Source organism: Vipera berus, assembly GCF_964194415.1.
Source record: "Vipera berus genome assembly, chromosome: 13".
NCBI lineage: Eukaryota > Metazoa > Chordata > Lepidosauria > Squamata > Viperidae > Vipera > Vipera berus.
In genome coordinates this window covers 18,111,580-18,249,011 of record NC_138216.1, presented here as the reverse complement: position 1 = coordinate 18,249,011, position 137,432 = coordinate 18,111,580, and the positions used below count along the sequence as shown (strand labels likewise).

At 52.8% G+C, this 137,432-nt stretch overlaps 7 protein-coding genes across 13 annotated transcripts; 4 read left to right on the top strand and 3 right to left on the bottom strand.

The window, feature by feature from the left end:
* Nucleotides 1-5,784: 5,784 nt before the first annotated feature.
* On the top strand, nt 5,785-14,230 carry SCNN1G (sodium channel epithelial 1 subunit gamma; the record flags this gene model as incomplete). The annotated part of the gene is made up of 12 exons (XM_081338055.1): nt 5,785-6,101; nt 6,225-6,528; nt 6,778-6,971; nt 7,390-7,493; nt 10,876-11,039; nt 11,278-11,376; nt 11,716-11,833; nt 12,244-12,322; nt 12,892-12,949; nt 13,327-13,388; nt 13,507-13,582; nt 13,847-14,230. The coding sequence occupies 12 exons, from the start codon at nt 5,785-5,787 to the stop codon at nt 14,228-14,230; spliced, it is 1,959 nt and encodes a 652-aa protein (XP_081194181.1).
* Nucleotides 14,231-40,901: 26,671 nt separating this feature from the next.
* On the top strand, nt 40,902-52,992 carry SCNN1B (sodium channel epithelial 1 subunit beta; the record flags this gene model as incomplete). Its single annotated transcript, XM_081337981.1, has 13 exons — nt 40,902-41,212; nt 41,722-42,019; nt 42,418-42,608; nt 46,055-46,158; nt 46,727-46,890; nt 47,145-47,243; nt 48,790-48,882; nt 49,111-49,228; nt 49,555-49,630; nt 49,712-49,769; nt 50,047-50,108; nt 51,939-52,014; nt 52,579-52,992. The coding sequence occupies 13 exons, from the start codon at nt 40,902-40,904 to the stop codon at nt 52,990-52,992; spliced, it is 2,064 nt and encodes a 687-aa protein (XP_081194107.1).
* Nucleotides 52,993-56,555: 3,563 nt separating this feature from the next.
* COG7 (component of oligomeric golgi complex 7) lies at nt 56,556-81,464 on the bottom strand. 3 transcript variants are annotated; one of them, XM_081338158.1, is made up of 18 exons: nt 81,352-81,464; nt 78,909-79,126; nt 76,633-76,781; nt 74,167-74,283; nt 71,419-71,587; nt 69,285-69,367; nt 68,233-68,355; nt 63,781-63,979; nt 62,660-62,787; nt 61,467-61,621; nt 60,959-61,075; nt 59,881-59,946; nt 59,547-59,730; nt 58,491-58,643; nt 58,280-58,363; nt 57,665-57,779; nt 57,379-57,522; nt 56,556-56,926 (listed from the first exon to the last, which is right to left on the bottom strand). In XM_081338158.1, the coding sequence occupies exons 2-18, from the start codon at nt 79,072-79,074 to the stop codon at nt 56,760-56,762; spliced, it is 2,319 nt and encodes a 772-aa protein (XP_081194284.1). In that variant the 5' UTR covers nt 79,075-79,126; nt 81,352-81,464; the 3' UTR covers nt 56,556-56,759. The 3 variants fall into 3 exon arrangements, with proteins under 3 accessions (XP_081194284.1, XP_081194286.1, XP_081194285.1); XM_081338160.1 differs by having other exon boundaries at nt 58,506-58,643; nt 81,352-81,463; XM_081338159.1 differs by lacking the exon at nt 81,352-81,464 and adding an exon at nt 80,196-80,337.
* A 1,286-nt stretch (nt 81,465-82,750) lies between these two features.
* EARS2 (glutamyl-tRNA synthetase 2, mitochondrial) lies at nt 82,751-88,245 on the bottom strand. Of its 2 annotated transcripts, none has more exons than XR_014027782.1 (9): nt 88,179-88,245; nt 87,175-87,330; nt 86,239-86,428; nt 85,528-86,000; nt 85,131-85,239; nt 84,561-84,714; nt 84,085-84,204; nt 83,499-83,631; nt 82,751-83,409 (listed from the first exon to the last, which is right to left on the bottom strand). XR_014027782.1 is itself a non-coding variant. In XM_081338161.1 (9 exons), the coding sequence occupies exons 1-9, from the start codon at nt 88,219-88,221 to the stop codon at nt 83,314-83,316; spliced, it is 1,485 nt and encodes a 494-aa protein (XP_081194287.1). In that variant the 5' UTR covers nt 88,222-88,245; the 3' UTR covers nt 82,751-83,313. The 2 variants fall into 2 exon arrangements, 1 of the variants encoding a protein (XP_081194287.1); XM_081338161.1 differs by having other exon boundaries at nt 84,085-84,215.
* A 53-nt stretch (nt 88,246-88,298) lies between these two features.
* UBFD1 (ubiquitin family domain containing 1) lies at nt 88,299-98,870 on the top strand. Of its 4 annotated transcripts, none has more exons than XR_014027770.1 (8): nt 88,373-88,418; nt 88,696-88,959; nt 89,076-89,284; nt 90,638-90,703; nt 91,502-91,607; nt 95,130-95,212; nt 96,706-96,828; nt 98,168-98,870. XR_014027770.1 is itself a non-coding variant. In XM_081338117.1 (7 exons), the coding sequence occupies exons 1-7, from the start codon at nt 88,388-88,390 to the stop codon at nt 98,276-98,278; spliced, it is 864 nt and encodes a 287-aa protein (XP_081194243.1). In that variant the 5' UTR covers nt 88,299-88,387; the 3' UTR covers nt 98,279-98,870. The 4 variants fall into 4 exon arrangements, 2 of the variants coding, with proteins under 2 accessions (XP_081194243.1, XP_081194242.1); XR_014027771.1 differs by having other exon boundaries at nt 96,706-96,842; XM_081338117.1 differs by lacking the exon at nt 96,706-96,828 and having other exon boundaries at nt 88,299-88,412.
* Nucleotides 98,871-107,928: 9,058 nt separating this feature from the next.
* Nucleotides 107,929-122,629, top strand: ERN2 (endoplasmic reticulum to nucleus signaling 2). The gene is made up of 22 exons (XM_081338299.1): nt 107,929-108,103; nt 108,622-108,751; nt 108,840-108,873; nt 109,095-109,167; nt 113,481-113,553; nt 113,679-113,801; nt 113,937-114,038; nt 114,560-114,818; nt 116,746-116,824; nt 116,906-117,056; nt 117,535-117,656; nt 118,058-118,231; nt 118,476-118,635; nt 118,732-118,822; nt 119,150-119,339; nt 119,907-120,006; nt 120,109-120,308; nt 120,491-120,638; nt 120,973-121,100; nt 121,184-121,307; nt 121,407-121,474; nt 121,668-122,629. The coding sequence occupies exons 1-22, from the start codon at nt 108,017-108,019 to the stop codon at nt 121,842-121,844; spliced, it is 2,793 nt and encodes a 930-aa protein (XP_081194425.1). The 5' UTR covers nt 107,929-108,016; the 3' UTR covers nt 121,845-122,629.
* A 1,587-nt stretch (nt 122,630-124,216) lies between these two features.
* On the bottom strand, nt 124,217-135,783 carry PLK1 (polo like kinase 1; the record flags this gene model as incomplete). The annotated part of the gene is made up of 11 exons (XM_081337980.1): nt 124,217-124,973; nt 125,265-125,447; nt 125,738-125,892; nt 126,865-126,942; nt 127,032-127,193; nt 127,280-127,499; nt 128,231-128,324; nt 129,225-129,369; nt 131,167-131,335; nt 134,691-135,202; nt 135,468-135,783. 11 exons carry the CDS (start codon nt 135,781-135,783, stop codon nt 124,767-124,769), a joined length of 2,241 nt encoding a protein of 746 aa, XP_081194106.1. The 3' UTR covers nt 124,217-124,766.
* Nucleotides 135,784-137,432: the final 1,649 nt, after the last annotated feature.

The following is a 137,432-nucleotide window of genomic DNA, read 5'->3' as shown; positions in this document are numbered from 1 at the left end:
CATCCTCTCCAATACTGGAACCCTGCCATCATGTCCCCCCTACGCCTTCTTTTCTCTAGACTGGCCATTCCCAAATCCTGCAGCCGTTCTACGTATGCTTTAGTCTCCAGACCTTTAATCATCTTAGTTGCTGTTCTTTGCACTTTTCTGGACAAATTTCTGCCTTCTATTGCTTTTCCCTCAATGTCCAGTACTATATAATACATTATTTAATTTACCCAAGTTATATATTGTTCTATGTTTATTAAATATGATTAATTCTTTCACTGATAATTTTTCTTTTAAGTGTTCATCAGTTTAATGTATAATTTTTCCGGTGAAGTTCTCTTGGGGTTTCTACTGCCTCAGACTTTCTACCTCTTGTAATTTCTCTGATTTTTTTCTCTCATTTTTCCCAGAGAGAAATCCTTTTTTATCCCTCTTTTAAATGCAGATGTCGCATACTGTTAAAGCATTTCAAATTCAGAGAAGGATTTTTTTATCCCTACCGTCAGGTGAACCGTATTGACTCCCATGGCTATCAACTGCATGTTTTTATGATTCTAAAATGGATCCAGTTCAATTATTTGTGTTTTGCCCGCTTCTGTAGAGGCTGAAGTAACCAGGTATCAAATATTGGCTTTCTTTAAGCTGTGTTTTAAATGTTTCCCTGAAGAAATCAGATCCCACTTGAAAACAGCCTCTTTGAATCTGTCTCAGCAATTGGATCAGTCCTCAGACAATCTCCACAGCGTCTCCCTCCGTTAGATGGAGATGCGGTTTCATGCACCTTCCATCTTGAGCTCCTCCCGTCTCCAGTGTTGCTCTCCCATTTTCTGGATTGATGAGTCACACTTGCCCTTCCCCTCATGTTGCTCTTTTTCCTCTTCTGCTTGAATCGTTCTGCCATTTGTATTCTCAAGCCACCTCTGGGTTTCTCCGTGTGGTCTTCCTTCCTCCATGCCTGGCACCTTCTTCCCTGGCTACTGTGGACCTTTTTCAGGACACTTTCTCGCCAGGATGTCTGTCTGGAGTTGCCCATCTCACGCCCCGAGGCGCCCTCTTCCTCACAGTACAAGCCATATCTGGCCTTTTATACACTTTTCCTCCTTTTCAAAATCTTTAATACGACCATCGCTTCCCAGAACCCTTCCTGGAAGGAGATGGGCATTCTAGAAACATGATAGATACATACATACATACATACATACATACATACATACATACATACATACATACATAAAGGTAAAGGTAAAGGTTCCCCCGCACATGCGTGCTAGTCGTTTCCGACTCTAGGGGCCGGTGCTCATCTCCGTTTCAAAGCCGAAGAGCCAGCGCTTGTCCGAGGACGTCTCCGTGGTCATGTGGCCGGCATGACTAGACGCCAAAGGCGCACAGAACGCCGTTACCTTCCCACCGGAGTGGTCCCTATTTTTCTACTTGCATTTTTTTACGTGCTTTCGAACTGCTAGGTTGGCAGAAGCTGGGACGAGTAACAGGCGCTCACTCTGTTACGCGGCACTCGGGATTCGACCCGCCAAACTGCCGACCTTCTGATCGACAAGCTCAGCGTCCTAACCCACTGAGCCACCGCGTCCCTTACATACATACATACATACATACATACATACATACATACATAGATCTTCATTTTGCAGCTGTTAAAAATTTTCTCAGTCAATGTTTACATCAGGAGTGTACCATACATTTTCCCCTGAATAAGCTGCTGTCAAGGTTCTGATAGACAAGACCAAATAAATCAGAACTCAGAGGCTGGAGGTTTCCTCAAAGAACACGTTTATTGGTTACATAGCAACGGCAACCTCAAAAGGGAAACAAGTCTGAAACTCTTCTGGGAAGAGTTACCCTATTACAAAGTTAAACTTCCCATCCCAGTGCTATGCAATCAGCTACCTTCTCCGACAGAATAGTTTGGCGGGCTTTCTACCCAACTGCTCCCCCTCCCATTCTAACTGGCAAAAATGACCTTTGTTTACACGGAACATTGAATTGTTTAGACTAGCAGAAATCTTCCACATCCCTCCCATCTTTGTGGCAATCTAGAACGAGCAAGATGGCTGCAGTCAGGTTCGTTGTAGAGTTGACAGCTGTCTTCCTTGAAGCATTTTGATTGCACCCAAGTGTCTTTGTCCAACGGAAAATCCCAGTCTCTTCCATCTGTCCCCAGCCAGCCCTGCTGGCGGCTTCCTGGGGCTCCTTCCACTTAGCTGGGCTTCTTGCCAAGGTCCGGGGGGGGGGGCTTCCAAGCTCTCAACTCCCCTCCTCCCAGAGGTCATCTTGGCACACATATCTGATGGTCCAAATTTTTAGTAAACAAAATAAGAATAAATGATATTTGTAAAGAACTCTTTTCTTTTCCTATTACTTTCTATTATCTTTAGAGAATTGTCTATTTTGCCATTCAGGGTTTCCTTACAAGCTGATTGTTTCCTACCAAGAACAAGCTGTGAGGTGCTGCTGCCACAAAAAGAAGCCCTGGAGAGCAATGCCGGGTTAGGGAAGGGGAGAAGAAGTCTCGTTCTTAGGCCTCGGCCAACACACAGGCTGCTGATGCCCAACAACCCCATCTGCTGGGGTGGCCGGTCCCCGCAGGAAGCTCTCGGGCCCCAAGGATCAGGTGGCACTCTGCCTTGGCTAGGCACCCAAGGATTTTAGGGTGTCAGTGGATGTAGGGAAGAAGGCCACCGTTGTTAAAAATGGGGTAATCAATGTTAGCAGCAAGGGAAGATCACCTGAAAGCGCATCCCCGTTTTATCACTTGGGCATAACACAAGTAGCATGCAATATATTACACTCCTAGCGTCTTAACAAGAATGTTTGAATATCAAGATACAGTATAATTCACTCTGTATTAAGAGGTGCAATACTTCTTAAGGAAATGATAGGCCTTGAAGACCTGGTTTTGCCAACGGGCCTGGGAACCCAGAGTAGGATGGAGCCCATCCAGTGGCTTCTTTGACTGATTGTTGTTACGGTAGGGGGGGAATGATAACTCTTTGTTTCTTTTTATATGAGATTTTTATCTTTGTAAGCTGCCCCAAATCACTGAGAGTTAGGCAGCCATATATAATTTTCTCTATTTATTTTTGTTTGTTTGTTTATGCCAATGGAAACAAGACTTTTTTGCTGGGATATGAGAAACACCCCTATGGTATTTCAGATCTGATTTAACTTTTTGAACAGTGCCCCCTCTAAGGAAGGCTTCACTCTGCCCCCTGAGTTTTGATGTTTTCTTGCAGACATTTCTTTACCTGATTAGGTAACATCTTCAGTGCTAGAAGGGAGTGGGGTTTGTTCTCTGTTTAGCTTGCCCTGCCAGTGTTGGTGAGTGGGTGGCTTTCTCCTTGGGAATTTCTTGATTAGGCTGTTGTTTATTGTTCCAATACTTCTCTGGTGTTAATCCCTGCTTATTTGGATGTTGGCTGCTGGAGAGAATGTGTTCTGGTCTTTTTATTTCCTTTTTCAGGTTGTTTATTGCCTCTTGAATGGTGTGTAAATATTGTTCATATCGGGGTGCCTTTTAATGGCTGATTTGTCTGAGTGTGAAGCTTCCAGGAATTCCATTTTAGACTTAGCTTGGTCTAGGATGCTCACAGTTTCCCTGTTTATTAGAGTTCAGTCTGTCCATGTGTTGTGAAATTAAGTGTTCTGACTACTAGTTGATGTTCATGGATGTGCTCTGCTACTCTTCTGCTGTTACAGTCCTTACATTGCATGTTGTAGATGACTGCTTTTTCTTTGTCATGAGTTATTGTGTCATTTGGTTTATTTAAGATGTTTTGAAGGGCTTCGGTTGGCTTGTGTGCTACAGTGATGCTGCGTGATGTTGTGCTGGGTTGGTTAAGATATTGTTGATGTATGGCAGTGTTATCCTTTTCGTAGACTGTGTTGGTTGTGCTGTAATGGGTTGAGTAGTCAGACCCCTTGACCACAAAGTCTGCGGTCAGGACATCATTGTGGAGAAGAGGACTGAGCTTCGCCTAGAGCCGGGGTAGGCAACCTTGGCTCTTTTATGACTCGTGGACTTCAACTCCCAGAATTCCTGAGCCAGCACAGTTGGCTCAGGAATTCTGGGAGTTGAAGTCCACGAGTCATAAAAGAGCCAAGGTTGCCTACCCCTGGCCTAGAGCAATACTGGAGGAACATCCTTCCTTCCCTCTACAAAATACACATTTCGACTCCAACCCAGGCAGGGGATGGCTGGAGGGAAGCACAGAGCCTCTGCTTCTCTGCTGTTAGAGTCTCTGAATCAACTGGGGAAGCTGGGGCAAACTGGACCAGGACCAGAGGCAGGGCTTGCTTGGTTTGGTGCATAAAACTGGAGCCCTTTTGATAGCAGGAGAAACTGATTTAGTCCTTGGCCACCTGCAGAGGGAAGGAGGGCAACGAAGTCCACATACTGTATGACATGAAACCTTTGTCTCTTTGAGAGGCGTCTTGAAAGATCACCGTGGGCTGGGTTTGCAGAATCACAGAATGGTGAAGTCGGAAGGGACCCCGTGGATCTTTTAGTCCAGCTCTCTGTCATGGGCAGGAAAGCCACCCAGGAGAGGTGATTGCATCTTAAAATCTTCTAGGGGTGGAGAACCCATCACCGCCATAGGTAGACCATTCCATTGCCATACAGAACTCACCGTCAAAAATTGTATGCTTAGTTGGAAGCTAGGTCGCTGCAGTTTACGCCCATTATTATGGCCTGGAAAGGGATTCTTGGCCAGCTTCCCCTTGTGCACCTGGACAGAGTCCCAGGTGTCTTTGTCCCACGGAAAATCCCACTCTCTTCCATCCGTCCCCAGCCAGCCCCGCTGGCGGCTTCCTGGGGCGGCCCGCCAAGCGCAGAGCGGGGTGGGGGGGGACCGGATGCCGCGCCACCCGCCGCCGCCGCCAGGGGCCGCCTCAGCACCGCCGGGGCCCGGGAGGCAGCCCGGCCGGCGGGGCGGGGGCGCCGCCCGAGTGGAGAGAGCGGGCGGGCGGGCGGCGAGCACAGCGCGGAGAGCTCGGGCGGTTCGGGCGCGGCGCCTGCCAGGTGAGACGCGGGGCCGGCGGAGCCCCCCCCCCCGGGGCCGCCGAGGGCAGGTGTCGCGCTGGGGGGCGGGGAGAGCCTCGTCCCGCCCGGCCGCCTTGGGCCCTTTCCTCGACGGCCAGCTCAGGGCCCCGCCGCCCGCCCGCCCCCCCCCTGCCCGGGGCAGCGACGCGGGCTGAGCTGGGGCTGCCGCGACTCCTCCGTGGCCGCCGCCGGTCGGCGAAGCCCAGCTGCCCCGTCGGAAGAAGCCGCCGGCGTCGGGTGGCGTTCAGCGGCGCAGTCTGGGCGGCGGGAGAGCAGCTTCTTCCGGGCAGGGGCTCGGCCGCTCGCCGGGGGAGACGCCCGGACCCCCCTCGACCTGGCCCGGCGCCCGGCTCGCGTGGCTGGCTGCCCCCTTGGCGAAAGCGGGGGGGGGCCGCGCCGAGAGCCGCCGGTCTTTCCGGAGGACGGCCGGAGCCCCCCTTGGCTCCCGGGGAGGCGCCCGAGGGCCCGATCTCTCCCTGCCCTTCCTCCCCCCCCCCAAGCCAGAGCTGCCCTTTGGGCGAGGTGGGGCCGAGCGCCGGTCCGTCAGTCTCCGAGCAGCGGCAGCGGTGGGAGGAGAGGTTTCCTGCCCCCTGGAGCCCTCGCTCTGCTGAAGCCCAGAAGGGGCTCTGGAGGGATTGGAGCCGCCCCGCAGGTTGGTTGAAGGCATCCGAGGGGAGACTCTCCTCCAGATAGTTTTCCCTTCCTTTGCTCCCCTCAGACAGTGACCACTGGGCAGCATGGCTCCCACGGAGAAGATCAAGGCCAAGATCAAGAAGACGCTGCCCGTCACGGGCCCCCAGGCCCCCACCCTGAAGGAGCTGATGCACTGGTACTGCATGAACACCAACACCCACGGCTGCCGGCGCATCGTGGTCTCTCGGGGACGTCTACGCCGGGTGCTCTGGATCATCCTGACCTTGATGGCCGTGGGGCTGATTCTGTGGTATTGTGCCCAGCTGGTCATCAACTACTACACGGCCTCCGTCTCCGTCACAGTGCAGTTCCAGAAGCTGCGCTTCCCAGCCGTGACCATCTGCAACATCAATCCTTACAAGTAGGTGCTGAGGACTGGTGGGAATCTGCAGCAAGGGACCAATGCTGCAGAGAGAGAGGAAGACAACTGGGGGGGGGGCTTCTGCCCACCACCAACCTTTCCTCCCCTCCTTCTCCTGCACAGGTACAGTGCCATAAAAGAACACCTTGCAGAACTGGACAAGGAGACCATGACAGCCCTGGAGTCCTTGTATAACTTCTCAGGAGCAGGGAGCAAGCCACGGGAACGCCGGGAGGCGGGCAGGCAGCACCCCGAGAAGAGCAAATTTCTCAGGCAGTTTCCCCTGATGAAACTGGACAGCCTCCACGCCAAGCCCACCGTCAATGTCTCCGCTGGGTACAAGCGGCGGATGAGTGCTGGCATCATCTCGGGCAGCTCCAGCATAGTCAACGTCAGAAACCCCCAAGACGTTGTGGGCTTCCAGCTGGTGAGTTCCCCTTCCAGGAGAGCTGGGGTCTTTCCAGGGGTGCCTTTCTGGGGTCAGAATTAGTGGCATGGCTTGTGCAAGGAGGAGGCCCACTCCTTGGCTCTGGCATGAGCCACGCCCCCGCAGAGTGCCGAGAGCGAGGGCGCCTCCGATATGCACACAGCTCAGCTTTGAAAAGTTTTGCAAAGTGTGGCGATCTGGCCTGGATTCCTTCTCCAGACCTTCCCGAGCCTGTTGCGTTTCTTGCAGTGTGACACCAGCAACAAGAGCGACTGTACCCTGTATACATTCAGTTCGGGTGTCAACGCCATCCAGGAGTGGTACAAGCTGCACTACATGAACATCATGGCTCAGATCGATGCGGAGGAGAAGGAGAGGATGAGCTACTCCGCAGAGGAGCTGATGCTGAGCTGCTTCTTTGACGGGGACTCCTGCGATGCCAGGTCAGCTCTGGGCAAAGGGAAGGCAAGAGGGGCACCCGGGCAGCTCGTGGTTCACCCGAGAGAGAGGGGGGAGGGCATGCCAGTCACTGGCCAGCTCAGAGGGAAGGGGCTACGTTCGCACCACCAGCTCAGGGTCTGCACTGAGTAGCCACCAGATTCATTCCACCAACTAATTGGCAGGAAAACTCCGGCCAAGTCCGGCGTGTGTTTGTGACTGACCCAGTTAAGCTCTCTGCCTCTCGGGCTCAGCTCTCCATTTGGGAAAGAAGGGAGAGGGAGAGCAGCACCGTCACAAAGCCAAATTCCTGTTCTGGTCCACCAGACAGTAGAAACACAATGTTTCTCGTACGCGTTTTTAGTTTGGGAAAATGTGCGTATAACAGTCTTAGTAAAATGCTTCCTATGTGGCCTCTCTCAGGAACTTCACTTCCTTCCACCATCCTCTCCATGGAAATTGCTACACCTTCAACAGTGGGCAAGAGGGGAAGATCCTGACCACGTCCACAGGAGGCAGCGAGAACGGTGAGAGCCACAGGTTGACGCTGGAGCAAAGGGGAAGAGAGCAAGCTGGGCTCTTGGCTGGCAACTTCTCGGACTGGCTTCTCTGCGGTTTCATTTCGGTGTTTGCTTCTGTCCTTCTCGTGGCCCCTCCACGTGCTGGCTTGGAGTGGCCTTCTGTGAACTCCAAGGCCCCGCCCACCTTTTCTTTCCACCTGGCCTTTTCAGGAGCACTTGAGGTTCTGCTTTGGCAGTGTGGCCTCCCCTGCCTTGTAAAGGCAGCCTCTCTGTCCACGGCGGGTCGGGAAGCGTTTGGGTTCCTGCTCCCCAGTCTCCTGCCAAAGAAGGCACCCCAGGCAGGAGTCCCCAGCCCCCCACCAGGCACCCAGGGGCAGCGGAGGGCTGAATGTGCTCAGAGTCAGCAGCGGAGGGAGGATCTTTCCTGGAAGGAGTGATGATCAGCTCCTCAGAAGCAGGAGGTTGGGGTAGCCCGTCTGGTAACAGGACCACTTGGGTCGCTGTTGGAGCCATCACCAGGTGACACCCCCCCTCCCCAACCTGTTTCTCTGAGACCACGGCTAAGTTCTTCTTTATTGCTGGACACCGGCCATCTTCACAAAGGACCAATATCTCTCCTGGTCCAGAGGCCTGAGATCTTTTGCACGTCAGGACCGCGATTACTCTTGTTCTGGCATCCTTTCCGCATCAGGCTGTCATCTCCTTGAATGGGTTGTCCAGCTGGCCAAGGCCGCCTCCCTCCAAGGTCTCCTGAGGGCCTTAGTTTGCCTGGTCCCCACTTCTGGGTGGTGGCCATCTTGGCAGCCTGGTTCTTAGCCCTGCTAATCGTGTCTCTCTCCTCACGCTTATCGTGGCCGCAGCTAATTAACCATCCCTGATTTTTGATGCCTACTCAAGTACCTACTCGCTACTTATTTGGTACTGTGGTTCATGTAAGCCCCTTTAACAGCCACTCTCCTGAAAGAGCATACTGAGAAACAGAGAATTGTGGTCCAGGATCACCCCGGTTGCTTTCTTGGGGTGGCCCTTGAGCTTCCTGGGATTTCTGGTCCTTTACGCCCGTATCCTGCTCTGCTGCCGCCGCCTGGCCTATTTGTTGTCATTGGTATATTTCACTCTAAGCTGCATTCCGGCTCCACCTCTGTGCCGCCCAAGGCTCTGTGGAGCTGCTCCATTTAGTTTATGAAACTTCCAGGCGCATCTCCCATCTCAGGTGCCCAGCACTCAGCAGTTCTGGTGAGACTTTTGTACTAGCAGCTCTTTCTGCTACTTCCATGGTTGCTGGTTCTTTCCTTCAGGAGCTGCCATTCAGGTTTCAAGTCTTCCAACCTCCTCCTCCTCCTCCTCCTCCTCCTTCTCCTCCTCCTCCCTTCCATTTTACTTTAGAGTCCAGGGTCTCCTACAAAGGATGTAAAGGGGTTCACTGGCCTGAACCCCAAATGAGTGAGTGGGTACTGGAAGTACAAAACCTTGAAATGACTGCTTAGGCTCTCAGAGTTGATTTAGCAGACAGAGATTCCTCCCATATAAACCTGCAAATTAAAGTGAACAGCAACAGCTTTGCCATGCGTGAGGGTAACTAGCCATGTTTCCGCGGCCTCTTGCTTCTTTCTGTTGTTGGAGACAAAAGGCTTCTCTTCAGCCTGTGATCCAATTATTTGCACAGAGTGGCAGAGCAGCGTGTCTTCCCTGACAGGATGGACAGCTGCTCAGAGTCTGTGGCTGCTCTCCTCAGTGGAAGGGCTCGTTCAGGGAAGCCCAAAAGAATTATTGGTGGGAGAAAAAGCTGTGGATACTCGCTCAGCGAATGAGAAACGCAATAACTGACTTTCAAGGCTGAACTGCTTCTTTCCTTGGCTCTCGTTTAGGAATTCCTCCACATTATGGCCTGGTCTTGTTTTGAAATAAAGCCAGTGTCCCTTGCTCTGGAAACAGTTTGTTAACACCCCTTTTAGAGGAGTTGTTCGCAGGACGAGAGGCAGTTTGGTGCCACAGTTAAGACACCAGGCTAGAAACTGGGAGATGGTGAATTCTCCCTCTGCCTTTCTGCACGAGACGAGCTGGGTCATCTTGGGCCGGCCACTTTCTCTCAGCCCCAGATAGGAGGAGATTGCAAATCGCTTCTGAAAAACCTGGCCAAGAAAACTGCAGGGACCTCTCCAGGCAGTCCCTGAGAATCAGACAGGATTGAACAGAAGGGGGGGGGGAAACTCTCAGCACACATTTACACAGAAGACTGATATTGCTCCTGACCTAGAAGGAGCTTGCTCAGGGCACCTCCATCTGTCGAAAGACGGGGTTTCCTGCCCTGTCCTGGGCCTCCAAGACCAGAAAAGCCACAAACCTGGGGAATGCAGGCTGATGGCTGCCGTTTCCTCTTGCTCCACTGCGGAGAGAGATTCATCTCCATAGATCTGAAGGAGACAAATTTCAGCCTCTCGGCTTCCCATTGAGATCCTTGGCACTGGGCCTCTGGATTGCTCCTGTGTGGGGCACCACAGAACCTGGCCCTTCCCTTGCTGTTTGTCTCCAGTGTGAAGCCACTGGGCCCAACTATGTGTCTTCACTGTACTTGGACAGGAGGTGTGATGGTGGCCCTGGCCTGAAGGTGCCAGAGTCGAAGATGGCGAAGAACAGCTATGGCTGAATCCTACCGGACAGTTCAAGAGTCTGCTAGTCCGTCTTTAGCTCTGGAGGGAGTTGCATTCCATCCAGAAGAGATCTGGCTTGCAATCCGAGGATCCTCCTGGGCTCATGGATCCTGCCTGAAGAGCAGTCGAAGGCTGAGGGCCTTTGCAAAAATTTATCTTGTGTGCTTCTTGTCATTTCTGGATCAAAAGTGTGTGACCACTCACGCCCTCATCACCTCTTATTTGGACTGCATGGACTGACCTTGAAGACTATTCCGAAGCTTCAGCCAGGACAAGGTGCCATGTAATGTTGCTGTTAAGGCAGCTGGAATGACTGTCAGGTAGCTTCCAGGTGTTATTCCACACGCTGGGTGTCTCTGTTCAAACCTTGTCCAGGTTGAATGGGCCCATCCAAGAAAAGGACTCGAAGCCTTTGCTCCAACTCTGTTCTAGCAGTAGGAAGCCTTGCGCTTCACAGGAACTCTGTTCTGGACCACAGCTTCCTCCTTGGGATTAAATGGCTGACGGTGTCTCATCTCAGGCTAATAGGTCTGGCCTGGAAAAATATGGATGATCATAGATGGCAGCAACCAAAACTTTAATTCGATTGAATGTCTTGTAGATTGGTAGGGATCACTTTGTTGGCGAGCAGCTGGACGTGCTGTGGGAAGAGCAGGCCGAGGCGTTCCCACCCGGGCCCCTTTGGTCCTGCTCGTTCTACCTGCAGGGCCTCAGGTTGCTCCCGCTTCTCTGCCCAGGACTGCAGGTGATCCTGTACATAGAAGAAGCCGACTACAACCCCTTCCTGGTGACCTCCACGGGAGCCAAGATTGTCATCCATGATCAGGACGAGTACCCCTTCATTGAGGATATCGGCACTGAGATCGAGACGGCCACGGCCACCTCCATCGGGATGCACTTCGTGAGTGGCAGCAACTTGGGGTCTCTGCCCAGGAAGTGGGACGGGCTCCCCCAGCTGAGAGGGGCTTTCGCACATTCTTTGCCCTGCTCAAAGCTGCGTCTCCGAGGCAGGTCAGAAAGAAGCCCTCTTGGAGCAGGGGAGCAGTTGGCAGAAGGGTGTTCCCCTGGTGGTCCCAAGCCCCCTCCCCTGGGTTCCCCCAGGCGTATCCCCAACAGAGCTCTTTTTTGTCGTGCTGCAGACCACATCCCACCGTCTCAGCCAGCCATACAGCAACTGCACGGAGGACGGAGCTGATGTTCCTGTGCAGAACCTCTACAATAAAAGCTACTCGTTGCAGGTGAATCCGTGTTGGCCCCCTCTGGCCGTGGCCTTCCCTGCGGTTGCCCTTGAGGTGGGACCCATTAGGGCTGGCCCCGTTTGCCAAGCCCCCTGGGCCATCCCTTCCCAGCTGTTCAGCAAATTGGGGCTGCCTTCTTTGGGCATGAGCCCAGCCCAAGGGCTGCAAGACCCATTGACCCTCCAAGCAGCGAAGCAGGCTGTGCCTTGAGCCCTCTGGGCCCTCCCCCACCTCCCTCCCTCCCTCCCTCCCTCCCCACGGCTGCTAGGGATTAGGAGGAAAAAGGCCATGGTGTGCATCTCACCAGATTTCACCAGCATTTAATTTCACCCGGTGCAGATCTGCCTGCATTCCTGCTTCCAGAATTCGATGGTGAAAACCTGCGGATGTGCTCAGTACGCTCAGCCCCTGCCTGCCGGAGCCGAATTCTGCAACTATAAAAAATACCCCAATTGGAGTAAGTCTTCCCGGGAGGTTAGAGGATCCTTCACAGGAACGGATCTCAGGCTGTTGGGATCTGGCTTTAGAGCAGTGTTCTCAACCTCGGCCACTTTAAGGCGCTTGGACGTCCGGAATTCTCCAGCTGAAGTCCACTATCTTAAAAGTGGCTGAGGCTGAGAAAGGTCCCTTGAAAGGCAAACTTTTCCTGCTTCCTGGGGCTGCCTCTAGTTTGCCCGCCTCTGCTTCTCCTTCCCTGCCCAAGCTTTGAAAAGAAGGCTCTGAGAGACCCCTGCCCTATTGGAGGTGAGTCTCTTTCTGCCCTTTCTCAGGCTCCCCCCAAGGTGCTTTCTCCTCCGGGGCCCTGCAGAAGTTTTGGCCCCCTCCCTCTCTCCATCCTCCATCACGCTCCTTCCTGTTCCCCTGCAGTGTACTGCTACTATAAGCTGCACGAACGGTTTGTGAAAGAGCAGCTGGGCTGCCAGCAAATCTGCAGAGAAGCTTGCAAGTAAGTCCTTGCTGGATGTCCCCAAGACTGAGGACACACACACACACACACACACACCCCATGCACAAAGCCAGCCTCTGAAAAGCAGCGGCTTCCATTCCGTCACATCTGCCTCTAGTCAGAGCTAGCTTCCCCTCTTCTCCTGCGGGAAAGACTTTGTGAAAAGCTGTGCGGGCAAACAGCTCTTTTGGGGTTCATCTGCAGCCTAGTGGAGATCACCCACAATCTTGCCCTGCCCGATGCTTCCAAGCCCAAAGGGCCAATGAGCTGCCAGCCTTCCCCTCCGATTTTCAATTGGATCATTCCGGCCCCGTGGAGACCCAGGTTTATGTCTGCGCAGGGTCTGTTCCAGCACTAGAAATTCCCCATCGTGTCGGCTTGGGAATAATAAGAGTCACTTCTAGCACTGCTCTGGGCCCTTGAAACACCGGTGCTTTTAAGCACTGAACCGGATGGATGCGTTCGGCATGGAGTGTTTGTGTGTAAAAACTGGGGAGGGGGCTGGAAGGCACTGCCTGCATCTGGAGCCCCCTTGCTCCCAGCTCTTCAGCCGCTGCCTCTCTCCGCAGATTGAAAGAGTGGGCCCTCACCACCAGCCTGGCCCAATGGCCGTCCAGCGTGTCCGAGGCAAGTTCCTGCTCGGCCAAGAGATGCCCTTCCACACTCAGCGGCACCCAGCCCAGTCGGCTTCTAACCGGGGTCGAGTGGGTTCGGTAAAGAGGAGGCTGTGCCAGAGGCAGAGAGGGCGTCCTCAGCCTCCAGCTTCCTGAAGAGCGGAAGCAACCAGTGGAAATCGGGTTGGGGTCTGCCTGGACGGACAGCTCCACTGCCCACCCCAGGCTGGAAGTGACCATTCTGAGGAGGCCAACTCGGGAGGGGGGCACATGCACTGCCTCTGGCTGTGAGGGTCAAGGGGGTCTTGAGAGCAGCAAAGTCTGGGGGTGGGAGAACCATACAAACACTTTCCACTAACCTTCCTTCTTTCTCTTCCTCCCCCACGGAAGGAATGGATCCTTCGAGTTCTCTCTTGGGACAAAGGCCTAAATGGCCACAAGATGTTAAACAAGTAAGTTTCCTCCTGCCTTTTTAACTGCCAGAACCTTTCAGCCTTCAGGCCATTTTTGACTGGGGGGGGCCCTCGTTGGCTGCTCCCCTCCTAACCCTAACCCCTCTCTCCCTTCCAGGACAGACCTGGCAAATCTAGTGGTGTTCTACAAAGATCTGAATGAGAGGTTCATCACTGAAAATCCAGCCAACAATGTAAGTTTTCCCTTCGACAAGTTCCAGGCTGCTCCGCTTCGTGGGACGCAGCTCCCCCCAGAACCCATCCCTCCCCTCCCGAGAGGCGGGGGAGAGCACCCAGTCCATCTGCCCTCCCTGCCCTCTGAGCGACAGGCGACTCCCAGTTTTGGCAGCAGGGCTGAGGGCCTGGATCCGGTTCAGGAGTCAGGGGCAAGTCTGTCCGCCCTTCTCGGCAGTCACCCTCTGGTGACCATAGGAGTGACCCTCGCATCCCTCCCCCAGATTGTCCTGCTCCTATCCAACTTTGGGGGCCAGCTGGGGCTGTGGATGAGCTGCTCGGTGGTCTGTGTCATTGAGATCGTGGAGGTCTTCTTCCTGGACACGTTCTGCATTGTCCTGCGCCACCAGTGGCAGAAGGCCAAGCGGTGGTGGAGAGGGCAGTCGGGCACGCAGGACCAAGAAGAGGAGGATGGCGCACCCCCAACCAGCCCAGAGCAAGGGTATCACAACGCCGCCTGCGCCCAGGATGACGATGACCCCCCCACCTTCAACACGGCCATGCGGCTGCCCCCACCCCAAACGCCCCCACCCAACTATAACACTCTGCGACACATCAGCCCCTTTTCGGAGCAGTTGGCAGACACCCTGGAGGTCAGGGCCCAGTGAGGCCAGCGGTCTCCACGGAAAGCCCCAGGACTTGGGGTGCCGCTGGAGGCCTGAAGCCACACAACGGCAACACAGCAATTCCCTGTGCAAGAGACTTGACCAGGGGTGTGCTTTCCCTTCACCTCTGCCCTTGTGGAGGGGCTGCTGTTACCACATGTGAGGACGGCGGACGGGGCAGTCAGGCAAAATGGCACCCAGTCCATGGCCTTGAGCTCTGGACAGGAGCTGCCTTCTCTCTCAGCTGGGAAGCCGCACTGGTGGCCGAATTGCCCCGTCCTGGAGGCCAGTGAGTGTTCCAGGAGAGCTCCAGGCTTCTCTGGGGAGCAGCCAAGGTGTAAGCCTCTACGGCTGGCTCATTGGCTGACGGGGAGGCCAGCTCCTGAGGGGAGGGCAGTTGCTGACCTTAAGTCCTCTGCCCAGCTGGCTACATTTCGCCTGGTCCTGGAAACCCTGCACAGACCGGCTGCATTCAGAAGGACAATGTCCTTCCACCCCCTGGAATGCACCTCCTGCAGCAGCGGCAGCCCCCAAGCCCTGCGACTGTCAGGAAGATGCAGAGCGCGAGCTGGAGGGATGGAGGAGGCCGGTTCCTGCGCAGGCTTCGAGTGCCTCAACAGCGGCCACCACAGAGGAGGGCAGCCGAGGCTGAAGGCCAATAAACTTGTCTTTGATGGAGTAGTGTGCGTGGCTCTCTGATCCTTCTTTGGGGAATTGGGGTGGGGGGAAGGATTTCACCACCCCCTCCCAAATCCAGCAGGGCCCTCCCCCATGCCAGAGCTGCTGAGGGATTCAGCCTTCTCAAGGGGGGGCAGGTAAATGTGCACCTCACCCCACAGGGGCTTTTTTTGCAGAGCAGCATGTGGTGTGTGGCTTTGGGTCACTTTTGTGGCTGTGGAGACAAGCAGCAATGTCTGGGCTGGGAGGGGCCAGGCAAGTCGGTAGGTTGCCCTCCTGCCTCGACAGTTCCCTGATCAACTCTTTTAGTGGCCTCCAGGAGCCTCCCAATGTGCGCCACCACGTTTCTGCCTCCCCCCCACCCCCCGCATTGAAGGCAGGTGCTTCGAGGGCGCTCGGTGCTTCTCTTCCTGTCAAAAGGGCTGAACCTGAGATGAGGAATCACTTCTCCCACACAGACGCACATCAGCCTCCCTGGCAAGTCACAAAGACTCAGAAGGCCAACACTTGCACAATGTTGTAATTCCACAGAAACCACAATGATGCATTTGCATCAGGACATCTGATGGAAGCTCAGAGGTCGTGGCCCTTGGAAGATCCACCATTGCACCGTCACCCACCTCCCGTGGCCCCTGCAGATGCCCCTCCCCCTCCCACAGATTTGTCAGAAAAAGCCATCAGCTCTGAAAGATCCATCCCCCCCTCAAGGCTCAGGTTTCCACATAAATCCTGCTCGAGGCTGCCAACGGATTTAGAATCCAGATCAATGTCCTCTGGATCAAGTTGGCAAGGAGTGAGATCCTATAGTCACATTCTTCCTGGTTATTGGTCTCCGAGTTGATCATTTTCTGTTCAATGCACCAGGCCATCACACAGCTGAGAAGGCTGCTAAGCTGTCCAAAACAGAAATGAGCCAAACTTTGATGGCAACAAGGTTTGTGTTGTGAGAATACCTCATTTGATGGCATTTGTCACAGACTGGGGCGGTGTCCTGAGAGAGGCACAAAAAGCAAAGGCTGCCCATCCTGAAGGAGGCAATTATGCCCAACTTCACCAATGAAGGTTGTGCCCAAGCCAGAAAGAGCGGCTTCCTCTCCCAAGGCCAGCTTCCCCTCACCGCGTGCTGAGACGGGGCGAGGAGGGTCTGGTGGGCCTGGCCGCTCCCCAGCAGCCAGCAGCCACTTGTGACAAAGGCTCAAGGGAAGCGACCTTGGGGCTCCCCCATGCAGGAAAAGGGCTCCCCCTCCTCACTGCCAGCCAAACGTCAAGGGACTCGTCCCTGCTGCTCCTGCTCAGCTGCGATTCTGCCCGGCTGCAAAGCAAGAAGCCCTCCTGGGCAGAAGAGCCCAAGTTCCATGGAGCTTCCCTCTCGCCGCATTTTCCCACCTAACCTCTACTTCAAGAAAGGCAGCTCTTGGCACTCGCTGACCGCTTTCAGTGCTGCCCCCCCCTTATACAAGTTTCTCCTGTAAATCAAAGAGAGGCACCCGCAGAACAGAAAACCCCCCCAGGCATCAGTTCCGGGCACTGATGGGCAAGGCAGGGCACCACCCAGCCCATGGGACATATCAAGGTCTTTCAGGAAAGATTGGCTGGCAGCACCAGGTTGAGGGTTGACATGCACGAACACCTTCCAGTAAATAGTATTTCAGGTTGCAATATCAGTTTTGTCCTCCTTGGTGTTCTGGGCTGTTTTGTTTTCCTAATTTCCAGCCGCCCCTGGGGTTGAAGGGCAGCACCCGTTGGGGGTGGGGAGGTGAGGCATGAAGAGGTGTGGGGTGGGAGAAAGAGGAAACTGATTAAGCCTTTCTGCGCTAGTACTGATGACGTTATCTGGTTGGGTAATGAAAGGTCTGCAAGAAAACAACCACGCTTTGAAACCACCAAGGACCCCTCTTTCTGCCCCAAGGAGCAGCACATCCCCATTTCCAGCCAGGGGACAGAAAGGTCCTGGTGGTTTCCTCCCGGGGGAGGCATGACCTGGGGCTGACGGCCACTGTGGCCACCAGCAGTTTCTCCGCCCAGGACAGGGCAACACCCCACAGATGCTTCCTCCTGGACCTAGACGCAGCCTGCAGCCAAGGTGACCCGATTGCTCATCTCTGAGAAATCCTCGGGGACGTGATTCGGTCCTGACTGTGCTGGTCTTCTCTGCAGGGATTGCCTTGCAAGGCTGAGACAGGGCAGGGAAAGCGAGCGGTGGGCATCGGGGAGGCAGAGCTGAAGGGAGCCCAGAGAACTGGAGGCAGGAGGAAAGAAGCCAGGCCACCTTTGCACGTGACAGGATGAGGCCGTTCTAGCTGCCCCCAGGCCTTGCAGCAATCTCACACAAGACGATCTGCTGGGGTTTATCAGTCAGAGACCAAGAGGCACTTCCTGGGACAGTTGGTGGCCACCCCACCACTTGGACCAGAGAAAGGACAGTGTGCCCTCCCTTTCTAGTGGTTCAAGTAACCCAAGCAAAGACCCACCCAAAGCCAGACCTGGAGGCAGAGACTGACCTTCTGAATTCACTCAGTTGGTTCTGAAGGAACCTCGGGAATGGAAGCCAGCTGTGTCCCGATGGTGGATGCAGCTTCCAGTCACCCACATTTGCTGGATAGCTGGATTCCTCCCCCCTCCCCCCCAGAACAGAGATGCACCGTCTGACTACCTACCGCAGGTGACAGCAGGGAGGAGGAACTGTCACCCTGGCTGGGTCAGTTGGGAGAGGTTCCAAGATGTTTCTCCAAGCCACTAGCATGGCTGAGCAGGAATTCAGATGCGAGAGGCAAACGAACCATCCTGACCTTGGAATGGTCTAACACAGGGGTCAGCAACCTTAAACAGTGAAAGAGCCACTCGGAACTGGTTCCCTCACAAAAGGATAAACTGGGAGCCGCAAAAAATGTGTGCGCATGCACCTACATGCGCGCATGCGCAAAACAGGGTTTGACTGAAGAGTGGAGCTAAGGCAAGATATGCACCTACCCTGCATATTTGAATTGATTGGTTGAACTTTTTTAGTCCCACTTTTTTTTGGGGGGGGGACTGCACATGGCAGAAGACTGGGAGCCGCAGGAGACGGCTGAAAGAGCCGCATGCGGCTCCGGAGCCGCGGGTTGCAGACCTGTGGTCTAACAGGTCATTTCGAGTTTTCAGTAAAAATGCACAGGCTCATCGGTAGAGCCTCTGGCTTTGGAAAGCCAACCACGTGTAGCACCTCTTCATAGCACAGGGGCCAGCAAATGCTTGCCAGGCCCTTTTCTTTTCATTAGGGATGTCTAGTCTAGTGAAAAGAACAACTAAGGATGACATGATAACAGTGTTCCAATATTTGAGGGGCTGCCACAAAGAACCAGGGGTCAACTTATTTTCAAAAGCACCGAAGGGCAAGAGAAGAAACAATAGATGGAAACTAATCAAGGAGAGAAGCAACCTGGAATTAAGGAGAAATTTCCTAACAGTGAGAACAATCAACCGGTGGAACAGCTTCCCTTCAGAAGCTGTGGATGCTCCAATACTGGAGGTTTTTAAAGGGGGACTGGACAATCTTTTGTTGAAAATGGTATGGGGGTCTCCTGATTGAACAAGGGGTTGGACTAGAAGACCTTCAAGGTCCCTTCCAACTCTGTTATTCTGTTTGACGCTTCTTTGCCATTGATTTTATTCATTCAGCCCAATGAAAGAGGCACCATTTCCACTCTGGGTTCCTTCTGACGTCTACTATCAATATCAGCGGTTCCCTCGGGGCAGTTTAAGGGTGATGCCACCTCCCTCCTTCAGCTTCCCAAGCAGCCTAACCCTACTTCCCTCAGCCCCACGGTTGGAAGGACATCAAGCTGTGCCTGCAAGCCCTGGCAGCGAAGCAGAAGGTGCTCCTCCAGGCTGGACTGAGGTTTTGCTCCAGGAGCTTCTCCCCACTTTCGCCCAGTCATGGTGAAAACCTGGCCTGGCACCCTTTTTTCTGCCATGCTGCCATGGCATTGCCTCCGCCTCTTTGGCAGCCTAAGAGGGGGACTGCCCTGTGCCCGGAAGCCAAGAGCAGCCCCAGGGCAGAGCTGCTCCATCAACTTTGGCAGCGGTGGCCAGCAGGTCCGAGAGGCCCTTCTGGGCCACTTCCAGCTGGTGAGGAGCCTCTTCCAGCCCTCGGCCACCTAGTCAGCCGCCTCCCTAAAGGGCAACTCTTGGCCGGGAGTTTATAGACTGCTCCCTCCGTGATTTAGTGCGGTGGCCCTTCCTGGTTTGTCACAAGGCCCCAGGCCTTTGTGGCCTCCAGAGAGGAGAGAGAGAGAGGGGGGGGGGAAAGGGGAGAGATGCTGACTGCACTTCCTGCTTGTGACTCTGCTCACTGTGTGAGTCCTTTTTAAAGTTCGCTTTGAAATGTTTGTGCAACTCCCTAAGCTGGGGCAGGTATTGTGAGAGGCGTGCATCAGGCTCCCTGTCCTGGAGAGTCCGCGATGAGCTGGGAAAACGGAGGCAGCGGCGTTTGGCTTGTCATGTGCTGCCGCCAAACAGCTCTGCTTGAGCTGTAAGCACAGCTGCCTGTCACTCCACCATTGTATTCGGTGCAATTAAAGCTTGTGTTATGGAAACAATCCTGCTTATTCAGACATTGTTGATCAGATTTACTGATAGCATTTAAAAGATTCCCAGCAGCTCGGTATTCACACGAATAATTCTAAAATGCAATGCAACACAAAATTCTGGCCCCTTGACGGGGGGAGGCAGGGGGGGCAGCGAGACACTCCTCAAAACAAGCTGCAGCCTTTTTTTTCCCCCCAAGAATGTCTCAGGCCAGAAATAAAAGCAACCTTGAAAGTTGCAGCAGCGAAATGGCTTTTTACTTCCAGGAATCTGACACCGCTGTAGAGTCTGAGGATCAAGAGTAGATAAATTGCACAAATAAACAAATAAAATGAAATCAAGTGAGGCTTGGGGCCCCCTGCATCACAGGGTGTTGCTGGCACACTGGTGCTCCAGCCCCTGCCGAGGGACCCTTTAAGGCTGCACCCACCTGCTCAGTCTGGCAAGGTTGGCACACTCCGGGTTTCATCGATTAAACAATGCCACCTATGGCGACCCTGGAAGTGCCCCTTCTCCGTCGCAGCATCTGCCCTCCGGAATGAGGTTCCCGTGGAAGTTTTGAACGGCCCCCAGCCTCTTGGCATTTTGATGGGCTTTAAAGACGGCGCTCTTTGCCTTGGGAGAGGGTGCCAACGCCCCTTCCCGTTCCCTCTGGGTTTGGTCTCTCCCATCGCTGCTCCTGTCTTTTTTGTTTCTGTGTGTGGGAAGGTATGTGTGTATGTCTATATGTGTATGTGTGTGTGTATACACACACACACACACACACATATATATATATATATATATATATATATATATATATATATATATATATATATATATATAAGGTAAAGGTAAAGGTTCCCCCGCACATGCGTGCTAGTCGTTTCCGACTCTAGGGGCCGGTGCTCATCTCCGTTTCAAAGCCGAAGAGCCAGCGCTTGTCCGAGGACGTCTCCGTGGTCATGTGGCCGGCATGACTAGACGCCAAAGGCGCACGGAACGCTGTTACCTTCCCACCGGAGTGGTCCCTATTTTTCTACTTGCATTTTTTACGTGCTTTCGAACTGCTAGGTTGGCAGAAGCTGGGACGAGTAACAGGCGCTCACTCTGCTACATGGCACTCGGGATTCGACCCGCCAAACTGCCGACCTTCTGATCGACAAGCTCAGCGTCCTAACCCACTGAGCCACCGCGTCCCTTATATATATATATATGTATATGTATATGTATATGTATATGTATATGTATATGTATATGTATATGTATATGCATATGCATATGCATATGCATATGTATATGTATATGTATACACATATATATATATATACACACACACACATACATGCACATATCAACAATTTAACCTCCCAGGTGTCTGTCCCAAATGTCTGCTGGTCCACCCTGAACCTCCCAGCTGGCAGGAGGGGGGTGGGCAATGGGGGTGGGCTTGAAAGCCGGTCTCTTGACCAGGGCTGCCACTTTGCGCAGAGGAAGCCTGGGGAAACAGTGGACCTGGCATCCTGGCATCCAATTGGACAAGGGTTGACCGTAGAGTGCCTGCCCTTCAGAGGTGGCAATCAGTGGGTCCACCAGGTGGCAATTATGCTGTGTGAAAGTGGAGGGAGACCATGATAAAGCGTGTGTGCATTGACAAATGGAAGAAAGAAGAAGAAGAATCGCCATGCGCCCGTGAGCCTAATAGAAAGGGAAGGACCTGGGGCAGCAGAAATGATGAATCCATGTAGGGGCTGAGTGATGCACGGAAGGATCAAAATGTGCATCGAAAGTATGACTTGGTGTCATCTAGTTGGCGTAAGAGAAGTGTTCCCCAGTGAACGGTGACAAAGAACTACTGAACAGGCCGATTATTTCACTGAGGGAGAAGGCAGAGGACATGAATGGAAGTGGTGGGGGAGAGAGCCTGCTGACTGATTGCGAATGCAGCTTCCTGCGAGGCGGCGCTGATGGCTCAGGGGAGCGAGCTGCTGACCTGGCTGAGGCCGCTTCAGAGGAGATACCGCGAAGCCAGCAAGCTCCCCGAACAAGCATGGGCAGCAGGCGTGAGCCTGGCAAGGGAGGTCAATGGGAGGGGCCCTTTAATTGCTGTTTTCTTTACCTGAGTTACACAGAGATGGAAGGACTTGTTCTTAAATGGCTTGCAAAGGATGGGCCATGTTTCCTCTGAACTGTTTGCCCTCCTGGAATATTGCTGAGAGAACCAGAGACAAAATTTCCATCCATGTCGAGAAGAGCCCGAAACTTCGGATCTTGTCCTTGATGATGCTCCTGGCACGATTCTGTTCTTCTCCAGAACAAGGAGGTGAAAAAGGCCCCTGTCTAAAAAAGAGGCTTGCCTGGAAGGCGGGCTCTGAAACTCATTCCGCTCGCCACAGGCAGCAAAGCCCGGCTTCCTGCTCATTCTGGGAATACCAACCTCATGAAATACCTGCAGTATTTCTACGAAGTTGCTATTCCTCCAGGATGCGGTGCACCACCTTCCTGAGGGCAAAATCTCAAGAAACCCGAATCAGGCAGCCTTGAAATCGGGGTGAGCAGGCTGGGTGGGAGAGGCCCAAATCTCACAGTTCACGTGGTGCATTCCGAGCTGGACACTTGGCCAAGAGGTTGCTCAGTGAGGTGGCCGCGCTTGGCTCAAGGGTTCAAGCGTTGGATACCAGCTGGGATGCCATTGTTTACACGCTCTACTGTCCCTTCAAGGAGGAGCTTCCCCCTACACTCAAAGGCATTTGAGTGAGATTCCTCTCCAGACAGACCAACTGCCAAATTCTTAATGAATCACTGTGTCCTAGAACTGGAATGGACTTCAGAGATTGTCCAGGCTCTTTTATGACTCGTGGACTTCAACTCCCAGAATTCCTGAGCCAGCCATGCTGAGGGGAAAGGGAGAGGTTTCCAAGCTGAGCCAGGCTGGCTCAGGAATTCTGGGAGTTGAAGTCCACCACCCATAAAAGAGCCAAGGTTGCCTACCCCTGCCCTACACCAATCTCTCCCCTGTGGCACTCCCTGCCCTCTCCTGCAGGGGTCAGCATGTGTCCAGAAGAGCTGAGGGCTTGAGGCCCCCTCCCCACATGCCTGCCCCAGAACTTCGCTGAATTAGTGCTGCCGTAATCGGACTAATCTTTTTTCTAGTATGAGAAAAGCTCCTCCTTATGGTTTCTTTGGGGAAAAAACCCACCTCTCAGAATTCTCACCCCAGAACCTTTAAGCACTTCCCAGCTGGGTTTTTGGAGAAGGAAGGAGACGCGGGATGCGAAGTCTATGACTGAGGAAGGCAGCTTAGCAGAAGAGAGATGCTGAGAAGAGAAGCTGGGGCTGAACTCCCCAAATTAGCCTAAAAGCTTATGGGCTGGGAAGCTCCTCAGGAGCCGACATCCACCCTGAAAAACCTAGCCCCACCTCTCCTCTGAACCTGCTCAACCTGAGGCACAGGCAGTCCTGGGAAGGGAGGCGCAGCAGTTGGCAGAAGAGGGAAGGAAGCTCAGCAGAAGCCACGGGCAAAGGTGGGGTTTATTCTGGGGCCTCCCCTGGTGACCTCTGTAGCCGAAGTGGATCAAAGGTGCGGCAGTGTGGGGAGAGGCCAAACGTCTGGCTCAGGGCTGGCCCTCCACGGCAGGGCCGGTGCTTTGCCAGACGCCCCACGGCTGATCCAGGTTGAGCTCCTCTGCCCACCCCGCTTGACTTCAGTTCACAGGAAACGCTGGTTTCCAAACGCTGCTTCTGCGCTGCTGCCATACAGAGGCATTATGGGGACCATCTGAGCTGGTGCGGTGGTGAGAATGCAGTATTGCAGGCTGACGGTTAGGAAGTTTGATCCTGACTGGCTGAAAATTGACTCAGCCTTCCATCCTTCCCAGGTCGGTAAAATGTGGACCCAAATAGTTGGAGGCAAGGTGCTTATTTTGTAAACCGCTTATAGTTGGAGGCAAGATGCTAACTTTGTAAACCGCTTAGAGAGGGCTGTGGAGCATTATGGAGTCTAAGTGCTGTTGCTATCTGTGATTCCTGAAAAACCTTCATGGCTCCCTCAGAGCCGTCATGACCCAGCAGGAGGGTTGTGCCCAATGCCATTGTGAGCAGCTCTCTAGGCCAAAGAAGGCTTAAAAAGATGGTGGGGCTCCGACTGAGCCTCAGCAGAAGAGCCTCCGAGGGACAAAAGAGCCGAGATGAAATTCTAAGAGTGATGGGCAGCAGAGTCTGTGACCAGGGCAGAAATGGACAAGTCAAGATCAGGCCTCCGCTCTGTAGCAAACATGTCCCAGCATGTTGCCTTCCTCCTCCTCCTCCTCCTCCTCCTCCTCCTCCAGTGCTACTTGCCCTGAGGGCCTCCATGTGAAAGACCCCTCCCCGCCAGCTGATTGGCAGGGAGGGGTTGAGCCAGGGGCTGACAGGAGCCCCCCATCAGCCAGGAGGTCCAGAAAGGGGGGGGGGTCAGGAGACACCAGGAACGCAGAGGCTGCGGGGGGGGGGGGGCTGGCCAACGTTGGTTGCTGCTGTAAGTTCAGAGATGGGCAAGAGCACCGAAACTCAGTCTTGCCCCACCGCCTGTAGGGAAGCCCAACTACTGCCCCAGATTGACCGCAAACGCTGGTGGTGCCCTGGCGCTTCTTCAGATGCCACCATCAGACCGCAGGACGGACGGAATCACAGAAATCAGCTCGTGGAAGCCAAGCCTGGCCCTGAACTGGCAAAACGGGAGGGGGGCGGGGGGCGCTCAGGGTGCTGTGCGCGGAGGGCGCCTTCTGTGGGCTGCCGGACCCCCCCCCCGTCCCAACTCCTTGCCCTGAGACGGGGCGCAGCCTCCAGCAGCCCAGCCTATGCCGGGGGCGCGGCGAGGCCCTCGGGAGGCTCCCGGAGCGCGCGAGGCCCGGAGCGAGCCCGGGGCAGCGGGCCGGAGCCCCTCCAGGGCCGGGCCGAGGAGGCCGGGCAGGGGCGGGAGCGCCCAGACGACGCGCCCTCCCGGCGGGGGTGGCTGACGCGCCTCCTTCGCGGGCCGCGCTGGGCTCTTCCCGGGGCGGCAGAGACGGCCGGCCAAGGAGGGCGAGAGAAGCGCGGGCGCGGCGGGCGCAGGCAGCGGCAGAGGAGGGCCGCCGCCGCCGCCGCCGCTTCCCGGGCCGGGAGAGGCGCCGCCGCCCGCCCCGTCGAGGAGAGCGAGGCGCCCCGGGAGCAGCACCGCGCGGCGCCGACAGGTGAGGGCGGCGGGGCGGCGGCTCTCCTCCTCCCGCCCGAGGGGCCGGGAGAGCGCAGCCCGGTCGGCGCCCCAGCCGCGCTCGTCCTCCGGCTCTGCCCTGCGCGGGAGGTCCGGCGAGCGCGGCCCAAGTCCGACGGCCGCGGAGTCCCCAGAGGGTCCGGCCGCCGCGGGGCCTTCCAAGGGGAGGAAGGTCCTCCCTCGGCCGGACGGGAGGCGGAGCTGGACGGCTTTGCGGACCTCCGGGCAGGTGTCCGCCGGGGCGCCGCTCCCGCTGCGGAGCTCTCAGTCGCGGGCAGGTTTGGGCTTTTCCTGACGTTCAAACCCGCCTTTCTGGAACTTAGACCCGCGCCCGAAGTGAGGCCGAGCAGCCTCGACCTTCCCTTGAAGGGGGCAGCTTTAAAGCGGGGAGGCAAAGCCCGCGGGGTGCTTGAACCGGCCTCCCCCCCCCGAGGCCCAGTCAAGTGGTTGTGTTATTTCCCAACCTCGAGGAGTTCCGCCGGTGTTAGGGGCCGTCGCCCTCATCCCTCGGCCGCTCAATTGCAGATCTCTGGGTGCTGTTTGGGGCGACCCCACCCCACCCCATCCCTGCATCTGACAAAAGGAGCTGCAGTTCCAAAAACCCTTTTAATAACATGTATTAATCCGAGGAGGGGCTACTAGGCGCCTTCTGAGTTTTGCTGGAGCCAAATTAACCTGTTTCCAAAACATGACTCTGAGATGAATGGAGATTAACAGGACAAATCTGGTTTTTGAGAAATCCGTGTTGAGGTCTCCTAATTGCTGCCATTTGAAGGTTCTTGCAGAGTTTAAGTTGTGATCTGTTGTCGAACAGAACTATAATTCTCTGCATCTTCCTTATCCCTGTTATTGGAATGGTTTGCAGTTGAGTTTTTAGCCCACATCTTTAAAGAACACCCACCCGATTCCCAATTTAACCCCTTTCTCCTTTTTTTATTTATTTCTGAGGAATATCATTTCTCTGAATGTATTAAAATCATTTTTTTTTCAAGGCTAGGGAACACACTTGGAGACACTTCGTTTTAGTTTCTCCTACAATCAGAAAGTCCGCCATCTGCTTCTTGTACTCCTTCCACTAAGTCTTGCGTGCTGGTGAGACAGTTCGTCCTCTTGTACCTTTTGAAAGAGGGAGTTGTTAGCAAAGGAAGTCAGACATTTCCTCAAGGGATTGCAGGTGGCAGAGTTTGTCTCCCAGCAGGGGTTGGGCAATCAGAGTCCTATATCAGGACTATTTCATATCTCTTTGAAGGATCGGCTGTTTCCTTTGGGGAGGCTTCATCTCAGGAAGAGATGTGGACTGAAGGACAATAGATGACACCAACAGCAGAAATGCATTGATTAATTTTACTTTAATCAGAGACTCTCAATAGCACGACAAAGTGTAGATTTGGCATCTAATCCAATTCATCCCCTCTCAACTGTATAAATCTGTTATATTCGAATTAGGGAGTCATTCCATCAAGTCCCAATATTACGGTGACCGTACAGTATTTACCTACAAAAATTGGAACCACCACTAGATGGTAACGAAAATCCCAGGGGTGGTTCTGAAATTGTTGTCAGAATTGTGTGCCACCAATCTTTCACTCCTAAAGTGTCCTCAAACCCAAACTGTAATGTTACTTCCGTAACTGGTCCTTACTGGTTGCCTGGGAGAAGGGACGAGAACATCACCTGGCTCACAAATTCCTGAGTTTCTTCCTAGAACTTCAAAGTCTGAGCTAACAGGTATTGCTCTTTCTCAGCCGTGGTGCACAACAGCTCCATTTTAGCCTGCGATGATCATGGCCCATCTTGAATCCATTACTGTGTCCAGTTTTAGATTGTACATTATAGCAAGAACTCGTACAAATTAAAACGAGTTCAGAGGAAGTAATGACGGGATAGAACCTAATACTTGTGGAAAAGTTTTAACCTTGAAAATGCAAGGCTGGGCATGTTTAAGCAGCCATTAGTCAGGGGAACCTCAATGGCACTCAGCAGGGCATTGGACTCTTGGCTTCATGCCATCATCCTATGTGCCCACCTATTTCCCCATGGATAAGGGTGCTATCTCTCCTGCTCCCAGCATATTTCATCTTTCCGATTGTGTCAAGCCTGTGAGTTTTCTGGAACCTTTTTCTCTATCTCATTTTCTTTCTTTTGAATTTTGTTTGAGGTGACCTCTGCTATGTTACCCCCTGAGCTCTGTCCAGTAAATGTTTATCTTTGGAAGCATAGAAGCATCAACAATCACAGCTGCCATTGTTTTACCTTAGTTCAAGCACCACAATAAACACGCTATGGCTGCCTGCACACACAATGTTATTGTAAGGCCAGTTCCTAATTGCCATGTCCCACTGGGCTACATTCTACTCATTCTGGTCTTACATTATAATTACTAGTGGAACACCTTTGCTTTCTCTTATTTTCTTTTCAGCCTCACAGGTTAAGAAAGTATACCCTATCCACTTGCAATAGAATACATGTGCCAAAAAGGAAATTAGTTTGGAAATTCCTATTTAAAAACCCATTGTGCTGTGTTTTCAGATACGTATCTGTTGGCTTGCTCATTGACTTCGCTTACTGGAAATTAGATATATCTCAAGTAGAATAGAATAGAATAGAGCTGCAAGGGACCTTAGAGATCTTCTAGTCCAGCCCCCTGCTGAAGCAGGAGGACCTATACCATCTCAGACAGGTGACTCTCCAGTCTCTTCTTAAAAACCTCCAGTGACGGAGCGCCCACGATTTCTGGTGGCAAGCTGTTCCACTGGTTAATTGTCCTCACTGTTAGGAAGTTTCTCTGTAATTCCAGGTTGCTTCTCTCTTTGGTCAGTTTCCAACCATTGCTTCTCATCGTTCCCTCTGGTGCTCTGGTGAACAACCTGGCCCCCTCTGCCTTGTGGCAGCCCCTCAGATAATCAGATACCCCCTCATTAGCCTCTCCTTAACAGAATAACAGAATTGGGAAAGACCTTGGAGGTCTTCTAGTCCAACCCCTGCTCAGGCAGGAAGCCCTGTAGACAAACAGTTGTCCACTCTGTTAAAAACCTCTATTATTGGAGCACCCACAACTTCTGGAGGCAAGTCATTCCACTGATTAATTGTTCTAATTGTCAGGAAATTTCTCTTTAAATTCCTTGATTAGTTTCCATCCGTTGGTTCTTGTCCTGCCCTCAGGTGCTTTAGAGAATAGGCTGACTCCCTCTTCTTTGTGGCAGCCCCTGAGATATTGGAAGACTGCTATCATTGTCACCCCTGATCCTTCTCTTCATTAGACTGGACATACCCAATTCCAGCAACTGTTCCTTGTAAGTTTTAGCCTCCAGTCCCCTAATCATCTTTGTTGCTCTTCTCTGCACTCTTTCTAGAGTTGCAAAATCTTTTTTTACATCGTGGTGACCAAAACTAGATGCAGTATGCCAAGGGTGGCCTTACCAAGGCATTGTAAAGTGGTATTAACACTTCACGTGATCTCGATTCTTGATCTTAATGCAGCTTAGCACTATGTTGGCTTTTGGGGCAGCTGCCACACACGGCTGGCTCATCTTTCAGTGACGATCCACTGGGACTCTGAGATCCTTGATCATATGAAGCATACACTTGGCCACGGGTATGGGCAGTCCTCCAGAAACCCTCATTTTGATGCGTGGAGCTGTAGAAGGCAGTGAGAATAAGCTTGGGAGACCAGAGGAAGAGCTGCAGGGTCAGGCAGGAGAGATCTCCCTCCACAGAAGAAGGAACGGGGTGGAGGAAGGCATCTTGGAAGGACCTTACTGGCTTCTGTGGCAAGGGGTGGAGAGAGGGGCTTTTGGACTTGCAAAATTAATGTCAGCCCTCCATCAATCCCAGAAGAAAAACCTCTGACCTCAATTGGATCTGTCAGAAACGGTGTAGGGTCTCCTGCTTGGGCTGGGGGTTGGACTAGATGACCTACAAGGTCCCTTGTAATTCTGTTATTTGATTCTGGATGTTAATCTTTAAGATCTTCAGAGTCTATCCAATGTTTCAATCCAGAATTTTCTAGCTTTTCACACTTCTACCAAATATGGTAAAAGTGTCCCTTTTTCTGACATATGTTTGAGGTGCCTTTATATATTCTAGACTATTTCTCTAATGACATATACTGTACCAATGGTATATCCTTTTATGAACATTTTATCTTAAAATAATAATGTACATTCCAATCCTTTCAGCCTCAAATTTCCCATTGTTCCATCTATATATTATAATAAAAATTTAAGCCCTTTATCATATATTCTTTCACTTGTTCTTCTTTCAAAGGTCAATAAATGTTTATACACTTTAACAATTATATGTTCATCATTTGTGCACAATTCTGTTTCAAACTCAGCCTTACAATATTGAAAACCATAAATTCTCTTGTCTTCTTTAAATCTTTCTAGTAATTGGAAATAAGAAACCATTGAAAATTATAACCCTCTGCTACCAGTTCCTCTTTTGATTTGATTTTACACTTCCCTTGACAAATTCTAGTATCTTACAATACGTTAGCTATTTGTGTTCTACCTGTTATTGTTCATTTAAAAATGCTTCTTGTGATGACCTTCGTTCTATTGTACCGCAAGCAACCCTGCCTCCCGAATCTCAGGTCCTGCTCTTCCAGCTCCGAGAGGCCTCTGTGTCTCAGCAACTTTTGCCCTTTCCCAGAAGCCAAAAAGCCAGCTGCAAATTACGATTTCAAGTCGGGCAAACCTTGTCCTTCTCTTCCCTTTGCATCTTGTAACCCCTTAGACCAGGGGTCTTCAAACTTGGCCCTTTTATGACTTGTGGACTTCCACTCCCAGAATTCCTCAGTCAGTGTGCCCAGCTGAGGAATTCTGGGAGTTGAAGTCCACAAGTCACAAAAGGGCCAAGTTTGAAGACCCCTGCCTTAGACTTTACTCGTGGTTTTTCCCTCTGCCACACAAATTTAGATATATCCCCCCGCCATTGTCTAAACGGCATGTCAGCTGTCAAAACAGTTATTGTCTGAAACAAACAAATCATTGTATCACAGAATTGCTCCCCAGCAATGACAATTGTGCTTTCTCCCATCTGAACATATCTTTTTTACCTTCATTCATTCTTGTCTTAACATAGTTATTTTGGAATAACGTGCAGTTAGTATTTTTTCATAACGATGCCCAGATATTTTACCTTCTCGAACTTAAGACTCATTTTATCCATCACTTCTGTTTGATTTCTTACTTTCATATTTTTGTTAATATCTTCATCTTCTGCTTACTAATATTGACACCTGCTTATGACCAAATTCTTTGCCCATTAATATTTCAATTCCCTTTAAAAGATCTTCTACAGGCAGCACCATCATGTGAAAAAACAGTCTCTTTCTTAATCTTTATTCCTACATACCTAGTTTATTTATAGTCTCGTTGATTTTTCATTGCCTGCAGCGGACCATATACTTGCTCCCAGCACCATCATCTCTGTTCTTCCAGACCTGCAAAACCCTCCAAATTCTTTAGAAATATGGAACTGGGGACCAGAGTTTCCATACTTGTGAACAGCAAATGCAGTTCCAGGTGTGAAGATATAAAGTGTGCATGCCAGCTTCCCCTATACGTCAGGGGTACCTGAGGGCCCAGGCAGAGTTTGATCAGGAAAGGGACCTTGGGCTGAACTACTCAGTGAAAATACTGATGAGCGACAGAAAGTTCATTCTTGGGATCAATAGAGGACTAACTGAAAATAAAATAATATGGATGTGGAAATCGTCTAATAAAGTGGTCACTGAAAATATGAATGGAAGGAAACATCTGTGGCTTTGGCGATGGTGGCTCTCCATAAGGTCCCAATGCCGACAGGAAGGTGAAGTTGTGCTCCTGTTGCCTTTTGACTTCCTCCAGAATCCTCCAGTGGCTTCTCTGGCGATAGATGGGCCCGGCTCAGGCTCTGCACAGCCCTTTGGGCTCTTAGGCTGTGACTTATGGGGCACGGTGACATGGGAATCAATTCATGGACCACCTAAGTCAAGTGCCTTTCCAGAGGGATCCATGTCGCCTCATGGTCCTTGGGGCAAGCATGGGCTCTCTGCACCACAGCTGTTCCGGATCTCCAGATGACGCCGGTTAGGAAAACTCTACACTGGAAAACAGCTTTCTTTGGCGTCTTTAAACGGACGGAAGTTGATGAAACTGACAGGAAAAGTAAAATAACAAGAAAGAAGATACAGATGGTCTCTCTGCTTCCTTCCAGGCATTTGTAGCCGGGAACAGTTTCATTTTTAAAAAATGAATCAAGGAATGGCATTTTTTCACATTTACAGATAGAAAAACCTACAGCCCAGCCTTGGCTGGAGCATTTGTGCTCTTCTTACTCATCAGTAACACCAGACCTTGCTAGCGCTTCCTGATTCCCTGAGGTTTGTGCCTCGGCTCCCACTGGAAACCAGCACGAACCACACCTGATGTGATTGTGGGTTCACCAAGGAGGATTTGTGGTTTCCAAAACTGCTGCCATTTGCTGCGTGTTGCCCAGAAGAGCTCCAGGGTGGAGCTGGTGGTAGAACTTCACTCGTCTACACTTTGTGTGTTGCGCTTGTTGCCCAAATGACCACAAGTGGGCAATCAGCTTGGCAGGAGCCCGCCTCCCATGAAAAATACATACTTGTGTGTGTGTGCAAAAAAAGGAACAAATGTACAAACGGGACAGGCTGAGCAAAACTTGCTAGCTTTGAGCAGAGAATACTCTCTCTCTCTCTTCTCTCTCTCTCTCTCTCTCTCTCTTTCAGCACACCTTTGCTCCAGAGGGTCCTCTTGGGACGGGGAAAATCCCCGTGGTTTCTGAGCCTGTTTCTGCTCAAGATTAATTTAAGCAGAGTGTGACTCATGTTTATCAGCTGAAAAGAAGTACTGGTGGACAGACGTTCTTGGTGACCTTCACTGCCTTCGCTCTGAGAAGCCCCCAGCCGGGGGCCAGGAGCCCCACAGGAACAGGTCTATCGTGGATCGCTGGCAAGTACTCGGCCCTCTTAAATGGCAGTTAGACCAGTTTTTAAAATTCAAGAAGCTCAGCAGAAATCTCAAGTGGCTCAAACTATTTGCTCCTTCCAAATTGCGGGTTTTGGGTGCTGCGCCACGAAGCCAGCTGCCAGCCAGGCTGCTTGTGCAAGAGAGGCAGGCTCTTGTGCCCAAGTGTGCCAAGAGGGCTGGGTTCCCTCATCCAGTTCCTGATTTAAGCAAATCTGTTTGCCACCCAGTGAATCCATCTCCTCCCTTCTACTGACGTCCTTGGCACTCCTTCCCTTCTCTCTCTCTCTCTCTCTCTCTTTCCCTCTCTCCCTCTCCCTCTCCCTCTCTCTCTTTTATTTATCACATCCTGCCCCTGCTGGTGAGTTGTTCTAGACCCCATGGGAGACCTTGGGTTTGATTTCCTGTGCCAAGGGTGTCTCCCTCTTAGTGGCACTGCTTCTGCCCCTGGTGGCATCTGTGGTGTCCACGGAGCTCCTCTGATCCTCAAATAATTTCAGAAGAGTTCTGGCGCTACTAGTACTAGCCCTCTGCTCTTCCCCAGTAGCATATTGGATGCCTTCCAACCTGAGGGGTTCATCTTCCAGCGTCATATCGTTTTGCCTTTTGGTACTGTCCATAGGGTTTTCATGGCAAAGATACTGGAGTGGGTTGCCATTTCCTTCTCCAGTGGATCACGTTTTGTCAGAACTCTCTGCTATGACCTGTCCGTCTTGGGGGGCCTTGCACAGCATAGCTCATAGCTTCATTGAATTACGCAAGCCCCTTCGCCGCGACAAGGCAGTAATCCATGAAGGAGGGGTTTAGTCTAGGCATGCATTATTATTTTAGTAGAGCATTTATAGCCAATCCTGAGAGACACCTCTGTCCTTTACATCTGGGTGCCATAAAAGAAGTTCAGCCAATGGCAAGTCAGTAAAGCACCTTGCAGCCATAAAATATTTGGAGCTGATTCACATATTTGAATTTTCCAGTCGGGGTTCTCATCTGGGTTGAACCTTGATCTAAGCAAAAGGGTCAGAATTGTACAACCTACTAACTCAAAAAAACTCTGGCTCTATGGGCAGTGTTGACTACTCTTTTTCAAATATGTCTCCAGCATTAATCCATTGCAACTACCACTTTGACACCTACCTGTGCATCCCCTTCCAAATAGGGGTTATTCCCTGGTGTGCATAGATCACAATGTGGATGTGATCAGATGTGACCTAACAAGATCTATTTAAATTTCTACATATTTCTACATATTTCATCCACCCTCTCTTTACTCCCATCTGGTGGTATTCCCTCTTCCAAAGCACAACAGTAGTTGTGGAAAATGTACCGTCTCTTTTTTCTAGAAAAAAATTCTACTATTGAATTGTAGAATTTCTTTTTTCTGTATTAGTATTCCTATGTTTTCTAACCAGGAAAGAAACTATGATTTGCCAAAAGGATAGCAGGATTCATAAAAATTGCTAAAGCAGATTAATAGGTAAAGAAATTGTGCCTAGAGACAAATTGCTCAGTAGAAAAATTGCTTTGTTGATAAATTACAGAACTGCAGAATGACAGACTTGAAAAGGACCCAGAGGTCTTCTAGTCCACCCCCCTATCTTAGTAGAAATGATAGAAAGTGGGCACTTACTCTGCATGCTTATTTCCCTTCCAGACCATCCACCCTGCCTAACAACATTCAGAAACAATTTTTGTAAAGAATGTAGATTACATTTCTACCGTGCGTATCTACCATCTTGTAAAAAGAGGAAGAGGTGAAAGGCCAGAGCTTCTAGCCACGGCAATACAGGCAGGCAGAAGGGAACACTTTGGCACGCAGAGGGAGGGAGGGAGGGACAAGCAGCCATTTTTCACTGGTGCTGGAGATTGCCCCCTCCCCAAGTCCCTGAAGGCAGGGTCTCCGTGGGGGGAGGCGTCAAAATGTGGCTAAGATGGTGGGACTGGAGTTTCACTTGTTTCTTATCTGCACTGACAAATCCTGAATTTATTTATTTGTTACTGCCATTTATATACCACTCAGTTTTTTAAAGTTCCCATCGCAAACCTGTGCATTTGATGCATTTCCTATGTAAATAACTAACGTTAAAAAGAAACTTGATTCTCTTATATTCAGCTCGTTTCTCTAACCTTTGACGATCATTCTGAATTTTTGTCTTAACTGTCCCACCCAATGGAGTGTCATCTGCAAATCTGATAAAGTTTATCTCAAAGTGATTAATAAAAGCACTGGCAAGTGGAAGGTGCAGGAAAGGCCCTCGTGTCCCCTGCTCAGGGCCCGGCCTTGGATGAGGAACATGGGCTTTTGAGTTAGCTGTGCAACCGGTTCATTGCCCTGCCTCACAGTCCAAGGGTGCTAATTGGAATATCAAGGGCTTCGCTGAAACCAAGGTGTATTCTGGGTGCAGTAAGAAAATGGGATCCTAAGAGTAATCCAACGCGGCTTGTGATTGGTAAACCCAGGCTGGCTTCATAATCATAATATTGTCTTCAAAGGATTTACAGATCAGCTGTTTTATGAAATGCTCCAGGATCTTCTCTGGGGAACTCTAGCTGCCTGGCTGTAGCCCCCACTTCCTCCCAGGCCTTCCTTTCCTCCCTTTTTCAAGATGGGGCAGCCTTTGTAACCCTGGTGCAGGTTGTCCTCCACTTACCACCACAACTGAGCCCCAAATTTCTGTTGCTAAGCAAAACAGCCGTTAAGTGAATCTTGCTCCATTTTCTTGCCACGGTTAAGTGGATCACTGCAGTTCTTAACTTAGTAACACGGTTGTTAAGTGAATCTGGCTTCCCCATGGACTTTGCTTGCCAGAAGGTCGTTAAAGGGGATCACGTGACACACACCCACACCCCGGGGGACGTTGCAACGCTCACTAGTAAGTGCTAGTTGCCTAGTGTCCAAATTTCGATCCCGTGACCCTGGTGTGTGTGTGTGTGTGTGTGTGCTGCCGTGGGCATAAGGGTGAAAAACGACCCTGGGTCAATTTTTTCAGTGCTGCTGTAACTTCGGACTGTCACTAAATGAATGACTGTAAGCCAAGGACGCCCTGTACTTATGTCCTTACTTGAGAATGTACTTAATTCATTCTCAAAAAGGGTAGGCAAAGATATGGCTGGGCTTTCAGGAACGGAATGGGACACTTCGCCAGAGGACAACTCACCTTGGGACAAGTCGACAAATACAAAAGTTAAATGAATTTTGACAGAACTGTGGCCAATGTAATAATAAAATAAGAAAGTCAATCCAGAAATACAAGAGCTATAATAATTTTGATGAAAACGTGGCCACCAAAAATAAAAGTAACTGAATGAAGTGATTAATACAGCGTTGAATTGTCCCACAACGATTTGTTCCAGGGCAAGTTGTCCCAGACCCAGGAACAAAGTAGAAGCACCAGAATGGGACTTGCAGCCTTTTTTCTTTTTGCTACCTGATAACCCTTTTGCCACGTTCCCTTGAAAGCTGGTATATTCCATTTTTTTCTTGTCTTAAAGTGTGTGTTAATCTCTTGACTAGTATTGACTAGTATTCTTCCTTATTTTGTTTTCTCTTTGGAGTTATTTGTGATTGTGCTATTAATATATCCTGGTTAAGAAACTCTCCATTTACGTGGCTCCTTTTCTTGCCAATGTTTCATCATTGCTCAGAGTTTGTTCAGATCAGCCTGGGTGAAGCCCAAGAAAGAGGTTCAGTTTTCCTTAAGATCAGAAATATTGCAGGAAGTAATATTAAGTAATTAAGTGATATCCAAGGTTCCTGCTACTCCTAAAGGTAAAGGTAAAGGTAAAGGTTCCCCCGCACATGCGTGCTAGTCTTTTCCAACTCTCGGGGCCGGTGCTCATCTCGGTTTCAAAGCCAAAGAGCCAGCGCTTGTCCGAGGACGTCTCCGTGGTCATGTGGCCGGCATGACTAGACGCCAAAGGCGCACGGAGCGCTGTTACCTTCCCACCGTAGTGGTCCCTATTTTTCTACTTGCATTTTTACGTGCTTTCGAACTGCTAGGTTGGCAGAAGCTGGGACGAGTAACAGGCGCTCACTCTGTTTACGCGGCACTCGGGATTCGACCCGCCAAACTGCCGACCTTCTGATCGACAAGCTCAGCGTCCTAACCCACTGAGCCACTGCTACTCCTGCTTCCCCAAATATGTTCTATGATGTCCCTGTTGCCTAGTCAGATCCAAGATAGAGGATTCTCTTACATTTTCCATCTTTTGAAGGAGAAAATTTCCACGAGAAAAGTCTGGAATTTCCTAGAGGGAAATTTGTCTGTAATAAATATTGGGATCATGGAATCCTTCCAACTTTCCCTTAGAAAGAGGAGCCGTGTAGCGTAAGTGTCCTTGAAGGCGTGTACCTTTCTCTGCTTTTCCCCTTTTGAGATCACCAGTCTTCCTAAGAGGCTCTGTTGACATGTCTCCTCTGTCCATTCTTGGAAGAAAGCGGCTTTAAAATGGAGCACCTGCTGGTAAGAGCTGCGTGCGAGACTCTCCTAACGTCTGTGGCTAGTCCAGAGACTTCAAGCAGGTGGGCCTGTGGAGGAACCACATCGAACTCTTTCAGACAAAGACACAAAGAGCCGGTTTTCCTTTTGAGAGCTCCAGAAGGCTTGGAAGAGGACCCCTTCCCCTCCTGATCCACCCAGACTTCCTGCAGGTGACTCAGGCTGAGGTTTTCTGCCCCACTTCAGAATGTGCTCCTGTGGAACTGACCTTTAGAGCTTATCTTTTTCAACAGGAATTTCGTTATGAGAGATTGCAATTGTTCTAGCATAATTGCTTCTTATGTTTTTATTATAACTTACCAGGAGATTTTGGTAGACAGTGGAATAATCTAATAAATTTTAAAAATGTGTATGTAATTTTAAACCACATCAATAAAAGTGTAGCGTACCAATTACTGATGAAAGGGGCCATTTAAGCTGCTGCTGCTGCAAGTGAGAGCGTCCCAGACAGGGGGCTGTCTGGCTTCTCCTTGGACACCCCCTGTCCCAGGCGAGGAGAAGCTCACCGCCTCCCTGGAAGGGGCTCCTTTGCCAGGGGCTTCTAAATTTATTTAACAGTAACAGAGTTGGGAGGGACCTTGGAGGTCATCTAGTCCAACCCCCTGTTCTTGCAGGAGACCTATGCTATTTCTGATGAATGGCTGTCCAGTCTCTTCTTAAGAGCCTCTGGTGTTGGGGCACCCCCAACTTCCAAAGGCAATTTGTGCCACTGGTTGATTGTTCTCACTGTTAGGAATTTTCTCCTTGGTTAGTTTCCATCCGTTGCTTCTTGTCCTGCCTTCTGGTGCCTTGAAAAATAAGTTGACCCCCCTCTTCTTTGTGGCAGCTGCTCAAAGGCAGGAACACAGCTATCATGTCCTCCTCTCTAGCCCTTCTTTTCTCTAGACTATAGGTAAAGGTAAAGGTTCCCCCGCACATGCGTGCTAGTCGTTTCCGACTCTAGGGGCCGGTGCTCATCTCCGTTTCAAAGCCGAAGAGCCAGTGCTTGTCTGAGGACGTCTCCGTGGTCATGTGGCCGGCATGACTAGACGCCAAAGGCGCACGGAACCCTGTTACCTTCCCACTTCTCTAGACTAGCCAGACCCAATTCCTGCAACTGTTCTTTGTATGACTTAGCTTCTAGGCCCCTAATCATTTTTGTTGCTCTTCTCTGAACTCTTGATTTATGGCCCTTTCAAAGGAATTAGGCTTCGTGTAACTCAACCTCACTTTTCCTTGCACTGCCCCCTGGAATAACACCCTTTCCGGTAAAGGAGAGTAGCTCCGTGTTCAGTCTCCTCTCCAGCGACACGTCTGGCATGTTCTGCATTAGTCAGACCCCACTTGGAATCCCGGTCTGGGTCCCCCAACCCGTAAAGAAGGATTGAGAGAAACGAGCTGGTTCAGAGGAGGATCAAGCGGTTGATCAGAGGAGTAGAAAGGAGAGTAGAGTAGGAGTAGAGTTCCGGGAAAGCCTTGGCAGAGGGCAGAAGGTCTACTTCCAGTAAGGGAGTGGTGGCCTCCCAGAAACGGTCTGGAGCTGTCCGTGCTCTCCACTGCACACCGTAGGCAACAGTTGCCTTGAACGCCAGAGACCTTTTCATGACGAGGAGCCATTCAGGAGGGGAAGCTTTCAGTGGGACAGGTAGTTGTTGGGGTTCCCTTCAACCTCTGGGGCTTTATGGGGGGAGCCCTTAATTTTACAGCTAACATGATATGACCTTCCGCATAGGCTGTGGATTTAAAATCTGTTCCTCAGAATGGAAAATGGTACACAGTATAGTCAGTCCTACTAGGGAGGTGTGAGTGCAGATCTCGGTTCCCAGGCCTGCCCTTTCCACGTTTGAAGAAGCCGCATCCCCAGCAGATGCTGGAGCCTCCCGTGTGGGAGCATTGGGAGAAACCGCTGTCCGGGAGCCTTTTCTGGCCTGCCAGCTGCGCCTCTCACCACGCTAGGCTGCTGTCCTCTTCTCCCGCAGCACTGAGGGACTCGGACACGCCTGCCCTGGCTCACCTGGAGAGACCTTTAAGCTGTGCCTTGGCCTCACTCGACAGAACAAAATGTATCTTGAAGACAAAAGAATTAGAAAAGCAGCCTGCATCCTCCCCTCATCCTTCGGCCCCAGAAATGGTCCCCCTTTTCTCACCCTGGCTTGCTTCTTCCACACATTCCCTGTGCCTGTTGCTTGCAGGATGTTGTTGCTTTAGGTCAGTGTTAAACTTGGGGGGTCATGGTGAGGGAGCTACCTGGGAGCCTCCTGGTCTACATATCCCATACACCTTTGGAGAGGTGCATCCTGGCTTCTGGAAGCTGCCACAAAACGAGCCGGGCTCCTGCGGGCCCGCCTGTGCCCCACTCTCGTGGCTAGAATGGCACCTGCTCTGAGGCAAGTGAGAACAATAAGCTGCTCAAAAGGCTTTTGAGAGTGACACCCAACGGAGAGACCCATCTGAGGGCCCTCTGGTTCTCGGGGTCCTGAAGTTCCTGAAACATTCCCTTCAGTTGCTGGGATGCAGCCTGCCTGGCACGGGAGACCTGGGTCTATTCAAACTGGCATTTCTCCAGTCTTTCTTATTCTCCACGCACATTTTCAGCATTCGAAGAAGCTGCTGTTGTTCGTCATTGGGATGTTTTGATGTCTTCCATAGACTTTCTGCTGGAGCTGTTTGTGATAGTATCCTTAGAATATTCCTTTGAAAGATCTCCCATACTTTTCTCCTCAATAATCTCAAATCATTGGAACTGACCTTATGTAAGGACCAGCCTCAACTAGGTCTCCCAAGAAAGCAGAACTCTTGAAACAGGCATTGTTTCAAAAGGAACTTTTATTAAGGGTTAGTGATGGCAGTACAGCAAAACAAGGTTTGTGCGCAAAAGGTTATATCATAATGCCCATTGAAAACTCCCCCCCAGTGTCTTACTGTCCAGTTGAAATCCAGCCAATCCATAGGTGCCAGGTTGTTTTGAGAACCTGATGATTTAGTGCCCATCTCAAGGTCTTTTGCTTTCGTTTCTCAATGGTCCCAGGCTCCGTTGTCTGGAGATAAGGCAGATGTTTTCAGGCCACATTCCTTTCTCATGAAGGGAAGACATTTCAAAGATGACAGAGCATAGCAAGGCAAATACATTCCCCAGTCAAGTAGCCCCCCTCCCACCAGAATGGCAGACCTCCAAAAACTACACAAGCAAAGAAGTAATATGCAGGCAAATACTTTGGGTCTGACATACAGTCCCCCTAATAATTTGACAAATCCACCTGCAAAATGAAAATAGGGAAGGGAGAGAGAGGGAAAACAAACACATTAATCGGGTTTATCAGGATAGTGTGCATGAAAGTGCTTGAGCAACCTAGGTGCTTTAACATGTTCCCTATAGACCCCCCTCATTCCCTGAAGCAGGGAGATCTTTCCAGGCAACTAAATACTGAATAGAACCATGATGTTTGCAAGAGTCTAAAATGTCGATCTTAAAATGCTGCTCACCCTCTACCATAATGGGTGGAGCAGGAGGAGCAGGGGCAGGCTGGGTTTCAACAGACTGTAGTGAAACACCAGATGGATTTTTCGTAAACTCTTAGGAAGTTTTAACTCTACTGTGACAGGATTCATAATGCACTTAATGGGAAAAGGGCCGATATACTTCGGTCCAAGCTTCTGGGACGGTTGCAGCGGTTGCAAACATCTGGTGGAAAGGTAAACTCTATCCCCCACTCAGAAAGGCTTCCATATTTTTTTTAATCTGCCTGAGCCTTATGTGCTGCTCTGGCTTTATCTAGAGCTTTCCCAACAACTGCTCAAATGTTCTGCAGCTGATGAAGCCATTTCTTAAGGGAGGGAATGGCAGGTTCGTTAGCAGGTAATTCAGGGTAGGGTGAAAGTCTGTCCATTAGCCACTTGGAAAGGAAAGTGAAACTACACAGGCAAAGAAGTAATATGCAGGCAAATACTTTTTTTGGGGGGGGGGGTGTCTGACATCTGCCTGCCATCCCAATTTCCTTTTCTGGAATCCACAGACAAGCTTGACTCTTCTCCTCCTCTCTATATCCTGAATTCCAGAATACCACACTCCCTTTCTCCCAAACTATTAGTCACCTTCGTTCCTTTTCCCAGATCTTCCCTGTTGGTAGAGAATTAGACCCAGCAGAACCCCTTGTTCCTTCCTCTGCCTTCTGTCATGGAGCTGTCTGCAAAAGAGGACGGGAATTTGTTGGCATGTAGCCCTGGAAGGCTAGAGCTTACTCAGGAGGAGAGAAAAGAGGGGAAATGTTATAGGGTATGTAAAGTAGAAAATACACTTGCACAGAAATTCACAAATCAGAGCTGATGGTTCTGTGTAACAACAAAAGGAAAGAGAAGCGTACTTGACATTGTTGTAGGAGCTTATTATAAACTGCCTGGACAGGTAGAGCATTTGGGCGAGGCTGCTGCGTGTCAAATGACCAAACTTTCAAAGAGGCACACGGTAATTACGGAGTGGGAAGAGGGAGTTCAACTGTCCCAATATCGGTTGGGAACCTAACTCTGCCAAGGGTGCCATCAGGTTCCAGTGATGCCCATGATGCCAGGTTTGTTCTCCTGGGTTCAACTTCCAGGTTCTCCCATATTCAGGGCTCCATTGGGGCACCACTGCCGCCACCACCCTGCCTGCCGCTGTCTCCACTGTCGCTTCTTATTCTCAAGCTGCTGCTTATTCCAACCAATGAGAAATTGGGCGTTTTTCTTGTTCCATTTATGTCACAGACTTTTTCTGTTGTTCTTCAAAAGCTTCTCCAATGACTCTGAAGAAGTACTTCGTGAAGGCTCTCCATCGCCTCCAGAAGGGCCCTGGGTACACCTACCAGGAGCTGCTGGTCTGGTACTGCGACAACACCAACACCCATGGGCCCAAGCGCATCATTTGTGAGGGTCCGAAGAAGAAACTGATCTGGTTCTTCCTGACTCTGCTGTTCGCCTCGCTGGTCTTCTGGCAGTGGGGAATCCTCATCAACACCTACCTGTCCTACAACGTTACGGCCTCTCTGGCCATCGGCTTCAAGACCTTGACCTTCCCCGCTGTTACCATCTGCAATGCAAGTCCCTTCCGGTGAGTTCCCTCTGCAGGGATCCAGACTGGTATCGGGAGGGCCTCTGGACAACCTGGCATTCATCAGTTGTACCTGATATTGCTGTTAAAATGTGATGGGATTCCATCTAGGCTGCCCTGAGCCAGAAGGCCAACCCACTGGTTTTGACCGAGGACATGAACACACAAAGGCTGCTCTCCGCAGTAAAAAGCTTGATTTGGCCTGAAGAACCAAATTGCAGGACAGTTGGTGCCCATGGCGAGAGCCAGGCTCTTGACCCAGCAGAGAAGGTACCGGGTGGGAGGTGCCGACAGGTTAGCTTGCAGATGCTGGAGAAGCTCAAAAGTAGGGGACCTCCCTGTCCTAAGGAGGCAAGCCGGATGGCACCTTAGGATTTCGACATGGCCCTTGGTTTGCCTAGTGGCCAGTTATTGTTTGGAGATGTGTGTGTGGTTGCACAGGATCCTCTTTGTATTTTCCACTTGTGATCATCAAACCTGGCGTGAACTTTCTTTGGCCCATGTCTCAGGTATTCTAAGGTGAAGCCCTACCTGAACGATCTGGATGTGCTGACTGAGGCAGCCCTTGAAAGGATCCTGCAGCCTATTCAGGAGAATGCCTCGGCGAGCCCTGCAGCGAATCTAAGCGAGAAGCTCAACTTGCAGCTCTGGAACCAGATCCCCCTTGTCCTGATTGACGACAGCGATGCGGCGCATCCGGTCATCCGTGACATCCTTGGGAACGGCTCTCTTGGCCTCGGAGGGCACCACAACTACTCCTCTTTTGGCAACCCAGAAGCCAGGAGGTACAAGCTGGCTCTGAAACTGGTAAGCAGGGGAGCAGGAGGAGGATTTCCCCTGTGCCCCACAGATGAGGAACTCATCCCCTGCTCCTGAGCATGCCAATGTGCCACCCCCTCCACCGGCAGCCCTGCCTGATGGCACACCGCAGGGCAGCTCCCCCACAGGGTGGTGCTGGCAGCTCTGAGCTTCTGACTAGACCTTTCCTCTAGCAGCTCAGCTGGTAAGTGGGCCAGATGGTGGGGGTCTATTTAGAAGTTATTGAGGAGACCCCATCAGGTCACTTGCTCAGCTGGAAAGAGCTCCTAATTTCTGGGCCAGCCCACCTGCAAGCTGTTTATGTACCTGAGAAGGCCAATGCTGCTCATGGCTGCTCGGCTTCCCTTCCAATCATGTTCTCCCTTCCCTCCTGGTTGCATCCTCAGTGCACACACCTCACCCCCCACTGCTTCTACCGGAAGTTCACCAGCGCGGCCCAGGCGGTGACTGAGTGGTACATCCTGCAGTCTACCAGCATCTTGTCCAAAGTGCCATTGAGCAAAAGGATCGAAATGGGCTACCAGGCAGAGGACATGATCTTGGCATGTCTGTATGGAGCTGAGCCTTGCAATCATAGGTATGTGCGCAGGAGAATTCACTTAGCATTTTGATCAGTTCCATCTTTAATTGTAGAGCCTTGTACGAGTCTGTGTGAAATAGGTTCTCCTGCTTGAACAGGGGGCTGGACTAGAAGATCTCTGAGGTCCCTTCCAGCTCTATTCTATTCTATTCTATTCTATTCTATTCTATTCTATTCTATTCTATTCTATTCTATTCTATTCTATTCTATTCTATTCTATTCTATTCTATTCTATTCTATTCTATTCGTGTTCAGCAGTCTGCAGAACAAACCAGAATATAAAAATCAGCCTGGGATGAACCACCCCACAAACAATGCTCCCCATTTACAGATTCTGAACTGATCCCGCAGAGATCTCATCGGTAGGAGAGGAATCGTAAGGAGATGACGGAGGGTTGAGTGAGAGATGCAACAGGAAATGAGTGCACTTGGCTCTACCAAGTGTGGTGACAACCACAAGCCACAATGGGTGTGTGTGTGGTCTGCAGAGACACTCCCTTTGGTGACGCAAGCTGTGGTCCCAGTCCAGGGTGGGGGATGTTCAAGGAGGGATGAGGATGTCTCCTTCTCGGCCTTTGGGCTAAGAGCGTCTTGTCTGCTCTTCCTCCACTTCCCTTTCTAGCCCAATCCAGTCCAGTCAGGTTGGGTGGATTACCCTTTGAGAAATAAGATCCTGTGTATTGAAATAGGATTTTGCAAAAGCTTCGGTCCCAGATCTGGAGAAGCTGAAGCCAGCCTGGCTAAAGCCAAAACCAACGAGGCAGGGAAGGCTTCCTCCCTGTGCAAGGGCAGCAGAGGGGCTTCCCCAGGCCAGACAAGGAAAGGCAGGGTGGTCTCTCCGTTTCTGGAGCTGCTCCTGGCCAAGAGGCTTGTTCTTTGGATACCCAGAAATCTTTGGGGTGAGCAGACATCCATCGCTCGGCAGGGTTCCCTGGGAAGGTATGGCTGAGGTTGGCCTGACGAAGCCATAGTGAGGCTGAACTCCACTTGCTTTTCTGGTGCAAAGGGGGTCCCGCTGCCTGTGGCCCTTCCCTGGCCATCTCCTGGATCCTTGCAGAAACTCTCTGGGTCTCGGCTGAGACTCTGTGGCACTTGTGTCCGCCGACTCGGCTCAGAGGGCAGCTGCCTGTCCTTTCGGCCATTGCCTTGCCTGGAGCGATCAATCAGCCAACATTTGACACTCCTGTTTGAAGAGACACAGCTGACCCTCCTCACCAAATTGTTTGGTTTTTCCCTTGAAAGCCAGATCTACCCTACCAGAGGACTGAAAAAGAGCTGATGTGGTTCCCATCTTCAAAAAACCCCCAAAACTAGATCCGGGAAACTAGAGACTAACCAGCCTAACTTCAATACAGTATCTGGGAAGATACTGAAAAAAATAATTAAAAAACAGATCTGTGAACATCTAGAAACAAAATTATAACTAGTAGCCAGCAGGGGTATGTTACAAACAGATCATGCCAAACCAATGTTATTTCATTCTTTGACAAAATGACTAAATTAATAAAGCAGTGAAATGTTGTAGACACAGTATACTTAGACTTCAGCAAGGCATTCAACAAAGTAGACCACAACCTACTTCTTGGTAAGCTAGAAAAATGTGGGATAGACAGCATCACCACCAGATGGATTTGTAACTGGCTGACAAACTGTACTTAACAAGTAGTCCTTAATGGTACTACATCTACATCAGGCATGTCAAGCCGCCAGCCCGCAGGCCGGATGCAACATGACGAATCCGCACCCACCCCATTGCCGGCAATGGGGAAAAAGTCATGATACGTCGTGCAACATCACGTGACGTCACGAGTTTGACATGCCTGATCTACATGGGGAGAAGTAAGCAGTGGGGTATCACTGGGCCTTAGGCCCAGTACTCTTCGATATCTTCATAAATGATTTCGATGAGGGAATAGAAGGGGAATTCATCAAGTTTGCAGACAACATTAAGCTGGCAGGAATAGCTAATAGCCCAGAAGACAAGCTCAGGTTCCAAAATGATCTTTGCAGACTTGAACAATGGGCCCAATCAAACAATATGAAATTTAATGTGGAGAAAAGCAAGATTTTACATCTAGGAAGAAAAACCAAAGATACAAGTGCAGATTAGGTGAAATCTTACTCTAAAACAGTAACTGTGAGAAGGGCCTTGGAGTCCTAGTGGACAATCACTTGACATGATTTGGGAATGGCCAGTCTACAGAAAAGAAGAATTAGGGGGGACATGTTAACAGTATTTGAGAGGCTGCCACAAAGGTGGTCAGTTTATTCTCCAAAGCATCAGAGGGCAGGATGAGAAACAATGGTTGGAAACTGACCAGAGAGAGAAGCAACCTGGAATTAAGGAGAAACTTCCTAACAGTGAGGACAATTAACCAGTGGAACAGCTGGTCTCCAGATGTTGTGGGTGCTCCATCCCTGGAGGTTTTTAAGAAGAGCATGGACAATCACCTGTCTGAGATGGTATAGGTTCTCCTGCTTGAGCAGGGGGCTGGACTAGAAGACCTCCAAGATCCCTTCCAGTTCTATTCTGATTGACACATCTCGGCACGCAGCCATCTGCCAGCAAACCCCTTATTTGGTTTGCACTCAGTCCGTAGTTTGCTGATCCCCAGTGGCTGCCACCCTGAGTTACTCATCCCCACAAGTCCTCCAGGACTCAGGGCAGCGTTCCCCCCCCCCTTTGCCCTCCAGAGACGCCTGGTCAGCTGCTTGGAAAGTCTCTGGCCAAAAGGGCTGTTTTGCTTAGAACCGGCTGGGCCCATTTTTTTCTGGAAAGAAGCATGGAGCGACAGGACAGAATATTCATTGTGTCAATGAATTTATTGGAGTTATATCCTCCCTCCCCTTTTCACCCTAGCAATAACCCTGTGAGGTAGGCTGGACAGTTGCAGAGAAGCCGAACCTGTAAGAGGGGAGCTTCAGAGGCGCCCTTCCTTCTGAAGGCCAAAACCAGGGCTCTGACCAGTGAGGCCTGAGGCCTGGCTTCACACGGGCTCAGTTAATCCGAGCACTGCTGGCTCCTGCTGGCTCTTCCTGGCTCAGGGCCTCCTCCAAAGGCTGGATGTCTGGGACTCCCAGGTGGCTGACAAGCGTGGAAGGAGAACAGCTTGTTTCCATAGAAACCTGCAGCAAGTGATTTGCTGGCCGTCCGGTTTTGGGTGATGCCAGAAGGCACCTTGACACTCGTAGTTTTGGGTTGCGTGAATGTGGCCAGTGCGTGAATAACCTTCCCTGGGTAGTCAGACCGGAAGGAAACACTAGGCCTGGTCTGAATTTTCTAATTTCTCTGTGCAGCTCAGGGTTTGATGGAGGGTTTCCCTGGAAGACCCCCAAGGGCAGCACCAGAGAGATGAAGGGCCAGTCCAGCCAGTCTGAGGTGTGCTGGGACCCCCAGAACTCTCCCTGTGAGAACAATCTCTTTACTGCTTGGCTTCCCGCAGAAACTTCACCCACCTCTACCACCCGGACCACGGCAACTGCTACGTCTTCAACTGGGGGGTGGAGAAGGAGCCCCTCGTCTCCTCCAATCCGGGGGCAGAGTTTGGTGGGTACCTGGGGGAGCGGGAGAGCTCCAGGTCCGGCAGCCCTCTGGGGAAGGTCTCAAGGCCTGGCTGGGCTGCAGCTGGAGGGGGGAAGGCTCTGTAGGGTCCCGGGAAAGGGAGAAAGCGCCTCGGGGTCCTGCACTGCAGCTGTGATGATCAGGGCCAGCTGTAGCTCTGGTGATGGAAGGAAAACTATCCTTAGGTTGGCATTGCTCATCCAGGCTGAATTGATGTGGGCCTCGATGCCAAGCCCCCTTCCAAAGGCTGGGCACATCTAGCCCGAAGCAAACCGGAGCAGCAAAAGGAGCACTCTGTTGCGGGCTCAGAGGCACATCAGCCAAGTGTGGGTGCCAGGCCTCCCAAGCTTGTGCTCTGCCCTTCTCCAGGGTGTGGCCCAATCCCCAGCCCTTTGGGCAGAGGTGCCCATTGGATTTTTCCCCAGCCCTCTGGCTGCCGAGACAAGAGCCCTGACAAACAGTGAAGACAGGCTGCACCCCTGTTTCTGCACCCCCTTTCTCTCCCAGGACCCCCACCCCCCCGGCTGATGACCGTGGGGCTTTGCCTCTGCAGGGCTGAAGCTGATCCTGGACATCAGCCAGAAGGATTACATCCCCTTCCTCACCGCCACGGCCGGAGCCCGGCTGATGCTGCACGAGCAGAGGAGCTTCCCTTTCCTGAAGGATCAGGGTATCTACGCCATGTCAGGGACCGAGACCTCCATTGGCGTCCTGGTGGTAGGTGGGCCGCTCCGGGCTGACCGCCTGAAGAGAACTGGGACCCAGCCAGGGTGGGAAGGGAATCTGGGAGGGTCTTCCGCATCAGGAGCGTCGCTTTCCCCTTCCTGGGATGAACATGCAGGGTTCCCAAGAAGGCCTCCATGGTCTGCACTCCCCGGAGAGGTGAACGGGAAGCCCAGTTTGGGGGGAACGCCATCTGTGCCAGGCGGCCAGAAGCAACTGTTGCCGCCTCTTCGGGCTTCTCTTCCTAGGATGAACTGGAGCGGATGGGCTCCCCCTACAGTGACTGCACCCTCAACGGGTCCGACGTTCCGGTGAAGAACCTCTACGAGGACTACGCTGCTTCGCAGGTGAGGGGTTCTCTGGTTGGGGTCCCTGTTGTTTTGGAAGGGGGGCCCCCTTTCATGTCGCTATGAGACTGCGGTATGGCCAGAGGGTGAGCACGTTGGGATGTTGATCTGTTGTGGGTGCGAAGGGAGGGTCCCTTGCCCACAGCCCCCTTGGCTGGTCTTTATGGCCAGAGTTTCTGTGGCCTTGCACTGGAGTCCTGGGCCCTTAGTGTCTTTTTCCCATCAAGAGAAATGGGGCAGCCGGGAGGGGAAGGGGGTCACCTCCTGGCCCGGCCTGCATTTAGTGAACGGCCCTCCAATAGGTCTTGAGCTGGGGGTCCTGAAGAGGCCGGAGACCCGCTCCCCTCTGAACCTTGAAAGCTGAGCAGCTTCCCCATCCGGGAGTCGGCCCGTGATTAGAGCAGGAAGCCGAGTGCTGGGAGTGGTCTCTGAAGGCTGCTGCGTCAACTGTCTCTGAAGCCCCCTTGGAAAACCCACAGTGATGGCTGGGGCTCACATGAGACAGCGGCATCCCCAGCTCTGAGAAGGAGCTTCGTCCCCCGCCCCCTGCTTGGAGAGAGCAGTGTGGCCTTTGGCTGCCTTGGCTCCTGACGGATGCTGAGGGAGGGGAGGGCTTCCCCCTGCGCTGTGGGAAACGCTTCCTGCAAGCCCCAGGGTGGTGAGCTGGGCTCCATCACAGGAAGTGAGCCACCCTGCTGGGGCTGATGCCCAGGGGCTGAGCTCAAGGAACAGGCGGTGGACGGTGCTTCTGCCAGACTGAGCCAAGTGTGGGGAATCCAGGGTGCCTATATGTGTGATTCTATTGGGGGGAGAGCCTCCCCTTATGAAGGAGAGGGCAAAGTTTTCTCTCCCTGCTCTGTTCCACTCCGTGGGCAGAAGGGCCGTGTGGGCACTCTGAGCGAGCGCTTCAGCCATCTCGGGGCCTCCCCAGACGCAGAGGGCCAGGGGGGCCCTCTAGGCTGGGCTGTGGGGCTGCTCAGAAAGAATGGAGCTGCCCTGGTTCAGCAGGGGGAGGAGGGGGAGGACCCCCACCCAAAAGAGCAAAAGGGCCGTTGGTTTCTGAATCTGCCTGCGTCTCCTCCCGAAACTGCTGGGGAAGTTTCCAAACTGCTCAGGGCCGCCGTGTCCTTGAGAGGGACTGAGGGCGCTTCCCTGTCTCTGGGTGTGCTGGGTGGCCCCTTTTTCCTGGTTGCACAAGCACTCCCGCTTTATAATCCTTTGTGCTTTTCCTTAGAAAAACCAGCCGTGCAGCAACACTTTGCACTGGCAGCCTCCCTCCTGGAGGGGTGGGGCCCCTCTCTAGCCAGAGCCAAACGGGGGAGGGGGGGAATACCGGCTGGCCACTTGCTGTGGCCCTTGGCCTGATTCCTGCGAGAGGCCAGCTCAGACCTCTGGAAGGAGCCGCCCTTTGCAGCTGGGGGAGGAGGGCGCTTGCGGAGGAGAGGGCCTTTCGTCTCTGGGCTCCCCTCCTCTGCCTGCCCCCTGGGAAGAGCCCTGGGGCTGCTCCCCAGATCTAAGGAGGGCCCCTGGTGTCTCCTCTTCGAAGGCCAAGGAGATGGAGGCCTGTGCCAACTGCACCCACCCTGGCAGCAAGATGGGCCCCTTCCGAAACCAGTACAAAACCATGTACTCCATCCAGGTGAGCAGTGCTGCTGCCCCCCACCCCCAGACAAGGACCCCTGCTCAGTGCCAGTCCGGGGGAGGGCTGAGATGGTGACATTCCCAAGAGCTCTTCCGGCCCCTCTTTGGGGGCCTCTTGGGGGAATTTGGCTAAGTACTGGCAAGGGGGTGGTGGTAGCGCCCAGTGGCTGGAGCTGGGCCCTGCTCTTGAGGAGCACACGGCCAGCAGGACCCCGTCCTCTTCCAGGCCTGCCTGCGCTCCTGCTTCCAAGCCAAGATGGTGAAGATCTGCCAGTGTGCCCACTACTCCTACCCGCTGCCCGAAGGGGCCCGTTACTGTAACAACGAGGATTATCCCGACTGGGGTGAGGAAATGGAGGGTATGACCCCCCCCTAGCGGAGCTGCCCCCCAGCTGTATGGGTCCGACAAGAGAATGGAGTTGTGGAGTTGCCGGAGGTTTACCGCCTGGCTGGCCCTTGGCTGGGGGTGGAGCGGACCTGAAAGCACAGCTAGTGCCAGCCCCCTGCAGGTGTGTTGCTCCCAATAGAAAGAGATGTGCTGAGACCCACATCTTAATCCTTAGGCAAAACTTTGGCCCGAGGCATTTCTCCTTCAGAATTCAAGGTAACATTTCAGCTCAGATTAGCAGCCGAGAGCCTTGTGCCAAGACAAGCTTTTCTCTCCCTACAGCTTACTGCTACTCCATCCTGCGCACGAGCCAGGAGCATCGGCAGACGTGCATCCAGTCTTGCAAGGAGACCTGCAAGTAAGAGCGGTTGAGCGGTCAAGCGGGGCCGGGGGGGGAGCGTGCTGAGAGAAAGGCCTGATCTTTTATCTCTTCCTGCAGCAACACCCAGTACAAGATGACCATTTCCATGGCGGACTGGCCCTCCGAAGCTTCAGAGGTGAGTCCTGCCTGCAGCGGCTCCTCAGCTGCCTCTCCGAGGGCCGGGCAAGCCATCTTGACTCTTCTGTGTGTGTGTGTGTGGGGGGGGGCTGAGCAGCACCTTCAGGGGCCCCCCTGACTCTGTCAGTCGGGGGACCCGTGTTCAATAGTTTAAATTCTAAAAGTCAGTGGAAGTAAAAAAGGTATTCAAGCGGAAAATTCTCACTTCTTGGTCCCCATGAAAGCATTTGTCCCCTGCCGTGACCTGCTTGTGTCCCTTGCTTTCCTCTTGCTAGGACTGGATTTTCCATATCTTGTCTTACGAAAGAGACACGTCGACCAAAGTGACTCTGGACAGGTGCGTCAGTGTGAGTCCCTCGTTGACGCCCACGCGGTAGGACGCCTCGGTTGCAGCTGCTGGGCGGCGTGAGAGGCTGGGAGGGGCAGCCGTCCCACACGAGGGCCATGGATGGGGAGGGTTGGACCCAGTTCGTCCTTTGCTTTCTCTTGAAGTTGACCAAGCGGCTTTGAGTCTTTATTTTATTTTTTATTTTTTTAATCCCATTTATATCCCGCCCTTCTCCAAAGACTCAGGGCGGCTTACAATCTAAGAAGCACAAATCATTGAGTCACCGCCATCGCTCAGCCAGCCCTGAGTGTAGAAGGCAAAGGGAAACGTCCCTTGGAAGGCATGTAGGGGCTTCTGTCCTCTCTGTGGGAGCCCAGCTCACTTGTGGGTCAACGGGGAGTAGGCCTGGCCAATTCTGCTTCCTTGCCCATCACAACTGCTCTCACCTTTGTGTCTCTGCGCAGAGGGCCAAATCCCACAATCCCCAATCACTGCAGGAACCAAACACCTGCCCCTTCTTGTCAAAAATAAGCTACATATGTATTTGTCCAGGCTTCCCTCTTCTCGTGAACTTTTCTCAAACCCATCTTGTCACAGCCTTCGCCTTCTGATACAAAACCCTATGAAGTTCCATCCTGTTCGTTTCAGGGCATTGCCCCAGCTGTGGCTCTAGTCCTGTCCTCTCTGAGCTCTGCTGTGATGGGGGGGGGCTGGCAGGGGCAGAGGAAAGCCCACCGGAGCCCCCTTTGGCTTCTGAGACTTGAGCAGCCCAGCCTGACCTTTCAACCTGCCAGCTGGATATCGTTCAGCCCCCTGGAGTGAGAGAGAAGGCGCCCAAGACCTGGCGCAGACACAGGCACTGGGTCTCAGCAAAGCCTTCAGCAGAGTATCTGATGATGGTCTCCTTTGAAGAGTGATAAGAGATGTTAGATCTTGGCTGAATTGCTACACTCCAAGAGGGAAGTCTGGAGGGCTGGCCCCAGGGCTCTGGGCCCTTTGACATTTTCATCCTTGACTAAGGGAGTTGAGGAGGCATTTTTAAAAATTTGCAGAAGACAAGCTGGGAGAGCTAGGTATAACTTTGAAGGAGAAGACTCAGAGACTGAAAGACCTGAAGGAGCAGGTCAGGGATGGATCACCCTAGAGAAGGTATCAATGTGGTCAAGACTGACTGGACGGGACAGCATGTAAAGATGCATCTGTTCAGGAAGAAGGACAGGCATGGGAGAGAGCCAATAATCCCCGTGAAAGCACCAGGCTGCCATTTTCAACCAGCAGCACCAGCACCAGCAGCGTGATGGAGGTGCTGGTAGCGCAAATACTGTCTGCATTACCAGGATCATAGAGTCCAGATGACGGGACGTAATTGGCTCACTCTGTGGGTCTTGATCAGGCTCTGGGGGTTTGATATGGGCACGGTCATCCTGAGGGCAAGATACGAGAGTGCTCTTCAGAAATGCAAAGCAGGATCGCCTGGAGGAGGGAGTGGGCCTACTCTGCATTGCCCTGGGTGAGAGAAGCAGAACCCCACGGAAGGAGGCTCAGGCTAGGATGTCAGGAGGATCCTGATTCTATGACCTCTCGGCCACGGAGCAGGCTCTTACACGAAGCAGCCGGGTCATTGCTGAGGGGTCAAGGAGGGATTGGATGGTCCTCTGGCAGGGATGCTGGAGCAGACCTTGCACGGAGGTCCTTTCAGGTCCCTTCAAACTCTTATGAGTCTCTTGCTCTGTGAAAACCCCAAAACCACGAGCCGCTGGAAAGGGTGTGGAGAAACAGAAAGGAGGCCTTGCCTCACACTTTGAGCAGTCCTGAATGTCCCTTCTTTCTCTGTCACAGAAACGGAATCATCAAGCTCAGCATCTACTTCCAGGAGTACAACTACCGCACCATCTCAGAGTCTGCGGCAACAACTGTAAGTGGCACCTTTGAGGTGGCGAAAGGTCTGGGTCCAGCTCCCTCCTTCACCAGAGGTCTTGTGAAGGCTTGTCCCCCACAGAGGGGCTGAGTTCATTGATAAGCAGGGATGGGCAACGCAATGGCAGGTGCCTCTTCAGGTCACGTGGGAAGAGGGTGTGCTTACAGGAAGCCCTGCTTTGCATGTGGCAGGAACAATGTCGGCATCTGGGAAAAGTAGGAGAGGCCGACCTGAGACAATGGGGTGACTGGGTTGCTTGGCAAGCAATGAGGAAACTCCAGGAAGTGTCTCAAAGCTCCTTGCAACCGAGGAGAAACAGTCCATTTTCCGTATCTGAAATCCAGAATTTTAGAAGTCTGGCTTTTGGCTTCAGGAGCTGGATTGGTGAGTGATCCTCACCTCCATGTTGGCCTCGTGTGGGACCATAAGAACAGCCCAGCCCCAGCCCCTCTCTGGCCAGGAGAGTTTGGCCAAGCTGCAAAGCTGATCCCTGCATCTCTGCTCTGGGGACGCCTGAGCTGCCCTGCCCTGCCCTCACCTCGGCCTCTCTCCCCACGGCAGATTGTCTGGCTCCTCTCCAGCCTCGGTGGACAGTTTGGCTTCTGGATGGGGGGCTCCGTCTTGTGCCTCATTGAGTTCGGGGAGATCCTCATTGACTTTGTCTGGATCAGCGTCCTGAAGCTGATTGCCTGGGGCAAGGGGCTGAAGTGGAAGCCAGCCCCCAGGCCCCCCGATGCCCTTCCATCCGTCTGCGAGAAAGTGGAGGCCTACACCAACCTGGGCTTCTGTGGGGAGGAGGGGAAGGAGGCAGCAGCTGGGGGGCCGGGCGACAGTCCCCCAGGTGCTCAAGGGACTGGCTCTGTGCCCGGCACTCCACCCCCCAAGTATGACTCGCTTCGTGTGCTCCCTGTGGATCTGCTGGTGCCAGACAGCGACGAGGAAGAAGGTCCTGGGGTGGACACCAAGATCCAGTGAGGCCAGGAAGGCAGGTTTCCTCTCTGCTCCTCTAGGCACCTGCAGGGCATCCTCCCCCCTCCCTCTTGGATCCCCCCCCCCTGGTTCCACTCAACACATCAGAAACTTGGGGAGCAGCTGGAGAGCCCTGATCTGCCGCTAAAACCAATGCATTTCTTTCCGGGTATAAATTTGGCAGGTCAAGAGGTTGGCGTAAAAACTCTGAAAGGGGAGCTTACCGCCAATCATGGGAAACGCTTGATAGTGGTGCAGATCTTAAAATGAAGAGGGGGAAGGGGGGCAGCCAGGGCAAGGCATTCTGTAACAAAAGAGGCCTTCTTGCCCCCCCCCTGCCTGTTGCTTTATGGGAGAGGCACCTGGTGGCCGACATCCCCTGCGGGACTTTATTGGAGGTGGCAAAAGGGCTGAAGTGGAAGAGGGAGTCACCGCAAAGAAACGGGTCGTTATAAAAGTTACAAAGCTTTCTCACAGAATAAACCCAGTTTGGGTGAAAACCATGTTCCCTTTGTCACCTTTCCGCCTCTCCTTACCCTCGCTTTCCTCATTTTGGGGCCATTAAGCTCTTCTCCTCGCAGGACGAGGAGTCCCGTGGGTCGAGGAGAAATGTGCCAGCTGCTTTTTAGAGAGTCTGCTCAATGCTGGTGGGCAGGAGGAAAAGCTGTGGCGACAGGTTGTCCCCTGCCAGCTCGGTGCCCAACAGCCTAGGCTGAATCTGAGCCAGAAAGGGGAGACCAGAATCACACCATGTGCCCTCTCAAGGGGAATGCCAGCGTTCTTCACCCTTGCCAACCTGTGGGGCAGAGGCACGTGGCAGCAGAATACGGCCTCAGGCACCCAAACCAAGATGTCCCAGGGTAGACAGTGTGCAAACGAGGCAGCCAAATGACCCAGCCCCGAGCGGCGCCCAGAGGGGGAGGCATCCATGTTTGGAGGGTGGAGAGCCAGAGAGAGGAAAGGAGCAGAGTATCCTGCGTGGACTCGCGCTCTCCCACATTATTGCAGGCTTGCGGGATCACCCTGTCGCCTCCAGGAACACTCAGGAAACGCTCTGCATGGTGGAACTCTGGGGTGCTGTTTGACGTGGAAGGGGGCCCTCCGCTCAACAGCTTCCGGGGGGTGGGGGAGATTCCTGGTGGGTCAGACTGCAGCAGTTTGGAGCAGTTGGAATTCGCATGCTGGTCTCTCAGAAGCCCAAGCAGCTGCGGGGTCCCTGCCGGGGACCTGAATGCAGGAATCCCTGGGCTTCATTTTGGTCATCACAGCTCTTCCTGGATCAGTGGCCTGGATCTGCTTTGCATCTCTGGTCACTACAACTTTCAGAACGATTCTGTTGGATGCTGGGGGGAGAAAAACTGCCTCTTAAAATGCTGCATGCTTGTCTTCTCCTCCAGAGTGAGTGTGCCAGGCAAAAATGCTGCCTTTCCAGTCCTTGCAGCCCAGGTATACACGTTTGAAGCGGAGTGCACACACCCGCAGCAGAGCCCTTGGGCCGTTGCACCGCTGCTGCACACCATGTTCTGGGCTGAAGGGCACTGGGTGGCTAGCAAAGGCGGCTGCCACATTGGTAGGTCCTAAAGACCAACTGTTGCTAGGGAGCCAGAAACCTGCCACGTTGCTGTTACGTTCTGTGGAAAGCAGGACTCTTCTGCCGTATGGCAGGCAAAATCATCTTGCTTCAAATTTCAAAACCCACTTTTGGCACAGGACTACAAAAAAAGCTCGAGCAAATGGAGGGAAAGGCTTGGTTTAACTGGGGAGGTGAAATGATGCCCACCCTCTTGGCACACCGGCAGCTGGCATGGAGTTTGGTAAAGGCCCCGTCCCGAGCCGGACAGCACGACTCTGAACCTCTGTCCCGGTGACCGACCCCGATGGGATCCCGCATTGCCTCTCGCTCGGGAAGCTGGGAAGCCGGAAGGGACTGGCCAGGTGCCCCTTCTGGGCAACATGACAGCATTTTGCCCTCTAGCCCGAGGCTTTCCTCTTTCGGCAGCACAGGCTGGCAGCTGCTCTGCCACGAGTGCCAGGGCTTTGAAAGAGCCACCTTGCTTGCAGGTCTGCTACCACCTCTCAATGCCAGATGCCCTCCCTGATGAGGGTAGGCCCAGAAACAAAGCTCCCCCCAACAGAAGAGTCACCCTAGTGATTTTGGCCCAGTTCCTCTCTGTCAAGTCTGCCCCACGGAGCTTTCAGTGAGGAACATTGGAGGGTCCTGCGCATTGCCTTGAGCTCCTAGAGGAAAGGTAAGGAAGCAAAAATAAAAGAAATAAAGATAATGAAGAAGTAAGTTTACCTGGAAAAAAAAAGCCAAGCGGACAAATGAGGGGCATCGTGTATAGAAAGCACAGAAATGTCTTTGGGAGGCTAAAGCGGCTGGACTGGCAATGCAGAGAAGACACCGAGAAAAGGGGAGGGGGGGTTTGAGGCTCTTTTTGCTGCTGCACAGCTGTCATGATCAGCAGCCAAACAGCCTTCCCCGCCCCTCGCAGGTTGATTGCCAGCATCCGCCAACAGGGCCACTGGCAGCTTCTGCCCAAGCCTGGGAGGCAGGGAGTTCGCACCCCTGGGTGGAAGGATAGTGACGCCGGGAGGGGTTGCACGGGTGAGGCTCTCCAAGGAGGGACCCGCCTTGGACAACCGCCCTCTCCCACCCAGATCTGAGCTGTGACCGAGCTCATAAACCTGGCAGGCGGGGACAAGGGCCGGGCAAGGGAGCTGTTCTGGGCAGCAGGATCCAGCTCGGGCAGCGTCTCCTCCAGCGCTGGGGCCACTCCCCCTGGGGCAAGAGGCTTTGGCCCACAAGCTGCACTTCGAGGCTCTGGGCCAGCCCCCTCCCCCCCAGCCAGGTCCAGCCTTGAGGCAGCGAAGGCCCAAGCTACATCTGGAGGACTCGGGGAGGACAGCACCGTTTCTTTTCTTGGCTCTGAGCCCACAAAGCTTGTCGTTGTCCCCAAATTCCACCCCCACCCCCCGGCCAAAGCTGCCTCTGGCCAGGTCTGGTTCAGCCCTTTCCCCAAACTGCCTCTTCTGGCCACGGGGGTGGGGGTGTCACCGGTGGACTTTCCTCGGCCTGGGCTGGCCGCTGGCTTCACCTCCTTGCAGACAAGCAGCCAGGAGGGCAGAGGTCGGCCTTCCGTCGTGTCCCAGATTCAGCCCAGGCAAGAGTTAACTGGGGCTTTGGAGGAGCCAGAGCTGCACGCCCGGCGAAGCTGGATTGCTCCGGAGGAAGGAGGGAGTGCAACGGCTTGGCTGTACAGAGTTCACTCGGCCTCCTGGCTGCACCTGCGGACCGGTTCCTTGCATCACCTGGAGGTCGCCCAGGCTCCCCACCCTCGACAAGGGGCCCTCGTCTGGGCCCCTGGAGACCTCGTGCTCCGAGGCTGGCCAGCCCCCAGCAGAAAATGAGCAGCAGGGGAGAAACTGCCCCTCTTCCCCACAACCTTCCGTGGGACATTTGCCCCCGGTCAGGACTCTCCCTCCAATCTCCCTGCCCTCGGATCCGATTCCACCAGGAGGGGCAGGCTGGCGGCAAACGCTCTTTTCGACCAGCTATCAGGAAGAGACACCTTTTAAAGGGATTTATTGAGTACTTACAAAACTTGTCTGAACATACACGAGTTTTTTCTGGCCTCTTTCCTCTCTCACAAGGAAGAGAGAATTCTACCATGGGGGGCAGGGGGAGCGCCAGGCACGCTCTGGGGCCCTTCCAGCATATGTCTGGCCAGGTGCAGCAATGGGGCCCACTCCTGGGCCCAGAAATCAGCAGCTCAATAATCCAGGGCCCTCATGGCCGCAATTTTGCTAGCCAGGCGGCGGGGAAAATTTCTGGCCGTCTGCTTGTAATCTTCAGGCTTGGCCTTCAGGAGAGTCACTGTGTTCTGCAGGGTCTTGGAAGGCTGCAGGCCCAAGGCGTCCATCACATTGATCAAGTAATCTGCAAGAGAAACGAGCAGCATCGCGTCTCGGCTCCCCAATCGCCAAGAGAGGGGCAGTGCCAGGACAATGGCCAGAGCAGCGCCACACCCGGCAGGGGACTGAGGGACTGGATGGGAAGCCCTAGGAAAAGAGACTGAAGGCGCCGGCTCTCCTTACTTGGAAAGGGCCGGGTGGGCACAAGGATACTCTTCACTGCTCTCCCTTTCTTATAAATGCACCCCTCGGGTCTGGGATCCAGAGGGGCAGGCAGAACAGAAAGAGTCCCCTGGCCGTGGGGCCAGTGAGCCAGGCGCCTGCCTCCCTGGAAGCCGGGCAGCCTAATGGTAGGAATGCCGGAACCTGGATCCTGAGCAGGGGGGGAGGAGGTCGGGTGACCCTCCGGGCCCCCCACCCACACGCAGGACCTAAGCTGGGTATCTCCCCCACGCACCAAACATCCTCCTTCCTCACCAATATCCGTGGCCAGCTGCTTGGTGGAATGCAGGGTGAGCTCAGGGATCTGTAGGACGGCCTCGCAGTACGTCTGCATCGTGGCCCTGGCAAGGGAGCCTAGCCAATAGTCTGCCATATTGTCCAGCTCGGGGACCTCGTCACCTGGCAGAAAGAGAACTAGTGATGACTGTCCCGCAGCTGCAGTGGGCTTCTTCCTTTAGAGAGAGGAACTGGGGCGCTGCCCAGGTGAGCCGTCCTGCAGCTGCCTCTTTGGGCAAAGGCCGCTTCCCGGGGCGCTTCCCACCTGGTTCTGGAGGAAAGGGCAGCTTCCCAGCATGCAGTGCGAGTTCCAGCGCTGCGTCTTCCTGGGTCACGAAGGGCTCCAGATGAAGAGGGAGGGACATGATGTATTGGCCGATCTGAGGGGGAGGGAGGAGGGCAACGGGTCAGGCAGCCCCAGCCTCTCACTGGGGCCAATTGCCCCCACGGCTCCAGCTGTGACCAGCGCATTCCTCTCCAGGGCACATCCTGGAGCCAAAAAGGGCTCAGCCAAGCCTCGCTGTGGCCCCGGGGCCATCACAGTCCCTCTGCCCTCGGAGGCCCCTTTCCGTGGCTCAAACCTCCCAGAATGGCCCTCCGCACCCGGAGTGCCTCATCCATCGAGGCCAGCCCTCCTCAGAGGCTCCTCTGCTCCGGTTCTCCAAAGGAATCCATCAGGACCCAGGAGGGGCTCAGACCGGGCCCCTGAGGGGCCACAGCTCAGGGACCAAGGAATTCCTGGCCCCTTCAGGCTGCCCAGTTCTGCCACACCAGGCCTCTGTCAGACCGAGAGCTGAGGACGGGGAGGGACCAGAGGCGGAACCAGGAGGCCCTGGAGACCCAGCAGCTCCTGCGTTGCGTGTGCGAACCATCCACCTACGTTGCTGATGTACTCCAGCGGCGTGAGGCTGAAGTTGGGCAGGTCATCGGTGAGGATCTCGCCCGCACTACTTGCGCTCCAGCTCTAGGGCAAGGATGAGCAGAAAGGCAGAGCCTGGCTTGTCACGCAGAGCAACCTCCCCTTTTTCTTCTCCCTCAGTCCTCATTCAAGGAGTCTGTGGGGACCCCCACGCCCTTGCCCACCTGGCTACCTGGAGGACGCTCACCTCCATCTTGGCCACCAAGAGGAGCTGCTGCTTGATGCGAAGGAACACCGAGTCGAAGGCCAGCTGGTGAGCAAGCTGGTTGAGGCGGGTGAAGGCAGAACGCGACGCTGAGAGCAAATTGTGGCTTGTCCCTTTCTCCTGCAGTGGGGAAGGAGGGGGCAGTCAGGCCAGGCTCCTTTTGCTCCCCGGCACTGTCCGAACGAGTCCTCTCCCTCGCCACAGCAGCTGCGAAAACCCCCTCAGCAAGGGACCTTCCCTGTCAATCAACGGTGGTGGCGGGTGGGGAAACATCCCCAGCAGCCCTGAGAACGAGAGAGACATCCGGGCAACTGGCACAGGCCTCGGAGCGCAGTGAAGCCACAGGCCAGGCGAGACTGCTGCCTGAAGCTCCAACTGCCACGACTCTGGCTTGCACAGCGTCCTGGGCCGTTTCACCCCCAGCCCAAGGCCACCCAGCCTTTTCATCTCCATGGGCGGCAGCGGACATTCAGCCCGGAGCCTAGTTCAAGAACTGGAGGAGGATAACAAAGCTTGGGGGAATCGCAATTCTCCTGCAGGGTCAGGCCTGGTCCTGATGAGGCTCAACTGGGTCTCTGGGGCAAGATGTTTTGGCCGAGATGCTGCTTGCAAACTGCCTTGGGAGACCGTATGCCAGAGAAGGCGGCCAGGCAAGTGGTTTCCTTGAGGCTCGACCCGTGTGTGGTGGGGCCCACCAAGGCAAGAGGAGGAGTGCCCAGAATCTGGCTTTGGCACCGCTCCCGAGAAGCCTGAGCACAGGCACAGGTGCCCTCCATTTCGCAAGCCTTTCAGGACGGGGACCTTGCCCTCTGCTTTACCACCCTTGGGGTAGCCAACCCGTTTTGAGAAAAGAGGCAGAGAGGGCCTGCCGGAGTCCTGCACGCTGGGAAAAGCAAGCAAGGTGACGGGGAAAGCAAACCCTCGCGGGGAGGGACCCTCGCCTCCAGCCCCTCCCACTCAGAAAGCCTTTTGGGGAGGGGGGGGTAAGCAAGGCTGCTCCTCTGCCTGCCCAGCCATGCCCACCTTCAGCGTGTAGAGGGTCTCCAGCAGGGCAGCGTACTCTGCTGGGCTGTCCTGCTGCAAGTAGCAGTACTCCTGCCAGGGGTTCTTGACGTGGCTCTGCTTCTCCGGGCTGCGCTCCTGGAAGCCGCTCAGGCTGCAGGGACGGTAGGACTCCGAGAGAAACTTCCCGGCTGTGGAGAGGATCCTGCGACCGGCACCGGGAGACAAAATGGCCTGAGCCCTGAGGGTCGAAGCTTCAGTGGGGAAGAAGAACTGGGAGTGTGTGCCGGGCGCTGGCGGGAGATGGGCCTGCCCCCGCCCCGCCCTTTTCTGAACAGCAGCCCAGCAAACCCACCTGTTGGCCAGTTGCTGCTCGAGGTCTCCACACTGTCGCAGGAGCTCCCCACAGGTGGTAATTATTCTGCAGGGAAAGAGATGCTGGTGGAGTCGCTGCCCCCAAAGCCCCCCCCCCCATGAGAGCGCTGGGAGAGCACAGGCAGTGGGAAGCCACAGGCTGGGATGGAAAGGCCCCAGAGGTCCCCCGAGTCTCCCTAGCAGGAATCTCATGATTACCCCAAAGACAGGCAATCCTCAACTTAATGACAGTCCAGAATTACAACAACCTTGGAAAGGGCGCTCCAAAACACGTCTGGTTGTCACAAAACTCTGTGCTGCCACCCCCACCCTGGTATGTGGTCGAAATCCTGAAGAATTCAGCTCTGTTGCTGCACCCACCAAAGGAGCTGCCTTCCGTGCCTCATGAGCAGAGCTGAGCTCCTCTGACAAGCCACACCCTCCGCTGGCCCAGAGGTGAGAGGAAGCCAAAACCCAAGCAGAGAGAAGCAAGAGGTGCGGGGGGGGGGGGGGGCTCAGGTGGGTGGGGGAGGCCCTGAGAGGTCAAATGTCTCTCTGCTCAGGGACTGAAAGCCCTACTTGAATTTCAGCCAGGAAGATTTTAAGCCCCCGAGCAGAGCCTTCCAGAGTCTACCTCAGCCCCTGAGACACTCCGCACTCCTAGCTGGGACTCCATCTGTTTAATGACCCCTGAGACCACTAAGTGAGCACAACGGAGATGCCAGGACTGCAGTCACTGAGACAAGCACTTTGCTGAACAGCCAAGATTCGAATCCTAATTGTGGTCGTTAAGTCAAGGACTACCTCTACATAAAGGAAGCCTGGGTCTTGTCTGCTTTTACGGCGCACGGATCGGTTCCCTTTCTTGAGGAATCCATTACTGTTTGGGCACAAATGCCCCTCCTCCTGCCCCCCAGATGCAGCAGGGACATTTGGGTGCTGAGTCTAGATCGCTGTGGCTAGTCAGAGAAAAAGGCGGAAGGGAGCCAAATCTTGCTCAGGTGAAGGAGCAATGCCTAGCTCTCCGGAAATGCCGCCCTCTCACCCCGTTTGCCTTTTGCAGAAGGCATTTTTCTCACCGAATTGCATTCTGAAAAGCAGTCCAGTCTTCCTGGAAGTGGGAATCTGAAGGCAGGTCATCCAGCCGGCATTTCTTCCTGATTGACTGCAGGGCGTTACTGAAGTCCGAGACGTATCTAAGGAAGGGTCAGAGAGAAGAGCCGGCTGGAGCCCCTGCGGCCGAGAGCTGCCAGGCCAGCTGTGGGTTGCCCGGGTGGGAAAGGAAGATCCAAGGGGACAAAGCTGATTCTTTTCCCCAGGACAGCCTGCCTCTCTTCTGCATCGGAGAGCCCCTGGCAGGGAAGAGCTGGGAAGCTGGGTGAGGGGCAGCGGACGGTATTGGCCGTTTCCTCCTGTGGCCACGGGGAGCAGAAGGAGTCCCACTCACCTCCCAGCCTTTTCTCCTTGGAGCCAAATTCTCCACTGGCAACCCTTGCGGGGGGGGGGGTGTTGAGCTGGTGGAGAAAGCCCCCCTCCCCAGGCCCAGAGGCTGGATGCAAAGAGTCTTCCTCGCGGCCAAGGACTTACTTGCTGAAAAGGGCTTGCAGGGCTGCAAGGAGTCCACCCACGCCCAGCCCGTCCGTCAGCGTGAGACAGTTGTCCACAGCCGCCAAGGCCAAGCCGAAGAGCTTGTTCACCGAATGGCTCAGCTCCTGGACACAGTCCATCACTTCCCCGTGTTCCTGCGCAGGACACAAGATCACGGCTCACAGCCAGCACTCTGGAGCGGCAGGACAGCTAGGCCCTCCGAAAGGCCTTCTCTGGCTCTCTGCCCGTGCCCAGAGGACCTTCTGCCCAGCTGGGGCACTGAAGAAGCTTTCAACGCCTGGGGGAGGGGGCTGCTCTGAGGCTTTACCTGCAAAACAGGTCCAATTTCTAGGGGGAAATCTGGGTTCCAAGACACACCCCCCCCCCAGGATTGTTTTGCAGTTTCTGTTGCCTGAGAGCACCAGGTCTCAATGCCAGAAATGACCTTTTGAGCTGGAAAACCCTCCCTAAAGCAAGAGGGCTTAACAGGGTCACAAAGAGGCAGCAAACAAGAGGACAAAATAAGAAATCCCAACGCCCCCCCCCACACACACACACGTGGGGAACTCGGTACAGCCTGTCACAGTCACGGTGGTCCTCCCAAAATAACAACGGCAGCACCCGGCCATCTGTCTGAAGCCTGGGGGGGGGGGGCGCGGCTGAGAGGCAGATTTTCTTTGCACTTCCTAAATTTAAGTTTTCTTTAGAAAGAGAAGATACGCTCTCCTTCCCCCCCCCACTCAAAAAAAGAAGCTTCCAGGCCCATCCTCCAGAAGAAGACAGACCCCCCCCCCCCCCGGTGAAGAAGAAACTCTCGCACGGTGAGCTCAGCTTGGGGGCTTTCGCCCTGAACAAGCCTCTGGGACACTCCTGTCTTGGGCAGACTTTCTTGTCTGTGATGGGCACTTTAGCTTACAAAAGGCACTCGGTTGTGGGTGCTTGCGAGCCTCCCCTTCCCTTCCAAGTCCACAACACAGAACCAACAATAACGAGAGTTTTTACCAGCCAAAGGGAAGCCGAGCACAGCAGCCCCCTTTTCACCCAGAGCGGGTCCCTGGCAAGGAAGGCGGAGAGGGAAGCCTCTCCCCTTTCGGAAGGATTCGGAGTCTGAACTTCTGGACATCGCTTCAGATGCCACGAAGCCAGACTCTCGACCAATGATGAGCACAGGATTCCCAGGGGAGGGCTCTTACCAGAGGGATGGCGCTCATCTGGATGAGGAGATTGTCCTCCTCCAGGGCCCGGTACTGCAGCTGGAAGGGCTTGTAAGGGCTGAAGACGGCCCCCACCAGTTCCGCCACCTTCACCAGGTTGCACTCCCCTACAAGCACAAGAGTGGCATCACAGGAGGGGGAGGGGGAGGGCCACGAGGGGGGCCTCCACACATGGCCTGCATCTCCCCCACCTTTGCCAGTTATTTTAACTCTGAAACTAAATCTGGGGCAAGAGGAGAAATTAAAAGACCCATAAAATTCTCAAAACTGACGAGAGGGCTGGTAAACTCTCCTGCAAACACAGAAGATGCCTCTTTGCTCCCCAAACTCTCCAAGGACCCTTCCCCAGACTCTCGAGTTGGACGCTGTGCAGGAAGGAAGGATGAGGCCACAAAGCAGGGCAGGGGCTGCCAAGCCCTTTTTTCTTTTTTTGAATAAAGGGCAGTTGCTAAAGAAACAAAGAAAGTGCTTTAAGTGTTTACTCTGGAAAAAGTGTATTTAAAATCAAATCCTTCCACCCCACTGTACATTTACTGCTGTGTCGGGTCTTTATTTAATTAATGGGGAGAGGGAGAACCTGAGACATCACCCCCACCCTGTACAACAAGACAGCGACTCTGCCTCCTCCAGGAAAGGCCTGCCTGGAGGAGCTCACATTTCTTTCGGATGCTTGGGGGGGAGGGGGCACAGCCAAGAGGGCAGCTCTCCCCCCAAGTGGGGCATTTCCCACCTGACCACCGAGAAGAGAATTCGCGTGAGAAGAGGGGCAGCACAGAGGAATCACCCGAGGCCTCCAGGGTGGGGGTGGGAGAAAGAGGCTAAGCACTGGCTCACCTTTACAGAAATCAAAAGTGCTAGGCAGTATTTACTCACAATAGAATGCAAATTGTTCTGCTTTGGCAAACACTTTAAGCACTGTGTCAATACTGCTCACTCAAGTCAAACAAAGCTCGGTACAAGTATTATGTAACAACTGTAATAAAGACCGTCAACGCAATACTAGCCAAACGGTGCTCCTATGAAACTTCCCTGCAGGGAAAGGGAAAAAAAAGCCGTGCCCCTGGACATTTGGGCAGGGTGTCCAAGCGCCAAGGACTTACCCAGGCTGGGCAGCATCGCGGCTTCCAGCCCACGTGCAAAGTAGACGGTGGTGCCGTACAGCCCCAGGAGTTGGCTCAGCTTGCTTTCGGGGCTGCAACGGTCCATGGCAGCACTGAGGCAGGTGGGCAGGGAGGGCATCAGCGCACCCAGCACCTGGAGCAGCAGGACAGTCACCACCTGGTGCGGGTTCTGGAAAACCTGTGGGAGGAAGGGAGGTAGGAGCAGGCCAGGCGGCTTGGCCGGGGCCCCTGAACTGAGACGAATCCCACCTCAGGTCAGGCAGAGGAACCGGCCCGGGACTCCCTTTGGCCCACTGAAGCCAAGGCTCCAGAGCTCTGCCCCAGATCAGGAGAGGGTTGCAGGCTCCACGCAGGGCTCATAAATCAGGAAGTCTTGCAAGGAAAGGGGGAAGAAGCTTCTCTCAAAAGGAAACTGGGCAAACGCCATGCCTTAAAAATGGATCAGTCGGCAACACCAAAAGAGGTGCCAAGCCTCTAACATCTCTCTTAAAATGTATATTCTCCTCGTGGGTCAAGATTGGATCTTAAAGCAGCCTTCAATTTAAATCTACTCTGAAGACATGCCAAGTAGAGAAGAAGGGGGAACCGTTGGGTCTGTGCTCCTCTTTTCCTCCTGTGCATTTTTAAGCACGGCTAATTGGAAAACATAATCCAATGCTGAGACACCTCTCAGAACTACGGGAAGGCTCCTGCCCAAGCCTTGGTAAGGCCGCACCTGGAATACTGCATCTGGTTTTGGTCACCACGGTGTAAAAAAGATGTTGAGACTCTGGAAAGAGTGCAGAGAAGAGCAACAAAGATGATCGAGGGACTGGAGGCTAAAACATATAAGGAACGGCTGCTGGAATTGGGCATGTCTAGTCTAATGAAGAGAAGGGTGAGGGGTGACATGATAGCAGTGTTCCAATATCTCAGGGGCTCCTACAAAGATGAGAGGGAGTCAAGCTAGTCTCCAAAGCGCTCAAAGGCAGGACAAGAAGCAACGGATGGAAACTAGTCAAGGAGAGAAGCAACCTAGAACTAAGGAGAAACTTCCTGACAGTTAGAACAATTAGCCAGTGGAACAACCTGCCTCCAGAAGCTGTGAATGCTCCAACACTGGAAGTTTTTAGGAACAGATTGGACAGCCATTTGTTTGAAATGGTATAGGGTTTCCTGCCTGAGCAGGGGGTTGGACTGGATGACCTCCAAGGTCCCTTCCAACTTTACTATTATGATTATGATTTTCTTGCAACTCACTTCCTGCCAAAAGAGGATCCCCCTAAAGCAGGCAGTGCTGGCCCAAGTCTCTTCTGCTCCCTCTCCGAATGAGCCGGGCACCGGATGGCCAAACTGCAGCTAATACACCAGGCCCCAAGTCTCTAGTTCACGAAAGATATGGGTAAAGGATGGGGTTTGCAGGCAGCAGACCCAATTCCACAACAGGGGGGAGCAATGGATGTCATTCTTATCACTGGACTCTTCTCTACGTATTGACTTGTGTATTTCAGATATTAATTTTCAGAACTGCGGCATAAAGATGGACACCCACTAACTGAGACAACAGGAATTGCTTTAATGAAGCTTGGATTCTTTCCTGCATTTTGCTCTGAGTCTTACATTATTATAATTAAAGGTTAAAACAAAAAAAAGGCACATGGGCATTTGGGCTCTGTACGAGGAGAAAGCCATGCACCCTGAACCCCCCTACTTTGCCCCGTAGTGCTGCTGGGCCCAACTGCTTTGGTTGCAGGAAGAGAAAGACCTGGGCACATTTTAGGGAGGATTTTACACTGGATCGTTTCAAGGAGGGATCTGATCAGAGAGGCTTAAAAGCCTCTTGATCCTACCTGTGCTGCACTGAAAACAGTAATGAAACACGCTTCTGCAATTCCATGACTTTTCGTGATTGACTGCAAGGGTGCCTCTGAATCACAGAAATTTAAGGGTGTTTATTGCAGACTTTGGACCTTGTAAAATTCCATGAACCAGGCAGACTGATTTTACCATTAAAAACCCGTTAGGCCGATGCTTCAGGGTGACTTGTCAGCAAGACAGATGATAAAAATTGATAAGCCCACTGTACATTTCCACACTGATCCCAGAATATCCTTGTTCTGAAGCTACTAACTCCTTTTTTTTGAAATTAACAAATTTTGAAGTGAAACTTAAGATTTCTACACTGAGCTTCATGGCAAACAGAAAAGGCTTGATAAACAGGCAAAAATGTGCTAGGTGTGCCAACAGACTACCAAAAGCCCTACCTAATTTCAAAAATTCCACTTTTAATGTCAATGTTTCTTTCTTTCATCATTAATCTTTAAAATATGTAATGAATTTGTCAGCACTACAGGAAAGATGGGCCAGGAAAGTGACAATAGAGAACAACTAGAGCTACCCTTTTTGGGGTAACAGAATCTTGCCAGCCTCCCAGTGTTTCCCTCCCCACCCCCTTATGCCCCCATTGACCCCAGGGGGGGGAGCCAGCCTGAGCCTCTTCTTCACACCCTCCTGAGCTCAATGCAGCTTCCTCTGCACCTGCGGTTGCCCTAATGCCGCGTTTCTCAACCTTGGCAACCTTTAAGATGCGTGGACTTCCATGGCTGGGGATTCTGGGAACTGAAGTCCACACATCTTCAAGTTGCTGAGGTTAAGAGGAACACTGCCCTAATGCTTGCTGGATGCCTCCTGCAAGGTGATTTCCAGGGCCCCCTGCAGCACTACATCAACCCCCCCCTGGTATTTATATTTAGCCATATTCCTGTTCAAATCCCTGACAAGAAATTTGAACAATCATTATATACCATCTAGCATTTTTACAATGCTTCGGTCTTTCCCATGATTAATGAAAAATACTAGTATGTGCAGAGCCAATTTCTACCCACAAGCCTGGACTTAACGGTAGCTAAATGCAGGTTTAGATTGTATTGGGGGGGGGGAAGCAGACTGAGTTGTCAGTGTTAAGATGTGGTGTGAGAGAGAAGTGGGAGTTTTCCGCCCCCCACTCCCTGCAGACGCTCCAGGTGAGCAGTCTGTCCCTCAGAAAATAATCCTCCATGTTTGAGGACCCTTTTGAGATGGGGGGAGGGGTGAAGAGAGAAGCTCTGGCAGAAGGAAACAGCTGGAGAAACAGAGGTGGCCACATCCCAAGCCAGCAGGGAGCCCCCCCCCCCGGTTCCTGTCCGAGGGATGAGTTGCATTTAAATCCTGCACCAAAGAATTTCCGCTTTTTTGTCAGAAGGAGCTGCTCCGCGCCTTCCTGGCTTGATTCGCAGGCGAGTCTGCCTCGTCAGCCACAGGGAGGCCGAGGGGGGCTCTTGGGAAACGGCCCAGGGGCAGCTCAGTCTGTCAGGCCAAGATGGCAGGCCGGCTCTTTCCAGGCCTCCCCAGAGATAAGCATCAGTTCTCTCCTTCACGGGTGAAAGCCTCAAGACCTAACCTACCAAACTGGCCGCTGCTTCCCCAAACTCCAGCAAACCAGTTTGCCAGCAGGAAACCCAGTTCCTTTCTGCTGCCGGGGGTGGGAGAGGCAACAGATCCCCAGCTGCATTTTGGGACAGGCCAGGGACACACGGCTCCTCTGCCACCACCGGGGTGTCTACGTTGGGTGTCTGCCCGCCAGTTCTGGTCACGGCAGATGAGCCAGGCAGCAAAGGCAGCAGAGTCAGAGGGCAAAGAGACAAGAAAGCTCACGCGAGGTTAAAGCGAGGCATCGGGCCATTTGCAGTGAGGTGCCAAAGATTCAACTGAGCACTTCCAAGACATTCAGGGATCCAGAGAGATTACCGCCTGTGATCTTGGACAAGCAACAATGACTGTACCTCACAACTGCCCCAGTTCGATGCCCTGATGTGGCAGCGTCTTTGGCATCTCAAAGAACAGCAGTTATTACTGCATAAGCGTTTATGGATCATACGCTGCCAATAATAATCAAGTATTAATTTAATCAGGCTTCAGCTCTGGGCAGAAACCTGCCTAAAACTATATATCGGGAGATGGTTACAAGGATATCTAATTCTGTATCACACTTCAAGTTCCTGCAACCTGAGATTGATGGCATCTGTTTGGGGAATGGGGGACATAAGGCAAGCGGTTTGCCAATAATTAGTTTACGTCAAGCCCTTTTTATGTAAAGAGACGTAAACGGTTTAATCTTGCAAGGAAAGTTCCCGAGGCACTAAATCCAGTTGAGCTACAATGGTTGTTAAGGAAACCCTCGGGGTGATGGGGGCACAACATCAGGTGAGGCCAGAATCTGGAGCTTTGCAGGTCTTCGTCAGGTTGACTGAGCAACCTGGCCACATTTCAAGTAGATGAAGGAAGAGATACAGCTGCAGGGCAGCCTGGGGGTGGGGTGGGCCTCCTCTGCCTGGGCGTGGAGAGGCCGGGCTCCTCCCGAGCACCAGCATATGAGGCTCTGGACCCCACGGACCCCTCCCCTCCCAGCTGTACCTGCGTGGCCCATTGCAGCTGCAAGTGCCACGTCCCCAGCAGCACTTCGTACAGCTCTGCCAATTGCCGCTCCAGGAGTAGGTCCGACTGGCACAGATCCTGCCACGCTGCCGTTAGCTGCACCTGGGAGCGAGGGAGAGGGTCAGGATCATCACCAGGATAGGGGCATTCGGGGTGGCCCTGAGAGGATGCTGGTTCTTGCCAATAAGTATAGAAAGCGAGGGGGGGGGAACTGGAGGAAAGTGACTCCCCTGCCAGACAAACTCCAGGCCTGGGCTCATTCAACCTCCCCGTTGGCCGTGTCACAGGGCGGCCATAAGGGCTGAAGGCCTAAAGACTTTGAGGAGAAGCTGATAAACCATGTCCATCATCCACATTACAACCTCTGACTGACACATAAACCCCCTGGGGGTCTGTGAACACATCCGAGCAGCTCTTGGGCAGCCAAGGATTCCAGAAGCCTCCAGCTGCCTGGAGCAGCACCTGAGACTTCTCCTGCAGCCCCACCCTGGCCAGGCTGGGCTGCCCAGAACACAGCCCTCGCCTTGCCAGGAGTGTTGCTTAACTTATGAAACGGCAAAGGCCCAAAGTGCGTGGCAAGACTCAAGGTCTGAGAAGGAAGGAGGAAGGAGACAGGTTTCTCAATCTGCTTCTCCTACTTTCCAAACTTACGCACTTTTAGGGCTTAAAAGAGGTGCCCAATTTGGACCAGCGAGTGCCCACACAGGCCTGGGAGGACCCCTGGTGGCTCTCGGCGGAACTGAGCAGGAGAGCAACTGGGCTTGAAGGTCCATCACAACGACAGACTTCTGAACAGGCCTGAACGCCTATAGCCCAGGTCCGCTGGCATGAAGCACCCCAGCACCCCATTCTCCTGTGTGGACTGAAGTGGTGGACTACTAGGCCAACCCGTGGCTCTCGAAGGCATCACAATTGTCACCAGCCAGGGGCACTTTCAGAAACAGTGCCCACCTTTCCTTCTCCTATAGCCCAAATGTGGGGGCTGAATAAAGATGGGAAGTCTGCTTCACCGGCTGCGAGGACCCCAATACCTTGTGGCACTTGTAGTAGTAAGCCAGCAGCTGGGGCATCCGGTCAATTTCCATGAAGACTTTCACAAACAGCCGGGCCTGATCTGAAAGCACAATTTCCTCCCTCAGTCTGTCTCGGACAAAAGCAGGTTCAGCTTCTGTTCGACTCCAGTCCCGATGCCTCTACCCGCCCAGGCTCCTGCCCCCAGCAGACCCACTGCAGCGTCCCTCCTCCGAGGTGGGGAATAAGCCCTGGAGGTTCACGGGGAGCATCTGCACAGAGGAGAGGAGAAAGCAAGCTCTGCTTTGCCTGCCACTTCTACGCCCTCCCTCCAAACCACATTTCCTACGTCCAAAGCCCCTGAGAGCAAGACATCTGCCGGGGTATCCTCTTCACTTTGGAGGGTAGAATAACAAAGGCCGGGGGCAAATAAATGAATAAACGGCTCCCACAAATAGGGGTCCAAGCACCTGACAAAGGCTGCAGTCATTTGCCATCCTGGCCACCCCTTTAATGGAGGGAGAGGAGAGCCGAACTCCAGGCAGGGCCAGTCACAGCCAGTGCTTGGCGTAAGGCTGCCCCCACCTGGCGGCCCAGTGGCATAACTCCAAGAGATCCCACGGTAATGACCGAAGGCAATCCAAGGGCAGAGCTTCAAGCCTCGCCCCACCGGAAACACTCAGGACAAATTCACACCCCCGGCAGGCCTGGAAAAACACATCCCAAAATCAGACCTTCGAAAACCACAGGACCCCTTTAAGATGTTTAAGTCTGGAACTGCCCATCCACGAAAAGGCCTCTCCCCGGCCTCCAACTCTGCAGCTGGCGCTCCGCGGTCCGTTCCCTCTTCAGCAGCTCTAAAGCCCCTCGCCAGCATCCTGTGGCCCCAAAGGACCACCCTCCGCCGCAGACAATACCCAGAGGGGAGCATCCCTGTTCTGCTCAGGGATTGAGAGCTGTGACCGAATCACCTCGTGTGGCAGAACCAGAAGGGAGCCAGGGTTTGAGGGTTCAAGCCTCGGTGGCCCCTGGGCGTCTCTGGAGTTTGGGGAAAGTACTGAGGGAATAAAGGACGCGGTGGCTCAGTGGGTTAGGACGCTGAGCTTGTCGATCAGATGGTCGGCAGTTTGGTGAGTCGAATCCCGAGTGCCGCGTAACAGAGTGAGCGCCTGTTACTCGTCCCAGCTTCTGCCAACCTAGCAGTTCGAAAGCACGTAAAAATGCAAGTAGAAAAATAGGGACCACTACGGTGGGAAGGTAACAGCGTTCCGTGCGCCTTTGGCGTCTAGTCATGCCAGCCACATGACCACGGAGACGTCCTCGGACAAACGCTGGCTCTTCGGCTATGAAACGGAGATGAGCACCGGCCCCTAGAGTCGGAAACGACTAGCACGCATGTGCGGGGGAACCTTTACCTTTACCTTTTTACTGAGGGAATGCTAGAGAACAGACTGTTGGAGTTTCCAGCTGCCCCTTTGCCCCCAAGAGGGCCACACGAGGGCGCTCCAGTCGGATGGCAGCACCTGAGCTGCATCGCCCAAAGGAAGGCAGCGGGAGACGGCCTCTCTTTCCTGCCCTCCCCCAGATGAATCAATGCTCTTGGCTGCTGAATCCCAACCCCAACCCCCAACCCCACCCACCACCCGGACTTGCAGATAGTTCTCCGCTTACGACCATAATGCGGCCTCCGTATTATGGTTCGTGATGGTCATACGGTGGGCCATCATGGGACCAATCTGATTGGATGACTTTTTTAGCAGCCATCATTAACTGAACACAGCAGTTCAACATTAAGATGTCCAAATGTTCCTGTCAATGCCTGTCTCGGGTAGGGCTTTCTCCACGACCCAGAGACCTCACACAGGCGCTCCGCTTCTTTTTGCAAAGACCTGCAAGACCCGCAACCTGCGCTTCTTTCGGACACTCCAGGGGACCCTTTCAGCTGGGCTGGCTTAAGCCAGTGATCTTTATTCAGCCCAGGGCCAAGGTCCTTTCGTGATGAAACGTTGGAACCCAATCTGAACCTCTCCTAACCATGAGCCACGATCCCGTTCCCTGGCAAGCACTTCCGGGCTGTGTTTGCAGGGAAAGGCCACAAGGCCTCTCTGCCTTCGAGCCCCCTCCCCCTCCCCACGGGCATCCCGTCCCCCTTACCAACGGACTGCGTGCTGAAGGCAGAGACGATCTGGGGGCTGGCCAAGGCTTCCAGGCGGTTCTTGAGCGCCTCCAGGTGCACACACTTCTCCGAGTAGTCCGGAGTGTCCACCAGCACAGCCAGGCTGCTCTGCATGCTGGTCAGCTTGCTGGAGATGAGAGAGACGTCCTGGCCCAGACAGGGGAAGGAGGCAGCCTGGTCAGTTCCCAAGCAAGACCCTAACCCTAACCCTTCCCGAACCATTCCTGGATACCCTTCCTCCAGAGGAGCAGAGAAGGTGGCCTTCTCTTATTCGCCTTAGAGCCAAGGGCAACCAAAAAATAAACACATAAAAATATAATTATGGAAAAAAAATATTTCAGGAGTTGAACTAGAAACCCGGAGGACATAAATTGAAATAATGTGTCAACCATCTTGTAGTCACAATTCCCAGGCAAATGTCCCTTTAACAACTTACGAGCACAATTGAGCCTCAAATTTCTACTGCTAAGCGAGACAGTTATTAAGTGAATTTTGCTCCATTTTGTGACCTTTCTTGCCATAGTTATTAAGTGAATCACTGCAGTTGTTAAGTTAGTAGCACAGATATTAAATGAATCCGGCTTCTCCATGGACTTTGCTCCTCAGAAGGTCGCAAAAGGGGATCACGTGATCCTGGGGCACAACCACCATCATAAATACAAGCCAGTTGCCAAGCATCCGAATTCTGATCACGTGACCCAGGGGATGTTGCAACGGTCGTAAGTGTGAAAAACAGTCGTAAGTCACTTTTTTCAAGGGCGTTGTAACTTTGAATGGTCACTAAATGAACTGCAGTAAGTCGAGGACTACCTGTATTTTAATGCAGGGGTCTGCAACCCCCAGTCTGTGGACTGTTACTGCCAGCAACCGGTCCACACAAACAAGCAAAGCCCCCTCCGCGGGATGCAGGCAGCATACAAAGCCGCGTCCCCCGCCACTCCCGGTCCACAGAAAAACCTCTCACCATGGAATGCCCGCCCCCCCCCCCCCGTACCCAAAAGGTTTGGGGACCTCTGTTTTAATGGAATATTTACAGCATCAGAGCTTTATTTGAAGTTTTTGGATCAATCAAAATAAAACCGTAATGGTGATATGGAATAGTTTACAGAGAAGGAAAAACAACTTTCCTATTTCTACTTCATGTTTTCTTAAAATGTCCAGTAAATTTAAAAATCAAAGGGGAAAAAAATCAATAAATTTTCACGTTGAGAAAAAGGGCAGAACATAGGGAATCAATGCAGATCCTAAACCTCCCCCTCTTTTTTGTTACATTTATACTCTTTAGCGGTCTTGTTTTTGTGCAGTTTTGATTTATTCATTTGTTGTTGTTGTTGTTCCTGTTTCTTTAACTGTATGGCCTCCCAGAGTGACACACAGGACATGAGATGGGTCTCAATTCAAGCACCTTCACAAGCATCACCAAGGGAGGGTTCCAAGAGACCAAAGATTGCAGAGGAAACCAAGACAGGAATCGGGGCAGGGAGTGGGGGGAGGAGGGAATCGGAATAGTCAGTGATCGGAGCATAAATTCGTCTCTTCCGGCTTCTTGTCCATTTGGGGGCAGAAAGGCAGAAGCAGCAGTTCCCCGGCTGCTCTTCGGCACCGTATAATATTTTCAGACAATACTGCAGGAGCCCCCCCAGCCCCCCAGTCAGGCCCTTCTGGCCAGGCAGAGGCCACCAGCTCGCCAGAGAACAATTCCCCAAAGAGGCCCAATGGCTCCTCCGGCAACCGGGGAAGCCGAGGAAAGGTCAGGGCCTCTGACCATTGGGGGGAAGTGACTGCTTTCATTTTGCTCCTTTCTATCACTGCAAGCCTCCTAGGGTAGCCCCACGGCGAGATAGGCAGCAAAGAAAGCAACAGTGGCAGGCGCAGTGCAGGCGCAGAGGGCTGGAGGAAGTGCAAGGGGGGGGGAAGACCTACCCCACCAACCTGCAACCTTCCCTGCTAGCTTCCCCACTGACTTTCTGGCAGGCAAAGTTGCAAATGGTGACCGTGTGGCTGGGGGCGCTGCAACCTGTGGACAAGCACCCAAACTGAGGCCAGGTGACCACAGAGGGGCTGGAGGGGCTGGAACTCCAGAGGCCAGTTTTAACCGCCATTCATTCAGCACTGTCATAACTTGGAATGGCTGCTAACAGAATGGTCGTAAGTCAGGGAGTACCTTATATTGCAGGGGTTCCCAACCCCGGGGCTGCAGCCCACGGCCAGGCTGCGGCCTATTTGCCGCTCATGCAACCCGGTTCCCCACCCCACCCCCCCACCCTGCCAAGCCACCAAGGTTGGGTCTGTCATATTGTATTTCTGATTTCTGAAACCCATCGCAGTTCATTACGCTTCCAGCTTTGAATGATGGAATAAATGCAATTATTCTCCATAGTCCTAGAAGGCAGGAATAACAATAAGGAAGAAGGTTCAGGCTAGACCTCAGGAGGAACTTTGTGACTCTATGAGCTGTCAGTCAACGGAACAAGAACTAGCGAACTATCTTTTGTTGGTGGTTTTGAAACAGAAATGAGATGATCAGCTGTCAGAGATACTCTGGTGGATGCCAGACTAAACAAATGGTTGAATTAGATAACCTCTAAGATCCCTTCCAATGCTAGGTTTCTATCGAGTTGTCACAAATTAACTGATTGACCTGATCCATTCTCTGAGCAGCCTGGAGGCATTCTAATAAAGCAACAGTGGCAGGACATTGTTTGGAGCTGTAAACATTGAAATACCTGTGTTTTAAATGTCTCTTCAATGTCTGCACTGAGAGTGCTCCACTTGTCTGCTTCTTGGAGTGAATCCACAGCCAGCTGCATTCGGGATTTCACGTGGTCGAGCTTGACTAAGACCTGAAACCAAGAGAAGAGAACCTCCGTAGCTCAAGGCTGACCTGAGGAATCCTGGGTGCTCTCTGAGCCGGGCTGTTCACTGGCGCACGTTTCATTCCCGGACTAGTTGCCAGTTATCCACCGTCCCCGGTGCCAGGAGTGGGGGTTTTGCTCCCTGTTTATAAGATCTGAAAACCCAGAGGCCACACCGGGTTTCTCCGAAAATAGGACCTACCTGGAAAATAAGCCCTAGCCCGATTTTCACACCTGCAACAAATATAAGCCCTACCCCGAAAGAAGGCTCTACTTAAGAGGCTGAGTAGCTGGCTGCCCGCCCATTCTGTCTGCTTGCTGCCGACATGAGACGGGGTGTGTGTGTGCTGTGGTGATGAAGTGAGGCGGGGGGTGCGGAGCTGCCCCACACGGGCTGACAGAGGGCCCCGCAGCCAGGCCATCAACGTGCTGACAATTGCCTGGCCTCGCGGCAGCAGCTCCAACAGCCCCATGCAGGATTGCGGGTCCACTTCGTCTCCTTACTCACCGCCGCAACAACCAGGAGGCTGAGCAATGCACCGGTGCCGCGGCTACTAAGCGAGGTGGTGGGGGGTGGGTGGAGGACGAAGCCCCAACAGTATCCTTGGCTGCCGGGCCTGCAGAGCCTGATGCTGGCGGAGTGAGGCAGTGGTGGCTGGAGCAGCCCCTTCCTCGTCTCCCCTCCCTTCCCTAAAGAACCCCTTCACTAACCTGCTTTCAGCTCGTTCTCCGCCACCACGTGCAGGGCAACAAAAGAAGCCTGTGGGACTAAAAAAAAAAGAAGTTCAATCAGACCTTCCAACTTTGTGAGATCTTTTTTTTCACAAGAAGTTGGAAGGTGGGGTTGATCTTTTTTTTTTTAGTCCCACAAACTTATTTTGTTGCCCTGCATGCAGACAACGGAGCTGGAAAGGAGGTTAGTGAAGGAATGTGGATGCCCTGGGGTGGGCTGGGGGTAACGATAAATCCTAACCCCCACCCCAGGGAATCCACAACCCCAAATCCTAACCCCCACCCCAGGCCGGGCGGCCAAGGATACCGTTGGGGCTTCATCCTCCACACACCCCGACTGCCTCGCTTAGTGGCCGCGGCACCGGGGCATCGCTCAGCCTCCTGCTTCATTGTGGTAGCGAGTAAGGAGAAGAATCAGACCCGCAATCCTGCACGAGGCTGCTGGAACCGCCACTGCGAGGCCAGGCAGCTGTCGGCACTTTGATGGCCTGGCTGCGGGGCCCTCTGTCAGCCCATGCGGGGCACATGGGGCAGCTCCGCACCCCCCGCCTCGCTTAATGGCCGCGGCAATGGTGCATGCTTTTTCTTCCACCCCACCCACCCTCACCTCACCTCCTGCTCCATTGCGGCCGCAAAATAATAAGACCTACCCCGAAAATAAGCCCTGGTGCTTATTTTCGCGACCAAAAAAATATAAGACCGGGTCTCACTTTCGGGGAAACACAGTATTACAGGAACTAATTTCCCAGGCTACTCTGCTTTGGACAGGGTGAAAAAGGCCATTTGAAAGACTGTACAAATTTCTGGTCATCACAGCCTAAAATGGCATCAACAAAGTGAAACTCAGGGAACGGCTATCTGGATGGTGTAGGGCAGTGTTTCTCAACCGTGGCAACTTTAAGCTGTGTGTGGACCCCAACTTCTAGAATTCCCATAGCTGGCTGGGGAATTCTGGGAGTTGAGGTTCAGACAGCTTAAAGCTGCCAAGGTTGAGAAACACTGGTACAGGGATCAAACAAAATCCTCTGAGGAGGGGTTGAGAGAAAGTGGGAATATTTAGCCTGCAGGAGAGTTTAACGGTCTTCAGCAGTCTTCAGGCAGCTAAAGGGTAACGGAGTTTTCTCCAGAGACAGGACCAAAATCAATGAAAGCTGATTCAGCTTAGATATGAAATGGGATGCCTCAGAAGTGCTGTGTTCTGCCTCACTGGAGGATATGGACAAGCCAGAAAAGTCATTTGTCAGAAATGCTTTAGCAAGTCCTACACTCAGCACAGTACTAGATCATCTCCAAAATCTCCCCTTCCTGATGCAAGATTTTATGTAGTCTAAACCGAGCTATTTTCTTCAAATGAAAAACAGAAATAAATATCTGGGCTTAACTGCTAGGTAGCTTGTAGGATACCAATGTAAGAGACCAGTTAAACTCATTTCAGTGACTATTTCAGTATAAATTTTAAAACATTTGTGCTGCTGTCTGAATAAAATATCAATTTTTAACGTTGTATTTCTTTAAGGGATGCTCATTTTTATCCATTCCGCCACAGCTGTCCAGGAAGAGAAGGTGTCCGTCCAACCCATCACCCTGGAGAGAAGCCTCAGGTACCTGCATGGACTGTGCGGTGTCCTCCTCCAGCTTCTTAATGTCTTCCCTCACCAGGACCATCTGCTCCTTCAGGAACGCCGCCTCCTGTTTCAAGGCTTCCACTTCCCGCAGAACTCTGGGCATGCTCTGGAGAGCCTGGTGGCTTGTCTCTGTAGTAAAATGAGGAGGAGGTCAGGCACAGCTGCAACCTCCCAGAACACAAGAGACAGAGGCTGCCCCTCTGGAAAGGCTGGAACTGTGTCAGGAGAGCAGAGGGGTGTCCATGAGGAAAAGGTGGGGTGGTTATGTGGCAGAAAGCGGTAACACCTGTTCAGCATAGAGACAAGAGGCTCACAAATATTTGATTGGTCAGTTAAAAATCAATGCATGAGATAGGCCACCACTGATCAATAGTTAAGAATATGCAGAGTTTCAATAAGTGTCCATTCCTGCCTACTTTCCTATAGTAGGTGCAGCAGTGGCGCAGTAGTTAAAATGCAGTATTGCAGGAGCTAATTCTACTGACTGCCGGCTGCCAGCAGTTTGGCAGTTCGATTCTCACCGGCTCAAGGTTGATCCACCTTCCATCCTTCCGAGGTGGGTAAAATGAGGACCCAGATTGTTGGGGGCAACAGGCTGACTCCGTAAACCACTTAGAGTGTGCTGTAAAGTACTATGAAGCAGTATATAAGTCTAAGTGCTATTGCTATTATTCCTATATTCTCCTCCTCCTCCATCATCATCATCATCATGTTTTTAATTAACCATTCAATGAAACTCTGCTATTACTTTATCTTTACCTCGAAGTAACCTGAAGTAACCCGAGTGTGAAAACTCCATAACTTTCTGGAAAGTTATGTCACCACACTGGATGACAATTTCCCCTTCCCAAAAACTATTTTCCCAACCAAGGAGGTTGATAAATGGAGAGAATGGCATTAAGTTAAGACAGCTTTTTTAAGAGCTACTGGCACAAAGAAGCAAAGGAATTATATCCCTATTCAGGGTGAGGTAAAGGTAAAGGTAAAGCTTCCCCCGCACATGCGTGCTAGTCGTTTCCGACTCTAGGGGCCGGTGCTCATCTCGGTTTCAAAGCCGAAGAGCCAGCGCTTGTCCGAGGACGTCTCCGTGGTCATGTGGCCGGCATGACTGGACGCCAAAGGCGCACGGAACGCTGTTACCTTCCCACCGCAGTGGTCCCTATTTTTCTACTTGCATTTTTACGTGCTTTCGAACTGCTAGGTTGGCAGAAGCTGGGACGAGTAACAGGCGCTCACTCTGTTACGCGGCACTCGGGATTCGATCCGCCAAACTGCCGACCTTCCGATCGACAAGCTCAGCGTCCTAACCCACTGAGCCACCGCGTCCCTATCAGGGTGAGGAGGACCCTGTTATTATTCATTCAACCTAGCAATAAAATCCATTATTACAGACTATAAAAATATTTATCTTATTACTAAAATTCACTCGCTTCTCACTTTCACTATGTGTCAAAGATGACAATATAAATGTTGCTTTACATTTTGAACTTGTGTTCCTCAATTCAGATACCTCAAAAGTAAGTTTCTTGTAAAAGAGTGGAGAAAACCTTCTTCAAAATATGTAAGTGGGAAAACCCTTGCCAAAAGCAGAAAAACAAACTTAGGCTAACCACTTTTTTAAAAAAGGCAGCCTCACAAATATTTATATTTTAACATAAAATTTTAAATACATATCTATGTTATATAATATCTATATAGAATAGTAGAACAGAACAGAATAGTAGAAGAGAATAGAACAGAACAGAACAGACTAGAACAGAACAGACTAGAATAGAATAGAACAGAACAGTAGAATAGAACAGTAGAATAGAATTAGAGTAGAATAGAACTACAGAATAGAATAGAATAGAATAGAATAGAATAGAATAGAATAGAATAGAATAGAATAGAATAGAATAGAACAGAATAGAACAGAATAGAACAGAATAGAACAGAAGCTGGAAGGGAGCTTGGAGGTCTTCTAGTCCAGCCCACTGCTCAAGCAGGAGAACCTATACCATCTTAGACAGGTAATTGTCTTTATATTACATTATATTTACATTACATTAACCGCTGTACAACATGTCTTGATTAAACTGTGTAATGTTGGTATAGCAACATTAGCAAATAGCTTCATATATGGCTTGTAGAAACATCTGTAATCTGCAATGCAAAAATAACCTGGGCTGTTGCCCAGAGCAGCTGCTTCCAGCACACAGACCAGGAGTGGTCCTTGAAACTTCCCAAGCGAATTCCCCTCAAGGACAGCAGCATCACCTTCCACGGCATTGTTGACCTCCTGGATAAAAAGCTGCAACTTCATCACCAGGGTAGCTGCGTGAGCATCTACTTTGCCAGGGGCTTCCTGCTGCACAGCCCGGAAGGCCCCATTCACCCAGGCCTTGACCTCAAAATCATCAGCCAGGAACTTGGAGAAATCCATGGTGGCTGCCACACTTTCACCCCCGCCTGAAGCTGGTCAGTAACTGCGGCACCTGATGAAACAAGGAAAGAGACAGGAACGCCATTTGTCTGAGGACCTCTGCCCTGGATACAGGATTGTATTAGGAGACACACGCAATAATGAAAATCCTAGGATTCTATGAATTTGGCATTCAAAGATCGTCTGTGAAACCCTTGGCTGTTTTTTTGCAGCAGTCTCATTACCCAACTAGGCAACATCATCAATACTGGTGAAGGTGAAGTTTGCTCCCTGTTTGTTTTAAGTATTTATTCCTTTATTACTTTTATAAGTAACTCAAAGTGGCAAACATATCCAGTTTCTTCCTCCTATTTTCCACAATGAGACAGTCACTGGTCCCAAATCACCCAGCCGCTTTCGTGCCTATGGTAGGAGTAGAACCAAGATAAAAGGCAAGCAGCTTCTTGTTCCCAGGTGAGAGTTGTTTCAAACTATATTCCATGGACTTCTAAAAAAAACTTAAGAAACTAAGAGCAAAAAAAAAATAGTTCACTCAGGCACTACCCGCTTTTTAGAGCTTAGCTTCTTCTTGATCAGGGCTCTGGGGTTTTCTTTTTAATTAACAGCTTCCAACGCCTGAAAAAGTTTGAAATCCTCTTCTCTACTCCTCCCCAACCAGGCCAGGAGAGCTGTTATCAGAAAGATCTGGAAAGGTCAAGGTTACCTACTCAGTCTCTGAGCTTATGCAAAAAATGCACTCCAAGGACAATTTTAAAGAAAATGCTGCATCTTTATCATTTGAAATCTGTAATTAAAAGAAATACAGAATCCTAGGGCTGGAAATGTCCAATCCCCTGCCAAAGGAAGTTCACTCTTGAATTTCATGATTGTCATTCTTTAGCTTTAATGGAGGGCTGTTAAGTCTAGCAAACTGCTATGTTTCTCAAGATGTTATGCCTCAAAGAATTACTTATAGGCCAGATTGGAAACTGGGGTATTTGCTGAAGTGTAAATAGACACAACATTCTGGGACGTGTACAAATGAGGCAATAAAATATTTTTGTTTTATTTTAAGAAATAAATAAATCTAAATCTCTCTAAAGTGAGAGGGCCACTTTGGAGTAATAGTTAAAAGCACCCACCAGACTAGAAATCAGAGACCGTCCCATTTTAGGCGCGAAGCCAGCTGAGCAGTCCTGGGCCAGTGACTCACAACCCTAGGAAGGAGGCAAAGGCAAACCACTTCCAAAAAACCATCACAAAGAAAACTGCAGGGACCAATCCATCCAGTCACCAGGATCAAGACTGATTCAGCGAGACCAAAACAAGAACAGTCAACATTTTAAAGATTATGGGGAGGATAAAAATTACAATAGCAGCCCGGACAGAACTTAGTTTAATGTGGTGTAAGATTTATAGGGTGCAATGCTTTGGTGTCATGGTCAGAGCCTCATCATCGGGGCACTGGGAACTATGTCCAAAATACATCAAGAAATTGCAGCTTCCTGCCATAACTCCAACAAAGCTACAAAAAACTGCGCTACTCAGAACATCTTACATTTTAAGGAGATACCTGGTTGATACCTAGGACGCTGGCAGCAACCCGTGTCAACCATTAATGCCAGTCAATTTGAGTATTCAGTTGACTGAGCTTCATGTTTAATGAGTAAAAGTTTAATTAATAATAATAATAATAATAATAATAATAATAACAATAATAATAATAATAACAATAATGATGATAATAATAATAAAGTGAGCACCATGCCTACTAGCCATTCCCATATTTTTGCAGCAGTGATAGCACAGCCTGGAGCAGGAGAGTTCTAAACGTGGCCCCTTTAAGACACGTGGATTTCAGCTGCTGGCGGAGGAGTTCTGGGAGTTGAAGTCCACACATCTTAAAGGGGCCCAGTTTAGAGACCCCTGGCCTGGAGCAGTGTTTCTCAGCGGGGCAAGTTGAAGATGGGCGGACTTCAATTCCCAGAATTCCCCAGCGGCATCTCCGCCCCCTCCCCTTCCAGCGGCCACATTCGGAAAGGCCGGGCTCGTCCATGGAGTGGGAAAGCTCGGGCGTTACGACGAGCCGCACCGGGGCGGTGACTGCGGGGGAGGGGCGCCCACCGCGACGAGGGGATTCGGGCAAGGACACCCGGCCGAGCCGGGAACGAGGCCTCGCGAAGCCCCGCGGAGAGGCTCGGGCTGTGCCCCATCGCGGGGCAGGGAGTTCCGAGGGAGTCGAGCGGGGAGCCGCGCCCCTCACCTGCTGGGCCCCCTCGACGGGACGCCCCAACTCACCTGCGCGCCTGCGCATTGAGCCTCCGCGGCCCCGCCGGCCCAAGGCGTTCGGCTACCATCTTGGAGTCGGGCCTGCGGCTTCACGCCCCTCCAGGATTTCCGGAAAGCCCGCCCCCATCGCTGATTGGCTGGCGGCCGACACACGCGCCCCCGGATTGGGCAGACCCTCCGCCCACTCAGCGCACCCGGGCAGCTCCCGCTTGCCTTGCGGAACGCGCGGCAGGCAGGCGCCCATCCAACCGGGGCAGCTTCTTCTCGCGCTGCGGCCCAGCAGCCGCAGCAGCACTTCGCCCTCCCAGTGCGGGAGGCCCGCAGGCCCAGCCGAGTCCCTCCAGGCAGCCGCCCGCTTGGGCTTCCCCTCCGCCCGACAACTCCCACTGGCTCTGGGGCCGCTGCAGCGCCTCGAATCGCACCGCGAATCGAGCATTCCCTGCTCTCCGAGGGCAGGGAGACCGGGCCACGCAACAAGAGTAACCGGGCTGAGAGCGACGCTATCCGGGAATGCTGCCTGGGTCCCTTTTGGGGGCAGAGGCGCCAGCAGCACCCAGCCCACGCTGCCAGGAAGGGGCGGGATGCTGCCCAGTCAAATCCAGGGCTAGGGAGGCCACTTATGTCTCTGGATCCTTTTACTTACTCCAGGAAAAGATCCAGGCAGAACAAAGACCGGCCAGCCCCGAGGTTTGTCTGAACGCACTCAGGGCACCTGCCAGAAATGCACCCCTTGCCTGCACCATTTGCCTTTCACTTGTTCACCGTAGCTTACGTTTGCAAATATTGTGTGAACCAGTCTCTTTAGATCCAGGAGTGTCTGGGACAGGTTGGATCTTTAAATGGCCCTGCCTGCTTCCAAGAAGCTTCCAAACCGGTGGCTACCTCAAGGACAGATTTTAGCCTGAGTATTCAAGCAGCTTCTACTTTTTTTATTATTAAAGGAAGACATAGTCCTTGCTTAGTGACCAAAGTTATGACAGAACTCCCCAGATATACTTATGACCCATTTCTAAGTTCCAGTGGCTGCAATGCCCCAGTCATACAATCGCATTTTGGGTGCTTGGCAACTGGCTCACATTTATAGCTGTTTGCAGCATCGCAACTGCAATTTCCAATGTATACCAGTTTACTTCTGGTTTCTGGCAAATAGCAATCGGGTATAATGGATTCACTTGTCCAATGCATCTGCTTAATGTTGCAAAAACAGTAATAAAACTGGGCAGTCATGTGGTGACCTGCTTAACGAGCACCACAACATATAACTAATTCCAGCCACAAATTGAGAACTAACTTATTTAGCAGAAGCAGCTCTGCATTTGCTGAGCCACCAAAAGCTCCATTGTGGCCCTGGAAAACCACCTGGGTGGCCCCATACAATCCCTGCAGCAAGCAGAGTCGTGCCACAGAGTCACAATGTGAAAGTCTTTATTGATTAAAGCTGAAGAGTTCAGGACCCAGTCTCACCTTGCACAGGTGAGGAAGGAAGGAGACTTCACAAGGTTCAGCTGCAGGAAGAACCTCACCACTGGGAAGCTCCCTGGCCCTAGAAAACTAGCAAATCAGGGGGGAGGAAGGTCCCAGCCTGGCCTCTCTGGTAAGTCAACTGTTCTTGGCAAAGACACGCAGCCTAAAGCGCTGAGCTTGGACTTTCATCCAGATTAGGAAAATTTAGGCTTAACTAAAACAAGAGGGTTGATCCCCATTTCCTAACTCCCGTATCTATTGTACCATACTTTTCAGTTATTGATCCTTGATCCTCTTCCCCAGAGTTACAAGAGGGGGAATGCCGCACGGGCTGCTTGGGCTCGTCTGTATCTAATTTCAACAGGGCCTTCGATCCAGCTAATATTTTCCCCTTTTCTATTACATTTGAACCCATCAACACCAGAAAAATTTCTCTGTGCGTTGCCCCCAAGCCTGGGAAAATATTTTCCCAAGCTCCACCATGCTTATAGAAGCCCTTCCTTTGCCTCATGGAGCGAGCTGGCTGCACAGAGCCCCCTGGATGCGAAGGCTGGCCTCCTTGGGTCCCAACAGGATCATCATCTCGGCAACGCTGGGCCCGTCCTGAAAGGGAAGTAGCGGTTACCGCGCAGGGAGGGGCAGGCGAGCGCAGTTCTCCCAAGCCACGCCCAGGACAGGGGAGGGAGACTCGCCTGCAGGCCGCTGAGGGTGAGGCGGAGGAGCTTCATCATGGTGCTGTACTTTGTGCCCCTTATCTGCGCAGGCAGCTGCCTCAGTTGCTGGCCAAGTTCTTCAGGTCTCTGAGTCACTGGCCCTTCCAGCAGCCTTGAGGAGGAGATGACACGGTCAAGCCAGAGCAGAAGAGAAGCAGGCCCAGCTGGTCAACCGCATTCCTGAGCATCTGGCATTTCTGCAGGGCCCTTTTGAGGAAGCCTTGGACAAACAGCAGAAATGCTCGCTGACGGATCCCATTTGACGGCCCGGGGAGTGTCAAAGGGACTAAATCTGAATCCAGCAGGCGTCTGAAGACCAACTGCATGGCACCAACTCAAGCTGCTTATCTGCCACCATTCTGGCAGTTAGTGAAACATTCACTTCATTAAAATCACCAGAGAGACGTCATCACAAGAGTCTGGATTATTTTTTTTACATGGCGTTTGTACTCAAATGGTAGACCCAATGAAATTTACCCAGCAGGGAAAATGTTCATTTTCACATGAGGACGTTTATGAAAAAAAGGCGAGTAGGAATTCCCCACCAAGACCGCAGCCAGTTCACCTGAGGACCGCCCTTCCTATCTGGTCTGTCTCCATGGAGAGACTCCGCAGCTTCTCGGGAGGCACAGAGGGTCGGATCCACAAGAAAGCGTAGCTGGGGGACACCAAGTCCTTCAGACGGCTAAGGTGGCCCTAGGGAGGGAGGAGTTCTGAGAGCAGAGCCCAGGAGAGGGAGGGAACCCCTGCCGCCTTCTCCTCGCCATGTCCTGCTCCCTGCCTGGACGACGTCCTCCAGCTGGTGCGCAACTTGCCATGTAACCCAATCCTGACAGCACCCAAGCACCCCAGCCGTGTGGCAAACAGGCCTGATTTGCTAGTCAGGAAAGGATTAAATGCCCTTTTATCTAAACTGCCCTTAGCTTAGTATAGACCAGCAGGCACCCCGCCCCCCCCACAGAGAGAGGTCACATATATGGGGCCCCTGTCATTTGGCAGGAATCCAGAGACCCCTCTGAAAACAAACTGCTTCCGACTTACCCGCCTCATCAGCAGCACTTGCTCTACGTAACCCTTTTCAAGGACCTCCCTCTCCGGAAGCTGCTGGCCGTAGACTTCCTCCACAGAGGCCTGGACCTCTGCCACGAGCTTCTGCCGTAGCCTCTCATCTGCAATCTGCTGGGCCAGATGAACCCTAAGCAAAAGAAGGTACCGGATGCAGGCAGAGGCAAAACGGGCCTCTTCGGGGAACAAAGCCACAGCAACCCTTCACATGAACACACCTCACTAAGACGGCCCACTACTCCAAACAACCACACACACCCCCAGTGCAGCCCTCTTGTAATGCAGAGCCACAGGTTGACCCCCTCTTCTTTGTGGCTACCCCTTAGAGTGTGTCCAGTTTGGCCAAGTCATTTTCTGGACTATTCCAGCAAGACATGCTGACATCTTGAGAAGGTCGGGGGGGGGGGAAAGAAATTCCCTCATTACCCCAGTCAATTTCAAGGAGGTGGGGAATGAGTGACAATGGGGGCAGGGGGACCAGCCTCCAAAACACCGAAGAGGGAGCTAGAGAGCAACAGATGTCTGAAGCCCTTTCATGTTCTCCACCTGTTGAACTCTGGCAGTTTCTTCAAATCCAGGAGGGCGGAATGCCTTTCAACCCTGCTCAGATCAAACTCGTCAATCAGCTCCTTTAGTGTTCGTCCCATTCTATTCTCTGCAAAACAGACCAAGAAGCTGCTGAATGATACCCGATTTCTACAACCCCCTTTGATGGAAAGGTACCACACTAATTCCTCCTACTTTACCCACAGCCTATTTTACCTGCCCATCCCCCAATCTGCAACCAAGCTGAGGACAAGCTTTCCCACCTCAACATGCCTGAGGAAATGGGTTTGTAGACCGGCTCCTGCACAGTCCTTGACACGGTTGAAAAGACAGACACAAACGGTTCTGAAAACACACACATCCACTTTCTTTCCCCTGCAAGAGGCGACTACATTACCTGCAAACCCCGAGCCAGAGTGTGTCATGAGATCCAGGAGGGTGGCCGGCAAATAGCCATTTTGCGCAAGCTCCTCCACAAAAATATGCCCTTGCCTCTTGGAGAGTTTGCTGCCATCTTCGTTCAGGAGCAGTGGAAGGTGCCCAAAATGAGGCGGCTCCCAGCCGAACGCCCTGTAGAGGAGGAGGTGTTTGGAAGTGGAGGTGAGCCATTCAGCTCCACGCAGAACATGACTGATCTCCATCAGGTGATCATCCACCACATTAGCCAGGTGATAGGTTGGAAAGCCATCGCTCTTCAAAATCACCGGATCACCTTCCACACTGGCCACCTCGTGCCTGCTCCACCCATGGATTAGATCGCAAAAGGGATCCGACTGCTCTTCCAGGTGAAAACGCACCACGTAGTCAACACCTTGAGACAGCTTCTCAGCAACCTCCTTGGGTTTTAGGTGACGACACCTATTGTCATACCTGTGGAGGAGAAGAACTAGAATGCATCAACTCTGCAAAACTAAAGTTACTCCTGTTTGTATAAAGCAGCCTCTTCTTCCAACCACAGGTAAAAAAAGGAGTCCCTGCGGACTTTACTCCACCAGTCGTTGCCGACTTTAGGGGACAGTGTTCATCTCCGTTTCACCAACCACAGAAGAAAGCAAGAATTTAAGAGTCTGATGCTAAAGTTTAGCCTCACTACACCAACAGTTCTCACCGTGGAGTTTGCTGACTGCGCAATGCTTCCTTCTTTAGTAATTCCAGGCGCTGAGGGGTGCAGAAACAGTGATAGGCAGCCCCTTTCTCAAGAAGCAGTTCTGTGTATTTCTTATATAGGTCACACCGTAGGGACTGCTGGTAAGGGGCGGCAGGGCCGCCTCGGCGAGGGCTCTCATCTGGCGGCAGGCCTGCAGGCAGGCAACAACTATGAGCGAGACAGAGTGATGACAAAAACCACAGTCCAGCCCAATCCAGCCTCTGCCCCTCCACCCTCAAGGAGCCCTGTAAGCTAGAGAAGAACTCCAGTTGGTGGCACATCTGCTGATATGCTGTAAGTCTGCACATTTCATTCTCAGGAGGCCGGGGGACTAAAAGTTGATCGATCACATGCCTAAGGTCTCTTTACCAAAAGGGTTACAGCGACCTGGGAAGAATCAGGCCACAAGTATCGAGTAATAGCAAGACTTCAAGGAAGGCCACAGGAATCTTCCCAACACTTGACAGGCTTATCGACAGTAGGAAGGATAGATCTCTCTACTCTGGACATCACTGCACAATATTCAGGAGTGCACTAACAGACCTGAGGAAGCTGTAGCGTTCCTATTGCTGGTATGGGGTTTAAGCCTCCAACAGGACTAGAAATGGAGACCGGATGGACCATTACTGCCAGGAGGTGTACTGAGCAAAGATCAGGATCCATACTTTCTACAGAACCTCCGCCTCCAATACTCACAAAATGGGTCTGGAACAGGGACGGATCCCTTGCAGCCACATGTAACCCTTTCCCCCCAACGTTTCTCAGGGCCCCGGAGACGACGGGGGCAACACACTGGCAGAAAAATATTGTCAAAACGATGGCAAAAGGCAAGGCTTTTAAAAGGGATAAAAAAAACCAGGCAGGCCTGATCCCCTTCAACAGGCTCCCGTTCCTTACCTGCCCACTCCAATGCATCTTCTATGCTTTCAGAGGCTGCTGCTACCGCACGGCTTTGATCGGTGTCTTCCAGTCGAAGGATAAAGCTGCCCCGGTGTTTTCGGGCAAAGAGATAGTTGTACAGAGCAGTCCGGAGCCCTCCCAAATGTAGAAAGCCTGTTCAAAGAGGACAGCAGAGCTCAGAGGAAACGGGCAGGTTAGCAAAATCCCTGTGAGGGAAGGCTGAGCAGAGCCAGTGACCTCTTCAGCGGAGAGAGCTAGCCAGGGAAAGCACAGCTTAGTTCCCAGGAAAAACGCCCTCTTTCCAGAATCCCGGGGGACACCACCTGGGCCCTGGGATTTGAAAGGGAGGCTTGGTCCCTCTACCCGCTTATGCATGCATGCATGCATGGGGGGGGCGCAAGGGAGGATTTTTTAAAAGGAGGAAATGGGCTCCGTCAGGAGCTTTTCACAAGGAGCAAAGGGGAAAGCGCAGAGGAGAGAAGAATTTGCCCAGATGCAAACCCTAAGATTGTAGAGGGCAGCTGCGCCCGGGCTGCTCCTTAGCCAGCCCAGCAACCGCTGCCTATGAAAGCCGGGCAGACGGCGTGCTGCTTTGCGTTCGACTGTGGAGCCGAGAGAGCCCGAAGGGCCCGAGGCGAAGAGGGGAGCTTCTCTCCTCCAAAGGAGTCCTGCTCTGGCCGTCCCCGCTTGTGGCTCCCCCGGCTCTTGCAGCCCGCTAACCCGCCCAGGTGTAAAAGCGCCCCGCTGGGGCAGCGAAGTCTAGCGCGGCCATCCGCGCCTCGTTCCGGGCCGGGAGAAAACGGGTCTCCGCGCCGCCTCGCCCGGGGACGCCCGGGGGCCGTGATGGGGGCGGGGGGGGAAGCCTCCACCGCGGGCCGGGCCCACCCTCCCTCCTTCCTTCCTTCCTTCCTTCCTTCCTTCCTTCCTTCCTTCCTTCCTTCCTTCCTTCCTTCCTTCCTTCCTTCCTTCCTCGGGCGGAGCGCGCCGGCCGCGGGACTCACCGGTCGGGCTGGGCGCGAACCTCACCCGCACGGCGCGCGCCATGAGCCGACGCGGAAGCCCCGCCCCCGCGCCGGAGGCACCGCCCCCGGAGGGCGGGGCTCTCGGGCGGAGCCGCCCCTCGGGCGGGGCGCGCGGCCACGGTGGCCGGCGAGGGCCAATCGCGGCGCCCTTCCCGACGCGCCCCGCGGCCGGGCTGTACACAATCATCATGGCGGCCACCTCTGCCTCCCCCGGTGCGCGTGAGCGAGAGCGGCCATTCCCCGCGGCGCGCGAGGCGGGGGCCCGGGGCGGGAGGGGGCCGTCGGCGGGGAGCCCCCCACGCCCGCCCGCCCGGCCCCCCGCCCGGCGCCTCCGGCCCGCCGCGGCTCCGCGCGGGGCGGCCGCCGAGCGGGGGCGGCGCGGGGGGGCGGCGCAGGGAGCCCGGGAGGCGGCCGGCGGGGCGTGGGCGAGGCCGGGCCGCGCAGTGCCGCCCGGGTGGCGGGTCTATCCCCGTTTGCCTTGCCTTCCTTTTCGCAGACTCGGAGGAAGCCGGCATGGACGCGGAGGGGCGGAACCCGCCGGTGGGCCGCCAGGGCGAAGAGGAGAACGGCTCGCCGCCTGCCCAGGAGCCCCCGAGCGGCCCCGCCGACCCGGAGGCCTCGGTGAGCAACGGGGGCGAAGCCGAGACGGGAAAGGAGTTGGTGGAGCTGAAAGTCATCTGGAACAAAAACAAGTACGACCTGAAGTTCCCTCTGGACAGCACCGGAGCGGAGCTGAAGCTGAAGATCCACTCGCTGACAGGTGAGCAGCCGCCTCTTCTTCTTCCCCGAGGAGGAGGAGGAGGAGGAGGAGCTCCGCCTGAGGCCCCCCGGGAAGACCCCTGCGCTGAGCCTCCCTCTCGCTTTCCTCTCTGGCAGGCCTCCCCCCCGCCATGCAGAAGGTCATGTTCAAGGGACTGCTCCCGGAGGAGAAAACCTTGCGAGAAATTAAAGTCATCAGCGGGGCAAAAATAATGGTGGTGGGCTCGACTATCAATGACGTCTTGGCAGTCAACACACCCAAAGATGCCACTCAGCAGGAAGTGAAGTCCGAAGAGGCCAAAAAAGAGCCCCTCTGCAGACAAAAGGTCAGTTGGAGCCACCAGCTGGTACGGACGGGTTTCAGGGTGCTTTTCACTTCTAGCAAAGGTAAACTCTACTGAACCGTAGGTCTGTTGGGAAAAGGGCTCTTTACGTTTTGTTGAGCTGAAGCTTTGTATTTTGGTCCTCCTTCTCCACTAACGCTTCAGTTTTAAGAGGGGTGGAAGCAGTCCTTGCTATCAATTCATTGCCTGCCAGCTTTGTCACGGACAGGCACTTATTCAGTAATGCTTTTTGGTCACCAACTCACCTTTTTGAGTTGCCGGTTCTGACATTTAGTAGACTTTGAACTTACGCCTCATTCTTCATATGTAGAAGGTGTCGGGTGATTTGTCCTCCATGTTCCAATAGGGCCAGGCAACATTCCTTTTCTGAAATTCTGCCAGTTAATTTTACCAGCAAGGAGCAAAACAGCCTGTTTCTCAGATAAAGTATTTTCTTGTAATCCTATCTTTTCCCCCCTTGCTGTTATTTTCTTGCCATCTCACTGGCTTGTTTACTGGTGGTAAACAAGGTTTTATTTTTTAACTATTAAGTAAGTGAGCATGCACAGGCAGACTACTTTAAACTTTCCAAAACCTTTGGTTGGTTCACCATAAATTATTTATAACTGCTCTACTTTTTTTTTTGCTGGCTCCTCTTATTGCCTTGGATTTTTGTCAATGCTGATGCTGCTAATATTTCTCATGATTTATCACCTCTTGGTATTACCTCCTTCCCACTTGGTGATCTTGTGAATGAGTTTATGGGTTCTTACCGCCACCATTCAATGGCTGCTTTTTGTTTCTTTCTGCAAATCCAACCACCTTGATCCTATAATGGTAGAACTCTGTAGCTGCAGTAAACCAGAGTGCATTTAGGCAGATGTTCCAAATGTTTTGGTCTCCCCATTCAGAGGCTCTGTGAGCACCTGCACCAAGGTTGTCGTGCAGTGCAGCAAGTTGCAGAATTTTTAAAGTAGAGGTTGCAGCTTGGTTTCCAGCCTCCATCTCTGTGAGCACATAGAGAAATATATATTGACCAAAGTAAAAACACATTCGTTCAACTCAACCTCTGAAAAAGTTGCCTATACCATCTAGATTTTCTGTGTAACTTCAGCCGATTATTTTTTGAGAAAACGTGAATTCTGCTCCACAAGGAAGAAATGCTGATACAATAACAACACTGGTCTCTTTTAATTAGTATCTGTTTGCACCTTATTTATAGGGTGCTATTTTCTGATTGAAGGTTGCACATCTCAGAATTTTTAGGTTTCTCATTAATATGCTGGCAAGTAAGCACAGTGGAAATCCTGCGAGGCTTCTATCATTTTTTGGTTAATTTTTATTTCTGCTTTACAGCAACATAGGAAAGTCTTGGATAAAGGGAAGCCTGAAGATGTGATGCCGTCTGTCAAGGGTGTCCAGGTAAGAAACAAGAATCGAAGGGCCAGGGATTGGCAATTCTAGTTGTTCTGCTTTTACTGAGAGGCAGTAAAGAGAATATAGTGTTTCTCCTTCAATCAATTAATCAGAGTAGAGCTGGAAGGGACCTTGGAGGTCTTCTAGTCCAGCCCCCTGCTCAAGCAGGAGAACCTGTATCATTTCAGACAAGTGGCTGTCCAGTGATGAAGCACCCACAACGTCTGAAGGCAAGCAGTTCCCCTGGTTAATTGTCCTCGCTGTTAGGAAGTTTCTCCTTAATTCCAGGTTGATTCTCTCCTTGATTGGTTTCCATCCATTGTTTCTTGCCTTGCCTTTTGGTGCTTTGGAGAATAAATTGACCCCCTCCTCCTTGTGGCATCCTCTCCAATACTGGAACCCTGCCATCATGTCCCCCCTACGCCTTCTTTTCTCTAGACTGGCCATTCCCAAATCCTGCAGCCGTTCTACGTATGCTTTAGTCTCCAGACCTTTAATCATCTTAGTTGCTGTTCTTTGCACTTTTCTGGACAAATTTCTGCCTTCTATTGCTTTTGCCTCAATGTCCAGTACTATACAATACATTATTTAATTTACACAACAAGTTATATGTTGTTCTACGTTTATTAAATATGATTAATTCTTTCACTGATAATTTTTCTTTTACTGGAATACTGCTATCATGTCACCCTAGTTCTTCTTTTCTCTAGAATAGCCAAATCCACATCTTGCAAACATTCTTCCTATGTAAGTTGTACTTTAAGTTGCTTTGTTCATAGAAACCTTGTGTCTCAACCTCTTTAGGAGCGTCTGCCAACCGTTCCTTTATCGGGCATGTACAACAAGTCAGGTGGAAAAGTACGGCTAACCTTTAAACTTGAACAAGATCAGCTCTGGATTGGCACTAAAGGTGCGTGCCCAAGTTGCATGATTGTTGAGATCCTGAAAGCTTAGCTTTATGTGATAACAGTACTTTGTGATTTCTGGCTTATTGCGTCTGAGCTGGTGAGCCTCACTGAATCCAATTCACCCGTGAATTGAGCCTATTTAAGTTGCTCCATTTTGATTCGTGCGCAATGTGTGAAGCTTAAAGAGCCAAAACATTAGTGACAGGAGTGTCTTTTGCTGCCCCTTGACTTGATGCTTTTAGGGCAAAAGTTTCCAGTTCTGAGAAACTGGAGGGCAGCCTCAAGACCGCCTGGAGCCCCTCCAGCCCTGCTGCCTGGCACTTGAGGCCGTTGCCTCAGCTGGCTGAAAGGCGAGCGAAAGGCTTGGGCTGCTAACCGAGAGGCAGTGGTGAAGCTCCCGTGGAGAGAAAACTCTCTGTAGGATGGAATCTATGGGGCTGTTTTTCTCTCTTGAGATTTCACTGTAAGCCCTATAGAGAGTGTGTGTGCATGTTGTTAAGCAATGTTGCTCTCGCTGATCTTTTTTTAACAGCAAATACTGTTAATTCAATTTTAAATTTCTTTTTTTTTTCTTTTAATTCCATTTATATCCCGCCCTTCTCCAAAGACTCAGAGCGGCTTACAAACTTAGCAGTAGCCTTCATGCTTCTAAAATAATTATGCAGGCTTAATTTTGGTCCGGTAGCATATATTCTGCAATACGTATGACCACAATTGAGCCCAAAATTGCTGCTCTTAGCGAGACAGTTATGAAATGAATTTTGCGCCATTTTACAACCTTTCTTGCCACAGTTATTGAGTGAATCACAGCAGTTGTTTAGTTAGTGACACAGGTTCTAAGCGAATCCGGCTTCCCCATTGACTTTGCTTGTCAGAAGGTTGCAAAAAGGGGATCACCTGACCCTGGGACACTGCGACCGTCATAAATATGAGTCAGTGGCCAAGCATCTGAATTTAGATCCCTGACCCTGGGGATGCTGCAACAGTCATAAGTGTGAAAATTAGTCATAAGTCATTTTTTTCACTTTGTAATTTCAAACAGTCACTAAATGAATTGTAAGTCGAGGACTACCTATATTTAAGCATATGTTTTAGCTCCTTAGAGGCTTGTGGAATTGAGTAGAATATAAATTATAGCAAGTAAATAAGTATCTCGTAATGGGATCAATGGGCACAGAATGATTTGCTCCACTAAGTGCAAAATATGTGTACTTTTTTCATATTACAAAAACAACTCAATCTGTTTTGTGTGGCATAGTTTATTTTTTGTTAATGTTATATTGAGCATAGTTCAGTAATTTTCTTTGCTTACTGATATTATCTCTTTTGAAGCTACATCTTTAAATAAATGGGCAGAATGCTTTGCTCCAGTAAATGCACAATTTGATAATTTTGTCGTTATCTAATTTTGTTTAGAGCTAAGCAGCTGATACTTTGAGTTCTTCTTGAACTCTGAGCTTGGTTGTTCCTACATATATTTCTCTTAACCAGTGTAGATACCATCATCAGTACAAGGGAGAGTAAAGTTTGTGGGTGGATTGTTTAAGAAGTATTTCTTGCTTAACGTTCATTTATTCAATGATTGGTTCCTGAAGTTCTGGACATTGCAGTAAGCCGATGGTGGCCATGTGAGCAAACTCCAGCCCACTTACATTTAGGCTGGGTGTCATCAGCTAACCTGCCACACCACGTACTGCACCGCTGCAGAACCAGCTGGGCCTCCTTCTACCCGCCAGGCTTCTTTTTGCAAAAGATGGCTCTGGGCAGGGTGTGAGAGAAGCCCCGGCTGCACCGGCACGTAATGGTGTGCAGTGTAGCCAGGTGAGATGGCACACAGGGCTGGGCAGCTGGTGGCAGTGGGAAGGGGGGTGGCCAAAAGGGCAGCGATAGCAGCAGCACTTAGACTTATAGACCGTCTCTAGTGCTTTGCGGCACTCTCTGATTGGTTGAATCAAAAGTTGGAATTAAGATTGCTGGAAGAAATATCAACAACCTAAGATATGCAGATGATACCACTCTAATGGCAGAAAGTGAAGAAGAACTAAAGAGCCTCTTGTTGCGGGTGAAGAAGGAGAGTGCAAAACTTGGGTTGAAACTAAACATTAAGAAAACCAAGATCATGGCATCTGGCCCTCTCAATTCCTGGCAAATAGATGGGGAAGAAATGGAGGTAGTGACAGATTTTATTTTCCTGGGCTCCAAGATCACTGCAGATGGGGACTGTAGCCAAGAAATTAAAAGACACTTGCTCCTGGGGAGGAAAGCCATGGCAAATCTAGACAGCACACTAAAAAGCAGAGACATCACCCTGTCAACAAAAGTGCATATAGTCAAGGCTATGGTCTTCCCAGTTGCAATGTATGGCAGTGAAAGTTGGACCATAAGAAAGGCTGAGCGCCAAAGAATTGAGGCCTTTGAACTATGGTGCTGGAGAAGACTCCTGCGAGTCCCTTGGACTGCAAGGCCATCAAACCGGTCAGTCCTAGAGGAGATCAACCCTGACTGCTCTTTAGAAGGCCAGATCCTGAAGCTAAAACTCAAATACTTTGGCCACCTAATGAGAAGGAAGGACTCACTGGAGAAGAGCCTAATGCTGGGAAAGATTGAGGGCAATAGAAGAAGGGGACGACAGAGAATGAGGTGGCTGGATGGAGTCACTGAAGCAGTAGGTGTGAGCTTAAATGGACTCCAGAAGATGGTAGAGGACAGGAAAGCCTGTAGGAATGTTGTCCATAGTGTCGCAATGGGTCGGACACGACTTCGCAACTAACAACAACAACAACTGATTGGTTTACAATGTCAGCACGTTGCCCCCAGCAATCTTGGTCCTCATTTGACAGATCCTGGAAGGGTGGAAGGCTGAGTCGACCTTGAGCTGGTCAGGATCAAACTCCAGGCTGTGAGCAGAGTTTGCCTGCAATCTGCATTCTAAACTGCGCCACCATGGGGAGTGGGCGCGGTGTAGCTCAAGAGGAGGCAGTCCCTTATCAAACCAAAGCTCAGAGCTGGGCAGTATGAAGCTGGTAATGGCTTGCATCAGGCTGAGTCCTCACCTAACAACCTGTGGGTTTTGGATAATGATGGTAAAGGGGGCTGCCATCACATAATATCATGGTTTACAACTTTGTTGCTTAGTGATGGAAATTCCAGTCCCAATTCCCGTCATTAACTGAGGACTAACTGTCGTAGCCGGTCTTGATAGACTTAGTTGGGCTGTTCCACTGTCAAGGAAGGAATCACGAAGCAAGGCCAGTCGGTAAACACCAACCTTCCATGCACTGAAGATGTTACCTAGCCTGGTGATAAATGTGCGGGAAAACAACTAAGATCAGAATATGTAAAGTTTGACGTAGATACTAGTTACTAAAGTTGACCGTTTATCCAACCATAGGCTGCATGTCCAATAAGACAAGAGCGTGTAAAAGATTTCATGATGGTATAAGATAAGCTTGGTGGGTGGGAGGGGAAAATATGAGGAAATGTGGAACATCAGTTATCCAAACGTTTTGTATCTTTCAATGTAGAAAGAACAGAAAAGTTACCCATGGGATCCATCAAGAACGTGGTGAGCGAACCCATTGAAGGGCATGAAGATTATCACATGATGGTAAGTGGCTTCAGCTGAGAATTGATGCCTTCCTGTGGGCAGAGGCGATCTGCTTGAGGGGCTCCAGCAGAGTTTATCCACGGAGGCAGCAGTTCTTGTTGGTCCCTCAACAAGTCAGGACAGGCATCTTAGCAACTTTAAAGTATTTAAGTAAAGCCAGTCGGGTCTTTTCTGCCGCCTCCTTGTAGCAATCATCCTTGGCAGTTAGTCAGCTCTCTCCCCCCTCTGCAGTCATCCCAACTCCCAGAGCCTCTGACCTTCAGGTGACTTGGTCTCCAACTGCTGAATGCCAGGTCAGCCTGAAACGGGTCTCCCGTGTCCATTATTGTGCAACGATAGATGCGGAATGTTTCACCAAGGCTTGGATGAGCACGGAAGAGGCCTTGGGTTAGCAGCTGGCCTCATTCCAAGGCTGGGAGAGGGGTGGAGGGTCTGCCCCCAAAATCCAGTATGAGACCTTCCTGTCAGGATTGTTGCTCTTGTCTTGGCTGCCTGCTATTCTGCAGCTTCCCTGCTCAAGATGAGGGCTGCTCCGGGGGTCTCCTGAACCAGGCAGACTGAGTGACTTGCCTCCACTCAGTGCAGAAACTGAAGTGCCCCAGGAATTCATGGCTAGTGCGATAACTGTGAACTGAACACAGATCATCAAGCACCCAGCACGCTATGGTGGGCGTGCCCTGGATCTCTTTTTTTGTCTTGGGGCAGGTGCAACACGATCTGGTGTAATGTCTGCTCTTGGTTGTGGTCAGTCCCGTCTGTCTGGGAGCTTTTGGAATCTTCAGCTACCTGGTGCATCCCGTTAATATCCTGAGTGCGTTTGGGAGTTTTCCGAGGCTCTGAGGGGCAGTTTGACCACAGCCTGATTCCTCGCTTGAAATGAGGAGGGGACAAAACATGAGATTGGACGGACCCCGAGTGGCCTCCCCTTGTAAGCCTGTCTCAGGGCCCCCTCGCCTTTCGGAGGAGCCCCAGAAAATGAGCAGCAGAGAACGCTGGGGAGAGCCAGGCTCGTTCTTTTGGACTTGCCCTTTCCCTGGGAGGAGTTTTATCCCGTGAGTCTTGAGTTCTCAGAATTGTTAGAGCAGCAGCTACCTGTAGGATAGATCCGTGTCCCTCTTTCCTGGCAAGGCCGTCGGAAGAAAATGGGTTGCTGTAGGGGCTTCTTCCTTGAGTGAAGGGGTGGTTTGTGCCCCCTCCTCAAGAAACCATCCCTGGATACAGAGATAGTGGACAATTTCCATTTAGTATCTCACTTCCCCTTTTGAGGAAAGGTTTGGAGAAGATGGTTGAGCTGCAGTTCCAGAGAATCCTGGAAGAAAAAGATTACCTGGAATCCTTTCAGCATTGATTGCACTTGTGGATGACCTCTGGCAGAGCAGGAGAGGCAGTGCGACTCTTCCCATTGTCTCAGCAGCTCGATTGTGACGTCCACCTGGACCGACTTCAGGGTTTGGGGGGGGCTGTTCTGCAGTGGCTTTTCTTCTATCTCCTAGGTTGGTGCGTGGAAGCAGTAGAAGCGAGAGAGCGAAGCTTAAGCCTCCTCAGAGATCAGTGGCCTCCCCTCTCATATTTAAGATCTACATGGGATTGCTGGGAGAGGTCATCTAAAGGCACAGGTTGAGTGTCCAAAGTATGCTGATGAATCCCAGTTATCCGTCTTGACCCCCTGGCTACCCAAGTGATGCTTTTGAGACATAGTCCCAGGGGCTTTTAGGGGCCGGCTCTGAGTTGGGAGATCAGCTCTATCTGAGCATGTGTGAGATTTTGTTCTCAGGGGGGTTGTGCTTCCCCAGGGGAAACTGTACAATTGGGGCTCCTCTTGGACTTGAAAGAGCCGGCGGCAGCTGTAGCCAAAGTTTACCCAGATCCATCTTATCGTTGTCATTCATAATATAGTCATCCCCTATTTGGACTATAGGTAGACTTGCATCCACAATTGAGATCAGAATCTTTGGCCATTGAGTGAAGCAGTCATACGATTGCTTCATTCAACAACCACAATCCCTGCATTCCCAATTGCGGTTGGGAAATGATTCCCTGGGACGTTAGGTGGCTGAAGCGAAGGAGCTGCCTGCTGTAGGAGCTCCACTTCCACGGGGCCAGGGCCCTCTGGCAGGCAGCCCTTTTGCTCCGGAAAAGGCCATCCTGAAATCAAAGCAGAATTCTTCCAAGAAATGTGTGCATCGTGGGGCATTTGCAGACAGCCCCCAGAGACAAGAGGGCTGCCTCTGGATTCCGGTGGTGGCGGCCGCAGGTACCCCCTGCTACAGAGGCTCCATGCCAAAATCCTGCTTCAGGCAGTGTCCCGCCTCCCCCGCTCTATGGAGGAGCAGAACAGGGAGGTCCTGTCAGGGTGCTATTCACCTGATAAGCCCACCAGTCCCCCGGTAATGCTGACAGGTGGTCTTGCATCTGGGGGAAACTGCACCTTGCAGTTACCGCTTTGTCCTCATTGCACATCAGTGGTAACAACTATGGTTCAAAATCTGGCTTGTTGTCTCTTGGCCTGTCAAGCTGGTCTATACGTTCACAACGCAGCTAGATTGCAAACCAGTTTCAGCCTGTGGACGCGATCTCCGTTTGAAGAGCAAGCTCAGTTCTCTAACTGGCCAGTTCAAATGAAGCAGCAGACCATGGTTTGTGGCACGGAGGAATTGGCAACCAGACTGCAGGATCCAAGGGGAGGAGAAAACAGCTTCCTTGGGGCTCCTTGTTGGGTAGCTGAAAATCCGCCAGCCTTACTGAGTAGGAAAAATGGAGTTGGGGGGGGTGTCAAACTTTCCAGGAGATGACCTGGAACTGAGATTGTTACTTTACTGCTGTAATGTTTGGCTTATATCATTGGGATCCAGGTAACAGTTTCTGACATAAAACCCTTGATCCTAAAACTGGAAGTAAATGTAGAGCTTCTAAAATCACCTGAGGCTGACTTGTGGCTCCTCCTCCCCTCCTTAGGCTTTCCAGTTGGGTCCCACAGAAGCCTCTTACTACTGGGTCTACTGGGTGCCCACTCAGTACGTGGATGCAATCAAGGACACGGTGCTAGGGAAGTGGCAGTACTTTTGAAGGCACGCTCACCTCTGGCATGGAGACGGACTCGGAATCTTAAGGACACTGCTGGAAGAGGCCCGGATGGGAGTGGTCCTGGAACTTCTTGACCCACGCCATCTCGGAAGGCCTGGGAGAACGCCAGAGGTGGGGATCTCTCGCCATTAGTCCATTTTTAACTTAAAGCAGTCCAGCAGCAGGAGCTCTTGTTCTGCGGCAGCTTCAACCATATTTAAAAAAAGCAAATACAATGGAAATCAATAAATCTTAATTTACAAAACACTGTCTGTAATACACTTCAACTCTACAGCTCTTCAGATTTCGACAAAAAACAATACATCACTCTGGATTTTCTACATGGCTTGGACAAGAGGTGGATATTTTCATAATTCTTCATAGATAAATACCATTGTTTGGGCTTGTAATTGGGCGTCGGAGAAATAGGTTTTCCTCATCTCTTTTTCTTGGACCGTTAATAACAACTTTTCAACTGTACGTAAACTTGGGGGGATTTCACCAGCCGTTCTCTTCCTTGTCCTTAGGCTTTTGTAACCTTTCTGGTATCAGTAGGCTACAGTTTCCACTCTGAATCCAAAAAGGCTCAACTCTTTTTAAACTTTGTGGTGAATCTTTTCGTATCTGTCACCAGGAGGGAGGGAGGGAGGGGTTACGTGGGAAATGTGCCATCACATGTTGCTTAGCTGGATGTTTTTTCCCAGGCTTCCCCCCGCCCCCCCGCCCCCACACACACACTGCTGTTGCCATAACTGGGGGAGCCTGTTTGCCTTAAGTAGCTTTCTTTGGCCATTTCTCTTCATAGTCCAAGAGCGCTTGGCTCTGAAGGTGCTACCGTTGCTGCTTTGTGGACCTAGTAGTTGGCCTTTTCTTTCCACAGCACAAAGGGAGTTTGCTTAGAGCAGCGCATCCGGATGTAAGGAATCCTGTCTTCCAAGCTAGCAGATGCAGCCGAAGGCCTTCCAGGGCCAACCTGGGCACCGTGTCACCGCCATATTCTTCCTCGTAACCGCCAGAGAGGCTTTGGTTCCAGGCCTGCTAGTTCTGGAATGCCAGTAGTGAATTTCCATTTTACTTTTACTTGAAAAGGATGCTGGGGAATTACACTCACAGGCCTGTTGTGTTTCTTGCCGGATGGAGAGGGCCGCCATCTGCTGCTGAGGCCATCTAGCGCCCTGGAAATGATAAATTTTAAAGAGGCTTGGAAATTGTAACACCTCCTATGTAGGCCGTTTTCTACAGTTATCCAGGTTAGAGATTGGTGGTTATTCTGAGAAATTATGAAGCCGTGGAAGAGGAAAAGAATTTGGAAAAAAAATAGACGTGTTGGTCTAGTTATTCTATGTCATTTATTCTGCAGAATAAGCAGAATATAATTATTCTGAGTATATGACAAAAACGTCTTAATTTTACGCAAGCAATACCTACAAGTATACCTAGTGTTAAAGATAGCCCTCTGAGCTGTTGTATCCTAAGATATCTCAAGGATGATTTTTGTAACGCTGCAAATAGTTATAATAAATTCCATTGAACTCAGTAGGATTTCCTTGGAGTAAGCTTTGCAAGTAGGAGAAAGTAGATTTTTCAAAAACAGAACTTACCAAAATTGTAATGACTGAAGGAAGACTTTACTACGGTAAACTTATCTTTTTAGGAAAAGCTTACAGAAAATAAGTATTCCTATAAATGAAACTAAGGTGTGGTAATAAACTTGATCCCATTGAACTCTTAACTTACTTGTATTTATCTTAGTCTAACTTGGGTAAACATGGTGCCTCTGCTACAATCAACAGCTCTGGATTACCCTGAAAACGGGATCCGTGCAGTCCTAAACAAGTTTCTCCATAAGACGTAAATCTCCCTGGGTTCAGCCAGCTTATTTGCAGAGAGTTGCAGCTCAAATAGATGATCACACACATTTCATCTGTGATCAGACTCCGTGGCTTGAATAGAGCCAGGGGCCCATAGAAACAAAATGACACATGTCTTGTTGAATCTTGTAGCTGGATTTTAATTGGTATCTTACATTTTTAGCTGCCAATAGACCTTTTGTGATTCTTGCTTAATTCATGCATATCCAAAATAACAAATTTTCAGTGGTCTGGTGCTGAATCACTGCTATGGATGCTGCATTCTCTGAAGCTTCAAGTAAGCAGGAATTTCTGCTCTGAAACTCATCCAACCACCAAGTCCTGTTGCTCTCCTGGAATGGGAAGGAGAGATTGCTGGCCCCCACCTCCTCTGCCCTGCTGCTCCCCTCCTGCTTTGTGGGCAAGGGTGCCAGGAGGCCCACCGGGGGAGGGGGAAAGGGGAGGCATGGAGCCATTTTCTTTCCTGCACGTATGATGTGAGCACTGTCAACTAATGCTCTAGCAGTGGCACTGTGTCATCTGGCTGATGAGCAAAACAAGTGATGTGCCTGCAACTGCCCTGTGCAGCTGAAAGAGTCTCCTGCTTGCATTGCTGGAGTAGAACACGAGATCCGCTGCCTGGCTTCTGTTTTTCTCCTGCCTACTGGTAGCTCTGATCTTTTAGCCTCAACTCTGCTTGGACGGTTCCTTTTAAGTGAGGAGGGAGGGAGGGGAGCTGGGGAGGCATTCCTCTCTGCCAGCCTCCTGGAGGAACAGGGCTGCATTTTGGATCAAAGCACTTGCCACTGGAGTGTCTGGGAGCACCCTTGAGCATGTGAAGACAGCTCCTCCCCCCCGCCCCCAGTCTATCTGGAGAGAAGCTACAGCTTGGATTTGGGTTCTGTTTCCCCTGCCTCCTCTCTTAAAAGTGGTCTTCATCATCTGGGGGGTCTGGAATCCCCCTCTGTTCATTACTGAATAAATTTCCCATCAACTGGCAAAGTCCTCCAAGCAAGGGAGTGTCGCATGCAGCTACAGCAAGCACCCTCTTCCTGCGAGACCAACCGGGCATGTCTTTAAGCGGCATGGCTGTTTCTGGGCAGGTCAAGATATCTGTGGGCTGCCAACTTCCTCTCCCAGGATTAGTTGGGGGCCCACAATTTTGGAAGCCGTGGATTCCAGAGACGGCTCCTGTGCATTTTTTCAGATGAACAGAGGAGAGAGACAGGCAACAGCAACCCTGGATGTGGGATTAGAAGTGGCAGCCTTGGATGTGGGAGGATTTGTGTCTTGCCTATCAACAGCCTTCATTGTGCAGCTGCCTCTTCCCTTCAACCACCCAGTCGAGAGCTGTTTTTAAGAAGAACGCACACTCTACACTAGCCCGTCTTGCTCACCTCGCAGTCTTGCTTCTTTCCTGAGAAATCAAGAAAATGTCCCATGGAACGTTCCTGATCTGTTTTGCCATCCTTGGGGGCAGGGAGTCTGCTTAGCCTCCTCCCAGGCTAATTTGTGATGGCACTCGCCCCGCATTTCACCCCAAGACCGGAGAGTCCTGGGACTAGAAGAAAAAGCTGCACAGGTAAGGCATCCCAGCATCTCAGTGCCAGAAACACCTCTGGCGTCAAAATGCAAGAAGTAGGATTAGGCAACCCCACTGGATTCAGGGATTGGGAATGCTCTCACGGACTTAGCCTTATCCTCACTGACTTCTGGGATCTTTCTTGGTGTCAGCAGGTCCAAAGACACAACATTTGCAGTTAATTTCAGAGGATATTTTGTTGTTGTTGTTGTTAGTTGCGAAGTCGTGTCCGACCCATCGCGACCCTATGGACAATGTTCCTCCAGGCCTTCCTGTCCTCTACCATCTTCTGGAGTCCATCTAAGCTCACGCCTACTGCTTCAATGACTCCATCCAGCCACCTCATTCTCTGTCGTCCCCTTCTTCTATTGCCCTCAATCTTTCCCAGCATTAGGCTCTTCTCCAGTGAGTCCTTCCTTCTCATTAGGTGGCCAAAGTATTTGAGTTTTAGCTTCAGGATCTGGCCTTCTAAAGAGCAGTCAGGGTTGATCTCCTCGAGGACTGACCGGTTTGATCGCCTTGCAGTCCAAGGAACTCGCAGGAGTCTTCTCCAGCACCACAGTTCAAAGGCTTCAATTCTTTGGCGCTCAGCCTTTCTTATGGTCCAACTTTCACTGCCATACATTGCAACTGGGAAGACCATAGCCTTGACTATACGCACTTTTGTTGACAGGGTGATGTCTCTGCTTTTTAGTGTGCTGTCTAGATTTGCCATGGCTTTTCTCCCAAGGAGCAAGCGTCTTTTAATTTCTTGGCTACAGTCCCCATCTGCAGTGATCTTGGAGCCCAGGAGAATAAAATCTGTCACTACCTCCATTTCTTCCCCATCTATTTGCCAGGAATTGAGAGGGCCGGATGCCATGATCTTGGTTTTCTTAATGTGAAGTTTCAACCCAACTTTTGCACTCTCCTCCTTCACTCGCAACAAGAGGCTCTTTAGTTCCTCTTCACTTTCTGCCATTAGAGTGGTATCATCTGCATATCTTAGGTTGTTGATGTTTCTTCCGGCAATCTTAATTCCAACTTTTGATTCATCTAGCCCTGCCTTTCTCATGATGTGCTCTGCATATAAGTTAAATAGGCAGGGCGACAGTATACAGCCTTGCCGGACTCCTTTCCCAATTTTGAACCAATCAGTGGTTCCGTGTCCAGTTCTCACTGTTGCTTCTTGGCCTGCATATAGGTTTCTCAAGAGACAAATAAGATGGTCTGGTATGCCCATCTGTTTAAGGACTTGCCAGAGTTTGTTATGATCCACACAATCAAAGGCTTTAGCATAGTCAATGAAGCAGAAGTAGATGTTTTTCTGGAACTCTCTAGCTTTCTCCATGATCCAGCGTATGTTAGCAATTTGATCTCTAGTTCCTCTGCCTCTTCGAAATCCTGCCTGTACTTCTGGTAGTTCTCGATCCACATACTGCTGGAGTCTAGCTTGTAGAATTTTAAGCATAACTTTACTAGCATGAGAAATGAGTGCAATGGTGCGATAGTTTGAACATTCTTTGGCACTGCCTTTCTTTGGAATTGGAATGTAAACTGATCTTTTCCAATCCTGTGGCCACTGTTGAGTTTTCCAAATTTGCTGGCAAATTGAGTGTAGCACTTTTACTGCATCGTCTTTTAAGATTTTGAATAGCTCAGCTGGAATACTGTCACCTCCACTAGCTTTGTTGTTGCTCAGCTTTTCTAAGGCCCACTTCACTTCACATTCTAGGATGTCTGGCTCGAGGTTAGTGACCACCTCATTGTGATTATCAGGGACGTTAAGCTCATTCTTGTATAGTTCTTCTGTGTAATTTTGCCACCTCTTCTTAATCTCTTCAGCCTCTGTTAGGTCCCTGCCATTTTGGTCCTTTATCATGCCCATTTTTGCATGAAACGTTCCTTTCATCTCTCCAATTTTCTTGAAAAGATCTCTGGTCCTCCCTATTCTATTGTTTTCTTCTATTTCTTTGCATTGTTCATTTAAGAAGGCATTCTTATCTCTTCTAGCTATTCTTTGGAATTCTGCATTTAATTGGGCATATCTTTCTTTTTCTCCCTTGCCTTTCGCTTCCCTCCTTTCCTCAGCTATTTGCAAAGCTTCCTCAGACAGCCATTTTGCTTTCTTGCATTTCTTTTTCTTTGGGATGGTTTTGGTTGCTACCTGTTGTACAATGTTGCGAACCTCTGTCCATAGTTCTTCAGGCACTCTGTCTATCAAATCTAATTCCTTAAATCTATTTGTCACCTCTACTGTATATTCAACAGGGATATGATTTAATTCATACCTGACTGGCCTAGCGCTTTCCCCTACTTTCTTTAATTTAAGCCTAAACTTTGCAACAAGAAGCTCATGGTCTGAGCCACAGTCAGCTCCTGGTCTTGTTTTTACTGACTGTATAGAGCTTCTCCATCTTTGGCTGCAGAGCATATAGTCAATCTGATTTCTGTGTTGACCGTCTGGTGATGTCCATGTGTAAAGCCGTCTCTTGGGTTGTTGGAAAAGAGTGTTTGCTATGACCATCGTATTCTCTTGACAAAATTCTATCAGCCTGTGCCCTGCTTCATTTTGTACACCAAGGCCAAACTTGCCTGTTATTCCAGTTATCTTTTGGCTTCCTACTTTAGCATTCCAATCCCCCATGATGATAAGGACATCATTTCTGGGTGTTAGTTCTATAAGGTGCTGTAGGGCTTCATAGAACCGGTCAATTTCATCCTCTTCAGCACCGGTGGTTGGGGCATAGACTTGGACTACTGTGATATTGAATGGTTTGCCTTGGATTCGAACTGAGATCATTCTGTCATTTTGAGGATTGTATCCCAGTATTGCTTTTCCTATTTTTTTATTGACTATGAAGGCTACTCCATTTCTTCTGAGGGATTCTTGCCCGCAGTAGTATACCTGATGGTCATCTGAATTAAATTCACCCATTCCTGTCCATTTTAGTTCGCTGATACCTAAGATGTCGATGTTTAGTCTTGTCATCTCTTGTTTGACCACGTCCAGCTTTCCTTGATTCATGGATCTTACATTCCAGGTTCCTATGGAGGAAAAATCTTTACAGCATCGGACTTTCCTTTCACCACCAGACACATCCACAGCTGAGCGTCCTTTCGGCTTTGGCCCAGTCGCTTCATTCTTTCTGGCGCTACTAGTACTAGCCCTCTGCTCTTCCCCAGTAGCATATTGGACGCCTTCCAACCTGAGGGGCTCATCTTCCAGCGTCATATCGTTTTGCCTTTTGGTACTGTCCATAGGGTTTTCATGGCAAAGATACTGGAGTGGGTTGCCATTTCCTTCTCCAGTGGATCACGTTTTGTCAGAACTCTCTGCTATGACCTGTCCGTCTTGGGTGGCCCTGCACGGCATAGCTCATAGCTTCATTGAATTACGCAATGAAGAGATGCCAATAACCCCAAGGCACATGCAATTGGCTTTCCCATCTTCCTGGCATTGTCTGAGGTCCGTGTTCCCGAGAGCCCCATAAAGAAAAGGTTCCAGGGAAATACTTGGCCTCCGGAAATGGCCCTGATGCGTGTCTATATTGGCCAAAGCCAACCTGGATGAATCTGCAGTTGCTCAGAAGAAGATTCTGCAGAGAGAGAAGCCTTGTGAAGGAGGCACTTGGAGAAATGCAGCTTCAGGGAAAGAGCCTCGTCCCAAATGGCTTGCATTCGTTGAGAAGAGAGTGAACTTGGGTTGTACCAGCAACACCTCCCCCATGGGGATGTTCGGCAGCCTGTGCATGAGCGGAAGATGACTGCAGATAGATCCTGACAAATAAATCCAAACTTCATATATTTTTCCCAAGAAAAATAAGGGCCCCAAAGCTCCCTCTGCATCCAGAACTGTTTCCAAAGCTGTGTCCCCCAACAGAAGGAGACTGTATTTCCAGTTTCTTGTTTTCAAGAGTCTTCCACCTTCCTGTTGTCCCTTAACCTGAGAATCAACGTATCTTGGCTCTCCTCTAGGCAGCTGTGCTCCAGTTTCTCTTTTTGAACTGCCTTGTATCCCAAATTCCTTCGCTTTTTCCTCTTTTTCGAAACTTTCTAGTGGATAATGGCCAGCAGGGTTGTGCTCTCCAAGCAGTTCCTGCTTCCCAGGCAAAATAGCATTTCCTGTTGGGGAGAAGGAAAAGATGGGAAAGATGGCTAGAATATTTCAAAGGTAAACTTGTCCAACCGTTTTCTTTCTTTTCCTCTGTAAAATCAATCCACCTTTTCAATTAAAGATCGTTAATGAGCAGCTTCTTTTGCTGCGTCATCCTTTCTCAGATGCACCAGAGGGCGCTCTGCTTTGTCGGCCCGGAGGCTGGGCTCCGTGTCTCTCAAAAGGCAAAGAGCCAAATCATTTCAGGACAGTTGCATCCTTGGGGTTTCGTAGGACAGTCCCAACTGGGTGGATGTCCCTGCATGTCCTTTTGGGAAGAAGCTTTTTTCCCGAGGTGATCCACTGTGGCTGCCTTTCTGCAGGGAGGCCCAGAACCTGCTCCGGCACCACCAGCCCCCTGGGCCATCCGCTGCTCTGATCTTTCTTGCTTTCGCGATGGCGGTTTGTGATTTTTCTGCCTGGGGGGACCCAGGTGAGGCTTCCCAGCTGGCATCAGAAAGCAAAGCCATGGAGAGGCCAGCTTTTTGTGCCTCAAGCCCCACGGGGAGCGTTAGTGGGGAATACCCGAGAGCACAGCCCACTTGAGAATAAAATGGGGGGAGGCATACAAAGAAATCACAGAGGCGTCTCAATTAATGAGCAAACAGAATAAGCAAAAATAACTCGTTACTGATGGTTTTTAATTATGTTGGCTATATTGGAAGATAGCAGACCCTTGTAGGGACATCAAACTAGAATCCAGGATGTGATGGGTTCTAGTCCTGCCTTGGGCACCAAAGCAGGGCAGTGTACTTGCTCAGGCTCAGCCTTGGGAAGGAGGGGGCCGGCAAACACTGTTGGAATCCTTGCCAAGAAAAGTGCAGGGACAGAGCCAGGCAGTCTCCAGGAGTCAGCACTCAATCGAAGGCGCCTCTCCCCACCCCCACCCCCCAAAAAAGATATTGGCACGCGGTGTGTGAGTTTATTGTGTCATATTTGAGCATTTTTTGCCCAGCGGAGGGTTTCCTTGTGTGCCCGGCAGGGCGATTAGGACCTTGGGGTCCCAGAGCCTGTGCGGGGGGGGGAGGGGGGGAGGGGCTGCTATTCCTGCACACCGGCCTTTGCTTTTCCCTGCGCCTCCGCCGCCCAGCTTAGTTTGTTCAACGGGGCCTGCAAGGCACCCTCGCTACCTTTCCGGGCTGTCGGGAGTCGAGCCAGCGGCCCTGCTTAGGACGGGCTCCGCAGGGGGCCCGGGAGGGGCAGCCTTGGAAGCTGGGACGCTGGAGGGAAACGTGGGGGGGGGCAGAGCCCCGCACAGTCTCTGCCCACTCGCGCCCCCCCCCCGAGCCCGCGCGTGAGGTCGCGGCTCCCGCCGCCTGCGTCCCCGGATCCCAGGGAGACTTTTTCCCGCTGGAGGGCGAGACAGTTTGGCCCGCGGCGGAGAGAAACCGGTCGGGCGGGTTTCTCTTCCTGCAGGGTGGAGGCGAGTCCGCGTCCAGAGGGCCCCGAGCGCTCCTCGTTTGCGGCCGGAGGGGAGGCTGACCCCGCTTCTGCCCCGGGTCCTGCGGATAACTGAAGAGGCTTCTTGCCTAAGGAAAAAACAACGTCCAGTTGCCTTTTGAAAAGCACCTTCGAGGCATCCCCGACCTGGATGGCTGTAGCTTGGCTGATGTAGGAACCCGACCAAAGGGACGCAGCGAGGACACTCAGACGTGCCTAAGGCGTTCTGCGAAGGCGTCCGACGGGAAGCCCGGCCGCCGCCGCCCCGGCCTGGCTCGCTGGGCGGGCTACTTGAAGGGGTTGTTTCGCTCTGCATTAACAGTCGTGTGAACCAGCCAGAATAATTGTACACCTTGTTTACAGCTCGGCGCGTAGTGCGAACTGTCCATTCATGCATCAGGGAGTTAGTGCTCGGCGGGCAGACAGACCGCCGTCCCTTCAGCTGTCCCCCCCCCCTGTAGCTGCCCGGAGCCTCTGCCGAGCGGCGGCCAGCCGAGGCCGAGCTGTACCAGATCCGGGTGCCTCTGAGCATGTCCGGAGGGCGCGCTCCCCGGCGGGGGAGGGCCAGGCCGGGCGAGGTGGGGCGAGGCGGTTGAGGCGGGCGCGCTGGGAGGCCGGTGCCGTCCGGGAGCCGGATCTGGGGCGGAGGCCGGCCGGCAGAGTCCGGTTCCTCCCCGCGGGCAGCAGGCAGGGTGGCGGCGCAGGCCAGGGAGCCGCGGCGTGGCGGGGCTGCCATGGGCGAGGCCGAGGAGCAGCCCCCGACCGGCCACGGCCGAGCGCCCACCCCGCGGCGCTTCCCGTTGCTGCTGTTGCTGGCGCAGGTACAGGCGGGGCGCGGCCTCCCTCCTTCCCCGAGGGGAGGCTGCTCAAGAGGCCGGCTGAGCTGCCAGAGCTCCGCGGGGTTTGCTCCCACGGAAGGGAGGGCGGGAGAGTGTCCGCGGAGGCGGGTGGGGACCCGCGCTGGGGCAGAGATGGAGAGGCCGGAGCCCCAGGCGGACTGATCCTCGACCCTCGCCGGGCGCCGCTCTCCCCGAGTCGCCCAAGTCGGCTCTTTGGCCGGGCTGCATCTCGCCTTTGACGGAGGGCGCCAGCTTGGACTCCCCAAAGCCCGCTCTCTTCCGCGCCGGGCCGCGCAGCCTCCCCCGACGGGCGCCCCGCGCAGTGGCTCCCGGTGCAGCGGCCCGGCAGGGAGGCTGCGTTTTCCCGGGCGCGGGTTTGTCCGGTCTCCCGCGCAGGAGCGGTGCCGGGCCGGTTCCGGAAAGTCCCGGCCCACCTTCCTTCGACGGCGCGGCCGGCGGTCTGGCTCCGGGTCCACCCGCTGCCTCTCCCTTCTCCGCAGACTCTGGCCGGCTGGCCCGCAACGGCAGAATCGGAGCCGGAGCTGCCGCCGCTCCTGGTGGCCACGCTGGACGGGCGCCTCCGCGCAGTCAGCCCGGCCACGGGGGACCCGCGATGGGCGCTGAAGGAGGGTGAGCGGCGGGCGGGGCTGCGGGGGCCCCCAGGGGCGTCCGAGGGGGAGTCTCTTCCCGGCTCTGACGGGCGCTGCTCTGCTTTCAGATCCGCCCCTGCTGGTGCCCCGCGGAGAGGCCGAGTGAGTGGCGCCGGCCGAGCTGGTTCCGACGCGGAGGAGGCGCGTCCCGCTTCCCCCCCCCCGCGCATAAGGCAGCCGAGGAGGAGGAGGAGGAGGGCGAGGGCGGCGGAGGGAAACGGGGGTGGTCCAGCAGCCCCGAGGCCGGTTGCCCAGGCGGCCTGGGCGGCCTCGTGCCGGAGGAGCTGTCCAGGCCCAGCGTCCTTCTCGTCTTCTCTGTCCAGGCCCGCGTTTCTCCCGGACCCCAGCGATGGCAGCTTGTATGTGGTGGGGGGCAAAGACGAGGGGGGGCTGATGGTAAGTGGCCAAGAACGGGGGGCGGGGCACACCTGAGTCAAGGTGGCCCATGCTGGGTTTTACTCGTGGGGAGGTAAAGCGGGGGGAGGGGAGCCATCCTGTGGGCATTTGCCCTGAAGGGGCCGGGAGAGAAAGTTGGACGGGCTCCCTGAATGTCTATGGAGATTCTCAGTCATCCGGGTCATACTTATCCCAAAGATGCTTTTTCATGAGGCAACTGGACTTTCTTCTTGTAATAATAACAATAACAATAGAGTTGAAGGGGACCTTGGGGGTCTTCTAGTCCAACCCCCTGCTTAGGCAGGAAATCCGATACCATTTCAGACTCTTCTTAAAAACTTCCAGTGTTGGAGCATTCACAGCTTCCGGAGGCAGGTTGTTCCACTGGTTAATTGTTCTCACTGTCAGGAAGTTTCTCCTTAGTTCTAGGTTGCTTCTCTCCTTGACTAGTTTCCATCCGTTGCTTCTTGTCCTGCCTTCAGGTGCTTTGGAGAATAGCTTGACTGCCTCTTCTTTGGGGCAGCCCCTGAGATATTGGAACACTGCTATCATGTCATCCCTCACCCTTCTCTTTGTTAAACTAGACCTACCCAATTCCAGCAGCCGTTCCTTATATGTTTTAGCTTCCAGTCCCCTGATCATCTTTGTTGCTCTTCTCTGTACTCTTTCTAGAGTCAAAACATCTTTTTTACATTGTGGTGACCAAAACTGGACGCAGTATTCCAAGTGTGGCCTTACCAAGGCATTGTAAAGTGGTATTAACATTTCACGTGATCTTGATTCTATCCCTCTGTTAATGCAGCCTAGCACTGTGTTGGCTTTTTTGGCAGCTGCAGCACACTGCTGGCTCATATTGAAGTGATTGCCCACTAGGACTCCGAGATCCCTCTCATAGTTACTACTATTGAGCAAGGTACCACCTATATTATACCTGTACATTTGGTTTTTCTTGTCTAAATGTAAGACTTTGCTTTTCTCCACATTGAAACTCATTTTGTTGGATAGCGCCCAGTGTTCAAGTCTGTCCAGAACCTCGTGTATCTTAAGCCTGTCTTCTGGCTATTCCTGCCAGCTTGGTGTCATCTGAAAATTTGATGATGAGTTCCCCATCTATCCCCTCGTCCAAATCGTTGATGAAGATGTTGAAGAGCTTGATGAAGATGTTGAAGAGCACTGGGCCCAGAACAGAGCCTTGGGGTACCCTACTACACACTTCCCTTCACATAGATGCAGTTCTATTGAGGACCACACACTGAGTACGGCCGGTCAGCCAGCTATGAATCCATCTGGTGGTGATGCTGTCTAATCCACATTTTTCTATCTTATCAAGTAGTAGGTTGTGGTCTACTTTATCAAATGCCTTATTGAAGTCCAAGTAAATTATATCCACAGCATTCCTCTGGTCCACTAATTTTGTCACCTGGTCAAAGAATGCAATAAGATTTGTCTGGCATGATCTGGTTTGACCAACCCATGTTGGCTTTTGGTAATGACTTTGTTTGCCTTTAGGTGTTTGCTGATTTATTGCTTGATTATCTTTTCCAGAATTTTGCCAGGTATTGAGGTCAGGCTGATAGGTCTGTAGTTTCCTGGATCCATTTTTTTTCCTTTTTTGAAAATGGGAACTACATCAGCTCTTTCCCAGTCCTCTGGTAGTTCCCCAGTGCTCCAGGATCTTTGAAAAATATAGTTCAGTGGTTCTGAGATCACATCTGCCAGTTCCTTGAGAACCTTGGTGTGTAATCCGTCTGGTCCTGGTCATTTGAACTCATCGAGGCTGGACAGGTGCTCACTTACCATTTTCTTGCCTATCTTAACTTGCGTTTGTAGTCTGTTTTTTACATTACTGTTTTTCATAAGTTGGATTGTTTTTCCCTTTGTGTAAAGACGGATGCAAAAAAACAAGTGAAATAGTCCTGCTTTCTCCCTGTTGCTTGTCACCTTCTTGCCACTTTCCCCCACTAATGGACCAATCATTTCCTTAGGTTTTTTCTTGTTTTTTAACACGTTGAAAGAAGGTTTTTTTGTTATTTTGACTTTGGTCGCAAGCCTTAGTTCATTTTGAGCCTTAGCTTTCCTCACTTCATCTTTGCAGGGACGGGCTGTTTGCTGATATTCTGCCTTAGTTATGTGCCCCTCTTTCCACTTCTTATACTTGTCCTTTTTGTCTTTCTTTGAAGACTTTTCACTTCTCATCCAAGAAGCTTCTTTCAGTTCTATGGTGGGGAATGGAAAGATTCATATTCCTGCTGTTCATTTGCACTCTTTTAGAGAATCATTGAGGCCATCTGGAGGTTTATCTGTGCCCTCAAGGTCACCTGAGTGGTGCAAATTGGTGTGGAGCCTTCTTGGAACTGTTGGAAGGACTGTGTTGTAGACTGGAGATACAGTAGATAATGCCAGATCTCTCCCCCTCTCACCAGTACAATGCAGTGAGCCTTGTGCAGATCTGTACATTGGGGGAATGAAACAACCACTTCATAAATATATGGCACAACATAGGAGAACAAACCCATCAGGACAAGGGTCAGCGGTCCATCTGCCTTTAAAAGACAAAGGCTACTCTTTTGAAGACAGCAAAGTCCACATTTTGGACAGAGAGGACCACTGGTTTGAAAGAGGGGTCAATGAGGCCATCTAGGTCAAATTTGAACAGGGATACGACATCATCTATCTCCAGTCTACAACACAGTCCTTTCAGCAGTTCCAAGAAAGCACTATTTGCACTACTCAGGTGACCCTAAGGACACAGAGAAACATCCAAGTGGTCTCAACAACTCTCTAAAAGAATGCAAATGACCTACTGTCTGCAAGGAGTATAAATCCTTCCCTTCCCCACCACCTGGTCAGAGCTGAAGAAGCTTCTTGGATGAGAAGTGAAACGTCTTCAAAGAAAAACCAGAAAGTCCAGTTGCCTCATGAAAAAGCACCTTTGGACTCCTTGAACCTCAAAGTCCTGGGTTGTTCAACTGATGGGGAAATTGATCTATAAGAGGCTATGATGGCCTTAAAGAAGAGAGTGGAAGTGGGGGCCAGGTCACCTCGGGGGGGGGGTCCACCTGGGGCTTCTGCTGTTGCCAGTGTTTCTGCTGGCCGAAGACACCCCCTAGAATGAAGCACAGACTCTCTTAATGCAATATTCGATTGCATTGGCTCTTTTGGTAGCTGTTGTCAAACCCCCCCCCCGGCTGATATTTAAGTGATTGTCCAGTAGAACTCCAAGATCCCTCTTGCAGTTACTGCTGTGGAGCCAGGTTCCATTCTACACCTGTACATTTGTTTTTTCTTGCCTAAGTGTAAAACCTTACTTTTATCTATGTTGAATTTCATTTTGTTAGATGGTTTTAGAGTGTTCAAGCCTGTCAAGATCCTTCTGCATCTTGAGCCTATTTTCTGAGGTGCTGGCTATTCCTGCCAGCTTCTTGTTGTCTGCAAATTTGATGAGTTCCCCTTGATATTGAAGAGTATTGGGCCTAAAACGGAACCTTGGGGTACCCCACTGCTCACTTCCTTTCATGTAGATGTGGTTCCATTAGGGAGTACACTTTGAGGGTGGTTGGTTAGTCAATTACGGATCCATCTGATGCTATCCCACATTTTTCTCTCTTACCAAGAAGTAGGCTATGGTCTATTTTGTCAAACTTCAGTAAGTTCGGTAGATCTCACTTACAGAAGAAGGAAATGAGAAGCTGTCCACTGCACCGGCTTAGAGCCACCAGGTTTGAGCAAGGAATTCCATAGTCTTGAGGGATGCAGAATATGCCTGGAGGCAGTAGTGGGATTCAGCTGGTTCGCACCACTTTGGCAGAACCGGTAGTTAATTTTTTGTTGCCCAGGCCCAGAATGGACTTCTGGAAGCGGCTTACACACAGAGAACCGGTTGTTCACCTATTTGAATCCCACCACTGCCCGGAGGGGTTGATCCTGAGCAATTAAAGACACCTGGGAGAGTTTCCTGGCTACTTCTTGATTGTCGTGAGCTTTATTCTAGAGAAGACAGGATGCTAATGGCAAAAGGGAATAATTGGCCCCCTGCTTTTATTGGGTGAATGGAGGTTCTTGCTTAGAGGCTTTCTGGAGGCCTGGAATCCTGAAGGCCTCCATGCCTCCTCTGGGTGCACAATTCGAGGGGCATCTGCGTGGCTACCACACTGATAGTTATTGGCACAGAGGTCATGCATGTTCCAAGCATCGTGCGCCAAAATGCAACACTGGATCAGCTGCTACAGATGGTGCCTTAATGATTCCAGCCTTATTTGTTAAAAGGTGATTCTGAGCCAAATGGGGGTCTCTCTTTTTTATTTTTCTGGTAGAAGCTGCCTTTCACCATCCCGGAGCTGGTGCAGTCTTCTCCGTGCCGCAGCTCCGATGGCGTGATCTACACAGGTGCCAGTGGGGAAAGAGGGGGAGGGGGCCTCTACCCTTGGCTTGCGGAAGGATGTGCAAAGCATTGGCAAGGCTGGAGCCCGTTCCCACCCCGGAATATATGTGTCCCCTCCTCAATTTTCCAGGAAAAAAGGAGGACACCTGGTTTCTTGTGAACCCGGCATCGGGGGAGAAGCAGAGCGTGCTGTCGCCAGAGGCCTGGGATGGGCTTCACCCCATAAGCCCCTTGTTGTTCATCGGACGCAGCGGTAAGCATCCCGTGAGCCTCCATCCCTGAGAATGTTCAGGAGGAGAAACACCAGCGTGTAGAGGAAGGAGGAGAAAGAGAGGGAGAGGGGGAGAAGTGGAGGGAGAGGGTAAATCAATCTTGCTCTCCTCTGCAGAGTATGTCATCACCATGTATGATACCAAGACCCGGGAGCTGCAGTGGAATGCCACCTATCTGGACTACTCTGCTCCCTTCCATGAGCAGGACTCTGACTACAGTGAGTAACTGGGCAGAGCAAGCTGGCAGCCGGCACTGCCCCCTCCAGGCCCCCCTCCTTCCTTGGCAGCTGCAGAGCTCCAGGGAATGTGGCTGTGGAGTCACAGGGCAGGCAAGTAGCTGAAGGAAGAAGACCAGCCCTTCTAACCCCATTGTGGGATTGGGGGGGGATGGGTTCAGATGAGGGCAGCTGGAGCTTTCCCACCCACTCCCCTAGCGCAAATTTTGGGAGTGCTCTTCTGCTATTAAACATTAGGCTCTCCCTGCAAAAGCTCTTGGTTTCATCAGCCAGTCCACGTGACGTAAGCTTATTTTTAAAGATGTGCGATCTTTTCACATCTAGAAATTGATAGCCCTGAAAGTCTCCCTCTTGCCAGAGTGCTTGATAGATCCTGTCAAAGACAAGACAGGATTTAGCAGGGCGGCTGACCCTGTGATTGGCGCTTGGCTGGCATTCCAACTCAAGTATAGCTCTGCTGCCACGCCCAGTGCCTGCCTTCTCCCCCCCCCACCTTGGCACAGAAATGGCCCATTTTGCCTCAAGCGGAGATGGCTGGCTGGTGACGGTGGGCAAAGAGAGCGGAGAGGTGCTCTGGGTGCAGGACTATGGATCACCCGTGGTGGGCGTCTACAGCTGGCACCAGGACAGCCTGCGTCGGGCACCCCACCTCAGCATAGCCATGGAGAGCCTGCGCTACCTTATCCTGCACGCTCAGAAGATACCCCTCCTCAACTGGACCTTCCGGATTAGCAAGGACTTTGTGGCCAAGACCCCTTTGCTGTGAGTGTCAATCCCAGGAGAGCTTGTGGGCGACTTCTGGGAAAGCAGTTCTGTCAAAAAAATTTGGGGGTGGCGTAGCTGTATTTGTGGGGAGCCTAAGAGGGGGGAGGGACATGGTAGCTCAGTGGGATAGGACGCTGAGCTTGTCAATCAGAAGATCGGCAGTTTAGCGGGTCGAATCCCAAGTGCCGCGTAGCAGAGTGAGCGCCTGTTACTCGTCCCAGCTTCTGCCAACCTAGCAGTTCGAAAGCACGTAAAAATGCAAGTAGAAAAATAGGGACCACTCCGGTGGGAAGGTAACAGCGTCCCTCTGTGCGCCTTTGGTGTCTAGTCATGCCGGCCACATGACCACGGAGACGTCCTCGGAGAAGCGCTGGCTCTTCAGCTTTGAAACGGAGATGAGCACCAGCCCCTAGAGTCGGAAATGACTAGCACGCATGTGTGGGGGAACCTTTACCTTTACTTAAGAGGGGAGAAATGGAGATCCAGAAGGCTGAGAAGTAGAGCTTAGGGTTTTTGTTTGCTAACTTGTCCCTCAAGAGCTCCGGGCAACTGTGCAAACCACAGACTGCCATTAGAACAGACCCTAAAGGGTTATTAAGAGACTAGAGAGCAGCAGTTCCTTCTGTAAAGCGGAATTCATTGATAAGCCTCCTAAAGCAGGAGTCTGTATAGGCTGGGAACGCCTGGAAAGAGGCTTGGAGGGGGACCTGCAACCTGCTGCCCCATCGTGCTCCAGGAAGAACCCAGAGGAACTGGAAAAAGTCCAGGGAAGAGGCAGGAGGAAATAAAGATGCCAGAAGAAGTGTGTGTGTGTGTGTGTGTGTGTGTGTGTGTGTGTTTATACTGTGCCTGAAGAAGAGAGCAGAACACGGTGAAATGGAGTCAAGTTACAAGAAGGTAGAATCCAGCTGAGCCTTAGAAGGCAAAGGGTTATGCAGAGAGGCTGTGGGCTGCCCACTGAACAGCCCCTCTGTCTGTCCTGGGTGATTTCTACTGTGACAGGGGTTAGACTAGATGGCCCCAAGGCCCCCTTCCAACTTTAGTGTCTTTCAATTCCAATTTAGTATTGGTTTTAATCTATGTTTGTTTTAACCTATTGTCAGCTGCCTTGAAAACTTGCCAGAATAGAAAGGTAGAGCATGAACCATACATATACTGTATGCATATGTACGGTGTGTGTGTGTGTGTGTGTGTGTGTGTGTGTGTGCGTGCCTTTCAGACTGCTTTTCTTTTTTCAAAATGAACTTTGCTTTGTTTTTTGTATTTTTAAGACTGCTTTTCTGGTGGGGCTGTGTGAGTTCTTTTGAAAATTTCCCTGGGGTCTCCTGCGAAGTCAAAGAGAATTTGTGGGAACAAGTGTAAGAAAAGTGGGGCAGGCTGCAGAGTGCCAGGTCAGACCCCTTGGTGCAAGAGAGCAAGCCATTGGCTGCCTGGTTTCCATAAAAACAATGGGGTGCAGAAGGAGTGGGGTGGAGGCGGCGTCTGGTCCGCCATTTCAGGAGCTTCTAGGAAATAAATCCTGGCTGCACATTAGCTACCATATCTCCCCCCCTTCTGGGCAAGAGCTTTGACCCCCCCGCAGCACCCGCCACCCAGCCCCTCCATCAAGGGCCATCATGGGAGTGGGTGAACAGGAGCATGGTGGAGCCATCAGTGCACCTGGATTTTGGGACTGAACTGATTTATATTCCGCTTTTATTCTGTGCAAGGCACAGAGGTGTGCACAAGCCCTCATTCCTCCTGTTTTCCCCTAAAACCACCCTGGGAGGTGGGTTGAAGAATGCTGTGTTAGATTGTCACTGCCTAGCCAGAGCTTAACCTCCAGGCACTCGGCTCCTTCTGAATCTCACCAAAATCTGCATGGCAGTTCTCTGTACCACAGAGGGGCTTCTTCACCGTTCCTGCCCCCCCCTTTTTGTTTCAGCACAACCCTGTATGTGGGCAAACATGCTGGGGGTTTCTACGCTTTGACATCCCTGGTGCATGAAGGCATGGCTCTGGTGGTGAGTTCCCTTGGTGGGGCACAAAATGGGTAGCTGGGTTGGGGGTCCTGCTGCTGAGTGGGCTGTCTCTGCCTCCTGCAGCCTCAGGGGGTGGCTCTGGCCCAGGGCAGTGGTCCCATCACACGTGACGTGATGATCCAAAGGTCTGGTGAGTGCAAGATCACACCCAGCACGGGCATCCAGTACCCGCCTGGCACCATCTTCCTCCCCCACAGCCAGTGGCTGCTGATAGGTGAGTTTCTGGGCTCCGGGGCCCACGCCGAGAGACAGCCTCCATTCCCCCCAGAGGTTGCCCAGAGTCCCTGAATGGTGGGGGAAGAACGCCCCCCCCCCAGACTGAATGGTGCGCATAGGGGCCATTCTGCATGAGAACACACAGGTTCATACTGGCAGGCCCGGGCTCAACCCCTTTCCCCACTGATCCCTGAAGGGGGTTGTGGCGCCTTTGCAAGAGGGGGAGGGGTCATGCCAGGGTCTCTGAGGTTCAGAAAGGGGAGGGGGAGAGATAGTGAGTAGGAGATTTGGGAGGAACTGAAGGTCCCTGATGATCAGCCTTGGATGGGAGCGGAGAGGGTGGGGTGGAACGTACGAAAAGAACCGGTCAGCATGACTGAAGCTTTGGAAGGCAGGCAGCGCAGACAGGCTGAGCCCAGCCATGGGGTGCTCTCCTTGGGGAGGGCCCCCAACTCAGCAGGGGGACTTCTTTCCAGGTCATCACGAGATGCCCCCGCTAGTCCACACCACCATGCTGAGGGCCCTTCCTGGCAGCCTGCGGAGGAACCCGGAGGCTGTTGCGCCACACAACTCCCCTGCTCACAGCCTCTTCGAAGAGGTATGGGCAAGAGGGGGCCAAGGCTGACGGGGGGGGGGGAAGGGCTGCAGTCCGGGTGATGGTGGCCTTCTAAGAGAAGAGGGGTGCCCGGCCTCGACCCTGGCACTCCAGGCTGCTCCACCCACCGTCATCGTCGGAAGGTACAGAGCAAGCGATTCAGCCCTCGGGTCCTCCAGGCTTTTCTTGCAAACACCCCAACAGTCACAAGCTAATGTGGGGGGGGGAGCAAGAGGCAGAAGCAAGGGGCGTGCTTGCTCCTCTTCCCCTTCCCCGCTGCAGGTGGCATCTGGGGCAAAAGAGCCGGCCTGGCTGGCCCCACTTCCAGGACAGAGTCCACGGTGTGTGGCTGGGCGATGGCTGTGTCCCCCCGTCCTTGCCAAGAGCTTCCTGGTCTGTTTCAGTTCCTGGCCCCTGAGGGCCCACAGGAGGACCAGGCTGATGGTCGGCCCTGGGGGCATCATGCCAGGAAGGAGGCTCCAGTGGAAGTGGATCCCTCAGTCAGCAGCTGGGAGCTCGTTGTGGTTGGCGTGGCTTCCATCTGTTGGGGCGGGGGGCTCCTCTGCCTCCTGCTCTGGGTGAGTGGGCTTCACCTGATCCAGCTTTCTGGGCTTTGGGGGGATTGCGGAGGCCCCGGGGCCAAGGCCAGAAGAGGATCCCGTCGGTCCCTGCCAGCTGCTAGAGGAGGCACCCTTCATGGCCAGCAGTGGGGAGGGGGTCTCTGCCAGGATGTAGCTAGTCTTGCTCCAGCCGGATGATGGGGCCCCTGGCAGTAAAGGCAGGTGGTCTCTTCCCCTTTCATTCCTGCTGCTGCTCTCCCAGAGGGTCTTGCCTGAGCGCAGCTCTGGCCAGCAGCCCCCTGCAGCCTCCAGCCATTTCTCAAGAACGACTCCTGAAGGGTCCCTGGAGCTGAACCAGGGGGCAGACCAGCCCCCCTCCTCAGCCTCGGTGGACAAAGCCTCCCTCCAGAGCCCTGGACCCGGTGGGTACCTGCCCAGCTAGCAGAGGGCGTGTTGGGGAAGGACGGGGGGCTGTTGAAGCGGCCACTAGGGTGACACCTATTCTCTCCCCTCGGCAGGCGGAGCCCCAGAAATGGTTACTGTGGGGAAGCTCTCCTTCAGGCCCCAGGAGGTGCTGGGCCGGGGGGCGGGGGGCACCTTTGTGTTCCGGTGAGTTGGAGCTGCTCCTAGCGGAGTAAATGGGGGGCAGGTCCCTGAAGCAAGTGCCCAGCCCTGCAATCCAGCCAAGGGGTCTTCCCTGCAGGCCGAGGGTCCTGCGTTGCTCAGAGCCAATCTTGGCACCCTGAAGGATGGGCCTCCCTCTGGGTGTCCAGGATGCAGAAGTGCTGGGCATCCTCACAGGAGCCCCGCCGGCTTTTGGCGCTTCCCGAGAGGGCAGAGGCAGAGCGAGGGCCTTCTTGGGAGGAGGGGAGGGGGACATGGTGGGCACAGAGGAGAAGCCATTCCTCCCCGTCACCCCACCCCTTCCTTCTTCAGAGGCCGCTTTGATGGGCGTGACGTGGCCGTGAAGCGTTTGCTTCTGGACAGCGTCCGTCTGGTGGACCGCGAGGTGCGGCTGCTGCGCGAGTCGGATCCGCATCCCAATGTGGTGCGCTATTTCTGCACCGAGGCCGACGGGCAGTTCCACTACATCGCCCTTGAGCTGTGCTCTGCCACCCTGCAGCAGGTGAGGAGGCATGCCTGCCGGGACCCCCCTCGGGTCCCCCCCTCGCATCCCTGCAATAATTTTGTTCCAAAGAGGAAAATATTAACTCACCCTGTACAATAATCACAGTCAATGTGCTGCATTGCATAAACCTGTCATATGAAACGACACCACTTCTCACAAGCCTGGGAAGTCTGGCAGCCAGTTCAGATGTTCTCCTTGCTTTTCTTGTCCTTGTGGGGCCATCCTGAGCCTGGAGCTGCCCGTTTTCAACATGGAGATTCTGGCTTACCTTTCCCCCAGTCCAAATGTTTGGAAATGACGGAAAATCCAACTGTATCTGTATGAGGGCTTGAAATAACTTTTTGGTTAAGTGCTTCAAGTGTGGTTTGGAAGGATCTCTTCCCAAATGCTTGTGAACTTTACAGTTTATCAGAAAAAAGTCCATCTACCATAGGGGGACTTGGCAGATTCTTTAAGAACTAATGGTTGTTTCTGCATAGCGGGGTGGGGGGAGGGGAGGACAGACCTGATGCTGGGGGCTCCTGGCAAGGATTGCCCTGCTGTCTTGCCTTCTGCCCCCTCCAGTATGTGGAGAGCTCCGTCTTCCCTGGAAAAGGCGTGGATCCGCTCTCCCTGCTGTCACAGACCATGTCCGGACTGGCACATCTGCACTCCCTCAGCATAGGTGAGACACTCCGCCCATAGCAAGGGCCGTTGCCTCCCCCCCCCCCTTTAAACGGAAGCTGGGTGTTCTCCAGGCTTGTGCTGAGGACCCTTTTCTTTCCAGCTCATCGTGACCTGAAGCCCTGCAACATTCTGATCTCGGTCCCTGACGGGCAAGGGTGGTTCCGAGCCGTCATCTCCGACTTTGGCCTGTGCAAGAAGTTGCAGGGCGAGCATCAGAGCTTCAGTCTCGGCTCGGGCATTCCTGGCACGGAGGGGTGGATCGCGCCCGAGATGCTCAGGGAGGATGCGCAGGAGAGCCCCGTGAGTCCGATTGCCCTGCTTTTCCTGGGGCCTAGGAGTGGAAAGTCCCAGTTCCCTGGGGGCTTTGGGGACTTCCCCTGACCTCCTCCCAGTGGGCCAGAGAAAAGGTGGCCGTCAAAGGCCGTCAAAGAATCATGGAAGCTGCTGCTCCTGGCCACGGCTTCCCTTTTTCTCTCTTGCAGACCTGTGGGGTGGACATCTTCTCTGCTGGCTGCATCTTCTACTACGTCCTGTCCCACGGGCAGCATCCCTTTGGGCACAGCTTCCATCGCCAGGCCAACATTCTTGTAGGCACTTACCAACTGCCGAGGCTCCAGCAGGACACTCACAGTAAGTGGGTGCTGTGGGATGCTTTGGCCCTGTGTGTGTGTGTGTGTGTGTGTGTGTGTGTGTGTGTGTGTGAAGCCCCCTCCCTTGCACCCTGCCTACTCGGGATCTTAAACCAGCCCCTCTAAGCCTCTCTTGGCTAGCAGGACCTGGGGTAGCTCCCTGCCTCCCTGCAGCTCCTGGCTCATCTCCAGCCTCAGCCATGGCCAAGACCCTCAGCTTCACCTGCTGCCTGCTAGGCTAGCCTACCTTGCAGGGGGGCGATAAAGGTAGTGACAAATGGCAGGTGAATCCTCGGGGTGACCCACTGAAGGTTCCTGCCTGCTTGCTCTCCCAGGCCACCTGGCAGGGCGGGACTTGATAGAAGCCATGATCAGCAGCGACCCCCGCCTGCGCCCCTCAGCTGCCCAGGTGCTCCAGCACCCCTTCTTCTGGGGCCCTGAGAAGCAGCTGCAGTTCTTCCAGGTGAGTCCTGGGTGGTGGACACTCCCCCTGGCTCCCCTTCGCAGTCGCGCTCTGCCCTGCTGCCCACTCCCTCCCATCCGCAGGATGTCAGCGACCGCCTTGAAAAGGAGCCGGCAGACGGGCCCCTGCTCAGCACCCTGGAGGCCGAGAGCCTGATGGTGGTGCGAGGGGATTGGCAGGCGCATCTTTCTGCCCCACTACAGGCAGGTAGGCGCTTGCCCTCTCTGGACCCACTGGGCGGCCCGGGAGAGGGAGGGAACTGCAGGAGCCTTGCTGACCCTCTTGGCCCCTCTCACCTCCTCCCAGATCTCAGGAAGTTCCGAAGATACCAGGGCAGCTCAGTCCGTGACCTGTTGCGAGCCATGAGGAACAAGGTACTCTGCCAACCCTGGCTGGGCTCTTTGGGGAATGCCAGGCCCTCTGCGGCCGAGTGGCACTTGAGTGAGTGGGCTGCCCCCATTTGCTCGGGCACCTCCTGTCCCCCTCCTGTCCCACCATCACAGCCACAGCCACACCGTGTGGCATTGCCCCTTGGGGGCCTTGGCACCTGGACTCTTTCTCCTTCAGAAGCATCACTACTACGAACTGCCCAGCAATGTCCAGGAGGCCCTTGGCAGCCTGCCCCACGGATTCATCCAGTACTTCCTGGACCGCTTTCCCTGCCTGCTGCTGCACACTTACCGGGCCCTGCGCCTATGCGCTGCCGAGCGGCTCTTCCGGAGGTACTACTGCCAGGGGGAGTGAGGTGGTCTCCCTGCCGCCCGACTCAAGACTGTTTGGCACCTGCCAGCCTGCCCTGGAGGGACCCGTTTGGCACCGGCACAGGGCATCCCAGCCCCACCTGCTCCCTGGGGAATAGTGTTCGTGTTGGTCAGAAGCTAATTTGTGGGGCTTCCAGGAGGCCTCATGCAGAAGAGAGCAGAGGAGGAGTGGGGGGAGGCGCCCCTCCCCAAAGAATCTGCTGCCTTCCCTTGAATTCTCACCTGAAGAGAATGGCCGAGCATCACAGGTCACCGTGGGCTGCATTGCTGATGCAGTGTGCCTTGCGTGACCCATAATGCACTGGGTCCTGCTGTGGACATCCCAGGGAGGGGAGTCTCCTGACCTCTAAATGCCTTATATTCTCAGGCACACAATGAACGTGGAAGCAGGGAGCACCTCTCCTTGCCTCAGAAGCCTTCTGGAGTGGGGCGGGGCGGGGGGTTAGTAGCAGAAAGCTGCAAATTGGATTTTTAAAAAGCCCTATGCGTAAAGCGCCCTACACAGTAGTAAGGCCACAGAAAGGAAGCAAGCAGAACACCTGTGCTCTGCGGCTGGAAGGACCCCATTTCACAGCATGTTCTGGCCCCAGGAGGAGCCAACGCAGGGCTGGAGCTCCGCTTGAACTAAGATTGCACTGAGAAGGCAATTTGGGGATCGGGCTTGAGAAGGTGAAACGTAACTACATTTTGTGATTGCACTTACACAGAAGTCCCAAGGCTGGACTTATTTTAGCCATAATTTGATGCACTAGACAGCATTAGATAAAATTTGAACACGAACAGTATTGTCGCTGTTATTCTTTAACTAGGTAATTTTAGTGGATTGCGGAAATGCGAGTGAAACTATAGCTTGGTTTCAGGAAAACATTTGGCACAATTTGTCATGGTTGGAGCTCCACAGCAGCCCTGACACTCACTGAGGACCAGGAGGGTGTCCCGGGGCCACCCAGAGATCAGCCTGTATTTTGACCATTAATGTGCCGGATGAGATTAGCACAGGGAGAGATCCGCTCTCCTGCATGTGCTGCTGCCATGATTGCTGAAGGCCTAGAAAATAATGCAAGACTGAGTCAGGCAGCAATCATACAACAAACCCGTGCTTTGCTAGGGGCCACTTTTGCCGTAAAGCAAAAGCAAATGTGTGTTTTTTGGCAAAACTGTCATGACCACAGGATGGTACTAATCATGTAAATATGGCTTGGTTGCTAAACTGAGTGCAGTCACGTGACCCTGGGAACCCCGACGGTTGAAATTTTGAATCTGGGCCCTAAGTACCCTCCTAGGGAGGTCCATTGCAGCTCCAGTGGCTGGCCATAAGTTGAGGACGACCTATACTCCCAAACTGGCTGAAGCATCCATGGAACCTTCTGGCAGCGTTTGTCTCCGAGGACAACTGGGGCACAAAGAGCAACAGTGTGGCCCCTGATCAGGTTCTTCGTCTTGCTGGTGGCCCAAGGGGGGTTCAGCCCGTTGGGGCATCACATCAGCAGTTGTGTTCACTGGACTCATCGAACAGCCTGTTGTGTGAAGCCCAGCAAAGCTATTTGGCAAACTACAGTGGTAAGAATCTCCCACAGCAAACCATGGAAGCAACAGAAGCATGCCTAAAATGGTTTTGTCTTACATGTAAAAATTAGCTAAAAATATCCCCGCCAGGCTCTGGGTTCTAATTGTGAAGACAGAGAAGTTCGGCGCTCCCATCTCTGGAGAGGCATCGCCACAAACATGCCCCTCTCTGCCACTTTTGGCAGGAATGGACAGGGAGAGCTTCCTCAACCGGTCAGGGGCTCCAGGCCCTCAAAGGCAGTGAGGAAGTGCCAGCACGGCTCCTTCGGGTCAGCAACGGCCCAGGGATCAGCAGACGACAGCTCTGTGCGGGGCAGGGACTGCAGTGGCCAGGCGCTCCCTGACCGAGCAGGGCCACTCTGGACACGCACGATGCCTCGGGAGCGGGGAGTACCTCCACGCAACAAAGGGTCCCCACTGCCCGAGGCCTCCATCCTGAGGGGTTTTCTGGTCCTTGTCAAGCCCATTCCACTTCCATCGCTGGGGGGTCACTCACCTGGGGGTGCACCAAGGCTCCGGTGGCCCAGGATCTCCCCCAGAAAGCTCTGCTGAAGGCTGCTGTTCGCTGCAATGGCGAGAAATCCCCAGCCCAGGCCTCAGAACAACTGTGGTCCAGCACCTGGCTAAGACCTGGCCTGGGGGCTGACGAGAGCCGCTCCCCCTCACGCTGCCTGTGCAAGGCCCCCCCCCGATGCCACACCCCCTCCCAAGAGGACAAGGTGGGCCGGGATGGAGACCTGCTTTGGCAGAGAAGTCGGGCAAATCTCCTTCAGGGCTCGGCCAGGGACATACATGCTTCCCCCACCTTGGGACGCCCTCGGACTCCCATGGCTTTGGCCGAAGCTGCCTTTATTGCAGGGCTTCCTGGCCACCCTCCCCCCTCTGCGCAGGGCTGGCGGCTCAGAGAGGAAAAGCTCAGCGGGAGGAGAGTCCCCAGCGCAAAGCAAAGCAGCAAGCAAAGGCCCGATTCTTCGTTGCACAAAGCCAAGAGGAAACGAGCAGCGCAGCCTGCAGCCGCCTGGCTGGGAAGGAGCTCGGCCAGCCGTTCGCGCAGGGGGGCCCTGAGCCCACCCCCCCAGAGAAGGAATCTGGCTGGCTGGACTCCGAATCAAAAGGCAACGGCCAGAGGCTTCTCTTTATTCAAAGTGAGTGAGTATAAAACAGTTTAGTCTGCATGTGGGGCAGAAAAGGAAACGGGGCTTTCCCATTGGAATCGGGAGAAAAGGCATCCTGGCGTGTTACCGTCCTTTTGTGGCCCCTAAAGCAGCCTGGGGCCTGGCCAGGGAGGGCCCTCCAGGGGGGCTGCACAGTTCTGAGCCCAGCGGAGCCTCCTCCGTCTCTAGCTTGGCGCCTTCGCGGAGGGGGCTCCCGACTTAGAGGACAGCAGCTTCTCCACCATGGTGCGGGCGTAACGGAGACGGCTGGCCAGTTCCTTGCAGCAGCCGAACTCCTCAATCAGGGCCAGTTTGTAGGTGTGGAACTCGCGCCGTTCGTTGATGTAGGTGACAGCGGCCATCAAGGGGCAGAGGATGAGCTTGGTGTGGTCCTGTGTGCCAAGGAGAGACAGCGCCGGGCTTGCTTAGCATCGGGAGGCAGCAGTCCCTAATGGCAAAGCACTCGGGCCTGCCCTCCTGAAAGCAAGCACGCGACCCCAGGCCTGGGGGCTGCAGGAACCTCAGGGCTAACCCAGAAAGATCGCTCCCACTCCTTGGGTCTGCCACCTTTCCTCCCAGGAAGGCCAGATGAGTGGGAAGGGGGGGGGCGTCAGACCACTCTTTCTTCCCTCTCTGGTGGGCAGTTCCCACCTGCCCCCCCTCCCCGAGGGCCCACTCATCACCTGGAAGAAGTTGACCTGCACGGTGCCATTGCTCAGGTGCAGGACGATGGCACTGCGGGTGCGGAACCAGTTCAAGAGGTAGGGCAACCGCGCCAACTCGTCCCCTTCCCGGGGGGTCACGTTTGCACCAGCTTTCAGCAAGTGTTCACTCATGTAGTTCTGGAAATACTCCAGCAGCTTAATCTGAGAAGAATGGAGCAGAGCGGATTGGCCTAAGACCAGGGCAGGGCTAAGCCACAGCACAGGAAAAATCCAGAACACCCCCTCTGCATCCCTGGCCCTGCGGCCTTGCCCATCACCAAGCCTTTTGACCCACCGGCCACACCGCCTGGACCACTCCGGATGGAAATAGATAGGGATGCCCCTTCAAGCACAGACTCAAGATTGCAACGGAGGAGACCTTCTTCCCTTCTCCCCATCAGAAGGGGAAACTGAGGCAAAGGTAGAGCAGTGCCCCAAGGGTCTTCTCTCACCTTCTTGCTGAAAGTATCTGGGTAAGAGTGCACGTCAAAATACAATTCAGAGCCGTTCTGGTCAATGTATTGCAGTTTGTCCCCATCGCTGTACATGATGAGGCGAGTAGAGTCGTTGAAAAGGACCCCCACGCTGTTGTCACACAGTTGGTAGCCTGCGGAAGAGAAGGCGGGGGCGTCCTCAGCTACCTCGGATCAGGCCGCAGTCCCACAAGGATTGCTTTGACCTAGCCGGAGAGCCAGGCACATCCTGTCTCCATGGAGGGAGCGTCTGGGAATCGGGCCAAGGCCACCGAGGCATCTGGCTGGACCGCGCACCCCACCTTTCTCTGCACACGATGGGAACGCCCTGACTGGCACAAGGGATTTAGCTGGACTGGGAAAGGGCGCACTCCAATTCCCTCAGGAAACCAGAGTCTTTTAAAAGAAACGTATTACAGCTAGCCCTGCTCAACTTAGGACCGTTCATTCAGATGAACAATGGCCTTACGGCCCGTGGCCAACATTAGGGCTGTTGCAATGCCCCCGTGGCCGTGTGACCTTTTCAGCCAGAAGAGCAGGAGCTGAGAGGAGCGGCTTTTGTAGGTGGGAAGGCCACTGCGGTGCCAGGGAGACAGGTCATCGGGAAAATATCAGTAAGAGTTAAGACTGATTTCATAGTACATAATCAGTTAAATCTCTTTAACTCAATACAGAAAAAGAGAAGCAAACGGGAGAGAAATTGCTGGAATTCTGACAAACATGTCACCAGCCTAATTAGTGCGAAATAAGCCCTTTCCTGGCTTAGGGGGCAGTTTGAGATCCGCAAGTGTTGACAGACTGACAAATTGTCAAGAGAAATGCCAACTGAATTCTCTCTACGTTTCGTATCTCATCAAAACAAACCACTCTGATTTTGAGTTCATCCCACATCTGTTGTCCCTCGTATGTTTTAGGGCAAACTGGCCCTCCTCCAAGCAAGCGGGTCTGCTCTTCCCAAGATTCCCTCCCCCCTTCACATAAAATACAGAAAAATCAGCCGTCCTTGCAGGGAAAATGGAGCTGGGGTGACGGTGGCTGTTTCCAGAGTATTCCCACCCAAGGGCTATTGGCCAACCAGGCCCCCTGCCCCGAGACCGCCTACCTACCTAGCCCATATTTGTCAGAGTAGTCCACCCACTTGCTGACCCAGAAGATGGGGATGCAGGCCGGGTCCTCAGCCTCCTCTGGGGAAAAAAAGAGAGAGAGGCCGGAGTGAAGAAGCGCCCCGGGTTGGCCAGCTCCAAAGCGCAGCCTCCGGCCGGCCGCCCCTCACCTTGCCTGACGGGAGTTTTTTCCGAGGGCCGGCAAGCGTTGACCTGCATCAGCTGCTGCAGCAGTTCGGCCAGGTAGCAGGGCAGGGGCTGTCCCAGCTCCGTTAGGGTGCCGGCCTTGTCCTCTTTCTCAGTCACCTTCTCCAGGGCGGGGCTGTCCGGTCCTGCGCCAGGGAAGAACCAGCAAGGCTCAGCGGCCGCACAGCCCAGGGCCACAGCGCAGGCCCTCCAAAGCCTCGCCCCAGCTCACCTTTGTTCACCACCGCAAGAGGCCTCCTACTGCTGGGGTCGGAGCTGCTGGGCGCCAGAGAGAAGCGGGGAGGAACCGTAAGGCAGGTGGTGGGCAGCCGCGAAGGGATGTAGCCCGCCGTGAAGAACTCCTCGTTCAGCAGCTCGTCAATGGTGGGGCGGGCAGCCGGGTCATGTTGCAGCATCTTCTGGATGAGACTAGCAGCCACGGGGTTGATGTGCTGGACAGACAGACAGACAGAAGCTCCACAGGCCATTCCCACAGAAGCCGATTCCTCATAGGCCAGGAGGAATTCAGCAGCAGCAGCCCCATCAACAAAACCTCTGGCTTGCCCCTCCCCCAGCCACCAGTGTCCCTCCCCTTCACGAGGCTACAAAGCCGGCGCTGGGCATCCTGACCCAGGGACCTGCTCGGCTGGATTCCAGGCAAGGCAAAATGAGTTGCAGAAGAACCCGACCGCCGGAATTCAAACATGTCTGAAAGCTCAACAAGATTGTTGGGAGCAATATGCCGACTCTGTAAACTGCTTAGGGAAGGTTGTAAAGCGGTGTATCTATTGCTATTAAGCCAAGTGGCTCAAGCAGCAGGATGGAGCAGTCTGATTCTTATAAACATTATTTAATTTTTATGCCACCCATCTCCCTTACAAAATGACTCGGGGCAGCATAAGATTTCGGGCATTGACATGAAAATGATTGAAAAGGGCCAACGACCAAATGCTGCCAAACTACAATCTGTTAGGAGTCTGGCTCACACAGCCACACAGGAGGACGAGAGTGGGAGCCGTGATTCAGTGAGGGTCCCTTAGCCCAGGCTAAGCCTGAGGGAAGAGCAGGCAAGGACACACTTGTTCTGCCTCCGCTCCAAACAGACTGTGTGCGCGCACACACGCCCAGCCCCAGGTCCCAGGATCCCCTCGATGCCTATCTGGGAGCTCCGAAAAGAACCCACCGTAGGAATGGTGTATGCGTTGTTCTTAATCCGAATATACGTCTCCTTCAAACAGGAGGTTTCAAAGGGTGGTTTCCCAACCAGAAGGGTGTACCTGCAAGGAGAGCGAGCTTCAGAACAGGTCCCCGTAAAGCCTCCTCTCCCAAGAGGCCCAGGGCCCCTTCGCCCACCCCGTCTGACAGTGCAGGGACCTGCTGGTCTTCAGAAGGCACAGCCACCTCTGCTCCCCCTTCTGGCATCAGGCACACACCTGCACTCTGCCTCAGACACACCTGAATGCCCCAAGCGCAATGCAGGAAGGGCCCGCCTGTTCAGCCACCTAGTCCCTGGTGTCTAAGGGTGGTTTCTGTCCCTGATAAGTCACGCCTGATAATTATGGGAAGGGACGTCAAACAGCTACAGGTTATTCAGCAAATCCCAGTTAAAACAAGCCAAAGCTGAGCTCGTTGAATTTGCCTCTGCTGTTTGGGGAGCCCCACATTCTTACAGAGAAAGCAAGTCCTGCAAGTGCCTGTGGAGATCCTCAGTTGCCCCAAAGGTGCTTTTACGAGAGGCAAGTGGACTTTCTTGTTTTGCTAGAGGACCTCTTGCTTCTCACCCAAGAAGCTTCCTCAGTTCTGACTGAATGGTGGAGAATGGAAGGATTTCTATTCCTTGCAGTCATCTGGTCATTAGGGCTCTTTCTGAGAGTCGTTGAGGTCATCAGAAAGAATGCTAACGACCAGATGACTGCAAGCAGTAGAAATCGTTCCATTCTCCACCAGTCAGAACTGAGGAAGCTTCTTGGGTGAGAAGTGAAGTGTCTTCTAGCAAAACAAGAGCTTGTCCAGTTGCCCTTGAAAGAAAGCACCATCGAGACAAGTCCTGCAGGGCCCCACCGAACCCCTATTTGTCCATCCCCCAATCTGCAGGACTGGGAGATGTCTCTGGTGCTCTGGGCGTCCGTCCGTCTCATTTGTGGTTTCCACTTGTCTTTGGGCACCCCCAAACTTACATGATGCAGCCGATGGACCAGATGTCCACTTCAAAGCTGTGCCCTTTCTTGCCCAGCACTTCGGGGGCAATGTAGTTTGGCGTCCCACACAGGGTCTTCTTCCGCTCTCCGTCATACTCCACCCTGGTGGCCAAGCCGAAGTCACCTGGACAGATACAAGCCCCTGAGTCCGGCTCTGCCAGGGACCCTAACCCAGCAGGCAGAGCCAACCAAATGCCTCTCCCCGGTGCCTGAACTGCAGACCAGGAAAGGGTCCCCAAGCTCCAGAGAAGCCCCTTTCCCCAGGCCCGGCCGTCTCCCAGGCCCTCCAGGCACTTGACGCAAACAGCTACAAGTCTGGAAAATCACTTGAATCCTAACACCTTTTTTTCCTCTTTTGGGGAAAAAAAAGATCAGAGCAGCCACGATATTCTAAATGTCATCAGGTTTTAGGAACTCCAAAATCTGAGCACCAGCCGTCCCCGAGTTCCAGGAATCACCCCCAGGGCCAGCGAGTTGCAAATTCTAAAGATCGGCCATTGCTGCTTCTTGCTCCTGCTTTGCTGGTTGCAACACTGGGCCTCCTTGCTGGGCCTCACCCAAGGAGGCCTGGGACTGGCACTCGGGGACGCGCCAGAGGTTTGTTGAAGACCCCAACAGCCAGGCCCTCTTGGCTCCTTTGGGGGGCCCTTAGGCACTTTGCCTAGAAGAGAAGTATTGCTGGGGAACGGGCGATACGGCAGGAATCAAGAGCAGGGAAATGTGAGCCCATCTCCCGCCAGACCTGCATTCCATCCCCGCTTCCCGCTCACTGGGCGGCTCTGGGCCCTGGCTGGTGCTTCAAAGGCCCGGCTGACCTTTTATAAAGATCTCTTTGTCCAGAATGCAATCATCCTTGTGTGCAGGTCTGAGACCTAGCTTGGTACGGAGAGGGCGAGCACCAGCTGGGATCCAGGGCGCTTTCTGGAAGATTGAGAAGGGCTGTCGGGGCATCCCCACCCCTCCCACAGATGGTGGGTCAGAATCCCACTTGCGGGGCTGGGCCCTCAGGATTCGCATGGCAGTTTCCCTGCCTGTCCCACTCGATGCCACCTCTGGGCTAGCAGTGGAATGCCCGGGCTCAGGGTGGCAAGACCATGATCAGCCCATCCCACTGGGCCGATTCAGCTGCAACCACGAATTCACAGCCGCCGTGGGCCCAACTCACAGGCACTCTGTGTGTGCGTGTGCGCGCCCATGCATGCAATATGCCAGACCGTTGTCTGTCTTGGGGAAGCGGCAACGGGATCTGGAGTTGGCCACTCCCTGCCTCTTGCCACGGACAGATTACTCCCTGGTAACCCACAGTTCACCGTGACATCCCCCCCCCCCAAAAAAGGTAGGCAGGGCTCTTCAGCTACTTAAGGAGCCGAGCGGATCTAAAGGGTGCCAGAGAAGTTGGGCATATTGCTTGGCCTGGCTGAGGCTTTGGTGACGGCAGCTTTTGATCAGACCGCACCGACGTGCCTGATCCTGCCGCTTCCGCTGAGCCCTGACAGCCCTGCAGCTCCAGCTGTCTCTCGCTCAGGCTTGTGCAGTGCTGCCACCTGTTCAGCTCATTCCCCTCCCCCGCTACCACTTTTGTAGGATGGTCGTGTACCACCTGCCAGGTGCCAATGTACCACAGGTGGTGCCCGTACCACTGGTAGAAAAGCCCTGCTTTAAGGTAAACAATGCCTCAAAGTTCTTTTGAAGAGTTTCATCTGTCGGAACCATGACGCTGGCTTGTTTTCCCTTTTTTGCATGTCATCCAGAATCACAGATCGAGTTGGGCAGCCCCATAAATGGGAGAGGATGCGGGCAGAGCGCCACTGGACTGGCCCTTCTCCAGGCCTGAAAAGCAGCAGGGCCAAGACCCCTCCCAGGCTGGGGGGCTTCCTGCCCCCTCAGCTGTGCCCAGAGAATTGGACCGCAGCCCACTCACCGATCTTCACCTCCATGTCATCGTTCAGAAACAGGTTGCCCAGCTTGAGGTCGCGATGGATGACGCGGTTGCTATGCAGGTACTGGCAGCCCAGGATGATCTGCCGCAGGTAGTAGCGAGCCTCAGGCTCCGTCAGGGCTTTCCGACGCTTGTGCAACTCCAACAGGGACTGGGGGAGAGAAGAACAGCCCGAGCAGCACTGTGAGAAGCTGTGGTCGGGAGAGGCAAGTGCCCCACCACTATAGGAAACACGGATGACAGAGTTTCGATCTGCGTTTCCTCATAAAAGCATTCAGAAACTTTGGGGAAAATGAAAGCAGGTGTGCTGCTTGTAAGTCTCCTTATCTCAGCCGCTAAACTGATAAAATAGAAGGACTGATTTGAAAGATTTTCACTACTTGACCAGCTTAAGAAATGCCAAGCGCGTTTTTCTGAGCCAGCTGTAAAATGCCCCCCCAAAATATAAATGACCGGATTCCTATGCAGAGTCACGACATTAAGGATGAGTCAGTGTCCATGACCTCCTCACTGGGAAAGCAACAGGAGACCCTGCAAATAAAAGCCATCAAAACCCAGCCCCAAGAAGCGTAAATCTGCCAGATTCACCCTGGGCCCAGAGGCTAAGCAAACTCTAAGGAAGGATATGAACACAGAACTTGTGAATCTGAGGAAAGAATGAGCAGACACCAAAACAGTCCTTTTGGCACACCCTCCCAGGCCTGCCAGCAAGAGGGAACTCCAGAATCAAGGTAGCCTCTGAGCTGCTCATCCTCTAAGCCGGGGTGGGGATGGTTACAATGTGGGCAATGTTACGACCTGGTGGACGTCAACTGCCATGCTGGCTGTGGAATTCTGGGAGTTGAAGTCCCCAAGTCTTAAAAGGCTGGAGACAGCCCTGTTCTAAACCCTCTCAGGCCTCTCCTCAAAGGCACACAGAAAGCTGCCAACGCACCACTCCCCACTTCCTCGCCCGTGATTGTGAAAGCGACACCAACAGGGACTCCTCTGACCTCCACGCCAGCCATGTTGCAAGAACCCAGGCAATCCCGATGCCCAGAGGAAGCTGCTCTGCAAGCGTAGCAAAGCTTTGCCAAGCAATACAGAAACCCAGTCGAGACACATTGCCTCCAAACTGGGGGTGGGGGCTCCGCTGCCCCCAGGAGAAACAGCCCCGCCCCACTTCTAATTGCATTGGACAAGCCCAAGTATGGTTCCCCTCGCCTGTGATGACACCCTGTAGAAAAGCACAAATCCCTCCCAACTCTGAAGATATGAATTCCTCCCCACCCTTTGCTCAAAAATCAAACTTTGCAGGTTTCTGCCTGGCCCAAACAGTCCCCAGGTCGAACCTCCATATTCTAATCTAAATGGTGCTCTTGCAAGTGACCATCCAGCCAAATTCACCTTCAGAATTGAGGGATTAGCCCCCCTGCAGAGGCTCTGGGAGTTATGCCTAAATTTGCCAGCAATTCTTTCCCAAACCTGCTCTAGTTAAATGCCTTCAATGAAGAATCGCCTCCTGCTACCAACCCCTACTCATGCCAGCAACAAGAACTCACTGCCGAGCCCAGGGTTGGATGATGCCAAAAAAGCTCTTCTTGTTGTTGTTAGTTGCGAAGTCTTGTCCGACCCATCGCGACCCTATGGACAACATTCCTCCAGGCCTTCCTGTCCTCTACCATCTTCTGGAGTCCATTTAAGCTCACGCCTACTGCTTCAGTGACTCCATCCAGCCACCTCATTCTCTGTCGTCCCCTTCTTCTCTTGCCCTCAATCTTTCCCAGCATGAGGCTCTTCTCCAGGGAGTCCTTCCTTCTCATTAGGTGGCCAAAGTATTTGAGTTTCCACTTCAGGATCTGGCCTTCTAAAGAGCAGTCAGGTAGCTCTTGCTACCCCTTAATAGACTTATGCATCCAATTCTACAGCAGGAGCAGCACAGGATCTCCGGCATGCGAGACAGAGGGAACAGCCAGACAGGCTCATCCAGGCAGCCAGAGCCAATGAGTCAGCTGTTTCTGGCAGATCCCGTAAAGCTCCCCAAGAGCCAGCCAGTTGGAACCTCACACCCCCTCAGGGACCCGGGAGGCATTCTTTCAGAATCCCTATATGGATCCCTCCCCTGGAAGCGGACGCCCTGGCCAAGCTAGAGAGAATCTGCCACTGTGGGCACCAGAGACGGAGATGCCCATCTAAGACCTCCGGGGACCATTAAAAACGATCTGGGCTTCTGGCCTCACTCTTTACCTGCCTTGTGGTCATTGTCCCTATCTATGTAAAGAGGGGAGGGGAAGGATGGTCCACCCTGATCAGTCTCCTCAACACAATCCTCAAACTGCGCAAGACGCCCAAGAGGGAACCTCCAGGACTGGCTGGAGGAAGAAAAGATCCTTTTTGCAGAAGGGCGATCCGGTTTTAGGGAGGGATGATCCTTCCGCCACGGATCAGTGCGCCAACATCTCACCGGAAACCCTCCTCCCACAAGGCCGCCTCTCTTTATGCCCCGTCCTGGACTTCAAGTGCGGGAGGCTCCTCCATCGACTGATGGATCCTTTATCCAATAGGCACGCTTCACGGAGGGTCCTCGCTCAGAGTAGGGTGCAACCCCCAGGCCACTGGAATGAGAAAGGGGCCAAGGCAGAGGCTGCAGCCTGTCGCGCTTGGACCATGTGCCAAAACCAGTCCTAGCGATTCCAGGGCCATTCAGGATCCAGGATCTCCCTTGCTAGGCCCTCATTTTAGATTCTTTTTAGGTTTTAATTTCTTCTTTACGTCCGATGTATCTTTTATGCTTTTTAATCCTTTATAGCCCACCCTCCTTTTGCTGGTCTTTGGCCATAATAGTGTTTTTAGAAACTGTAAAGTTGACCTGGGGGAGGCAGGAGGAGGGAGGCGCGAAAGGGAAGCCCAAAGGCAGCGTCCCTCGAGTTGCTTTCATGCAGGTGGGACAGGGCGGAGCCCAAAGAGGCTTCAACGTCTGGCCAAGTCAAGGAAGCGGAGCAGTTGGGACAAGTCGGGGGTCTGGAGGGCTGCGGCCAAGCGCCGCCTTCCTCTCTCCGAGCCCTCCCCGCTCTTTAAGGGGCGATCCCGACTCCCCCAAGGTCAGCCCCACATTCATTTGCTCCTCTTCGCTTGGATTCAGCATTTAGACGTCCGCCGACGGCATTTTCAGCCGGTTGCAGCAAGGAGGAGCTGCACTTTCCCCCCGGAGCGCCAGAAAGGATCCAGGCGGAGGAGGAAGCAACCGGCCCCCGACAGAAACGGAAACGCTCGTTTCCGAACGGGGGACCTCAGCGCGCCCCCTCCCCACCCCGCGGCTCGTCCTTCGGCTTTCCCGGGCCTCGCTTGCAGCAAACGGCGGCCGAGGAGAGGCGGGGGGGGAGCTGCCGCCGCGCCTTCCCGCCGGCGGTCCGGGAGGGGGCCGTTGCCGCCGGCCAGGCGCTTGCGGGAGCAGACCCGGGGCGGGACCTTGGCCACGGGCGGCGCCCCTCCGCCCGCCTTCCCGCCGCGGCGCCCGCCCTGCCTACCCGCCGTCGGCAGAGCTCGAGCACCACGAAGACGAAGTGGCTGTCCTCGAAGAAGCCCCGGAAGGCCACCACGTGGCGGTGCTGGAGGCTGCGGTGGATGGCGATCTCCATGGTCATCTTCTCCTTCTGCGGCGCCTTCAGCAGCAGCGCCTTGGGCACCACCTTGCAGGCCAGCGCCTCGCGGCTCTCCGCCTCCGTGATCTCGTAGCACTTGGCGAAGCCGCCCTTGCCCAGGAAGCGGCCCAGGCTGTAGCAGCGCCGGCTGCGCGGGTCCACCAGCACCTCCGGCACCGCCCGGCTCTCCGGCGCCGCCGCCGACCCCCGCCCCAGCCCCGCCGCCCGGGAGCCCCTGCCGGGCACCGCCGCGCTCATCCCCGCCGCCAACGCCAACGCCGCCGCCGCCGCCGCCGCCGCCGCCGGAGCCTTCGAAGCCGGAGCCGGAGCGTTACGGGCGGCCGAGCGCGCTGCCCATTGGCCGGCAGGATTTAAACTGCAGCCCGCCTCCCGCGCCGCTAGGCAGCACGGGACGAGGGGGCGGGGCCGCGGGAGGGGGGGCGGGGCGGGCAGGAACCGCCTCCCGGGCGCGAGCCAGCCAGCCAGCCTTCCCCGCCCGCCCGCCGCTTCCCCGGCGCCGTCGGAGTTGCCGGGCGCGCGCCTTCCTCCCCTCCGCCGCGGCCGCCCCGAGCGCAGCCCCCCGGGAGGCTCCGCGGAGCGCCGGACGCCCCCGGCCCGCCCTGTCAGGCCGCCGGGGCCGGAGGGCGGTTCGGGGGTCCGCACTGGGGGCTCGGAGAATGGGAGGGGGGGTCGCCGAACGGAAGGTTGTCCCAGACGACTCTGTCCCGCTGATGCTGTCAGGCTGGACTCCCGGAGGAATTTTCCGCCACGGTGGAACGGGCTGGCCCGCGAACTGGGCTCGTCCTGCCCGGGGGGTCTTCAGAGCGGCTGTCGGAGAAGTTCTGCTGGATCCTGGGCTGAATTGGGGATCGTACAAATTGCAGCCAGGATCCCGTAGCAGCTGAACGCCGAGCCCGCCCTTCCCCCGCAGGCGCCGCTCAGCTCTGCCCGAAGGTGCCCCCTCGCCCCGCCCCCCCATATAGAGATGCTGGGCCGTGGGCTCCCCCCCCCCCCGACTTTCGCCTGCGAATGCTGAGCCTCCCTGAGCCCAGCCAGGTGCACGAGGTCAGCTAGGAATTGTGGCAGCATCAGCTAACCGGGCAATGTGGGTGTAACATTAGTGAACCGCGCCCCCCGCCCCCCCCCCGCAATTCCTAGCTGCTCAGAAGTCTTTCCCCAAGATTCAGTGGTATGTGACACCCTTTATGTGTGTCCTTGGGGTTGGTGCCCTGCAGACGCTTCCTGGGAGAGGCAGCCAGGAAGCCTTGAGTAGCTAGGGCAGGTAACTAACTACCTGCGGCTCCTCAAGCACATTTAAAAGGTATTACAGAGGGCAAAGCCAGGATGGGGGGGGGAATCGGTATTTGGGTCCCATCTGCAGCAACCTCAGCCTGTGAAATGTGAGAGGGGCGACCTAATAAATACAAATTAACCCATGAAGCTGTGCGTTCTCCCTCACTGGAGAACTCTATCAGTAGCAAATGTTCACTGGGATGCTGAGAAATACGGTTCTGAAAAGTAGAGGTAGTCCTCAACTTAAAGCAATTCATTTAGCGACCATTCAAAGTTACAACAGCACTGAAAAAAAAGATTTAAGAGTTTACACGACCACATTCTCATGATCACGTGATCAAAATTCAGACAGTTGGCAATTGGCTCAAATTTATGACAGTTGTACAGTCCTGGGATCACGTAATCACCTTTTGCAACCTTCTGACAAGCAAGATCAATGGGGAAGCCAGATTAACAACGGGGTTACTAACAACTGCAGTGATTCACTTAACAACTGTGGCAAGAAAGGTCATAAAAGGAGCAAAACTCACTTAGCGTTTCTCTTGCTTAGCAATGGGAATTTTGGGCTCAATTGTCGAGTCATGTATCAAAGGCTCAAGCAGCTCTGTTGCATGACACAGCTGGTAGTAGGGGAAATTGTGTGTCTTGGCAGAAGAGGGTGAAATGGCCGGAGAAATTTTAAAGCATGCAAATAGGTAGAAAAGAGGTGGGTAGCATGAGTCTATCGAAAGAAAGTGAAAATGCTGAGGAGGCCATACTTTTGTCCACCATTACACAGAGGTGTGAGCTGGTGTGCCTGGAGGAAGGCAAGCTGGATGCAGTGGGAAGGGGGTACTTCAAAAGTGTGAGAATGTGTGTGTCTGTGGCAAAACAAGAAGAGCAAATGTCAAGAATGAAGGGCCTGGAATGAATGTGGGCTGAACAATACAGGCTGGTTAAGCAGAGCAAATGAATGAGGATCACAACTCAAAATTAGCATCCAAAGAGTAAATGAGTTGGGAGGAAGGGGAGGATTGATTGGGACTGATATGATCCTCAAAAAGACGGCAAAAGGCAATGGAATGGGACAATTCGCCATGGCCAACTCGCGGTGGGACAATTCAACGTGGGATAATTCGAGAGAGGGACAAGTAAAATGGCAGCTCACCCCAGCCTCGGAGACTTCTAACTTGAGAAGGTTCAAACCTAAAGCAAGACCAGGCCCACTGCAATTCACTTAGAGTCCCTCTCTTGAGTTGTTCTGCGCTGAATTGTCCCATGGCGAATTGGCCCTGGTGAGTTCTCCTGCCAGGGCTAGGCAACCTTGGCTCTTTTATGACTGGTGGACTTCAACTC

Bases quoted from the DNA above. Each gene is read 5' to 3' on its own strand.
- COG7 (XM_081338158.1), bottom strand. From the start codon at position 79,074: ATGGATTTCTCCAAGTTCCTGGCTGATGATTTTGAGGTCAAGGCCTGG. The intron at 69,368-71,418 runs GTAAGGGGGACG...TTGTGCTTTCAG, and splicing joins CTTCAGCACGCAGTCCGTTG to ATCAGGCCCGGCTGTTTGTG. The intron at 57,780-58,279 runs GTAGGTGGATGG...CCTCCCCCTCAG, and splicing joins CGCTGGAGTACATCAGCAAC to ATCGGCCAATACATCATGTC.
- UBFD1 (XM_081338116.1), top strand. From the start codon at position 88,388: ATGGCGGCCACCTCTGCCTCCCCCGGTGCGC. The intron at 88,419-88,695 runs GTGAGCGAGAGC...TCCTTTTCGCAG, and splicing joins CTCTGCCTCCCCCGGTGCGC to ACTCGGAGGAAGCCGGCATG. The intron at 88,960-89,075 runs GTGAGCAGCCGC...CCTCTCTGGCAG, and splicing joins GAAGATCCACTCGCTGACAG to GCCTCCCCCCCGCCATGCAG.
- EARS2 (XM_081338161.1), bottom strand. From the start codon at position 88,221: ATGGCGCGCGCCGTGCGGGTGAGGTTCGCGCCCAGCCCGACCG. The intron at 87,331-88,178 runs GTGAGTCCCGCG...CTCTTTGAACAG, and splicing joins GTTCGCGCCCAGCCCGACCG to GCTTTCTACATTTGGGAGGG. The intron at 84,216-84,560 runs GTAAGTCGGAAG...CTCCCTCCCTAG, and splicing joins AAGTGCTGCTGATGAGGCGG to GGCCACCTTAGCCGTCTGAA.
- ERN2 (XM_081338299.1), top strand. From the start codon at position 108,017: ATGGGCGAGGCCGAGGAGCAGCCCCCGACCGGCCACGGCCGAGCGCCC. The intron at 108,104-108,621 runs GTACAGGCGGGG...CCTTCTCCGCAG, and splicing joins TGCTGCTGTTGCTGGCGCAG to ACTCTGGCCGGCTGGCCCGC. The intron at 117,057-117,534 runs GTGAGTTTCTGG...ACTTCTTTCCAG, and splicing joins CAGCCAGTGGCTGCTGATAG to GTCATCACGAGATGCCCCCG.